This window comes from Coturnix japonica, chromosome 8 (assembly GCF_054131305.1).
Source record: "Coturnix japonica strain WE chromosome 8, WE-NBRP24, whole genome shotgun sequence".
In the NCBI taxonomy this organism is placed as follows: Eukaryota; Metazoa; Chordata; class Aves; order Galliformes; family Phasianidae; genus Coturnix; species Coturnix japonica.
Window position 1 is genome coordinate 16,542,826 of NC_140670.1, and position 129,300 is coordinate 16,672,125.

Below are 129,300 nucleotides of genomic sequence, written 5' to 3' on the forward strand. Positions count from 1 at the left end.
CAGAGAGCTCAGCTGGGCTTGGGACTGCTTGTGATCTTGAGATCTAAACTAGGCTCAGGTGTCATACAGCTGATCGTTTTGCTCAAATGGTGACAGTTGCTTCTCAACCTGGGCAGCCCCTATTTATAACCAGGCTGACTGCAGAAGGCTGTTAGTGCTGAGACTGGGCTCACTGTGCTGGATCCATAGTAAGTGGCCTGGGCTCTTCCTCCTGATGCCTTGAGGGTATGGCTCCATTCCTATCTGCAAGGTGTTCTAGTCACTTCTCGCCACTTCTAAGCTTGCAGTTCTGCAGTTGGAGCTATTTGTTTCTCACTTGGCCGTGGGGTACAGGGAATCCTAGCTGAAACCTGGTCAGGTGAGTGTGACAAGCCCAGGGCTGCTCCTCTCTGAGATACAATCCCAGCTTGCCAGGACATTTGGCAGCTGCTGCAGCCCTGCATGGGGCTGAAGGCACTTGGATCCCGCATGATGCCCAGAGGAGAAAAGAAACCAATTGCCTTTGCTTCAAGGGCAACAAGTAAGGAACGATGTGCAAACTGAATGGGAGGCATTAGGAAATATCTTTGGAGAGAGCACAAGTTTCATCAGCACAGTACAGACAAAGATTGATATCTCTGACTTCTTCTCCTGTCTCTTTCAGCCTCTCAGGCAGCTCATCTGGCTGCCAGCTGAAGGCAAGGTAGCATCCCTGATACCTCACAGAAGAGATGCCAATGGCTGTGGCTTGTTGGGCTGTCTCTGTCATGCAAGAGGACTGTTCATGGGATGGGGTGGTGGCAGTGCTGCATTCATCAGCTGGGGTACGTAGCAGGGTGTAAGGCCACACTTAAGTCCCCATAGCTGCATGGATACAGATGCAAAAAAGGGGATCAGCAACTGGAAGGGTGAAACTTAGGTCAATCTGCAGCTCAGCTGATGATCATCTGTGTGACCAAGGGTGTAGCACCTCAGCTTTAGACTTCAGTTCCCTCTCCTCATCACTGGATCTACATTCCATCAGCTTAGTTTTCCTGCATGGTCTCTTTGGTGCTCAAATGGCTTTCTATGGTCTAGCACAGCACCCAGGTTCACCCATCCACACCAATGGGTGCTGCTGCATTGAAAAGACCAACGCTGGCACAGATGATGATGCAAACTGGGAGGAGGTGAGGATCTCCTGAGCTAATGGTAACAGTGCCAAATCTCTTGTCATCTGTTCATTTGTTCTTCCCTTGCCTGGCACTTTTGTTACTCTTTAAGCAGAGTTTATCATGGTGCAATGGGCTTTTTTCCAAGTTAATGTCTGTCAGCTCCAATTCGTTCAAATGACCTTTGTAGGCTCAGGGGAATTTTAAAAATAAGTAAAGAAAGGTCTGCTGGAGTGCTTAGGGAGGGCTCTACCTGACAGCCAGTGATAGAGACACCTCAGAGCCTGCAAGCACTGAGTCTTCCGGGAGCAAGCCAAGGGAAATGGGCTGATTAGGGGAAAGACTCTTGTACTTCAGGGATATCTGCTAGGTACCAGAGAGAATGGAGCTGAGCTGTAGGAACAAGGCAGCTGCTAGCAGGGACAGGGAAGGGAAGCTTGCAGTTCTTCCTTCCCTGTACCTTCTCCTTGGTCCCACAGCAGGCAGAGAACAGGAATAGGAAGAGTCAGGAGTTAAAGAACAACAGGTGACTTTAACTCCTCCACTGACAGCTCTGAATTTTTTTCTGCATCCTTCTGCACAAGTGCCCTGACAAGGCATCGCCTCCCACTGCTCCTGGAGATGGTGGCACTTCTGCCCAGCTCCTGGGACTGGACACATGAAGAGCAAAGAGACATGTTGGTTCAGTAACTCTTCTCCTAATGTGAATATTTTGGTTTAGTGCTTGTACTGTAGATTGAATATAATTGCAACAACAGCAAAGTTGCAATTGCAAATATGTCAGCATATTTCATATCTGCTATTCTCTGTTCGCAAGCCTAGGTGAGGGTGGTGAGACACTGGAACAGGTTGCCCAGTGAGGTTGTAGATGCTCCCTCCCTGGAGGCATTCAAGGCCAGGCTGGATGGGGCTTTGAGCAGCCTGGTCTAGTGGGAGGTGTCCCTGCCTATAGCAGGGGAGTTGGAACTTGATGATCTAAAAGGTCCCTTCCAATCCAAAACATTCTGTGACTCTATGATTTCTGGATTGTAAAAAGGTTTGATTTCACCTCAGACTTTCCATAGCTGAAAATGTGAGTACCAAGGAATTTTTAGATGGATCCTCAGAACTGAGTTGTAATGATATCAACTTTCTCAACATAATAATTAATAAATAAATAAGGAGAAAGGAAAAAAAAATTTAAAAATTATGTTGCCTGGATGAGATATTAAGGAGGGAAAATTGAACACACACACACCCAGTAATGTCTACCTAAGTCCACAGACAGTCTGGATGGTAGCTGAGAAAGGCACAAGCTGCCTGTACCCACCTCTGTGTGTCAGTTCTGAAACCTAATGCTGACAGTTTAGAAATAACCACTCAAATGGCTTTCCAAGCTGGAAATTTTTGCAGATGTCTGCAACTCATTTAATTAGCCTCCAGTCCCAGGTTATTTTCTGCTTCCCTCAAGAAGGCAAAACATTTGACTGTCTTTTCCCCAACAGCCAATGCAACCCTGTGTCTTTCATGACACTGATTTTTGCATTCAAAATGAGCACCACCTCAGAGCATGGGAACAGCACAGAATAAAGACCTTACCATCAATTTCAGTAAGTTTAAGAATCTTGGAATGATTCTGCTGTTCATGATTCTCTTCAGTTTCAAAAATTCCCCAGTATGAGTGTGCTTACTGCTCTCAGCCTGATAAGACGCATCCAGCTCCATTTTCACCTTTCTTAATCACCCCAGCCATCCCTGTGTTTGGTGTGTTCAGCCACCTCTCCCTCTGTACCATGCAAATCCATCTAGAGGACCATCCACACCTTTCTGTTTATCCATCCATCCATCCATCCATCCATCCATCCATCCATCCATCCATCCATCCATCCATCCATCCATCCATCATTTCTAATCTGTAAGATTGCCCCTGAGAACCTATCCTACATTTAATTGATACTGCAAGGAGCCTCTCAAGGCTCTCTGCCAGATGGGCTCCCTTGGGAAGGATGCTCCTCTCCCAGGCAGCAGCTGGGGGACATTTGTGCTGACCCATAGTCTTCCTCTCCCCACATCTGAAGAGGCCAGTGGTGATGAGGATGGTGGTGCTAGGGGCATGCAGCCAGGAAACCTCTGTGCCAAGGCTTTCTCCCTTTGTGCTGGCTCTTGGGGAGCCTTTCTGAGAGAGCAGAGACTGCTGCCCTCCCTCCCACCACCCTCCCTTTCCCCACCAGCAGCCCCCAGCCCAGCAGAGAGACCAGGCTGGATGGAGAGCCTTTCTCTCCAGTGTGCCGCACTATGACAGATGATTGACTCGAAACAATATCTAAGGCGATCAGGATAAAGTACCGACCATTTCAAGGCTCAGCAGAATTCAAATTCTAATTAGACTTCTCACCACATTCCAAATAAAAATTGTTCCCCTGATATCCTTTTTGCCTATCAGGTGTCTCTCCCTGATCGCTGGAACAAAACGCATAAAGAAAGTGATTAAAGCCATAACAAAGGCATAAAATTGAAATTATCGCTGGTATCACATCTGGGAGCAGAGTGTGTCACCACACTGCCCCCCTCCCCTTGGAATGCTCCCTCCCCAAATAGACACATGTGCGTCCCCCCATGGTCCTTGCCGTGGGCTGGGGAATAGGGGTGCAGGGGACAGGGCAAGCCTCATTCTCAGTTGGAAGCCATCCACTGCCACGGCCTGGGGTGGACCTCAGCCCCTGGGCTGGGCTGCAGTTGCAGCAGGTGTAAATCACTGCTTTGCGCTGGCTGAGGATCTGGCCCCCACATCTGCAAACACAACGCATGCAGGCGCCTGAAGCACACGCACCCGGCGAGAGGAAAACATACACACAGGGCCCTGCTTGCTGCCGGCTGCTTGCTAATGAGCAGACAGACAAACCCTTCACCGGGGCACACATGTGTGACCGAGACCCCATGCATTACGTGGACCCCACAAGGTTCTTCCTGTCCATTGGAACAGCCACAAAAATCCCCACACAATAGACACAGCCCAAACAAAATATGGATAAGCCTATTACCTGTTTTCTATGCAGAGTGCTGTCAATCAGCATCTAGTCACAGACCCTCTATGTGTGTCCCCCAGTGCATGTATGTCCTCTGTAAGCGTGGTAGTTGGTGCAAACAAAATACTGCACCCACTATGTGCGCACCACAGTCCCAGCACACACATGTGTACATGTGCAGCTTTTGCCTATTTTTATTTTTTACAATGTCATCCATTTGTGGCATACCATATATAAGTGCCCATTCACACGCACCCTCCAGCACTCACATGTGCCTGGCACACCAGTGGCCACCTGAGGGCACAAACACATGTGTGCTGCTGGGGAGGGAGGGGCACAGCACGCTGGCTCCATCCATCCTTCTTCTGCTTTACACCAGATCTGGGATCACCCCAGGGCTGTTGCCTACGATGGGTGCCTGCTGCCCTTTTCCCCTGCCCTGCTGCCCTGCCACAGCCCATTCCACATGCCCCCACCAAAGGCTCATTTCATTCCTCAGCTGCATGAGGGGCCGCTCTAGAAGAGAGTTAAAAAGAGAGCGAGAGCGAGGGAGAAAAAGAAAGGGACTAAAGCGATATAAAATTAAAAGGTAAAAAGCAGGAACGCAAATGGGAGAGAGCTCTTTCAGCTTTCACATTATTAATGACTCTTCAAAAAATCGGCGAGTTTTCCAATCTTCTCCGAGAAGCGCTTGAAGGAGCTCACAGATGAAACTGACCTTCAAAATGTTCTTTGGTCTTTAGTTAAGAAATTCGCTCGCCATTATGGCATCATTAGGGAAACAAGGATAAAATTACTCCATGGTTAATGACCTATAGTATCTCCCCACCAAAATTTGTTTCAGATCTAATAAAACTGTGCTTAACACACTCGGATGAGTTATGAGGACTGTTCTGCAGGGTATTAAAATGTGGAAAATAGATTTTCCGAAGCTGGGGGGACTGGACTTTTCGAATCAGATAGCAGAATGGAATTTTCTGGGCAATAAATTCTTCCATGTCTCAATTTCATCTCGCTCTCGCTCTCTCTCTCTCTCCCTCTCCCTCTATCTCTTGTGCTCTCTCCCTGAAATGCTAAAGCAACACGGAAATCTTTAAAGTGCAGAAGCTTAGATAAACTTTACCCCCCAGCCCCCTAAATCGGGCCCCCACCCTTTAAGGCTTTTTTTTACCTTCCATCTGAGAAGAGGGTGCAATCCCTCCATTGGGGGAAGTTTGGTACCATTTATGGTCTTAAGGCCTCTTTGTGTGGCAGTGCTGGTCTCTGTGCTACACCAGTAGCCCTTCCGTGCTGGTGTGCCAATGGGAATTGCATCTGGAGCATGGTGAAGTGGGGACAGATGTGAGGATGTGGAGTAGGGCACCCCTCCTACCTGCCCCATGATCTCACTAGAGGCCGTAGCAGAGCACACTGAGGGTGCTCCACTCTCTGCTCTGCTGGAGAAGAACGCCTGCAGCTCACATCTTCCCTGAAAGCCCCTGCCCTGCACTGAGATGGCAGCACGTGCAGGAACACGTTGCACATGCGTGCTGGCCCAAGGTGACACGCAGGTGTGCATGAGCACAACTGCATCTCTATTGTGGTTCCCAGCCCCATCCTCACCGCTGCGGGCTGCAGGGTCACCACAGCCGGGCAGTGCCAGGCAGTGTGGGGGGCCCGCTCGTCGGCTGTTGCCCGAAGCAGGAGCCAGGGACTCCAATGGTGCTTTTAGGTTAGTGAGGGCTAGTTACTGCCGCTGAGAGAGGTGGCTTGCGAGGTAATGGCATTTTGCTCTCTTTAAACTTTAATCTTTCCTATTAATTCCCTGCAACTGGAGAATGTATGAGAGTTAATGTTCCATGAACGTGTTTCTCAGCCGACAGTCTCTTCGAGCTAATTACCTTCAGGTGCTAAATGGAGGGAAATTGCAATCCATTTGGATGTGAAAAAATTTCGCCTTTCCAATCCCCTGTGAAACATTCTTTTTCCTGAGTGTTGCAGAAAGAATGCACTTGGCTTCTTCTTCTTTTTTTTTTTTTTGTAATGTTTTCCTCCCCTCCTCACCACAGCCTTCCTCCACAAGCCCCCCATGATCACGATGCACCCGTTTTCCCTTGAAGACTCTGAGATCTCCAGGAGGAGAGCTCCTGGCTCAGCAGAGGGGAGCGGCAGACTCAGCACAGTCATATGGGACAGCACACCAGTAAGGAGAGGGGGAAAAGCATGGATATCCATGAAATCCAACCACATGATGACAACATGGAGGGGAAACAGCAAGAAAGAGAGCAAGAGACTTCCTTTGGAGGTCTGAAGTTAAAGTGTATTTACACGCTTAATAACACGCTTATTACAGCCATTTCCCAGTTGTTGAGTTTTGAATACAGAGATAATAGAATTTTACAAGCTACATAAAGCCATTATTCTTTTGGATCCAGAACTGGGGAGGGAGTTCAGTAGGACCCACTGAGGAAAGAAGGGGGAAGGCAACCAGGACCAAATGGGACATACATGTTCAGACAGGTCCCAGAAGTCAATGTCTTCATGCATGCTGATCAAACCAGAAAAAGTCAGCGTGGGTATGTGCAAACAAGGAGTAGCAGGAGGCTCTGGATGAGCAGTGCAGAGGGAATGAACACCCTTCCATATGGAAGTCCCTATCATTCAAACCCCACAGATGACCACCTGACACATTGGCCATCCCAAACAGAAGTCCCTGATGATGCGTATTTCCCCATTTCCCTTCCAGCCACTAAAGATTCAAGAAAAAGAGCTCAAGAAAAGACAGATTTGCCAGACAAAAATCTCAGTGAGAAGAGGTGCACCAAATTCAGGGTGTCCTGAGCCATGCCCATCACCAGTAGTTTGAGATCTGCTGTGTCTTTAGTGTTTGTGATGCACTTACTGCTGCATTATCTGAAGGGCTCTGTGCTATCTGTCACAGCAATTGCTGGGAGCAGAAGTCTTTTCCACCACAATGTAAATATACTCCAACTGGAAGTGGTGTCGCTTGAGAAAATTCCTTGGAGCTTTGCTGAACCAGCAGGATGTTCTTGCAAGATCATTCAAATGCCCCGTTTTTATGGCTCTGCTCATAGTCCAGATGCCACTGAGAGATACAGCTAAACCTGCACTTTGTCAGTAGGCTGAAATTGAAAACATTTATCAATCTCTGTAGACTAAAAGACATGCTGAATTCTCACAGTCATTTGGACCATTAGTGAGTGAAGGTGCAGATGGTTTGCTACTCATCCCACTGTTTCTCTGCAGAGGCACTTTGACACAGGTGTGGGAAGTTTGTCTACATGCTCCATCTAGGGAAAGCAGTCTAAAGACACACTGTCTTTGGGCTCTTCTTGTTCAAGTGGAATTACAAACATTTGACCTACTGCTCCAGAATGAGTTTTAAACCAACTTTACAGCACTGAAGCAATAAGCACAATAGCAACTTGTAAAACATGAAGGTATTCCAGCATGCTTGTGCATATCCAGTGCACAAACGAGTAGCTGAGGCGCAGAGCCAGAGATTTACCTAGGGATACTAGAAAGGTGATGGCAGAACAGAGCCGAACCAGAGACTTTCTGAACTTCTAAAGCATCTTTCCTGTCTCACTGCCCAGTCACACAAGAGTATGATTATTTCACTTACACATTCGGCCATAGCTCCACCTGCATATCACACGCCTTGCCATCTACCTGCCTGCCCACCTGGGCCCACCCATTTCCCACAGCTCTTTCTAAGCACACTGCCCTCTGCCCTTTCATGCAGCCCCACCCATTCTGCACTTGATATCATTTGCAGAGGAAAGCCAATAATTCTCTCTACATAATAATGAATTATTAATTCCTCAAAATTTTTTTTTTTTTTGTTATTTTCTTCTTTTTTATTTTATGCTGTAAGGAAGAAGATGGCTGGGGAGCAGCACAGGGATTTTAGCATGGATGCAGTGATCTTATCAGCACTGTCACGGGAAAGTGTTGCTTTCATCATCCTTCTCATGACTACATCCAGTTATTCACTATTCATTGTGGCTGGCTGGACTTCACTGGAAGGAAACTGAACTGCAAACTACGCACATTTTTCACTTGATGGTCAAAAAAGAAAAATGGGGAAAGAAAGAGAAAAAATAGTATGTTTTGGATGCAAAAGCTCAAGTGCATGTGTGTACCTCAGTATAGAAAATGTGGACACAGATAAAAGAAAGAGTTTGCCTAGGAATCAAAGTACATAACTGGTGGTGGCTTAAATACCATCTTTTAACTTCTTTAATCTGCTTAAAAACCCCTGTGGCGAAATCAGTATAACCCCCTCAGTCTGCAAGCAGTTATACTGCTATATGTGTACCTAATACCTGTGTAGCTTAATTTCATGCCTACAAGAGAATAAAAGTTACACTGGTATAAAGCCTATTTATATCAGTGTAAGTGCTGGAGGGAAATGTACTGTGTTTATCCTGCTGCTACAGATAGAAATTCTTGCATAGATAAAGTTGAAATGGGAATCCTGCTTGCCCACCCTCTGGGGGCAGACACTATCTGTACAGCTCTGACAAAAACCCCCATGAGGTTTTCACTCAGCTCTTCACACCCGTCCAAGGGGCAAAAAGGAAACTGTGCTTTAACAAGACACGACACAGGCCAGAGACACAGCAGCTGGGCTGAAAGAAAGAGGCTCTGCCAAAATCATCCATGAAGATACTGAAGATAGATGAGGTATCTCACCTGCCATGTCCTGTGTTCCACATGTTAAGGAACTAAGTTGTAGAGAGCCAAAAAATAACCTACTGGAGTGACAATAGCAAAGGAACCTGTGGCTACACAGAAGACTCTTAAGTCAGACGTGAAAGGCATCTGGCAACCTCCTTCATTCTCAAACATAAGTAGTTTGACTGGCCACATTGTTTGGGGGATGGAGAATCAGGAGCATCACAGAATCATGTGCTCTGCTTGCACCAGGTCTAGAGTGCTGTGATACCCAGGATCAGTTCAGCATCAGGTGATTTGCTCATTAATTTCATCTATAAATCTTGTTCCTGCTTTTAAAATGGCAAGGACAATAAAACACACAGTAAAAGGTATGAAAGACACACACACATGCTAAGGGGAATGTTTGCAATGACAACATTCTAAAATAAGGCTTCTTTTTAAAACTATATAGAGGGCACATAACAGCCTCCAAGGAAGAGTCATCACGAAGGAATCATCAGTACAGCCACGCAAACCTCACGAGCTTAGGGTGTAGCAGAGGATGGCAAACTGCAGTAAAATACACCTAATCCACCACCAAAATACAACCACTGCTGGGGAAGGATTTCAGCATCTTACTAACAGTAAAAAAGCTCAGCAACTGAAGTTTCTCTTTGAGTTCCCAGTGCTTGAGCATGTGCTGAACTCCTCTTAGAGGCTTAAATCCTGCTGTGTTTGGGAATAACTGAGTCCGCAACTTATGGAGTCCCACAGAGCTGGGACTGCAACCTGCCTTTTCCACCAAGGGGCCTTGATCGGTGCTGCCCACCCCAGCAGGATTAGCTACGCACCCTGCCCTAAACATGCCTGCAGTGCAGCACTCCCACATATCCAAAGATCTCATAATTGTTTATCTAATCTAATGTGCTGAAGTCAAGTTGATGGGGGCAGACTCTTTTTGGTGGTGAGCAGCAACAAAACAAAGGGCAACAGGCAGAAAATGGAACTCAGCAAGTTCCATACTAACACAGGGAAGAACTTCTATGCTGTCAGAGTGACGGAGCACTGGGACAGGCTGCCCAGAGAGGTTATGGAGTCGTCTTCTCTAGGGATATTCAAGACCCACCTGGATGCCAACCTGTGCGACCTGCTGTAGGGAACTGCGTTAGTGGAGGACTCAATTTATTGGACTCAATCTCTAGACATCCCTTCCAACCCCTGCCATTCTGTGATTGTGTAATTCTGTGAAAGGCAAATACACATCACAGTGTAAAAACAAAACTGTGAACCTCCTTCTACTTCAAATGGGGAGGAGGATAAGCTCCCAGGAGCCCAGTGTTGTCTTGCTCTGGTCAATACATTGCAATCCGACGGAGAACTTGTATTGCCCATCTGTTTAAGATTTGGACCCTCTTACATTGTGCAGAAAGTACTTTATTCCTGGGGCACAGGTAGAGACATTGAAGGGGTCCCCAAATGCAGGCAGGAATTTGTATCACAAATAAGGCATCTTTGTCTTCTACGCCTTCAATAGAGGCTGCTAAAAATGGGCTTTTCATTCAGCCCAGAGTACAAAAACTTCAAAACGAAACAACAAACCCAACCATCTCCCTGTGCCTGTGCTGCCACCTCCCTCTCTCTCCTCTGCTTGCGGCAGGCAGCTCGGGCTGTGAAGACCCGGTGCCGAGGTGAGTGTGTGTGTGTGTGTATTTGTGTGCGTGCATGTGTGTGCGGATGCGCACGCCTCTCGGTGCGATTCCTCCTTCCTTGCCAAAACATCTCCTGCTGTTTATTTATTTATTTCTCTCTGATAACGGAGGGGATCGCGTTTCCGGAAGAGTGCCAGCAGATGATACGAGCCCAGGACTGATACTGCCAGCAAACCCATGCCAGCCCTTTCTGCCGGAAAAATTTCATTTTTTCCAGAAGGAAGCCATGAGTGTGAAGCAGAATCCAAATCCGATTTCTCGGCATTTTTTGTTATCGCTCAGCAGCCCACCAGGTGGGGCAATGGAGGGAGCTCACTCAGCTGCAACTCAGTGCCTTAATCCAATTTACAGCTTCTCTTGGAGAGATAATTACAGCCCTGAAACCAGTTAGCACTGTACAAAGAGACTCTCGAACCAAAGCCCCTATCCTGTCTTTCAAATATTCACCTAGAGTGTCAGGGATGCTTTGGAGAGGGAGGAGGACACTCCAGCTGAGCTGCTGTGCACATATGGCCCCTCCTGGGGACATGTGCTTCCCTCACATGCCCACAGGTTTCCCAGTACCCCATGCAGGGTGCCCGTGTGGGATTTTCAACCCGTGGTTTTCCAGTCCAGGAGCAGACTGAGGATTGAGATGATGACATCCTGAGGTGGGCAGGGGGAGAGAAGGTCAACCCACTCACCCCAGCAGCTGGTGGTACCTCTTGGACTCTGCAAAGACATCACAGGCTCATGGCATCTTGCACACTAAGCGTGCCACCCCACAGTCACCTACCTCCCTCTTCACATTTCCCAGCAGCCGGGCCTGAATTCTGCACTCCCCTTTGTCTCTCTGCCTGTCCCCCATGTACCTCATGCAGCCAGCCAGACTTGGCTCTAAGCTGTGGAGCTGCATGGCTGCCCGATGGCTGCACAGTGAAAAGAAGACTGGGGCACTCTGTAGGAGGGGACAACACAAGCTGCGTGCTTTGTGCTCCACACAGACCTCTAAAAACCATTCTTTCCACCACCAGAGCCTTCCTCTATCACAAGACCTGATGGGTGATACCTTTCTTCTCACTGTCACAGCATTGCCTTGTGCACTAAGAAAGAAAACATTTGAGGAGATGATCAGCCTGAGTAGTAGATACCTTTAAGGTTTCCTTTTGTGCTCTCACCAAGACATGTGGGAAAGGGGACATACACATAGCCAGCACCTTTCTGGTGACACTTGATGATGGCAAAATGCAAGAGATCACAGATGAACCTTGGGGCTTCACTGCAGCAAGCTAAGTTGTTAGCTGTAAATTAGCCTCCTTTGGCTCAAATATCTTTATCAAGATGACGTGATTCTGGAACATCTTAATTGCAGATGATCTTCACTCTAACTGGCAAGACCTAGAGAAAAACCTAGCTGTAAGGGAAACTGTTGATCACAGCCTGAACCTCTGATTAACCATCTGAGGCAAGTGACAGGAGTCAGCTGCAGGAGCACAGGTGAAGGTAATTCAGCTCTGCTCCTGGAAGGGGTGGAGCTCAACTCTACCTCTCCTAGATCCCATTTAAGGGCTGACCACCACTAAGGCAGCATCTCTTTCAGGAGATTGCTCTTGTGTGGAGTTTTTGTTGTGAGCCTCAATGTTGGTGAGCATCTATCTCAGCTGGAAGCCTCAACACTGGTGAGTCTTTTCTTAGATATCCTCTGGCTATCTATTTACTCTGTAATTACAACTATACACTTGTATTATTTCAACTATATACTAGCCCTTCAGATTTAAGTATTAAAAAAGAAAGAACAGAAAACACAGAAATACATGTTCTTGGTGGTAGGAATAGTAGTGGGTGTAGAAGCAATTGGAGACCAAAACAGGTAGAATGTATATGACCCACTGGGAAGTACTCAGTTCCTTGTTGCCTGGTTCACAGCACAGCCCAATTTGTTACTACCTGCTGAACAGCTGGAAGTCCTTTTCTGAGAACTCCTCCTCTCAGTGTGGGTCTGGAAGGTCTCCCAGCAAAGAAGGGCTCTCCTGATGCATCTTTAACTGCACCTGCCTTAAGGTATCAGCTCAGACTGAGAGGAACTCTCCTTCCCTGCCTTACAAAGAAGTGAAAGAGTCAGGCTGCCTCACTGGCAGAATATCCTCTTTCAACAGGCCAGAAAAACTGTGACATATCTGTAGAGACAGAACTCAACCTGGGAAAAAAAAGTAAATAAATAAATTTCAGCAATTGCTGTTCAAACATTGTCACAAATGGATAGTGTACTTGGTTGGGATCCAGGTTCAAGTGGTCACTCTTCTTTCCTCTGTGTCCTTGGCCAAACCTCTCCACTCAGCATCTGCAGCTGACAGCAGGCACTGTCTCTCACTGGGTGTGCCTGTGCTGGCAGGTACAGTCAGAGCTGAGCTCTGGAGCATGGCAGCACACAGGAGGGGTCAGGGTTGGATAGATGCAAGATGCATGGCTTGTTTGCTCACACATAGCCCTGGAGGAATGTGCCTAGACACAGGGAGTTGGCACAGGTGAGCTTCTCTTCTTACAGGCATCTGGTTGGGCTGTTTTTCAGGGGAGACGTGCCACAGGATGGGCACATACTTGAATGGACTGAACAATGGACCTTTCTCTGGTGGGAACCTCACAACAATTACCTGGACTTTGTGGATCAGTCAAATTGAAGTTTGTGTTTGCTCTACCGGGAAAGGAAGTGGGAGAAAACAGATTTACAGACCAGAAACATTCAGTTTGGAAAGTCCTTGGCCTCTGAAGCATCTATGGGAACATCTCTTGTAATATAAGCCTATCTCTATGCCTTGAAGTGCATATCTGCTGTGATTCAGATGCTACACAAGGTTATGAACTCCCCAGGTATTTTGGGAGGTCCTCCTTCCAACTGTAGTTGCAATATGGAGGACATAAATATATTCCATGAGAGCAGCTGCTTGTATTTCCTAGCAGTGTATTAGCATCTAATCCTCTTAGCTTCTTCATCCCTTTTGCATAATATTATTGTCCAGTACTATCAAACACAGAAGGTCTATTTCAAACCACAGTGTTTCCCTCCTTTGATTCAGGTCTTCTGAATCAATGCTCTAGCTGTGGAGCTTGACTTTTCCATTGACTGCCCCTGTGGCATTTCTGATCTGATAGGAATGTGGCTAAAGTGCAGCTGGAACTTTCCTTCCTAGTGAACCTAGGGCAGAGGGTGGTTCATCTGAAACATTGCCTACCACGCACAGGGATGCCACCCCTTATGCACGTGATGTTCATTTGGTTTTCATAACCACATCTCTGTTGGAACCTGTCACCCTGCAAGGCTGTATCAATCTTATGAAGCTGAGTTCTGTGTTTAGTTTCTAGCAAACACCTGGAATTTCTTGTTTAGTATGTTATTTTATTTATATTCTCTCTAATGCAGGACACAAACACCCATTTACCCATTATATGGTTACCTGAGAGGCCTGGAGATAAATGAAGTGTATTGGTTTCAACAGGCAGCTGATTTGAAATCACTGGATTCCTTCACTTGCATCTATTTGGCAACAGGGGCATTATATTTAACTAAACTAATAATATCACCAAGTTGCTTTTGCTAGGGCTAGAGATCTGCCTGCAGGAAATCAAAGCATTAACCCAAAGGACAGAGCATGGCATTAGTTACCCATCTGTAAGCTCCACAAAGGGGTGGTGCCACCCAAACTAGACTGTATTGGGAAAGCCCAGGAGACCTTGCAGTCCCACATTATACCATGCCTTGAGAACAGCTTTGAACAATGACATCTCCTCTGGAAGACAGAATATTAGGTCTCCATTTCAAACACAGACATTTTTCAATTTATAGGCAAAATCCATAGCCATTAAAGCAATGCTGGTAAAATGATTAGTATTCAATTGAATGGCTATGCTTGAGCTTGCAGGTGTTTTGTTGTCAGCTTTGTTTTTGTTGACTGGTTCTCTCAATGCTGGAGAAGCTAGAACACAAGGGGGGCTGCATCCCATCCATCACCTATTCAGTGGCAGTGTATGAGAAGACTGGCTTTAACCAGGATCTTTTATAACTAAATACAAATTTTTTTTAAAGAGTTTCCTACACAAAGCCAAATTCTGAAGACCCTGTTTGTTTCAGAATGTCAAGATTAGATCTAGAGTCTCCTAGATAAAGTTGTATGCTTGGATCCAGGGAAGCAAATTTGATAATATCTTCTAGAACTGCACTACTATTAAAAATAAATGCATAAGTAGCGAGTAATGAAAAAGAACGGACAGAGATACAACCACCTCTGGTCAGTTTGGTGACCTCAATGGGCACTGGAAGGCCCATCTGCAGCATTTCAAAAGCTGTGGTTTATATGGCCTCAAACTGGGTATCTAATCCCTGCTGGAAGTTTCACCTTTCATTTCTTTTCTATCTTTTTCTAGACTGAGGAAGCAAATGTACATATGGATGGGAGACAAGCTGGGTGCTTATCAGGAGGAAACAGGTAAGGATCCCTGGTTCTTAACAGCCAAGTAACAGAGCCTTAGATCCCCTTGTAACAATTACTACTTCTGGCATCTGGATGATGTGATGCCACAACGCTTTCTGTGTCACTGTAATACACTTTCTAGGAGTGAATGTATTTGTCAGAAGTTATGCTGCCCCAAGAATGAGCAGTTTGGGAGGTGCTACAATAGTCTCCACACGTTTGCAGGTGTGAAGGACAGCATAAAAGCCAATGAGGATTTTTCCTCTCATTGTGATCTAAATCAGGGTTATAGCACAAAGGAGAACTGGTCTGCGTTAAACAAAGCTCTGCAGTCAGAGTAGTAGCCATTGAATGAGACCTTGTCAAGGAGGGACCTGGGCTAGGACCCAATGGGTCCCTGTGGGGTCCTGACTCCTTCCATCAAGTCTGGGGTTCTTGCTGTCTCTGGCAGCAGCACAGCCCTCCCCCAGGCCTGCTGCCACTGCTGAGCTGTACGGCTGGAGGGGATGGCACATTGAAGCAATTTGCCAGGCTGCGTGACAATTACTGACACAGATGCTCCTGTGTCAATATGGGCTCTTCTCTCCATTCCAGTTACAGCAATGGGTGTGCCTGGCGGGGACTCCTCTCCACACAGGCCAGTAGGATTATGGGGTTGGGAAGGGGCCACGTCTGCCTGGGCTTGTGAGGGCAGAAGCAGACTCAGAGGTTGTTCCTACTCTGCCCATCCTTGAGCCTGTTTGTTAGGATCTCCAGCTGATTGCCACCACTGTCCTCACACACTATCCCTTTGCCTCCCCTCTGCCCAAACACTGTGGCTTTCTCTCTGTAGCATCCTCACCTTGCTGCCTGTTTGGTAGCTACTGACAATGAAAAGGAGTGGCATCCAAGCTCACTTCTTATGCCAAAGCCCTGCATGCCTCATGCTCCCCTCTCCTTTCAGCTTCCCCTCCTCCCCACTTGAACTTGAGCCAGTTGTTTCCCATTTAACTGCAGTATCAGTCAGTACCTAAGTGACAATGCAAGAGATTCTCCATAGACACACCAGAGAGGTGATACGGAGCAGTTTTTAGGAAGGACAGTGCAGGTATAAGGAATTACAGACAAACCCCTTCACCTTTAGAGCAGTTCAGGGGTTCATTTTTCCCTTTCCAATTTCTGACTGGCATCAAAGTTGATATGGCTTTTCCTGCCAAAGCCTGAAATGTACACATACTGCTCAGATCCAATATTTACGAGTTATCAAACCCCATTCAGAGAAACATCGTCAAGATAATGTAAAGATGTCAGACAGATGCTGTTAATGGTATATATGTTGCCATAACCCAGCACATCCCTTCAACCTCCTGGATGACTGCAGGTCCCTGGCGATGCAAAACATCTGCTGATCAGGTCTGTATAAACACAAGGGTCCCACCCCTGGCCGCAGTTTTAGCACCAGGTGGGGAGATGAGCAGCCTCAGGTCATTTGCTGTCCAGAGTTGTCTGACTGCCTCTGCAGAGGAGGCCCAGAGAGTCTGTTCAGGTGAGCAGGCACAAGGTGCCTCTTCTCCAGTAGCTATCCCAAATTTAGACAGTAGTCAATGCTGAAGACTGCCTGAGGCATAAAGAACTCTGCTCAGCTTCTTCCAGCACATCTCAAGGTGGCTGTCATTAAAGGTCCCTCCCAACACAAACAATCCTATGATTATTGCTTTCAGCATCTCTTTCCAGTTTACCATCCCCAGCCTCATGCTGTCATCATTAGAAGGTGCATGTCTCACTGTACCCAGCCTGGAGCAGCTGAGATGCAGCCATGTGCTGCTCTCTGATACCTCAGTGACAGCAGATGAGTCTCCAAGAGAGGTGCAACAAGGTTGGAAAAGTAGGAGCAGACCTTGTCTTGACAGAACCCACTGTCTGCAGCCCGGAACATCCCCACCAGACAGCACATGCTAGACAAAGCCAGGCCTTATATTCACACATCAGAATTGTTGGCTCAAGTCAAAATCACCTTGGGATGTTTATTAGTGCCTTCTGCCCACTGAACAGGTCAGCAGTGGAGCTGCTGCTGACACCAGTTCTGCACCCAACTGGATGGGTCTTCCACAGCCCCAAAACTACATCCCTCCCATTTCTCCTCTGCTGAAAAAAGGCTGTACTGCTCCTTTAAATATGGTGCATGTTTAAAAAAAAATAAAAAAATTGACAAGCTTCCTCACTCTCAAAAGAGTGAGAAATTTTCATTGATTGATTTCTTCATGGCTTCTTAAACAGATAATTAATTCACCGTGAACCTGCGGACACACCGTCGTGAGTCGTTAATATTGTAAATTCACATATACTTCAATAATCGCCTGACCCCCCCGTCACCCCGAAAAACAGATAGCTGTGCAGCGAGGAGGAGGGGAATGGGGGGGAATCGATTTTCGAAGACATGAAGGGATCACCCAGCAAAGGGAAGCTATTGATTCTCTTTTATAAGACACCGCTATAATATTTATTCTTTTGTAAACAGAATTAACCCAGCATCATGGGTCATTCCTATCGAACAACTTTCCTCTCATGTGCACAGCAATGCTGATTGTATCAGATGAGGTAGAAACATCCAAACCACACCACCCACCCTGGCCTGCACCTCAGCATCCGCTCCTCTCATGCTTGCTGGGTCTCATTGCCATGGCGCAAACCCAGCTGGCACTGAGGCCATTCCACACCAGCCATGCACAGGTATTAGCAGCCTGGGAAGCAGCCACGCTTTTGTGGCCGAGTGCTGCTGGCACCAAGGTGAATTCTGGGCTGGGATGGAACTCCTGTGGCTGGAGCTGCAGACCCAGCACTCATGGGGGACTGCTGAGCAGAGGATCCCCACTGCCAACAGCTGCTAACAACGAAAAGGAGAGGGAGAGCTGCAATACAATGAGGAAGTTCTGTTTATCTCATGATCAGCTCTATTCCACAGCATTTTTTCCACTCTTCAGAGCTGGAATATCGAAAATGTCGATGTAAAGTAGGCTTTTGGCTCACTTGTCCCAGGGAAGAGCAAACAAGACAAGATTTAGTCAGAAAAGGATCTACAAATGCTGGATGAAGCTGTTTATCTTCCTTGTGTGTATCTATATAAACACAGAATCTCACTTCTCCATGGAAGATTAGCCATACATGGTCACTCAAGTCTCTTGATAGGACAAGACAGATTAGCCTAAAGTTACACCGCGGGAGGTTCAGGCTGGATATTAAGAAAAACCCTTTCTCAGAAAGAGCAAAGAAGCATGGGAACAAGCTGTCCAGGGAGACAGTGGAGTGAACATGCCTAGAGCTGTTCAAAAACCATAGGGATGTGGCACCTACGGTCATGGTTTAGTGGGCAATACTGGTGGTATGCAATATTGGTGGTAGGTAGATGGCTGGACTGGATGATCTTGGAAGTTGTTGGTCCTTGGAAGCAGTAAAATAGAACTGCTAAGTTCTTTGAGATACCAGGCAAAGCACTGCTAGGAACATCAACTGTCATAGATATGAAAAAGTTGTCTACAGAACACTCTCAGAAAACATCTTGGGCATGTCTTATGGGCCAAACCCATATCTAAGCACCCCATAGCCTGCTGCATGGAGGGAAGGCTTGGGGGAGATTCAGCTGTGAGCATTCTCTTGGCATGAACCCTTACTAAGGCACCAAGCCCCCCCAGCCCCACAATGTGGGCTATGGCAGGAGATGTTTGCTTTATGCTGGGCTGGCAGCAGGGACAGCCCTGTGCCTGCCCCTGCATCAGAGCCCTGGACATGCCAGGCCCCTGGTGCTCCGGCTGGCTTCCCTTTGCCTTTCTCCTATCCCGGCCGAGAGCCAGGGCAAGTGAGAGAGGCCCTAAATTGTGTCAAAGAATTTAAAAGCAGTGGGGGGAGGCCAAGGGAGGCCAGGCAGCAGTGGAGGGGCAGGCGCGGGCAGCGGAAGCCCTAATTAAAAGTGGGGCCACAGGCGGGCAGGGCTGCCATTCAGAGGGCTGACAAAGGGAAGGTCTGTGGAGCAGAACTGGGAGGCAGTGAAAGGAGAGGGCCCCGCAGTGCCCCTCGCCCACCAGCCAGCACCCCAGCTCGCAGCGCCTGGCTGACCTCAGCCTCTCCTGCTGCCATTCTCTCTTCCCTTCCTCCCAGCCTCCCCTCATCCCAGTACAGGGGACTAGGAAGCAGTGGGACACTGCCAAGCACGAGACATTGAGGGATGCCTGGCTGGTGGTAGGGAGGAGTGTGGGGAGCGCCAGCCCCCCAGCGCAGCTCCCTGCCGCCAGACAAGCGCCTTTCCACTCCATCAGCGCCCCTGAATGCATTAATTAGCCCCCAAGCCTGGTGCTGGGGAACGCCACACCAGTCATATGACAGCCATGAGTGGCCTGGCCCTCCCCACAGCCATGGGTGGGACAGTGAAGGGAAGGCTGCCCAGCCCTGCTTTCTCTGAAAGTGGAAGCTATAAAGGACTTTGGGGGGAAAATGAACAAGAGGCCCTGAGCTTGATGAAAGGCAGCCTTAAGATCACAGTTAATTTGGTGCTCTTTCCAAAACAAAGGCTCTTTACATAAGCTTTAAACGTGTTTTCACAGTAGCACAGAGAAAGAGCAGCGAAGTGTCATCTGAAGTGCCCCCCATCTCCTGCCCCTTTACCTTCCCTCCACACCTCTCAGCATGCCCTGCCTCTTAGTTTTATCCCTAGCACTCTCTCCTCTTCAGGTTTGATTGCATCACAGTTTCTGCCATGAGCCTGTTTGGGCAGAATGTATCTCAGTGTGTGCCTACATCTCCATGTGATACCTTCTCTTTCTCTCCTCTTCTGGGCTCTGCAAACAGAAAAGCCAGAGATCACATATCCCTGCAGTAAACGTGCACTAGTCTTGCTCAGATAATACATACCAGTTAAACCAGGTCTTTTGTTCCTGTGCCAATGCAGAAAAAGTCACATCAGTTGTTTTAGCTGGCTGTGTTATTGAGCTTAAGGAGTCCTCAGCTCTCCACCATGGCGCATACAGCCCTCCCAGCAGCTTAGTGCCTTTCACTGGTTCTCAGGAGCACACTATAAACTTGGAAGGAAGCTGACATGCTGATGGGAAAAAGGCAGCACGGTATGGTGGAATAAACAGCAGGCAGCAAGCCAGTGCCACTGATTAACCATCTCACCTTTGATTTTCCTTCCCCTTCATCTTCTCTATTCAGCTTTCAGTGGCTTCCAGATGGGGCCCTTTCCTACCTGTACACCCTAGGACCCTGAAAACTACTGCAAGCCAGGAGGCCTCACACAGGAACTCAACAACACTAGCAAGAATGTAATTGCCTTCAGAGCTAGCAGCGCTGGCACGAGAGACCGCCTTCAGTAAGAACAGACTTTCCACCATCACACGCCTCACCCAGGTGCACAACTTCGTTTGCAAAGGCCCAAGGGAGTGAAACAGCTCTGCAAGGCCTTAGGAGAAGGGAAATTGCTATCAGACTCCTGTTGACTCCACAGCCCACCAAGGAGGCTGCTGGCTTCTACAGGCCATCCCCCATCTGTTGGAATAGCAGGAAGTTTTGCTTTAGCAATAAAAAATAAAAAATGCTGGAGTCCAACTGGTGACTGAAGTCTGGTGCCAGGCTCTGCTGCAGAGACATCACAGCTGCTTACAGTGCCTGCTCTGAAAGAGGTGCTCATTAAACATTTGCCTTGGGTTTATTTTCCCTGTTCGCTATACCCAAGCATTCACAACAAAAAATCCATAAGGGAGAGCTGCAAATCAAAAGTTTGATTTCATTAAAACAAATGCAACCAGCCATCTGACTACGAGCTTTTCTTCCTTTGCCCTCTGTTTTTTATTTAGCCTTTAGGGCTTACTTTGAAAAGCTCATAGCTACATGGTCCAGAAATGACTTTTATTTTCTAATTGAGAAAACTCAGATTTTCATAACTAAGACATCAGGGTTTCTGATGAGATCCTAAACAGTCAATATACTTTTCAGAGATGGCGACACTCCCAACAAAACCACCTCAAGTTGAAGAGAGGGTATTTCTTCTAAGGTGGATACTTTTGGTGAAGTTCTTCCCTATTTGGTACGTCTTGATATCTTCAGCCAAGACACCTTCAATCAAGACACTTTCAACAGCTACAGATATCCTTCATGCATGAGCCATGAACAGGAAGTGTTCAAGGCTGAGGAGTCAGCCTGGACTCTCAAAACCTAGAACATGGGCTGTTCAGACTGCTTGGAGGAAGGCTCTCACCAGCAGGATGAGAACACTAGTGCTGTGAGCAGGACTCAGAAATGCACACACCCAGATGTTAACATATCAGATCTCCAAGAGGAGTGGGAAATCCGTGGCCCATAAGCTAGACAGCACTCACAACTTCATGCCACGTGGCTCAACAGCACACGAGCTTTTTCCTCACTGAATGCCAGTGAGCTGAAGGTGCTTGTAAAGCTCATTTAGCATGTTTTTCACCTTAGCCTGAAGTCTTGGAAGTCCTGGCTGGTTGTAAGCCCAGCTAATGCCATACCAAGGGCTGAACCTCCTAGTACCACCCACTTGGGAAGCCTGTGCCCCCTAGACATCACTGCTTTGCCATACCCCACACCACAGCACCATCACACAGCACCCATTGGCACCCAACATCTCCTGGTGATGACCTGCTCCCAGTGGTTCAGTTGTCCCCACATTCCTTCTTGGCATGGCCAGCACCAAGCCCATTTCCTCTGGCTCCCTGAGCACCTGGGGGAAACTCAGTGCAAAACCATGCTGTGAGGCACTGACACAGATCGATCCACAAGCCGCCCCTGATCTTCTCCACTTCTGATTGCTACATTTTTTGTGACAAATTGATAAACTGCATCTCCACTCAGTTAAAGATTTGATCTCACTCTCTTAATCCGCTATCAATAAGATATTAATCGTGCACCCGACCTGTTCTGTTCCCCGTCTGCCTGCAAATCCAATAATCATTTCAGAATTCACAGCCGAGTGGGGCACTCCCTTCAAACAATTAATTTCATGGGAGTCTCATTTATTTTCCCTGTAACCCTCTCCCCCCTCCACCCCTCTGCTGCTTGCTTGGCTGTCCCCTTCTCTCTCCCAGTCTACACGCTTCCCACTGAAACTCCTGCTCAGCCGAGCCAGGAGGTGGGAGTGCAACTTACACCGGGAGCCTCAGAGATCTTGCACAACTCCCTTCCATTTGCTGCTCCACAGAGCTGATGAAGCACCCCCTAACCCAGCTCCCAAACATCACTAAAGGTAAGGGCCAAATTTACCCCATAGCTAGCATGCTGTGCTTGCAGCCAGCTGCCTAGTGAGGAAGGGAGCCACATCTGCATGCTCATCAACTGGAGCTGCTGGCAGGATGCAGGAGTGAGCCACAAGCAACATCCCAGGCTGCTCTCTTCCTCCTCTTCCAAATTCTACACAAATGGCCCCAGCAACCCAAGGCATGTTAGACTCACCCACTCATGGCATCATGGCAAGGTCATGACAAAGAGTCAAGGGGATATCAGCGCCCTTGCACAAGAACTGCCTCCCCCTTCCAGATCATGTCAGTTCACACAGACAGGAGGGAGAGCTCCCATGGCATCAGTTGTGTGCTATGAGCATCACTGCCATGCAATCACCAACCCCACAGTGATGGGAGGAAAAAAAAGTCCCTAAAATGGGGGCAGATAAACTCATGACAGTAGAGCTTTATCAACATATCCTCAACACGTTCTCCTAATAGACTGTATTCCTGTGTGTGTGCTTTTTGATTTGGACTTAAATCTGGTCTGGTAGATGACAACCCTGTCCACAGAACAGGGGCTAGATCTTTAAGGTCCCTTCCAACCCAAGCCATTTTATGATTCCACAGTTTTAGAGCTTTTATCTCTTCCCTGCTATTCAGAGGGGAACCAGACTTCTTGGTCAGCTGCGCTCTCTTTGCACCACCCTCACCCTGTCTTCTGGCACTGCATCTCAACAGCCCGTACATTTCAGACAATGCTGGTAATAATGTTAGTCTATACAGTATTTATAGCAGCACTTGTATGAAGATACACAAATTAGCCAGACACACAAATCAGCACCATTTGTGTGCCAGACTCGCTACCACAAGTGCTAGAGGCCAAACACAGAGCCCGTGGTGAGGTGAAATCCTTCAGCGAGCACCTCATAACAGGTGCAGTCTTCAGTTATCCATGCAACAAATCTTAGAAGCCCAAGCATGTCCCTGACTGTCAAAGATCACCCTCCTGATGTGTGACTTGTGCTTCATCCTCTTCCAGTTCTTCCTCCTTTACTTCAAAACCCACAGAGACAGAAGCACTGTGATCAGAGATGAGAAGGGCTGGGAGAGCAGGGCTGTCACTGGCAATATCCGCCACCGGCACTGGCAGGAAGGCCGGAGGAAAGAGCATCTCTGCTTCTGTGCTGGGACAAGAGCAGAGCTCTGACAAGCTCTTTAAGCTCCCCAGGCTCCAGAAAATGCTGCGCAAAGTGTTTTAGCAACAAAAGTCTTGAGAAGAACAAACACTCTAATCCCTTAATGAGCCGGCTGATCCCCCATCTTGGCTCTGGCTTCTCTAAAGAGCCACACGCTCCCCTCCTCCCCAGCCCCGGACCCCTCTGGAGCAACACACTGCGGCTGCTTCAGAACCAATTCAAGGTGCTCTTCGGGTCCAATCCAATTACCCTGCATCCTGCTGGGCGGCCCCACAGACCGACGGCTCTTTCAGGGCCGAGTCTTATGGCCTGTTAATCCTCCCCTCATTAAGAGACCTTGTTCCTCCCTCCTTAGAAATGGGAAAGTAAAAAAAAAAAAAAAAAGAAAAAAAAAAAAAGAAAGAAAGAAAGAAAAAAGCCCACGCTGGGAAAAGTTTATGCAACTTTTAGAGCCCTAAAACGGAGCATGAAAACTGGTCCACAAGCTCCAAGGGTATCTCTGACTTCTCCTGCCCCCAAATGCTGAGCCCTGTGCAGAACCTGGCTCACGGGTGGAGAGGATGAGCATGCAGCAAACCCTAGCACTGTTCTTACACCGTACGTATCTTTATTGGCATGTCTTTAATGAGCCTGTCATTAAGCTAGGAGCAAGCTGGGTGGGAGGGATCCCATAAAACCAAGGCTCACAGCTAATAAACGCAGCACCAGGGGGAAAGGACACAGCAGCGGCAGTTGTACTTGGTCATGCAGGGCTGAGCTGGCCTTCCTCAGCCTTGCAAGGACAGGGCTCCTTCTCACCAGAAGACAACATGTTGGAGCAGCCCCCTCTGCCATCCACCCCTCTGGTCCCACACAGGTGACACTGACTGAGGTCCCCAGCCCAAACAGTGGCCATTCACTCCACTGCAGAGCCCTCCTAAGCACTGAGCTGAGGGATGAGCCGGAGCTCAGCCATCTGCAGCCACCTCCTAACATATTTAGTGCCGCCTGCCTCGAGAGAAGGCTGCTCCTGCCTCTTCTGCTTTCTCTTGTCCTGACGATGCAATCATGAAACCCAGCATTTTCCCTCCAGTCGCTCACGATGTCTGACCAGTTCTGATCTGAATCCTGTAACCAGTACTATTGCTGCTGGTGCTCACGAGCCCACTGTTAAGGTATCACAAAGACTACATATGTACAGGCTGATCTGTCCCTGCAGCAGGTGTCATCAGCTCACCCCTCTCCATGGGCAATGAGGAAATACAGTAATAATGAGAAAATACTTCAGCAACTACGTTTTCTAAGATGAACTGTGATTCTGATTGTCTTTGTGTGGTAAGCTGGTTGACATCTCCACAGCATATCAGAGAGCAGAATTTCAGTCCCAAGTCCAAAAGGCATTAATAATATTGCTGAGGATGCAGACAGACCTAGGAAGTCTATATACATTGGTAGAAAATAATGAAAATAGGGTTATATAGAATAACAGCAGGGACTGCTCTCTAAAGATAAGGAGATAAAAATCAAGTAGAATGAAATTAAGGGAGTAACATCATGGTGGCAAGACCCACAAGGATCTCACCAGTTCCTGAACAGAACTCAGGATTGCATGTGGATGAAGAGGACTTAAGTGATATCAAGGGTGTATGGGAAATTGGTAATCACAGCCTGAACCTCTGATTAATCAGCTGAGGCAAGTGTTGGGTCAGCTGTGGGAGCACAGGTGAGAGTAATTTAGCTGTGCTCCCAGAAGGGGTGGATCTTGACTTCACCTCCTCTAGACCTCATTTAAGGGCTGACCATGACTAAGGCAGCATCTCTTGGAGACTGCTCCTTGGTGGTGACTATCTCAGTGGTCCTCAGCAGACTGAAGGCTTCCATATGGGTGAGTTTTTCCTGTAAATAACCTTTTGGATATTTACAACTATTCTCTTTTCATTATTGCCTCCATACACAAGGGTGACTGTGAGATCTCAGATTTTTGCTGTAGAAGGATGCCTTACTGTGCATTTTCATAGTTGGTATTGGAATGTATTTTTTGATGTAAGAGTCAACAAGGAGTGAACATATTAAGCTGCAAAAGGTGTTTTTTCAACAGGGTTTTAAGTATTTTGAGGGAAGGAAAGCTTTTCAAATTTCTTTTTTCCCTCCCAGCAGAAAAATTCCTTACCAGTCTTTCATGGGCCCCAGGGAGGAGAACTGCATGATCTAATTGGGCATTATCTCAGTCTTCTCCAATTTCTCTCCTGTCACACAGCCTGCTTTTTGACCTATGCCAAGAGAAACAACGTTGGCATGCATCCTTTTTGGCTTTCACAGAGCCTGTTTCTGCTCTGCTCTCTTCTACAAATTCTTTCTAGTTATGCCATCTCATCCGTTTGCTTTGCACATGCACATTTAACACCATCATTACAACGGAGAAGATTAGATATCAAGCTCACCTTTTCCCATGTAATGCTGCTTGTTGCTTGTTCATTGTACTTCCTTCAATAAGGTCAGTGGAACTCAGCCACTCCAGATCACATTTGTTAACCAGCAGGCAGGTTCATTTTCCATCCTTTCTTTCTGAACTCAGCCATCTGCAAACAACTGCTTTGCTCAAGAACTTGGTCGCTCCCTGCCCACTAGTTGTCTGATATCAGCTGATAATTCCCCATCCATTGTTTGAAATGATTTGTTAAATCAGTTCTGTGAACTATTCAAACTATCTTCACCAGCCTTGAGTGGATTTAAGGGTCACACACTCAGTTTCTTTCCATGTGGGTCTCCACATTTAAAGTCAGGAATTGGGTGAGAATCTTGGATTTTTAAAAATAATACCATTTTTCTGATAACTCCCACTGAATTTGACTTAAGAACACCTTGGTCACAAATACCATGGCTATGAAATGTCTCTGCTAGGGCATGATTAGAAAACACACATCTAAGAGAAAAATCCTCGAGGAAATCTAAGTATTTTTATTTATGGGAAATATTTTCTGTATGATGACCAAAATCATTATATGCTGAGTTCAGTAATGTTACTGTAAACACAGCCCCGGTCCTTTGACACCTCACAGAATGTTGAGAGCTCTGGGCTTGATCCAGCAAAATGGTTAAGCACATGAGCAGCTTAAGAAATGAAGTGTGTGGTTAAATATCTAGCTAGATCAGGGCCAAAACATTTGGCATCTCACAGGATTGCTCCATAAAAATGCTTTTCATTTGGAAAAAAAGTCCCATCTTTCATCAAAAAAATAGATTAGGAATTACCAATTTCCTTTTCAGATGCAGTTTAACATGGTTGTCTAACTTAATATCATCCCTTAAACTCTTCTCTCCATGGACATTTTTTGTAGAGGATGGGTTCTTCCTATATATCGTCATTCAGTTACACTGCAAAGCTTATTTCTTGCTGAGGTCTCAGCCCAGGAAGCCTGTGTTGTTCTGACCAGCCCTGTCAGGTTCCTGCTATGAAGGGAAGGGAATATGGAAGAAACAAGTATGCAAAGACTTATTTGTAACAAGGAGCATTTTCTAAAACATTGTTTGTAGTGGGAGAGTGTGAGCTGGGCCAGATTTGGAGGCCAGTCACACATGTTTAAACCAGATTTGCTTTCTCTTTTTGTCAAACAATTACTTGCTCTGTGGTTAGCACAGAAGACCGTGAGATAGAGATCAGAGCCCTCTGTGCCAGCTACCAGCATGAACACAGAGTTACTGTCCCACAGACCTTCTGTCTAAATGCCACCAGGTACAGTGGGAGCCCATGGGGTAGGGAGGCATACCAGCATCTCCCAGAACAGAAAAGTCAAGAGGAAGTCAAGTCAAACTGGATGGTCTTTTACTGAATCCTCTCTCTCAGGGCCATAAATAGCTCTTTCTCTGGTGACCCTCTACCTCCACAGCCCTTCCCCACCTCCACACCCCTCAGCACAGGCTGCTCCTTGCCCTCTGCAGATCATTGTCTCCCTGCTAATTGCCGTGTCTAGGAGGAACAGGTCAGCAGCTTCAGATGAGAGCCAAAGAGAGCTGTTAATAAGTAAATGATAATTAAAAAAGAAATAAAGTTACAGAATGAGCTTGTGTCTTGCCAGGATTTGCCTTGAAATTTGGCACCCACAAGTATCCTATTTCAAAAGGGCTCAAGCTCTTTTTCTCTCCTTGTCCCAAAAATTTGATGGTAAAATGGATTGCACCTGGTGTTCTGACTCCAAGAAGCTTGCATGTGTGACTATTCTGGTTCTTGCCAACATGGAAGCTGAACTTAAAGCTGCATTGTGGGTGTACACCTATTTCACTAAATACAGACTCATTCCAGCTCCAGCAACAAGTATCAGCTAAACAGCTCATATGCCCCCCAGGACACCACTCTGGGCTGTCACCCTGCATAAGGAGATGATGAGGCTCCTGCTTGAGTCCCTCCTGGTCCTGCCCCATCCCAGGAGGAGGTGCTGCAGGATGATGGTCAGACTCCTCCACTCCTGCCTTTGTGAGCCTAACCCTGTGGGGTGTTGTATTCCTTTGAAACCCGAGTTGCGTTGATGGATATATTTGCTGGGTGCCTCCCGTCTCTCCTGAGCTCAGCCTGCCCTGTCTGGAGGTTCTGTGAGGGAGAGGGGTCTGGAGTTTAAGAGCGTTATTGTTACCAGAGGAAGGAATTTTCAGTCCTATAAATCAGAGGCAGGCAGCAGTAGGGCCAGCATAGTTGGACTGTGTGAACAAACTTCATTTCCTGGGAGACTGGCCTTCAATCACCCTCTGTCATACTCCACTGATCAGAGGTGGACATGAGAGGAGTTCATTAAGGTGGAAGAAAAATAATATAATAGGTCCTCCCCATGCATGCACTATTCCCGACCCCTGGGGGTGGCAAGGCACCCCGTGGCTGTGCTGAGATCCAAAACACACACAAGGAGGCGCTCACCCTGAGTGCGCTGGTATTCCTCTCCCTAAGCAAATTTCCTTCTAAAAATGGACACCTTGAACATAGCTGGAGGTTTTTTCTGGCTACTTTTCAGATGAACTCAGTTCCACCGTCTGTTGACTCGCTTTGTAATTCTTGGCTGCACTCTACCGGAGAAGGATTGGGCCCAACACTCAGCACAAAAGGAATCAACAATTTGCTGAGCAAACCAGAAAGCTCAAAGCTCTCCTTGTTGGTTTTGTTTCCTGACTTTCTAAATGGATGATTCATGTGTTGGGGTTTTTGGGGTTTTTTTTGTTTTTGTTTTCATTTTAACTGTTTTGTTGTTTCTTAGCCTCCCTTCAGCCCTACTGATTTCAAATCTGATCCTAATTATTGAATTATACAATCACTGAGATTGGAAAAGACCTCTCAGATCATCTAGTCCCACCTTCCACCAGTGTTGCTCACTTAGCCATGTCCCTAAATACCACATCTACACGTTTCTTCAATTAGGAAAAGGGAAAGGGATGATAGTAAGTGAGAAGTAAATAAATAAATACAGTGAATGAAAACAGAAACTTATTTGAGTAAAGAACATGGGGAAAAAAATCTAAAGGAGACAACTGATAATGAAAAGCTTTGTGTTCTCAGGTATGAATAGTGAGTGTCTGGATGGATGCACAGAAAGGAGCTCTAGTAGGGCCTGGGAGCTGTAGCCTTCTGGGCTCAGCTGGGTTGGGCACATTCCATTTGTATGCTTTGTACAGAAAGCACAAATGGAAAAAAAAGGAAAAAAAAGAAACTTGTTTTTTTTTTTTCTTTTTTTTTTTTTTTTCACCACTTTGAAAACACTTTTCTTAACAGTTTCTATGTTGATAAGCTACTAATAGAGTTTGGACCATCGGATTTACACAGTTGATACCAAACCAACTCTTGCTATTTTTGAAGTGCTGCCTGAATCCTGCTTGAGACAGGCAGACAGCCTGTGTTCTCTCTACTCCACCTCCTTGGTAAATGGAGGCACTGGTGGTTCAATGAGCTCCTCGCGTGCCATTTGACTTGATCCCTCCTGGCTGTGCTGCTGGACTCCTCTCCTGGAGAAACTTGTGGTTGCAGCCAGGCAGGGGAGGGAGCTGGCAGAGGTTTCAGCATTGCCACCTTTAGATCCCATGTCTTGATTCTCCACCTGACATCATCCAGGGAACAAGAGGGGGATTTTGTACCAAGGAAATTCCTTTCCTTGCGATCTTTCCTGAGAAACGTGGTTTCCATGTCATATTTAATCATCCCAGAAAATGCTGGAGGATATTCTCAGAAGGTTTCTGAGAACTGTTGCTGCATAGAAAACATTTAACTATCTGGTATGAAAGTCTTCTCCAGAGAGCTCCAGTGGACATCTCAGTGGCACTTGATGAATAGCTGGTGAAGGATCTCATGGGCCTCCTACATGAAAGAGGTTGTTGGAAAATGAGACTAAGGGATAACTTTTCCACCCTGGCTGTTCATCACCAGGCAGGCTCTTTGTAAACCTTTTATTTAGCACATGAAATCTCTCTGACCAAACATTTTATGCTAATGTCTAAAATGACAGCTGTGCTGTTGTTAATGGATGTACATCTCTGTTGTCTTCGATGCTGTTTAGCATGTCTGCATTAAAGAAAAGTTCACTGGGTTTGTTGGTAAGTGCCAGAGAATGAGGATGAATGACCTCCAGGCTTTGCTGGGATGAAAAGGGAAGGGAATAGAAAACTGAGCTAAAAAGCTGTGGCCATTGCTGCAGCAAAGGGCTGAGGAGCACACAGTACAGGGGCTGCACTGGGGCGCACTGGTCTGTGGCTGGAGATATCCAAGGATGCTATCAGAAGAAAGAAACTGAACAAATGAAGTGTACCCTATACCCAAACGCAGTGATATGACCCAACCCACTCCCACTACATCAGAGCTCTGTTTGGGTCATTAGTGCTTGTTTTAATTTATTTAGCCAATTTTATCGCTGGAAACACACAGTGATTTACAACCTTTCCTCAGTGCACAGATTAATAAGCCTTCTCCTCACTTCCCCTAGAGACAATTAGCATGTAGCCATGATGGGAAATGACTATGAGGAACACACAGGCAATATGCTGAGAGAGCGAGCCATCAGGCTGAATCCTGCCTACAGACAAGGTCACCTGAAAGCCACCACCCCTACTCAAGTCTTCACCTGGAGTTAAAAGCTCCCCTGCCACGTCTTCTTATTGTCTTTAGCAGACACTTTGCAAAGAACATGGAAAGCTTCACTTTACAAGCAGGGAAACTGTGTCACGTACAGCTGTATGCCCCCTGCCTTCCCCGCAGCTGCAGCACACAGCTACACCATGATGGCTTTGCACTTAGAATTATAGAATCACAGAATCATTAAGGTTGAAACAGATCTCTAAGAGCATCTAGTCTAACCATCCACCTACCACTAATACTGCCCACTAAATACATCCCTCAGCGCCACATCTCCACAGTTCTTGGACACCTCCAGGAATGGTGACTCCACCCCCTCCCTGGGCAGCCCATTCCAGTGTATTACCACTCTTTCTGAGAAGAATTTTTTCTTAATATCCAACCTGAACCTCCCCCTAGGGCAACTTGAGGCCAAATAACTTCAATAACTCTGCTATGGTTCTCCTCTACTGTTCAGGCCCAGGGACTGTGTTGTGCTGGCAGAATGTCCATGGCCATCCATGGAGCGTATTGGCACAGCAAGGCCCATATGGATCCCTGTAAGGGCTGTTCCTAGGGCTCCCTTCAAGACATCGCTGAGGAAACTGATTTCTCTTCACGTAAGGACCCTGTGCTTTCTTGGCAGCATCTCATCTTTCCCATTGCTCAGACAGTCCATGGTGCTTCCACCCCCATTCTCCGTGGATTTCCCCCTTGCTTCCAACACAGCCTGTGGCAGCAGCAGGACATCAGCACGTTCCTCTAGCAGTAGGTCGGTGAGGCCAAGGGAGCAGCTCGTGTGGTACAAGTACTCTGGGTTGTTTCTCCCTCCCCTCTGAGCCCATCCCCGCTGATAGACATTAGCAGGTGGGAGGCTGACTCACACCGGAGAGCCTTTGACATAAAGGGAGTTTTTACCCCACCTCTCCATCAATCAAAACTTAAACTTATTTGTGCTTATACGCTACTTCTTAAGTAGAGAAAATAAAAACTGGGTTTAGGAGAGTGCAAATATTTAACAATAAAAAAACCACATTAATTTACCCTTTTTCATTTCTACAGAAGGAACCTTAATGGAGTCACATGACTCTTATTCTAAGTGATAAACCACAGGTCATAAAGCACCACTTTATCACTCTGCACAAGCAGTATAAATAACAGCTATTACCCAACCTCACTCCATCTGATAAGCTCAGAGATTTTCTAATATACATTTCTGATTTTTTAAATAATATTCATGATCATTTCCTCTTGAGCGTTATGAGTCTCTGGCTATGTGGCCCTTGAAACCAGGGCCTGCAAGCCCTTGTACCATCTCCCTGATTTATGGCCACGTTGGTTGGGACTGACGCCCTAATGAAATCTGTGACACTGCATTAATGGGGCTGTTTGTTACCACCGGAGTTCAGCGGCTGGCCGTGGGCTCAGCGCCGTGCTCAGGAAGGCATCTCAAGCTCTTCGAAACCCACCCGGTGGGCAGCAAACCCACCCCACCTGCACACCACGGGCACCACTGCATACTGCAAAACCCCTGCGAGGGTGCGGGCGGCAGGTCACGGCTCTGCACCGCCCGCTGCAGCTGCGCAAATGCCGGGAGCAGGCGGCAGGCTCAGGGTCTTCCCCAGCATCGCAGCTCTGCGCACAGCCACACGTCTCTCAAGCGTGTAATTAATACCCAGCCCCCTGTGTGCAGTCATTCAGTTGCACAAGACACGGCAAATGTGCACCATCAGATTATCCACTAACAAGCACGTGCGTACGCAGTGTAACCGACACACATCCCTTTCACAGGCTGCGGCTCTGCAGCCTAACGGGACGTGAGGGCGAGCAGCAGCCGCTCCGTCCTCCCCTCCATCCTGCCTGGGCTGATTGCTTTGCTTTTAGCCCACAGGGCAGCGAGTGACATGTGCCCGTGTGCTCCCGTGGCATTTGGCAGCAGGAGCTGCTCCTGTCGGCAGACATCGGCCTCAAATAGCACTTAGCTCCCACCCAAAACAGTGTGTGCTTGGAGGGCAGCTCATGTCCTCAGCTGAGAAAAACCACGTAGGCACGCACGCAGCAAAGCTCTCATGCACCCATCGTGCAATAAAACATATTTGCAAGACAGTTATTTTAATAGCAATATGCCCTATATAGAGACACATTATGATGAGCTCCGTCTTGGCGCTACCGTGGCAAGCAGAGAGCGCAGCCATAAGCGGGGCGGGTCGGTACCACTCACTGGGCTGCCTGATGACCCAGTGCTTTAATGGAGGAACATGCTTCAGTGTGTGGACCTGTCCTCAGTGGGCTGCAGCAGCACTTCCCTTTTTTGCACTCATTCCCCCTCTGCATGCGCCTTCTCTTAAGTTTCTGTTTGTTTTTGTGTCATTTTTTCCATTTTAAAACAGCGTATGAAATCAAATACAAAAATTCATGGGTGTGCAGTGAAGGCTCCTTTGCAAAGGCAAACTAAAATATAAAACCACATTGAAAATTGCGTATTTAGCCTTACTTCTGCCCTGGGGTGAAGCAAAGTGGCAGCACTACGAGCTGCCATAGCCGTATATTCCCTCTCAAATAATGCAGCACAGAGTGCAGTTTGTTCCACATGCAGGGAAGAATCTTCATTCCTGTGTGCTTCAGATTACAACATTTAAAGCAGGCCCAAAATGCACGTTCAAAATGTATCCCCATTGTAAAGAAACCTTCCAGAATGTTTCTGTGTTAAGAAGTGGCGGTGTTATGGAGCGCACTGTTGTGCACATAAAACTCTGTGCCTTTTCTCAGCACTGCTTTTCTGGCGTGTTCAATAGTCACAGTGGCTTACGAGGAAATCAGTCGTACGGCCAATCCACATCTGCTGGAATTATTAAATAATTAAAAATAATAAAGCATTCAGCTTAAAAAACGACAATTTAAAATCAGTAATATTGATGTGGCCGAGTTTCATCTATCCTGAAAGGGAAACAGCTTTGACAAGACCATATTTTTAAATAAAACGAGTGCGGTATTATTCTATCAGGTCTCTTTAATTCCAGCATCATAAAAATGCGGTATATCTTTATTGATAGACTTTAGCTGGTGAATTCTCTTCTCTGCAGCATATATATGTTAATGATTTTCTCAGCACTGACATACAATACGTTTAACCAGATGATTTTTCCTTTCATTCAGAGTTACCTCTCTGAGCAGTAATTTAGTGGGCAGTTCTCAAATGACATCCCTGAGAAATACACAGGCTGCGTTTTGTTAAGAGTGTATTTTAATGATATCTTGCTTGGCCATGTTTCTTTTTTGTAGAATTGTAAATAATTCCCACTCTTCTCGTGATCTGCAGCTGAAGGGATACAAGACTGCAGGATGATGTCAAGCCCAGCGTGCTTGCGATCACAGGTGACTTTGCAACAGGTTTTTAGTACAAAAGAAAGCAGAAAATCCTTTCCTTTGTGACAAACCACAGAAGGGACTCAAAATCCTGAATATATATATATATATACATATATATATTCTTAAGGCATCATAGGAGAGAGCAGGCGGTACCTGGAGCCAGAGCATCCCCCACTGCCGGGAGCTGCACGGGCACAGAAGTGCAGTGCGTGAACAGTCACAGCTGATCTCAGCGCATTGCAAATGTCACTCTAGTCAGGCAGTGGATGTGCTCTCTTTAATGATATTACCGAACAGATTACATAAATGAGTCAGAATTTATGTACAGAATTTGCATGTGTTTGCAACTGATCTGAAACTTATAAATACATTTCTGTATTTATACGCACAAGTAAATTAATATTGATTTCCAACCACCAAAATGGCATTCAAGTGCATGTTTCCAGGTGCAAAGTATTTAGCCAGAGAGCAAAGCAAGTGAATTTTCAATGAGAACAGTAAAACTGTGGATGCAGCTCCAGAAAGAATGATTTGCATTGTTTGGCAGCAGCACCGGGAGGCTGCAGACACTGCTGGTCTCTCCTGTGCAAGGCACTGTACAGTCACGCTGCAGAGGGCCTTGTCCCAGCAGCTGGCAGTGAAACAAGTGCCTCGGCACAGCAGCACTGGTCTGGTTCCCCAGCGGGTGCTCGTTCCCTGCCCCAAAGAGCTTTACTGTGCTGGGTGCACAGCTCAACTAAATGGATAGGCCATTAAAGATTTACAAGCCATTGACACTAGCTGTTTCAGGGACATTGCAGCTACTGCAAGTGCAGCGCCCACTCCTTTGCTGCTTCATTTTCACCCCCTGCACCTCATTACTTCCCTGAATGGCTGTCATCTGCACACACTGAGCACCCCATTCCTTCCTATCCTACCCCCAGCCCCATCATAGCCACGAAGGACCACTTCCCTGGCATCCCACCTTCTCAGCCTGTGTCCATTCATCCCCTTACCTGACCCAGGGCTGATGCAGAGCCTGAGCTGCAGGCACCCCCCCCCCCCACTCTGCCATCCTGCTGCACCCCATGCCCAGGAGGGCACATTTGCAGCATGGCAAGAGTAGGGAGCATAGGAGCTGCTGGGGCATTGTGGCTGGATACCAAACCTCCCTCCTCTGCACTGGGGAAGGCAGTGCTTTACCAAGGCTTTGGTTTTTAACCAAGGTTTTACTATCACCTCCATGGATTTACTCCCCTCTCCTCTCCACCCACAACTCCTCCTGCTGTTTGGTGCATTTTTCCTGGGTATGCTTTGTTGTTTTTGGGTTGTTTTGTTGTTATTGTTGCTTGCAGCCACTGGAGAGTTCCCCTTCCTCTGGTTAATGGCCCATTACCCAGCTCTCTCCATGCAGGGGTAAGGCCTGGGAATTGCTGAGTTCTGGAAAATCCTCCCGAGCAGGGAGATCTTTGCCAACAACAAAATCCTCTCTCTGCAAAACGGGGTGGTGAGGGGGAACAGCCCCCTGCAGGAGGGATGGGGACAGAGCCTGCGGGACCGTGGGGTGCACGTGGGAGGGAGCCTGTGCCATTGCTGCCTCCTGAAAACAGGCACTGGCTGTGGGGGAGAAGGGGGAGAGGAGAGAGCTGGATTGTTAAAGGATTCAATGAGCTGTGCCCAATGTATTCGAAAGGTGCTTAAGACAGGCAAAGCTCCTCACCAAACACAGGCCTCCAGGAAGCAGCACAGTGCACATCTAAGCGGAGGGCATGCACTGAGCCCACCAGTGTGGAGACAGCTCTGCTGCCACATTCACATCCCCCCACGGAAACAGGCTGTGCCACACAGCTGCCATGGAGCACTGCTCCCACCCTCAATCAGAATGATTTGATGGCCTGCCCCTGTGTCATGTAGGGCTGACAGTATCTAAAGGGGGCTGTAAGAAAGAAGAGGACAGACAGCTGAGTCTGTTGTGATGGGACAAGGGGAAATGATTTCAAACTAAAAGAGGGGAGATTTAGACTGGCTATAAGGAAGAAGGTGGTGAGGCACTGGCACAGGTTGCTCAGAGAGGTGGTGGGTGCCCCATCCCTGGAGATATCCAAGGTCAGGCTGGATGTGGCTCTGAGTACCTGATGGAGCTGTAGGTGGCCCTGTTCATTGCAAGGGAGTTGGACCAGATTGTCTGTAAAAGTCCAAACAACTCAGTGACTCACAGTGTGATGCCCGCCCTGGTCCTGCTGGTAACTTGCATCAGATCAGCTTTATACCCAGGGTGGTCTGGGACTCACACACAGGGTGGGAAGGAGCCTTCCCTTTCTGCCTTTTAGATCAGAGAAAGACCTAAAAAAAGGTTCAGTGGAGATTCTGGTGAAAAGGATGTCTGCAGGCTCACCCAGACCTCACTCCAGTTGCTCCCAAGTGGTGAATTCACCTGGCTGAAACTCTGGAGAAAGTGAAGAAAATAAATATAGAGAGACAGAAACTACCCTACCGACCGCTCATGCTGTTTGACATTAAAAAGTGCTGACAGCAGAGAGGGAGGAGAGGGATGGAAGAAGGGCCACTTTCATCTCATACAGTCTCCTGCCAGCCCCAGCCACTGCGTCTCCCTCTCAGCCCCCTCGTGGCCCCTTGCTTTCCAAGGCATTTTATTAAATAGGGTCACAGCCCGCATTAGAGTCCCTCCCACAGCCCCAGCCAAAGGAAAACACTCGCCTGTCCCAGTGACCCCCACCCGCCCAGATCTCCAGCTCCCCGGCTGCTTCCCCTGTCAAGAAGTGCAATCCCCACCCCACAGCAACCTTGAAGTTGCACAGCAAAACGTCAGGGCAAAGGGCTTCAGGGAGGGGGAAGGTCTCCCTCGTTTCTTTTACTCTTAAATTAATTATCTCATTCAGCTGAAAGAAAAGTCCAAAAATTGAGCATTCTCCTCACAATTTATGATGCTGGAGTGGTAATTTATGGCTCAATACAACTTTATTTTACTCGTTCTTTACACGCACATGCAGGTACATACACGTATACGTACACTTAAGGAGACACTAACCTGAATTTATCACGCTAAGTACCTGCCTGCTACAAGTAAAGGGATGAACATAATTTACACGGCAGGACAGGGAGGGGTGCGCATGTGGGGGGAAACGTTTAGAAGAGTTAATGTTTGAAAGTTGGTCTTTGAAGGCAGAGGCTCCTCTGGACAGAAAAAGAAAACCTAACTAATTAAAACTGATGTATCAGTTTCAGAAGAAGAATGTGCTGGTAACGAAACTGCATGGGCAAAAACAACAGATTGCAGGGTTAGCCATGGCAGCTGAGACACGGACTGGGGAGAGGGTCCTGATTTCAGTGTCCAACTGTGGGGCTTGTGACTTAACTCCCTGAGGCAGCAGCCAAAGCTTCCTCTCAAAGCATCTGGGCCCTTGTGGGACACACAACTGGGGGCAGAAGCAAATGTGGGTCATCGGTAAGACTTGAGTCATGGCCATGGCATGCCAACAATGTGACCCAGTGCAGCTCTGGTTGGAGGAGGAGGAAGGGGATGCCATGCATGGATGTGCTGCTAGTTGTTTCAGGAGTAACCAGGCATCTTGGATGGCCAAAGGAGAGGACATAGAAGACATGCCTGCCCCAAATGCTGGCCAAGAGGGCAGGCAGCAATAGGGAAAGAGCAGAAGTCACTTGCCTGGGCAGTTCAGTGGCCCTGTGTGGCATGACTGATGCACTATCATTAAGGCTTTTTTGGCCATCACAAGTCAAGTGGAAAAGGGTTTCAAGCACACCTGACTTGAAAATGCCTGAATACCTGAATTGATGGGTGTTTATGAACAAATCTTAGCTTTCCCAGATCCTTGTTCTTGCTGAGCCTTTCCATGTTGGCACACTGACATTTTCCAGGCTGTACCACCTCCAGGGCAAATAAAAAAAGGAAATCCAGTGGGAACATACTGTCTTCTTGGCTGCCTTTTCCACTGTGTGGGTACCTGTGGGTACCTATGGGAGCTCCCCTAGCACCTCTCCAAGCTAACCTTTTTCTCCAAACCTCTGTACCCTCAGAAGTTCAGGAGCGAGGTCCTTCCACACACCACATCCGAGAAGATGAAGGCAACAAATTCTGAGCAAATAAGTACACTGAGACAAGAAACATGTGCAAAGCATCACAACTGCTACTTGCTTTTCTTTTGTGTTCCTGAACTTCCCCAGCTTTATAAAACATCCAGTGACTTGGACCTGGGTCACATAGCAAGCAAATGGCATTTAATCCACGTCAGCCGAGTGCCAGGTGAGCCCCCTGCAGCCAGGCAATCCTTCAGCTCTGCTCTGGGGGACCTGCAGTCGATTTGATGGGGCACTGACTTTAACCTCATCTCATTGTCTTTGTACAGGACCAAGTGAACAGGTTCCTCTGTATCACTGATCATTTTGCCCTTACAAACCCAAAGTACTGAAAACCACTAGGATGGGAGGTTAAGTATGAAGGAAAACAGCAATTGATGACCTTTTGTTTTAAAAACAGATTAAACAACAGTAAGAGTCATTTGTTAAAATAATTTGAGAAACACTCATTACCCAGAACGTGCCTTTCTGAAACCTGCTCAAGAAGGGAATGCCCCTTTAAAGTGATCTAGCTCTGAATGGGCAAAAGTACATAAGACTGTGTGTCCACCTACCCAGCAAAACAATAAAACCCCCAGCAGGTGATCTGTATGTAAACACAAAACACCCGCTCAGCCTGGCAGAGAAGGTGTTATTTTTCTTACTGCTTTCTCTGTAGATATTGGCTTGTTCACAAATCTTACAGCAACCCGCAGCTGTGGCATTAAACAGGTGAGGAGAATAAGGCTTTTTCTTATTGATTTAGGGATGGTTTCATTTGTAAGCGAAAGGGCAGCTGTCAATAGACAACGTGATCTAGAGAAATCCTAAGCACGTGAGTGCTCCGGAGCAAGCCCAGGACTTGGGGCTGTTGAATCAGGGCCAGCAGCCCAAACCAGGCTTTATTTCACATCACATCGTAACTCTGTTGTATCAGAGGGAAGAATTATTAAACAGGAGGATAAAGAGGGAAGAAGAACAAACGTCTGTTTCTTGTCCAATAATGTCAGCAATATATTTATAAAAATGAAACAAGGCTAATCTTCAGTCTTCTGTGCTTCTCAGGGAGCCCTGTCTACGTTGTCTGTTTTGTTTAGCTTTTGCAGTCTTCACCACAGAGATTATCTGTATTTTGTGTCTTGTAGAGTGCTGGGCACTTTTTATGTAATAGTAATAACCTATAAAACACACAAATAAAAAGGATGGAGCGAGCAGTGATGGTGCAGAATTGTTTCTGCCTGAAAAGAACAGCAACATCCAGCAAGATGCTGCTTATTTTGATAATAAAACATGTGTGCATTCACATGCAGATATATATATATATTTATGTATATAAGTGCATGCAGTCAGCAAAGGGAGCCAAGGAGGGAATAAGTTGATGGTATCTGTGTGTGTGTGGCACCTCGGCATCACATGCAGTGCCCTGGCCCAGGCAGAGCCCTCCGCCCGCCACCGCAGGAGATGAGGAGTGACAGCCCATCAGGGCGGCAGGATCAGCCCGCTGCGGAAGGGAAACTGAAGCAGGGTGTCAGCTCCAATTGTCTTTATCCCGTTCAGGGAACGGGGCTGGGTGATGCAAAGCAGAGGCAGGAAGAAAGGAGGCCGGGACATCTGGGGACTAATCCCCCATCCCCCAGGGATGCTGCACCCATGCAGGATCTGGGCTGATCCCTGAATTGCTCCTGGCCCTGTTTTCCTCCATCCTGCACCCAAGGGTGACAGTTGCCCCCATTTGAATACCCAGAAGGAGGTCTGGAGAAAGCGGGGCAGCAGGAGGGTCGTGCTGTGTTCTGAGACAGGGCAGCACGCGGGGAGCCGGAGAGGGTTGGGAGGGCAAGGCCTATAATCCCCTCGGTAAATCCACGCCTGAACTATAAAAGGATAATCCATGTGCAACCCTGGCCCCACTTACAGGATTTAGCTCTTAGTGTGGAATACTAATATTTGGCTGTTTGTTTACCCCTGTGAACTAATTTGGCAGATTCTTATGATTCTCACAGGGAGAATTTATTTCGATTTTGATATTACTCAAAGCCTTGGGTCCTGGAGTCATAGGATTATATGCAAAGCTCTGAGCAGACTTTTTTAATCCTTTTTCTTAAGAAATAACTATTTGTTGTGGATGCGGCAAAAAGCTTGAAAGCTGGCCTGCTGTTCCACAGCACAATGGCATCAGGAAAGAAGCCACTTGCTAATTCCTTTTTCCCTTTTTCTTTTCTTTCATTCTTTTCTTTCTTTCTTTCTTTCTTTTCTTTTTTTTCTTTTTTTTTTTTTTTTTAAACATGGTGATTTTTAAGCCAGTTTTGCAACTGTGAGTGGTGAATGGGGATCAAGCCCATGATTCCAAGGAGTCAACATGGCCAAGCCAGGCTCTGTCTGCAGATTCTCACTGCTGTAGTGGCTCCCGGTGCCTCCTCCTAACCCAGCAACACTGCTTGGGGACATCGGGATCACGGGCAGACACGGGATCTTTCGCACTCAAAAAACACACAGCCTTTGGGCGGGTGGGGTGTGTGTGGGGGGGCCTGTCAGGAAGAAAAACATCAAGTGTTAGGATCAGGAATTCAACCCTCAATTAAAAAGTAACTTTCTAACCTCGGACAATGCAGCGAATGGCTCTAAAATGTGACACACACGGCCCCTTAAAACAGAGAGACAGTAAAAGAATCCCAGCTATGTTATTTTTATAATCTTGGTGGTTTGTGGGCTTGCTCTTTGATTTTTGAACAGTTTAATTTGCATGTAGGAGGGCAGATGTGTTTGGGTTTGGGTTTTCTTTAATGCAAAAAGCAGCATTCGTCGCAAAGCGTAAAGAAACGGGGTGAAAATCACAGTTGTCTCTGATTGTCTTTGTGAGCGTTCCTCTCCCAGCACCCTGAAAGAAACTAAAGGCTGCAAATATCATCCCAATTACAAACAGGGTTAGCTGGGATGTTTCCTAAATATTTGACTGCCAACTTAGGAAAATAGTGATTTTTAATTCTGTGCCCCATATAATTTCTTCCCAGATGATTGAAGCACCCTCATCATGGGGAAGAGCTGCAGAAGGGCTCCGCAAGCCAGGGCCTGGAGGACAAAGCTGGCAGTAAAATAACAAAACTTATCACAATAACGGAGTTCTCTCCCTTACTGGAAACGGAGGCGGTTCCTAAAAAGCAAACCTTATAAATCAGGCAAACAAGACTGGCAGATGAGAATCACATCAGACAGTGGAAATGAGGCAAAAATAATTTAAATTATTCACACGTTTTGAAACTTCCTCAGGACTAAGAAGAGAGCACGAAATCTTGCTGCATAAATCAGGGACGCCGCCAAAATTTGTGCTAACAGTGTAAACTGGAAGCACCATGTACAAACCCTGTGGGGCCGGAGGGAAAGGTTTTAGAGGACGCACATGCAGCGCAGGTACCTGTTGTATTTTCCTCCTCGGCAGATCGGCCCGTATGGCTTCTTTGGGATGTTTCAGCCGCTCGGGCTGCACAGGAGCTCCACGGGCTCGCTCTTTCCCAGCCAGCTGTGTGCCTGTGCTGGAGCAGAGCAGCCAGGCGAGCACATGAGGATGCTGGAGCACTCTGCAACGCTCCCTTTCATTCCCACCCATACCCCGCAAACGTATGTGTGTGGCTAAATGCACGCACCGGCCGTCATTTTTACCCCTCGCTCAAATGCCGACAGCCAGTTCCATCTCTGCTACTCGCTGGTAATAATTAATCTGAAACGATACCAAGATTTGGAAAATAGCACCAGGGATAATTCCCCAAATTTGTTATGAAGACAATGGGAAGGGGAACAATGTATTCATACAGACAAAGGGGAGGGAGTGTGTGGCTGTCTGATTTTCCAGGGGTTTGGACTTCTTTCTGTTTCCTGCTCTTTTCTTTTCTGCTTGTCTTCCAGTGACAGGAGTGAAGAGCCCTCAACATTAACCAAAACAGGGGGAAAAAACATCCTACACGCAAGATTGGAAAGGATCTGTTTGTTTAGCTTATTAACAAGGTCCAGGGGTGACTTGCTTCTGCACATGCACTTCTTCCTAGGGAAGAAATATCAGGTACTAAAAAACTCTCTAATCTCCCAGAGAAAGCCGTAACAAGAACTGACGGATAAATGCTGAAGCCAGACAAGTCCCAATTAAAAAATAAAGAAGGGAACTATTTTTATTTGTTTTATTTTGTACAAGGAAGTCGGGGCAATGAAGCATTCGAGCTGGCTGTTACAGGAAGTGCCAGAGTCTCCCTGTCTCAGCCTCTTCGGATAAAGACTTGTGTTCCTTCTGGGAGCACAGCTTGACTCACACAACTTATTGTATGCAACGGAGGGGCAGCAGGGTGAATGTCTGTAGCCCACGTTACACAGACAGTCCAACAAAATCATCTGAAAACGTTCTGTTCAAACTGTATAAAAACTTTTAGCCCCTGCCTGTTTTAAACTGAGGGCTTAATTTAAAAATAAAAATAAATAAATAAAAATCAGGAATACGAGAATAAAAACCCCAACAACTGAACAGTTATTAAGAAAAATAATAATAATAAAAGGGAATCAGAGGGAATGTGTAGCGGCCACGATGGATGTGGGGCGGCCACGATAGCGGGTGGCAGGATGGCACAGTCAGGGCTATCCCCGGCACCGCCGGCCTTCAGGAAAGGGGCTGCTCAGGCTCCATGGAGAATCCTGCCTCGCTGGTTTCCAGCTGAGCAGTTTTCCACACTCAATGGCCGTCCCTGCTGCTTTCATGCAGGGATGTGCTCTAGCTCAGAAGAGACCGGTTCTGTTTAGATAGCCCCAATCCTAGCTTTACCTCATCCCTTCCAGCAGAGTCGCTGTAATTAAGATTTGTTAAGGTTTGGAAGAAATCTCATTAATCAGATAAGATCTGAACTTTATTTTCTTTTTAAAGACCCAATTTGATCTCTCTTGCTTGTGATAATTGCTCTCCTCTTCTGACATGGAAATTCATTTTCCAGGCACATAAAACACAATAGATTTCCATTGTCAACAGCAGCAACCCCAGGAGAGTCAAAAATATTCCTCCAAAGGCTAAAAAGAGTGTTGGGATCAAATCCAGACGGAGTAAGGGAAAGGGAGCACACAACAAGGGGTGCTGCTGAGGGGAGTGGGCTGGGAGAAAGGGGTTTGTGTGGTTCCCAAAGGGACACAGATGATGCAGGGAGAGTGAGAGCAGCAGGATCCCACTGTGGCCTGCAGGGTATGGGGCTGAGCCGCCCTGGCCTGCTGAGGGTTCCCTGAGCTGAGGGGAAAGAGCATCCTTCCCCTGAGTGTATCAGGAACCAGTGCTTCAAAGAGTGATCAGAAACGCTCCTGGATGGCTGACATTTCACATGAGGCAGCATGAGGATAAATGACACACTGTGAAATATACTCCACCACATCAAATACTATCAATCAGAGGGATTCCTGGTTTCTAAGTATCAGGTGTGGAATATGTACTCCTTGGGAACATCTGAATCAGAGGAATCTCCCTCCTTTCCTGTTCAACTGATCAGCAGGTGCCAGGCTGGGGGCTCCAGGATGGAGCTGAGCTGCGGCTGGGTGCAATGCAGACAAACAGGGCAGTTCCAGCCCCAGGGCCGGCTGTACCAAGGAGTGTCAGGGCAGCAGCACATGACATCTCCCTGCAACCCCTCAGCCCAGCTGACCTTCGTCACATCACACCAGCCCAGTAATTAAGCACTCCCTGCTGCTGCTCATGCCACCCTGCCCAGCTTGGGCCCATCTGCACTAAGAGGCCCATGGCTACAAGTGGCCTCAGCTATCCCATAACCATCACCAAGCTGCAGTTTTCCAGGACTTCCACAGGGCCACACACTTCTGCGGTGGCAGGAGGCTTTATCACAGCTCAGCCCAGCCACCTTCTGGAGATGCTGTAGCTTGAAGGAGCAGGCAGGGACACAAACTGCTACCAGGCATTTCTGGCTTCCCATGGACAGGCTCTCTCTGGGGTGGGCAGTGTGGTGGGCTGTGGGCAAGAAGGGTGGCAAAGCAATGCAAGCCCTCACACCTCCAGCTGCAGGCACAGCAGTGTGCTGAGGTGCTAATAGAGACCTAGGGTGAGCGTCCCAGCCCTGCCTGCCTCTCGCCTTCTCTTTGCAGAGAGAATCTGCAAACATATTAATCTCATCTCACACACACAAACCCTCTGTCCTGATCCCAGAATCCATATATTAGGAGATTTGCATAAATTACCAGCTATCAATGGAGCACATGAGGTGCGGGGGCTGAAAGCCAGCACCCTTGCCAAGAAAACGGTACGAGAGGACTGGAAAGGAGGGAGAGGGAGGGGACTGTGAGCACAGCCCTGGTGAGCAGAGGGCTGCAATGGCAGAGGCTGGCTGTGGTGTCACGGCTCCATGTTGCTCACTGCAGCCACTGTGCCCTGCTCCATTCCTCCTCCTGTACACACCCTGTGCTGTGACACCTTTCCTCCACAACTCCCTTGAGAAGGAAGGCTGAGCTGCTCTGCTCTCCACTGCTTACACCCATCAGTGCTGGGAGCACCCACTGGGCCCAGGCTCACGGTCTGGTTGTGGTGGTGGGTACACAACTAGCAGGGAGAATGGGAAGAGCTCCTCACCACACTGCCTTGCTTGATCTGTGGTTTTGCAGTTGCCATCCACATCACCTTAGTTTTCTGTGAGACAGAGGGATTCTGGAGAACCAGAACTGTGCACCCCACTGTCCAGCAGCTTCTTGCCTCCTGAGGGGCTTTTGCCCCTGCTGAGAGAGCAGGAAGGGTTGAGCTCAGCCATGGTCAGCACCACCTCACCCCAGGCACAGTTCTGTCTGCCTCAGGTGCACTGAAAAGAGCATTCAACACTCTCCAAGCCATGAGCAAAAGAGATGATGAGGGTTGTGAGAGCCAGCTCCACCCCCATCACATAAGGCAGAGCCCCCCATTGCCACCACCCCAAATCTCAGAGGTGCCAAACTAAGGTGTGCCCTCATCCCAAGAGGGGTCAGAGACAGTTGCTCCCCAAGGTGCGCAGCGTGCCTGGCCTCTGCCGCGGCACCTTCCGAGCCTCGCAGGCAGCAGCCTCGGAGAACACCCGTTGTCGGGGAACAGCCCCTGCTTGGGCTTCCTTTTGTCACCTCGGAGAACAGTCCGCTCCTCTCGCAGTCTGTTGCTGCCCTCTCGGGTCCGACGCCCGCACTGCATCAGGGTGCGGTGGTGGTGGGAAAGGGGGCCAGGAGCAAACTCCCTGCACCGGAGCGTGCCTTGAGAGAGACATCTGCCCTTCCTGGACGGATGGACATCACAGCTGAGCCTGATGTGTCCGTAGGCTGCTGTTAGGTGCTAGATGCACAAACAAGAGTAGGTACAGGCTTAAACAAAACTGTGTGGATGCAGGACAACATATATAACAACACGAAAATGTGATGTGCAGCACATGCTTGTAATAGCACAACACCTGGCCCAACAGACATCATCCATCGTGCAACACCAACACGCAGGTGTAGGTCCCTCTTCTCATGGACCTTGACAGCTCATGCGAGTGTGGTCCAGGAGAAGCAAATCCAGCCTTGGTCGAGCACCGCGGGTTTAAAAGCGGAGGCCCAAATGGAATTGAAGCTCTCGCCCCGCTGGAGCATCAGGACTCCGCACCCAAGGGCCAGGAGCGCGCATCCCCGCGGGCAGCCCCGCGCTACGTCCCGTGGGCGCTCCGCCGAGCTGCTCACGGACCGCGGGCTCCACGCTGTGGCCAATGCGATGCAGCACAGGCGGCTCCTGGACGGGACCTGCCGCTACCAACCCCAGCCCCACCGCGTCCCCATATAGACCCCACGGCTGCGACGCACCGCCCTGATATCGCCTTCTTTCCTACAGAAGAGGACGGTGCTTCTGTCTGTGCCGCCTTCTCAGACAGCACTGCCCACTTCCTCGATTCGGATGTCTGTTGTTTTGTCAACACCAGTGTCCCCAAAACTGCACCGCAGATGCTTCAAAATTCACCCACCCTTTGGGTCCCCTCTCATAGGCCTGTAGAGCAGCTGCCCCTTTGCTTACTCAGGACTCGCACTTCAGCCCAGCAACAAGGCCGGTTTTAGGCATTTTAAAAGCAAATTTTTTTTTTTTTTTTGCTTTTAAAAAACACCTGAGCCTCCAGATCCTGAGTGTGTTCACATCCCACCATAGCCACCACCTTTAACTATAACCCTCACACAAGACCATGTCCTGACACCTGGGACTGATGTGGGAGTTTTCCCTCCCAGCCCTCTTCTTTTGCTGTCCTCACATGCATAGGTACTTGTGAATGGGTCCATGGATGTATTTGCTCCAGTGCCTGAGAACTGCCTGTCAGGGACTGGTTGTGTCCCATCCCATGCAGGAACAATGCATGGTGGCAGTAAGGCACCTTAACAGGGCAACATCTAATGACCCAACGTAGGGGAAACTGTTGATCACAGCTTGAACCTCTGATTAACCATCTGAGGCAAGCAACAAGTCAGCTGCGGGAGCACAGGTGAAGGTAATTCAGCTCTGCTCCTGGAAGGGGCGGAGCATGACTTCACCTCTCCTAGATCCCATTTAAGGGCTGACCACCACTAAGGTAGCATCTTTTTCTGGAGGTTGCTCCTGTGTGGGGTTTTTGTGGTGAGTATCAACATTGTTGAGCATCCATCTTGACTGAAGACCTCAGCACTGATGAGTCTTTCTTAGATATCCTCTGGCTATTAATTCACTCTGTAATTACAACTACAATTGTATTATTGTGTTATTCCAACTATACACCTAGTTATGGCAGTCCAGCCAAGCAGATGCACAAGGCAGTGTCGGTGTTGACAGCTCTGCCCCAGGAGGAGCAAGGCGGTCTGGCAGAAGAACCTGCAGAAGCAATGCAAACAGGTGAGTCAAAACTGAGATTTGGTGAGGGGTTTTATATGAAACAATGGAGATCTTTTACCTCTGGAGCAAATTCCTCAGAGCAGCAGTGGCTTTTCTTCTGTCCCAGTGCCTTCAAACCCTGACAGAAGACCCTTTGGGAAGGAGGGTATAGACAGAAGAAACCAGAAGAATTCCTTTAGTTACCAATAAGCTTATACAGAGTAACTGAACAGCTGCTTCTTCTCTTAAAATCTCGCCCCAGCTGAGCCTGAGCTGCACAGCTCTTTCAGGTGTGACAGGCAGACCTGTCTCCAGTATCACAGCCTCCACATGACTGGGGACAGTGACTCAAGTGGCTTCACAACCTGTCACAGGAGCAACCATCACGTGCTCATCAACCTCACCAATTTCCAGTTTGCCTTCGGATCAAAACCAACTGCTGCTGTAAGCAAGGGGAGCATGATTTCATTCCTGGCCTGGTCATATGCCAGAAAGAAGACTCTGTGTTACCTTTGAGATGCATTTCACTATGGTCAGAGCAACTACACTGCAACCCCTGGCACAGAAGTAGTGCCAACACAGGTAAGACCCATCTGCTTTTCAGGACCAGGTATCAGATGTTCATAGGGAGCCATGAAGAGCTCCATCCACTCATCCTTCTCAGAAGTACCCCACCCCCTTGGAGCAGCAGAGGTTTTCCCAGCTACGTCCACAGTTTCTCAACAGCGCCCCAGTGACTCTTGTTAGATGTAAGCTCAGGAGCACTGGGTCCTATTTCAGCCTCCTGTGCATCCATTCATGCCAGAGGACGATACCATAACTGAGAGCTCACTTAAGAACTCAGATACTCCAGGTCTCTAGTTAGGCTTCAGAGAAATGTGCCACAATGAACTAAGAAACCCATAACTCACTCATTTGTGTTAATTTTCATTCATATTTCCTCAAATCTAGACCACAGCTCTCCTCACACCAACTAGAGGCTTTCTGCCTACCATAAGATCCAGCTACAGCTTTAGGGAAGCACGGGGGAGGTTGCTCACCTCTGTTGTATTTGAAATCCAGGGAATGTGGAGCCAACTTAGATTATTGCAGAATGTGGATATCTGCAGGTTTTGGGCTTGATGTTGTGTAGGCTCACAAGAGGAGTTGAAGGACTGGCAAAGAAGAAATTATTGTGCTGATGTACCCAGAAACAGAAAGCCTTACTGTCCTGTGCTTCCTCATGGAAACTGGACATAACATCTCCCCATTGCCCCAGCTCAGATGGTAGGCTGTAAGAACTGATGTTCTCAGCAGGGAGCTGACGTAGGTACAGACTGTTGATCTGAATGTTTGAGGTCTATGAGACCTCGGCTTCCAGACCTGTCTGCAGTCTGTTGAGACCAAGCAGGGAAAAAGCATCATTTACACCTTTTTTGTGTGAGAAAGTGAGGCTTAAACTCCCTGGATTTAATGCTGCCATAGCACAGAAGTGCCAAAAGAAAAGAAGCTGGCAAAAACTATGGACTGTGGGTAGCAAAGTGAAGAATGGAGCAGATATGGAGGTAGTTCAAGCAAATGCAGGGCACTTTGCAAGGCAGAAGTCTTGAGAGGATCTCAACATTTGAAGTTGACCATAGCAGAATATTCTGTGGAGTTATTTATTTATTTTTGGAGGGGTGTCCTTTGAGAGTTGCCTTCATCTGAAGATTAAGATAGAGAGGAATTCTGTAGGTAAACGTATTTGCTCTCATAGAGGTAGGCATGCCTTAGCTTGATTTGGTGCAACAACTTCTCTGTGGTATTTATGTATCAGCAAAGGAAAGCACTGTGGAGCTGCAAATGTCTACCTAAACCAGCAGACACACCAAGCAATAAGTATAATCTAATACACTATGTTTAAGGAGATGAGATTAAAAGCAGTTTATTAAAAATATAAAACATGAGATGAAGAAAAACAACACTGAATAGCAATTGATGAAAAGCTTCTCCCGTCATTATTCTCACCAATTCTATCTGGAGCTGAACACACACCTGGACAAAGCATTTTCCTTTACCCAAGCCCAGCCTTTGGCAGCCTGCCATACAAAACCAGAGACATCCATCCCAGCCCGCCTGGGATCTCACTGAAGTCACACTTTGCTAATGATCCAGGCACTTGGGTCTCAGGTTCCACGATCAGATACCACATCCAAGATAAGACATGTTCACATGGCTGTGGACAAGTCAGCATGGAAATGAAAGGTCCTACGGTGAGAGGCAGAAAGAACTTACTGCTTTTCCACACTAGTCTAGCTCCCCACTGTGTTCCTTATATTCCTGATAAGCAGTCAGTTACAGATCAGAAGCACTGATTTTTGTCTATTTTGTTCCATTGAGGCAGTTCTTACTGTCACTATTTAGTCTGAGGAGGTTTCTCCCCAGATAGGACTGGAGTCATCCAGGCCTTGCTGGACAGAACTGCTGATACCTCAAATCCAATGGGATTTCCCATTTTGGCACCCTCATTTCTTCTGGAGTAATTGCCTCATCCACTGCTCAGCAGGTCTGGGTACCAGACCCAGGACTTAGGGCAGTCAGTAGGGGCACCTGGGCTGTGTACCTTCTACTACTGAAGCTACTTTCCTGGGCCCCATCACAGCCATGCAACGCTGGCAAGGTGCATTTCTCCTTTCCTCCCACTCAAAGGCAACCTTCTTCAATGTCATATAAAGGGAATTTATTGTACAGAAAGAAGAGGAAAAACACCTTTCTGATACTTCTGTTACTCATGAAAGAATCACTTTCACGCACTGCCCTGACATGCCCTTGTCCTCTTTCGATAGTTATATCAAAGCGAGAGGTTTTGAGACTGACAGCAAGCTCATGGAGTGAAATCTCATGGTATTAGACATGAAAGACTCAGGTTCCATTACAGTAGGTGACATCTTGGCAGGGTGAAAAACAGTTGCTCCCAGGAAGGATCTGACTGCTGCAGGCTGTGCAGATGCTGAGAATGCACTACCCCAGGCTGCAAAACCAGATGGAACCTGGAGGCACAAAAAGTGACCCGGGGCCCAACACTCCCTTTCTAGGAGGCCAAGGCAGCCATTAACCTACAGTGACTCTGCAGCTCCCAGTCTGAGCCAGGCCTGATCCACCTAGCCCATCAGTTCTGCCTCATTGACTGCACGCAGCCTCTTCCAAATGCTGCTGTAAACAGCAGGCTCTTGGAGGAGGCTGGAAGGTGGCACTGGTGAGGTTCACGGGCCATCTCCTGGCTCCCCTCTCCAAGCACAGCCACCTTGCCATGGGAAGGAAACCTTTGGCAGCTGTCTTGTGCTGAGAGACAGGGCTTGCTGAGCGTGGCTGAGTAATTCCAGCCTCTCCATCACTGCAGCTGCATGCATCCTCGTTCTCCCAACCCAAGGATCGCTGCTTCACTGAATCACCCCATTAAATTGCTAATATCTTATTGTTCTTTAAGATTTCGAAACTTGCTGCGAAACGTTTACAGATAATTTTTTTTGCCTGCAGTCACTGTGCCTAATGCCCAGTCATTGAGTGCCATATGTGTTTATATGCACTGCAATTTTCCACTTGATTACATTTTACCACAAACACTTTCATCCACTCCGCAAAGACAGCAGCAACACATCCATAACATTCAGAGCAGCCCAGATAGACAGTGCCCAGACAGAAATATCTCCATACCGGCCAGGGCACCTCAAAATGTTGGATTCCTAACTCCAGTTGATTCAAACTAGCCCCAAAGCCCCCAGACACACAAGCATGTCTGCCACCTAAAAGGAGCATGTGAAGCTGCCTCACGCTCCAGCTTTCCCACCAAGCGCTGGATGCTCAGTGTGGGGAAGTGACAAGCATATGCCATGCGATGATTAAGTGCCCTCAATCAGATATCATCCACCCGAGCCTGCTATACTAACAAGCCCTGCTGACAGACATACTCAAGTTCACTGAGAAAAGTCTTCATAACCCTGGAGATGAAACCCTGGACGCATTATAAATTCATCAGGCTCTGAGGCCATTCTGGTGAATCACAGAATCATTAATGTTGGAAAAGACCACTAAGATCATCTTGTCCAACCATCATTTTACATGTTGGGATAAAAATACCACACGTCAGGTGATGAGCTCTCCGGGGTAAACCCGTTGGATCTCCTAATCATCTGCTTCAACTTCCTGCCTAAATAAGGTAACCTTAGATCAAGCAGAGCCTTGGCCATTCAAATTACATTTAATTCTTAGGATGGAGATATCACAGCCTCGCTGGGCAAGCAAAGTTGAATTTAACAGATCTAAGCAACAGTGAGAACCCACTGCTGGACACTCTCAGCCTCCTCTTCCTACAGTTTAGTTTCCTGAGAACAGAAGGAAAAGATGAAGCCAACTGCATTCTGCTTACAGCCGATGGCTTTCTCATGTACTTTATCACTGCAGTGCCACATGACTCAGAGCCTTCAGTGCATGCAACAGGCAGCAACTTGTAAAGACCTAGACCCCATTGGAGCTGCTCACGATTTAATATAGACTCTCTAGGACAGTCAGCATTAGCCACTCTGGTCAGACTTTATTTCTGATCTCATATGTTCTCTGAAAACTCCAACTGAGATAAACTGTTCAAGACCTTCAGCATGTTCTCTTCTTACATTACATTCAAGAAAGAAAAGTTACTTCCCATACTAGACATAAACTGTTCTGGCTATCTTCTGCTGGAAAATAAAGCCCTGCCAATGAATGAGTCCCACTTCTGACTGCATACAAGGGAGCACACCACTTGCCAGAGAAGAGGCATTGAAGCCATCAGCAGCTACTAGCCTGGAGTCACAATGCCTGCATTCCTCATGAGAATAAGACTATGGAAAGCAAGTCAAGTCAATGTCATGGCCACAGCTGCTCTGCCAAGCATTTACAGCCTTTCATTCAATAATATGCTTAGCATCACCAGCACAAAAATAAAAAATCAATGTTTCCTTCAGAGGGTTAGTTTAGAGAAACTCAACAGTGACTTTGGCAGAAATCATTCCTGAGACGTGGGGCAGCATGTCTGTCAAAGGGAGTACATGCTGCCCTTTAGCCTGCTGGAGTGTGCCTGTTAACTCCTCTTCTGCTCAGGTCTTCTTACCTTCCAGAGATCTGATGCACTCAGCCCACTAGGAGCAAAGACATTTGATCCAGATGAGGTTATTGCCCTCCCTTTGGGCTTGGGCTGTAACAGCTTTTTAGGTCTGTATCTGAAGGACAACCTTTTCCCTCAAGGTAAAACAATTCCACAGTTCCTTCCCAGCTCTTCTTCTCCAACAGCTTTTCCCTTCAGCCTTTCTTTTGAAGGCTTTTATTTTTTCTGAGCAGCTTGGTTTCTTCCCGAATGCCTTTGCACCGAAACCAAGATGTGAAGGGGAGCCTGAGGAGAGGGAGAAGTATGACACATTCAAGTTACAGTGAGATGACATTCATCACAGCTAATGGTGTACCTCATGGCACCCTAACTGGATGCTGCTCCACTGTCCACTTGCACAGCTGGACCTATTGGAATTTCCTTCCTCCCTGGTCTCCTCACTACACTGGCAGTGCCACTCCAGAAGTGGCCAATGTGATTGCTGAGAGAGCGCAAGGAGTGTCAGAGAAGGTGCTCACAGGCGTTTCTTGGCTGCCTCAAGAAAATAAAGGCCATTGCTGAGCCTGTCAAAATGATTAATCGTTTACAGGGAATGAGGGGGGAGGTGGAAGAGGGAGGGAGAAGGAAGGAGATGAAGGAGGGGAGACGGGATGGGGAGAGCTATGAGTGAACAGCAAAAGCAGGAGACATGTCTGCCTCTGTACTGGGGAGGAGGTAGAAGCAAGGGCTCCAGGCTGAGCCAGCTGGTGGCAGATGAATTGGTCCTTCCGAGCCCACAGCTCCCACTTGACACTCTCACCTCTGCTCACTCTGCAGACTGAACTTGGCCACTCCACCCCAAACAGCCACAGAGCCCTAAGGGCTGTTCTTCCAGAGCAGGGTCAGACCTGACAGACTGAGTGACATAACTCTGCACCTCCTGAGCTCTACAAGCTCACAAATGAGCTGACAGATCAGGAGCTCGTTGCCTCTTACACCAAGGAAGGCCTTACTGGCCCTACACTCTCCATCTCCACAGCTGGCAGGGGCTGGCATTTGACCTACCAGCACTAGATTTTGCTGCCTGAAAAGTTTCCACCAGACATGCTCACACTCCCAGTGCAATGAGACCTTGCTAAATCCTGTCCTGAGACCTGCTGTTTTCTCCTTCATTTTGAGATCCTCTGGAGAACAACACAAGCCACTGGGAGAATCCAGGCTGTCATTTCTTTGAAACTGGAGCCAGTTGGGAATGAAGTGAAATAGATTCAGCTCTCCCCTTTGGAGATATCTTCTTTGATCTCCAGTCACAGAAAGAATAATCACCCCAACAGAGACTTCTTCCTCAAGTGAATGGTCCAGCCCTCAAAGAAAGAAGTCACTGAAATCAATAAATCCAGTAAGCTCCAGTCTTGAGATGATACACCCAGCAACCTTGTATGCTCCACAGTCTACCAGCCTCCCCCCCCAAGCTATATCTGTTTATCTAATCAGAGGCAGCATCTCTTCCTGCAAACCTCACCAAAATGTTTAGCATGACAAGGCTTGGAGATACATACACAACATGTCAATTAAGTTAGAGAACCAAAAATGTGACCTATGGCCTTGCTCTGCAATAGCACTAAATTCAGTTCACGTGAACCCCACTGCAATATGCCTAAAGCTCCCAACATCTGCCATAACCTCATGATGCCTTCTTGTCCTTTGATTTTAGCCACTCTTTCCTAAACACCCTTCCTGTGCTTAACCTTCACCCAGCTGTTTGCCCATGCAACCAGCACTGTGTGTGTACACATATATGAAGCTGCTGCCTTCTCCAGCTGATTAATACAAATTTGTCCTTGTAATCACACCCAGTAAAAGTACTCAGTCTCCTGCACCCAGGCTGTAGTTACATGCCCCTACCAGTTACATACATTTAAGGTGATTGTGACAGAGCTCTGGCTGGGACAGGGAAATGGTTGAAGAGCTACGGGGAGCTACTGATAGACTTATCAAATGAAGAAAAAAGAAAACCTGTTTGCTTTGAGAACACTAAAATACCTATTTTCCCCCTTTCTCCACATAAATGTTTTCCCATGGATAGGAAATTTCAAACAGAGTTGGGCTACTGTGATTGGCTTGGCAGAGCAGTCTAGACTGTAAACCTGAAAGCAAACCAGAAAACCTGTTGAATGTACCTTGCTGGCCGTTGGTTTACTGACTGAGTTGAGCATTAGATAAAATGGTATAAATTGATGACATCCTGCTCATAAAATCTAGTCTCCTAAAAATAGTCAGAAGAGCACAGATGTAACCCTGCATGACAAGGACAGGTTCAGTGAAGAACTCCAAGCTAGAAGGAGCTTCAGGATTGTTTTTATTGCAGTATAGACACCATGCTCAAATCTACTACTGCTGCATTAGTTTCAGCACAGGACCTTTGCGATCAATAGAATTAATTGTGGCTTGTAGCTTAAAACAGTCCCTTGCTGTGTTGTATGATCCTTGTTCCATTAGGTGCTCTTTAAAAAAAAGAAAAAGGTTAACTCACAGCCGTGTTCTCAAGCATGATTTCACGCTTGGATCAAAAATACAGTCAATGGTTAAGCAGTGAAAAGGTGGAATGGAAGGCTGAGAGCCAGCAAAGCATGAGCAGCCTATTTAGGAGCACACTATTATGCCACAAGATAACGCACAAGGAATATTCCTTCTAACTTTTGCTCTGTCTGGTTTAGTAACCTCACTGTAGAGGCTGAGAAGCATAACTTTACATTCAGTAAACAAAGAGCATTACAGATTGGGCACGTATTGAGGTCTATGTGTCATTCCTGTGAAAGGATGGGGTTTTACAAAGGTGTCTGTCACTGTAGATCTGCTCAGTAATGGCACTGCACCTCACCTATCTGTCAGCCATGCTGTAAGGGAAACTATTGATCACAGCCTGAACCTCTCATTAACCATCTGAGGCAAGCAAGGAGTCAGCTGCAGGAGCACAGGTGAAGGTAATCCTGCTGTGCTCCCAGAAGGGGTGGAGCTCAACTCTACCTCTCCCAGATCCCATTTAAGGGCTGACCACCACTAAGGCAGCATCTTTATCTGGAGATTGCTCTTGTGTGGAGTTTTTGTGGTGAGCCTCAACATTGGAGAGCATCCATCTCAGCTGAAAGCCTCAGCACTGGTGAGTCTTTTCTTAGATATCCTCTGGCTGTTTACTCTGTAATTACAACTATACACTTACATTATTCCAATTATACACATGCCTTGTCTGGACAAAGCTAGACCTTCACCTGAGGGGTGGGATCTGCTAACCAGTAATAGACACATGCTGTTCTGTTCACTGTACCTCTGTTGGTGGCTCCTTGCAGCAGTTGCACAGATACTTTTGAAGATGGCAGTTGTAGAAATGTGTGTTACCTGTTTTCCCATGAGTAGTGATAATGTGATCAAACCCCACAGAAATACAAACAAATGCATGTGCTGAATTGTGCATGCTTGGGTAATGAGCTAAGCCAGCAAATGACAAACACAGAAGTCACAACTGCCTTCTCTTATATACCTGCCACATAATCCAGCAGGCTCCCTATTGCTCTTATAAGAAATGACATTAACAGAAGAGCTGGATCTTCTCATGTTGCTCATCCTGATCTTTCCACATGCCACTCAAGGCCCATTCTAGCTCTGTCTTATTGCAAAGTAGCTTATGATGTTGAGGGAAAGGAGGCTCAGCAGAAGTTCAAAACTGATCCAGTGGCTCTATGGGTCGGGTGCTGAGAAGGAGGCAGAATGTGTTGATGGCACTAGGAGAGAGCTCCAAGGTAAGAGCTCTCCCTAAGCAGAGAGCAGAGACTTCCTGGTCAGCACAAGGATTTTACCCTGCTGTCAGCTGAGCTGAAACCCTTGCTGCCACTCCACACCTAGGCGGAGGGGGCTCTGTAGAGCAGCAGTAGTACTCAGTTATGCTCTCATGGACTTCATGTGGCTCCTATGGCTGCCTCCATTGTTTGAGGGATATTCTCCCCCCTTTCCTCCTTCTAACAAAGATTCTGATTAATGATCGCTCATTCCTAATTGTCAAATTTCTTTTCCTTCATCCTGTGTCTAATCACCAGTGACAGAAGCCATTACGCAAATGAGAGCAGACGACTTCCCACAACTGTTCTCTTTGGTAAAAGCCTTGTAATTTAAAGCTCTGATTTGTAGAGGAAAGCTGCGTTTCCCCAAGGCGTCCGGGCATCTGTTCCACTTACACTCCAAGAGGCTCTACTTCCGCTCCCTCCCCCCACAATTAGTCCTCTGCTCGCAACAAATATTTGACTTTGCAAGGCAGTAATTAGAACTTACTTTGCATGTGTTTGCCGCAGTAATAGCCTCTCTTTTTTACTTTCCTTGAACAAGAACTCCTAGGCGGCTCCAATATAGAAAAGCATGCAGTGAAGATGGCAACTTCAGAACATCCTGGGACACTGATAGGAAAGATACCGTCTCTCAGCTGGGATGAGAAGACAAAGGCCACAGAACAAGCAAAGTGCAAGTAAGCCTTTCAGGCACATGTGGCAGAAGGAAGGCTTAGAGGAAAGCCCTCTGAAAAAAACACCTTGTACAATAGCAGTACTCCCTATTGCAGCTGCTGCTATGCTTTGGGGAGAGGGACAGCAGCATGGCTTGACAATGCGTGACCACCAATTGAGGTGATGCCCACATTCAGAAATTTCAGAGTTGGGAGCAGCTTGTCCTTTGGTAAGAACTGCTGCAAAGAAAAGCAGCAGCTGTCCTAGCCAGGGCCTGCCCTTTTTCCCCACCCCCACCAAGAGCTGCTTTGAAGCTCAAGGTCTCAACCCTCATCCCCACCTGCATTGGGTTGTCCCTGCATTGTAGCCATGCCTGCACATGAACTCACATCTCCTCAGTTGTAACTCTGATCCTGACCTGCTGGCTTCTCCTCACGCTTACTTTATCACCCCAAATTTCTTGAGCGATCACAGTGCTGAGGCTGACTGTGGTCACTAAACCTGGACCAGATCCTGACCCACTGAGAAGTTCTGGGTTTATTAATCAGCAAGGTCACCATGCTGCCTGCCTGGTGGAGCAGCCTGCTACCACCCATCTCTGTTCAGAGACCCACCTCCTCCTCCATGCACCCTGAGTGCTAGAAACCAGTGAGGGGTGAAAACAGCACAGTAGTCTAAATCACTGTGCTTTTCTATCCTTACAGGAAAAGTCCTGCAGATGTGGCCTACGAGGATTAAGAGAAACGTCACTTTTTTCAGAGAAAAGAACAGTTTTTCAAGAAACATAAGAATGGGGCAGTGAAACAGAAGGAAAAAATATCGCGAGACTTAAGGTAATAAAAACAAGTGAGAAAAACAAGAATCTGAACTGTTTTTCAAATGACATAGATCTGTACCTCAATTTCCTCTACTTCTTTGCATGACCTGGGACATGTCTGAGCTTTATGTACCAGCTGTGTATATTGTCAAGAGGTACGTGCAAAACAGGAAGACTACAGCAACAAATGGAGACAACTATGCCCAGCAGAACAGAAGCAACTGTGTATTCAAAGAGGTGAGGATCCCAGCAGGCACAGCAGGGAGGGAAGAATACTCATGGCCACAGAAAATGTATCTGCTGGCCTTTCCTACTCCCTCCACATTCAAAATGTCCCTTGAGGGTGTGAGGATGGAGTGAATGTTGCAGAACCCCAGGGTCAGACAGCTGTCTCTCTCAGCACCCTCCAACATCCCTATCCTCTGTTCAACTTTTCCCCATTTTACTACGCACTAGAAATTTATTCTGATCTGGCCAAGGCTTTCTCACTGCTGGTTAGATGCTAAGGTCACTGTGGTGTTATTAACACCAGAAAGTGGGTCCACGTCTTCAGCTTATTGAGAATACTGCTCCACCCACAGCTCTGTGCCTCTGCGAACAGAAAGCTTCTTACTAAGGTTACTTTGGTCAAAGAGAGAACATGACACACAAAGGAAAAAGCAATTGATAAAGAACTCATTAGATAGTTCCATTTGCTCCTTTGGACCCATCAGTGATCAGAGCACAGCAATACCTCTCAAGTCATCAGGAAAGGAAATTCACTGCTTCCCTAGCAATATTTGCTGTTGACAAATGTTAGTCCTTAGAAGCTGTGACATTGCTTCTGATAAATTCTTTGTGATACTAAGCAAAGTATTGTTAGCAACACTGATAATCGTGTATGCGGAAAAAGATAACCAACTGGTGATAGGGCCTCTGGCTACATAACACTCCTTCTCAGGAAGTAGCCTTTATCCAGATGTTCTCCTCTGTCATGGTTTGATGATTTTTGGTTACTGGTATTCCACATCATAACATCATGTAGTGCACTGGGAGTTAAAGTGTTAATGTTCCAGTTCCAGGTACCTGCCCCGAGTAGAAGAACTACTACATTCTTCAGGGGTCTTTATGGTCAGAGAGAAGATGGAACTCCTGGCAAGGTCACCTGATGGGGCTTTTTGTCTTGGTGCTCCTCTCCTTTGCCTCTCCTTGCTGCTGTTGCCTGTCCTGACTGTTCATCACTTCAGGAACAGTGTAAGACCTTCAGCTGTTTGGACAGTCTCACTCATTATATTTATTAGCTTCAATTCTGTTGTATTATAGTGTGTTATCTTGCATTCTGATACCGTATTCAGTAAGTTAGTTTGTTTCTCCTCAGATCATTGCTGCTGTTTTTAATTATTTCGGGGTCCTGTTTCCCTTTTCTGGAGGTGTGGATTTTGTGAAAGCCCTCAGTCCCACTCATCATGGAACTGGGCTGGACCAGCCTGTAAATAGCCTTTAAATGAACCCAGGTAAGAGTGGGCTCAGCACCCATCCCTTTCAGTCATGTGGGAGGTAGAGGTGAATTGCTTGCACCCGTGCCCCCTGGGCTGGCCACCCCCTACCCCAGGGACTCAGTCAGTTTAGGCTGTATTTTATCAGTTCCCTTACAACCATTTTCAAGGATATCATCTTATACCCAGCTTTTCAGGCTTATGGGGATGAGCTTGGGGAAAATAATGAAAATGCAGTTGGTAGTGATGTTGTGAAATTTCTGAGACCAGCAAACTTTACCAGCTAAGAAAAAAAGTGATGTTATTAGACTGAAGAATAACTCTATATGCACATCCTTTTATGCAGATATGCACGTGCCTTTATGCAGCTTTCATGTACAGCCACTCATAAAATAGAAGCCACACAGTTCTGTTGTTCAACATTGGTTGTATTTAAGAACTACACTTCAGAAGGTACCGTGTGTTTGTCACACCCCACCCCCTGCACACACACACCCCTAGCAGAGAACACACACAGCTTCCCAATACCATGGCAAGGGGCATTGAAAGCACAAGGTGAAAACGGAAGGGGAGAGTCAGTCCATCAGTGCATTGTAAATGAGCTTTCACAAAGTCAAGTGCAGCAAAAACTGTTCAGACACTTAAAAAGTTAGACCTTTGGCAAATAAAAAGGATCCTAAAGTTCCGTAAGTACCATTCTCTCTCCACATGGGACATGAACTCCCACCCTGAGCTCCAAGAATTAATGGTGTCTAACAAGTAGTACTGGAGACTACTGCATGATAAAATAAATAGCGCAGAGATGGGATTTCATTTGAGCATCTTTTAAGCAAGGGCAGAGACTGCGAGTGTGCCCAGGATTCCTGGGAAGCCCTTCTTTTGGGCCAGTCAGCAGCCAAGCCTTCTTCCCCACCTGCCCAAAGGCTGAGCACTGAGAAGCATCCAGGTGAGTGACCTTCGTTTGGCAGAGTCTGCAACAAGTAACACGGCAGTCAGACTATTCAGTGACATGTACGCTTTCTGAACAAGGGCTCTGTAGCTGCCAATTAACACTTCATTTGCTCTGACCTGGAAGCAGCCATAAAACTAGCCCTCAGAACCTCCAGTTCAAGGAGCCTATCACCTTTGCGCAAGAAAAGCTCACAGCATGTAGCGTGTGAGCTATCCTTGCAAAAGATGAGGCCTGAGGCCAATGCCAGAGCACTTATCGAGCAGCATCTTCTCAACACTTATCAGAATCCTGTGTCAGAATAAGACCTGAAGAAAGGGGAAAGTAACGGGAAATCTCAACAGGAAAAACAATCCCTCACTATTTTCTTGAATGAAATACAATAGCTTCTCCCATCTATACTCTTAGGACCTATTACAACTGCATTAGATATACAAGTCCTTGGCACTATCTCCAAATCAGGAACAGCATTGCAGTGCACCCCAGGGAATAAAAAGCCAGACTCCATATGAGCCTAAGGTGTGTGGTTTTTTTTTGGTTTTTTTTTGCAGCAGAGATGGAGGAAAGCAAAATGATTTTTTAGGGTGACCGCTGAGAACTCAACCAGAGGCTCCTCTTGTTCCTCTGCCCTGGTCTTGTCACTTCCAGCCATGCCAAGTTCCAGAATGCGAGAAGGATTAAGGTAAACTTAATCACAATTAAACAGAAAACCCTGCTCTCTTTCAAGTGACTGTACAAGGGAGGGAACACCACACTGGCATGGATTAAACTGATGGACAGGAACCATTCATCACACAAACATGCACACACGTGTGCAGCCACACACGCTCGAGTTCTTGCAGGTTTGGTTAAAAGGGCAAAGTGTCTGAGGAGCTGGCATCCCTGATGGGGATAGAGGAGGCTTTGTACCTGTCTGACACTGTCTCTCTACACTTTCTCTCAGCACTCCTGCAGTATTTTTTCAGACGTGGCCTGATCAGTCAAGACTCGAAGATTGGCCTGACGTTTATCTATCTCATTTCATAATGCTTCATCCCCTTTTAACACACTGCAGCATACGAGTGGGAGAGAAGTCTTCACTCCCCAAAGCTGCTGTCAGAATGAAGGAGGTTTATTTAGACTCCTACAACAGATACTTGGAGAGCACAGGACTTGGTGCTCACATACTTGATTAATTCACTTTTATCTCTCTACCCTGTACAAAGTCTCAAGCACAGATGTCTTGAGTTGAAGAAACTGAATCATTTGTCCAGTTGCTCATCATACACAGATCATTTCACTTTTTCACCTCTGCTATACAACAAGGTGCCAGAGTTGAGCATGGACAGGTCCTCTAACAACAAAGAACTGTGAAACCTGTCACTTCCCATTCCATATCCACTGCAGGCACCAACATATAACCAGCCACGAGGCCCAAACCCCATGAGGCTGAGGAAACACAATCGATCCCAGTTCCCCTTCAAGCTCTTCTTCAAATGCCTGAAAATCCTGAAGCAACATCTGAATGCCAGAAGCCACGCTTCTTTTTGTGGCAAACAGAGCAGAGGAAGAAAAAAAAGTTAGTGAGCATGAATCCAGCTTCCAGTAAGTGCAGACTCTTTCTTGGGAGGTTCGATTAGATGACAGTGGAGGATGATCGGGGTACTAATGGTTTTGCAGTTCCAGTAGCCCCCTTTATTGTGGGGGCAGGGATAGGGATGGGTCAGGACACCCATCAGTCTGTTAAGTGCTGCGTGCAATACTAGCTCTCAGTATCTTCCATTGCTTGTGAACAAAGCAGCTGCAACATCAGTCACCTGGGCAGCCAGGCATTAGTCATACCGTCCTTTAATCATCATATTCAACAAGGGACCGACCTGTTCAAAGCAAAAACACACTGTTAGCCAGGATAGTTAAACAGAAGAGGCAACTGCACAGCATGCTCCTTCCACATCCGGACAGTTTAAGAGCCAAGTGCCCAAGGGTGGAGGATGTCAGCACTGGGGCACTCTGAGTTCTCAGACAGTATTCAGCTTCAGATGCAACCAAAGTACTACATGCATAGTATTGGTTTGAGATTGTTTTCACTTCCCTGCATAGATTTAAGGTATCTCAGAACATGCTATTAAAAGCAGCCAACCTTCATCAGGGGTTGCTTTTCGCATGTTAGAGAAGGAATATTCTTACCCACTAAATCCACTTTGGTCATTAGAGTTACTTGGAAGGAAGGCTAGTACTGACAGCTCTCCAGCAAGACCACTCCTATTCCTCAGCACTGCCTGATGGGAAGACCTTAAGCATGCTATGACAGCAAGATAATTGCAGGGGACAGACTGACTTCACATTATTGAGCTAAAGAAGAGTTCCTGCACAGTGATAAGTGATAGAAACCATGAAGGCATCTCTATTCACATCCAGTATTTTCACTTTCAGATCAAAATGACATCTTCAAAAGCATATATGAGTACTTTAGTGTACTGTTTTTTTAAATATCAGTTAATTAAAATTAGGAAGAAAAAAGCTGAGATAACTGGGATTAAGGGGAAAGCATGTAACTATGGAAGAGCTATTTCTGATTTAAGAGATTTGGAGTTAACAACTTAACAGGTGAAAGTAATTCAGGGGTGGAGCCTGACTCCATCTCTCCTAGATCCCATTTAAAGGCTGACCACCACTATGGTAGCATCTCTTTCTGGAGATTGCTTCTGTGTGGAGTTTTTGTGGTGAGCCTCAACATTGGTGAGCATCCATCTTGACTGTGAGTCTCAGCATTGGTGAGTTTTTTCTTTTATACTCTCTGGCTATCCATTCACTTTGTAATTACTACTATGCACATTCCAACAGCAGTGACTATCTGGTTCTCATTCGTACCTCTTGTGGACTTCCTAAGGCTTCTCCCAACATCTTCTCAATGTTTCTCATTATCGCCACTTTCTGATGAGCCTTTAATGGATATTCAATTCTCTTTGGGGTCGGGGCACCCTGAAATACCAAAAGTAGCTCATTGCATGATTACTGTGTTGGCAATTTATTCAGTCTTCTCCCAGCCACTCAGCTTTTCACACCACATGGAACACACAAAGTAGTTTTCAACATTAAAGCACACAGTTTCTTGCAAAGAAGATCTCACAGTGACAGCACGTGCCAGTACAGCTCTGTTTGAAACAATCTTCTGGACAGAGATATTCAAGGTGTGTAGGAAGGTGCTTGTACTCACCTTGTACCAGAAGTTCACAGTGATGGTAATCCCACCATTCAGGAGGGACTCGATGTGGTGCCACCTGCATGGAAAGAACGAAAGAAAAAAATTAAAAATAAAAAAGAACTACTGAGAAGTTATTTCTGCAGCTTATAAGCAAATGCTTTGGCTGAGTGAATTGACTGCTCTGGACAAAACTGCCCCTGTACCTCCAGCATGAAGAACTCAGAACTTCTGGAAAACTCCTTTCTTAAATACAGATGCTTTTTTTGCACATTAGTAGAGAATACACACAACAGGAAGAATTATCACTCCCATCTTAAAGCCAGGAAGCAGGCTGGCCCAAGATGTAACAGAAAATTACTTATTTGCTGGAATAGGCAAAGCAGAATTCTCTTAAGAGCCAGCCCAAGAGTTTAAAGAGAATTTTTTTATTCCCTACTTGCTGGTCCTTGTGCAGTCCCACCATCTTTCTTACCAGTACATAGGTATGTATAGCACATCCCCTGGACCCACCACCGTCTCATAGCCAACCACGCTCCGGAAATTTGGGAACTTCTCATAGTCAGGATTGTCAAAATCCACCTAACACAACAAAACATTAAGAAACTTAGAAAAAAATCCTGCTGTGATGGTCCTTATTTTGCCACAGTATGAAGTTCCTCCCTATCCTTCCTTTCTGGCTTGTACATTCCCATTTCTGTCTTAACTCTATAGTAAGCTCCTGCATATCCTGAAAGTAACACCAACTCAGTTAGAGTCCTGAAATCTCTCTGCGAGCAAATCTGTTTTTGGCCAAGTGATCTATGAATCAGAATAGAGGAAGCAGCTGTTAAAGACCAGATGTGCTATCAGTGGGAGAAGTTGATAATCCTAGCGCTTGCAAGTCAGGGCCACGCACAGACAGAAACACCTCCTGCCCTCCCATCTATACTCAATGTATTCAGTAGTTAACAGATCTGAACATGTGTGCTGCAAAGCTCAGAAGTGCTATGCATCTTTAACTGTAGTACAGGTTCTTCCCACATAGCATCTTCACAAATACCCTTGTTTTCCCATGGAGCAGAAAACAGATCTGCAACTCTCACCTGGCTCTGTCTGTCACATGGGTGGTGCACAGGATAAGGGTAGAGGCATTCAAACTGATCAGGAGGGAAAAGGATGCACCTCTTGTAACCCTTAATCTGAGCGAAGAAGTTCTGCTGCTCATCATAATGAGCTGGTGTCACATTCCCTACGCAGAGAGAAAAGATAATAAAGACACTTCTGTGCAGTTATGAGAGACTGAAGCAAGTTCTGTTCCTTGCCGGAGACAGTAAATATTCTTCCACATATCAAGAAAACTAAGTAAGGAAAATAACTCCAGGAATGTTACAATCTGGTCATTTTATCAGTCGGTCATTACTGAACAGTTGCTACCCCACTTAACAATTTCCATTCTGAATCCATATTCAGCAATTTATGCTCTGCAGGATTAGGATTTCCAGCTTGTCTCCATGAACAGCAGATGGCAAATGTCGATGGGAAGCTTTTTCATAAAATACTCTGTTTAGCTGAGAATTTTTTATAGTCAATTCTACAACTTATTATTAATCTAGAGAAAAGGAGTCTAATAGTCTGATCTTGGAAAAAGTCCTAATAATTCTGCAAGAAAAGAAGTAAACAAACCTCCTTGTACTGGGGCTTCATAATACAACTCCCTTCTACTGTTTCAGTCACTGATCAACAGTTATGAAGCTTGACTATTATTACTAGATCTAAAATATAATTAAATTTTAAAATACAGTGAGTCACATCTGTTTTTTCCTTTAGGGCAGACATTGGTCACTCCTAACAAAAGTCCAGAAGGCTAATTTTGCTCATCTTATAAACTCTTAGACTGCAGGCATTTTACGTCTATGGCATCCAAAGTATTCAAACAATAAACAGATCTCAAAATAGGATCACAGCTACCACCCTGTATCAAGCAGAGCCTTTCTACAAGCAGCAGATGACCTCCAGACATTCACAATTAGCAAGCTATTCCTTTTGGTTTTTTTCATTTTTATAACCCAAGTTGTGACAATAGTCCCATTACAATTGAAAGCTTTAAATTGTTTTCTTGGGAAGAACACTTAGGAACTAGCTGAAAATCCACTTAAAAGACTTCCTGGAACTCAAAGAGAATTGCTGACCAAATCTTCTCCCCAGGTCATAGGAAGCTACTTACCTTCCATGCCAATGAGCAGCAAGTTAGAAGTCAGTTGACCCCAGCCACGTTTCCCCTGCTGCTTGTTAATCCAGTTCCAGTTGAAGCCAAGGAAATCCACCACAATCTTCCTTCCAACTGTGTCGTTCAGAGTTTGCTGCAGGTATAGTCTGCATTTCCCCAAAGTCAGGCAGAAAGCAAATGTTAAGCTTTGTGATGAACACAGAAATGCATCTCCACATCTCTTAAGAAAGACTTCAAAGACAAAGAAATATAACTCCTAGAAATTTTGTTTTAACAGCACTGTAAATTGCTGTGAGAAGGAACGGCTTCAAAAAGTCCCCACAGTTGCCAAATGTGCGGTACACAGTGAAGCAGAACACGACTCCATGTGAACAATCACGGAAGGAAAATTGGAATTTTAATAAAAAACCCCACCACATGGGTGCTGGATGAAGAAGAACTGAACAGACTGGCTCACAAAAACACAAATAATCCTCAGATAAATGTTAGCACTATAAGTCATCTGCAATGAGATAGAAGTGTGTAAAGGCACAGAAAATCCAGCATGTTTCAGTATCAAGCTGCCTTAAAGCCACACCTATGTTTAGACACAGAGGATCAAAGGAATCAAACATCCGTATTAACAATCTTCATATTACTGACTGTAGTCTACGATGCTGTATGAGAAACTATGAATCACAGGCTGAACCTCTGATTAACCATCTGAGGCAAGTGACAGGTCAGCACAGGTGAAGGTAATTCAGCTGTGCTCTTGGAAGGGGTGGAGCTTGACTCCACTTCTCCCAGATCCCATTTAAGGGCTGACCACCATGAAGGTAGCATCTCTTTCTGAAGATTGCTTCTGTGTGGAGTTTTTGTGGCAAGCTTCAACACTGGAGAGCATTGATCTTGACTGTGAGCCTCAGCATTGGTGAGTCTTTTCCTTATATACCCTCTGGCTGTCCATTCGCTTTGTAATTACAACTATACATTTGTATAATTACAACTATACATTTGGTAAGCCAGGTAGAATTCATGATCATAATGTCCTTCTTATGGAATATGTACAAATGGGTCAAGGAGGAGAACATTACCCCCTTAGAAAAAATGATCCCAGGATTTATGGGTTCCCCCTATTATCAAATTGCAACTATAATTGAATGATCGGGTCTACTGTGTGTCAGGGGAAATTTTTCCCCACTGTTTGGTGGAATATTTTGAAGGTTTAAATAATAATTTCATAATTACAAAGGAAAGATGGTTAGCTGCTTCTACAGTGGCATGGCCACTATTAACTGCTTTAAATCAGGCAGAAATTGGATCAAATGCATTAGAAAGTGAAAATCAATTATCGAAAGATTGTATTGGAAAACTAGAACAAGAGCTCAGTATGTTATCAGTATATAAAACTGACATGCCACTAAATGCAGGGTTATGGTCCTCCAAGGAGGATCTTCAAAACTATATCAGAGAGTTAGGAATGAGAGAGGCTACCTATGAGGACACCTTTGATAGCCCAGATATGGTTTAATTTTCAGTGGGAATGAGGGACCTAATTTTACAACAGGCCCCTTCCCACATGTATGGTACTCTCGTGTCAATGCTAAATCCTCTAGTGGCATCAGAGGCGACGGTCCAGCAAGCAGCTCAGTTAGTGGCTGATCTGGGAGAAGCAGAGTGCCTGCAGACTAAACATAATGTCCAAGTATTGGATGAGGCTGAAGTTTTGCCAATAATTAGAACCAAGAGGCTGGCTCCACGAGCCCCTCAATCAGGACCCATAAGTGTGTCCTGAAAACAGATGTTTAATGATCTCCTCAGGGCTGGTGTTCAATCTGCAAAAATTGATTGATAGGAAAATATCCTATTCCTGAAGATGCATGGCACACAGATGGATCCAGCAAGGGCAACCCAAGCAAGTGGAGAGCAATAGCTTATCATCCCTCTACTGAGACAATCTGGTTTGATGAGGGGGATGGTCAGAGCAGCCAATGGGCAGAACTGTGAGCTGTGTGGATGGTTATTATCAAGGAACCTGGTGATGGTATCCTGAACATCTGTACAGATATTTGAGCTGTGTACCAGGGGCTCACTCTTTGGATCGCACAATGGGCTACCCAGGAATGGACTATCCACACCCAACCAATCTGTGTTGAAGACATGTGGTTAGACATATAGAATGCAGTTAAAGACAAGACTGTATGTGTCTACCATGTCTCTGGTCACCAACCCCCACAGTCACTGCGAAATGATGAAGCCAACACACTGGCCCAAATTTGATGGATTGAAAGTTCACCATCTGAGAACATTGCCTGTTGGTTACACCAGAAACTACAGCATGCTGGACAAAAGATAATGTGGGCAGCTGCTAAAGTGTGGGGGCTGCCTGTACAACTATCTGACATGGCCCAGGAACGTTGAGATTGCGATGCTTGCTTGAAGATGAGACCGAGATCATTGCCTGAAACAACAGCCCATATTGCTAGAGGACACAGTCCTCTCCAGTGATGGCAGGTTGATTATTGGGCCCCTGCCTTGGTCTGAGGGGGTGAGATATGCCCTGACTTGTGTTGATACTGTAAGTGGGCTACTGCAGGGTTATTCAGTACCAAAGGCAAGTCCGGCATACATAATTAAGGTGCTTACTAAACTGATGTCTGCCTCTGGTACACCTCAAGTTATTGAGAGTGACCAAGGGACTCATTTTACTAGTGCAACAATACAGCATTGGGCACAAGATCTCTTGTTGCTCTGAAAATGCTACAAACAATATGGGCCTCCCTGCTTAGGACCCAAATTACGGACACTGATAATCAGGTAAGACCCCAGATTGGTAATGAAAATAACCTTCTGCTCCCTACCCCAGAGAATTTAGAACCAGGAATCCATAAGATGAAGTGGCCCTGGAAGGTGCAGGTAGGACCCAAATGGTGTGGCCTACTTGTACCTTGGGGGAGATTGTTGGAGGTGGGAGGCTCAGTATTCCCCTCAGTGATAGGTACATATGGCCTACAGACATCGTGGTCAATACTCCAATCTTTATTGCCAAAGGGGTGTCCATTGTGTCCCTATGGCAGATCAGGATGCCTCCTTTGGTACCAGATATTGTTATGCAGACACAGGTATCTGGCCAAAGGGTATGGTATAGGTGACCAGGATGTACATGTACTCTGGTACAAGCTGAAGTACTGACCCAGGATAGAAATGTGGCCTGTATCCTACCCAGGAGGGCAGACCTTCCCCTCCTGGTACCTTTGAAACATCTGTATTACTCCCCAAGTCTTTGAGCTTCCAGAATCACAGGAATGAATAGGATACCTGATGATGGCTCATATGGGACTGATGGAACACAAATGGACGTGCACCTCATGATTGCTTGCCTCCAGCAACATCAGTCAAGCGCTGGCCCATGGAAGACTGTGAACTTCCATCAACCATCGCTTGAATTATGTCAATGTATATTGTGATGGGAAATTGTATAAGCATCACATTGGATTTCTGTAGTAAGGAAAAGATCACCTAACCATCGGTTCATGCTGGTGGAGTGCATGGGAAACTATTAATCACAGCCGGAACCTCTCATTAACCATCTGAGGCAAGTGACAGGTCAGCTGCAGGAGCACAGGTGAAGGTAATTTAGCTGGGATCCCAGGAGTGGAGCCTGACTCCACCTCTCCCAGATCCCATTTAAGGGCTGACCACCACTAAAGCATGAATGTTGCTTCTGCGTGGAGTTTTTCTGGTGAGCTTCAATGTTGGTGAGCATCCATCTCAACTGAAAGCCTCGGCACTGGTGAGTCTTTTCCTTATATACCTTCTGGCTATCCATTCAATTTGTAATTACAACTATACATTTGTATAATTACAACTATACAGATGCCCAGAGAAAAATGTGTTTCTATGCTTAAAGACTGCCTTTTCTCTTAGAAGAAATTACACCTGAAGCTGAGAAAAAAGGGAAAGGCACAGATAAACAGCGGACGTGGACACACAGAGCTGCCTCAAATTCAGATGTAACTATGCATTCTTAAGTGTTTTTAGGTGACTGGAGACAGATGAAATTAACCAAGAGGTTTTAGTGGCTAATGCGTATGTTCTGTATAACGTAGTGCTCGACTCAGTAAGTTAGGGATCTGTCAGAGGTGTAGGCTGACAACACCTACGAACACACAGCACACAGACTATTCTTCCTCATCTCTGTGACAAAAAGTTAAGACAGTTTACCTCAGTACTCTGTAAAAAGGTTGAGTTTTATAGCCTCTACATTTTTATTGTGTGGTATCTACCATTATCACAGTTTGCCAAAGTCAAGTGATGCATAATGCCTTCTCAAGCCCCAGGAGGGGGAGAGAAGAAAACGGTTTGAACAGTTGCATGAACTAAGGGCATGTATTTCTTTAGTAAGCAACACAGTTGCAACCAAATAGGAATCATGTGGGAAATGCCTATAATAACTATGGCTTTTATCACCAGCTCTCACTGCAATGTACCCCACAGAGACCTGAAGAAATGGAGGAATTTCTGCAAATCACTTACCTCTCAGCACTCCCTTTCTGTTGTATTTCTTGAAGTCTGTCCACAAACTCAGCAAACTTCATCTCTTCCCTGCTTGACTTGGGTTTGAAGTTCTTGAAATTGGCCATCTTCTTTTCATCATAGTACAGAAATTTGTGTGTGCTGGCACTGTACACTGAGAAGTCCCCGTTGCCAATGTTTTCCTGGAGGTAGTCCAGGTCCCATTTCAGGGCAGGATAAACCAGATTTGTATCTGTCAGCACAACCGGCTCCTGAGGAGAAACAGGAAGTTAATAGATTCAGGGATCTTTTAAACTTCAGAATTATCGTGTTACTGCAGCCCTACAAACTCTCTTTTAACATGAATAATTGGAAAAGGCACTTAGAGCAATGACAGCTGCTATATTCTCAAACTGAGCAAGCACAACATAACTTTCTGCAGGTTGCTGCCCCCAAACTCGGAGCTTGTCTTCCAAAACCAAAAGAAGAGCAGCCACTGTAATGCAAACTTCACATCTGTGACCATGCTCAAATCAAGAATATCTGTGTGCATGAAGTTTTATGCAACATTTTCGTGATTTCCACTCAAAAACTGAAGTAAATAAAGCAAAAGCTCCTGCACATACACAAGCCGAGACTGCAACGCCAAAGAGAAGCGTTCACTACAAATAACGGAACGGGGAACCGGGCGGGCTGTGAGCCCACTCGGGAAGGGGACAAACGGGGCACGCAGAGCGAACGAGCGGCGGCTTCGAGGGACGGAGTGGAGAGGAGGAACGGCGTCAGGAGAGCCCTGTAGCCCGTGAGCTGCCCCCACGGCCGGAGGGGGAGGGCCGCCCGCTGCCCGCCTCACCTCGTTCTCGATGAGCTCCTCGGCGCGGGGGTCGCTGTGGCTGAGGCGGGGGATGGGCCGAGTCTCGAAGGAGTAGTGGCGGAACTGGGATTCGCTCCAGCCGGGCCCCGCCGGGCCGTCCCGGCAGCACGACGAGGAGGAGGAAGAGGCCGCCGCCATCTCCGCCTCGGCCGGGGAACCCGGAACTAGAAGAGCGGAAGAAGTTGCTCGCACACAGCGACCCCGGAAACGAGGGAAGGTCACCGTGCAGGCGGTGCCGGCAGGGGGCTCTGCCTGGGTTCGTGCTTCTCCTGCTCGTCCTTTCTGTCCCTACCAGCCACCGTCGGCGGTGTCAGCGCGGCCGGGCGATGGCGGCGGCCGGGCGCGGCGGTGTCCTCTGTCGGCAGGCGGCGGGATGGCTGCGGGCAGCGCGGGGATCCACGTTGGTGCCTCCGGGAGCGCGGGCTGGTAAGGGACGGCTGCGAGCGGGAGGCTGCGGCGGGATGGGCCGCGTCCTTGAGGCCTGCGGGCTGGGAGGGCGTCGTGCCCTTCTCAGCCCAGCCCACCCTGCCGCTCTTATCCAGCTTCGGGTCTGAGCAAGGATCAGCTGCCCGGGCCCTACCCGCGGACGGCGGAGGAACGGGCGGCCGCCGCCAAGAAGTACAACATGCGGGTGGAGGACTATCGGCCGTACCCCGATGAGGGCTTCGGGTGAGTGGGGGCCTGGCTGCAACCCGCTGCAGTCCTCACTGCTGTACGTGTCAAGGCTTTGGTATTGCACGTAGGTATTGCAGTGGTGGGTGTGTTGGTGTAGGTGTGTGTTTAAAAAGGTGTATATATGCACGTAGATCCATTCTGAGAGATATATTATGTGCCAAAATTAATGCAGGTTTCTTGAACGTGTGGGATTTTGTCTGCTTCTCACAGGTACGGTGATTATCCTATGCTCCCTAATAAGTCCTTACATGAGCGAGACCCCTGGTACCAGTGGGATCAGCCGGACATGAGGCGCAACTGGGGAGAGCCGGTGAGAGCGCCTGCAGAATGTTCAGGCATCAGTGCTGCTGTTACTGAATGCTGACATAGGCATCCTTACTGTGCTTGCTTTGTAATTCCATGCTCAAACACATCTGCAAACATGGGGGTGTTGCACATAGCGCGGGGACAGTCAGAAGTAAAGGTTGCGATCATCAGGACAAGTAATTTAAGGTACCTGCTGAAATAAAGCATCTGCATCAACTTGCATTATGTTAAGCTTCTCAAGCTCCTGGTCAGGAGTAGTTTTTCAGTTAGTATGTGGCCTTTCTGTGAAGGACTGGAATCTAGCTGTTATTATTTAGCTTGGTAGTTGACTTGAGCTCCTTTTACCAAAAGTAGAATTTATATAAGCATATGTATGTAATATAGTATAAATACATAAGAGTTTCACAGAATCACAGAATTATCAAGGTTGGAAAAGACCTAGATCATCATCTAGTCCAACCATCACCAATACTTCCAGGCTAAATCATATTCCTCAGCACCACATCCAAGCGTTTCTTGAACACTCCCATGGTCGGTGACTCCACCACCTCCCTGGGCAGTGCATTCCAATGCCCGACTACTCTTTCCGAAAAGTAATACTTCCTAATGTCCAGCCTGAATCTCCCCTGACGCAGCTTAAAACCATTCCCTCTAGTTCTATCACTGATTACACGAGAGAAGAGGCCAACCCCCAGCTCACTACAACCCCCCTTCAGGAAGTTATAGAGAGCTATAAGGTCTCCCCTGAGCCTCCTCTTCTCCAGGCTGTTTGCTAGCATGTGTAACACAGAGTAGAGTTTAAAGTCTGTATTGCAGTGTCTGTAGGAGCTGCCACATAGAAAACCTTGTGGTGATTCTGTATATTTGTGCTGATCAGCACATGAAGGCTTGTGCAGGTAATGCTGCCCTTCAGATGGGTAAGATTTTTACTTGTAAGAACTGGCTCTTGCTACTATTTGAGTTGGCTTCCTCTTAAGGAGCAGCAACAGGTGCTTTACCTGTTTTGAGAAACAAAATAGCAAGTGGCTGCTTCTTTGTTTGGAATACAGCTGCTCATTCTGTGGGTGTGTGACTGATCTTTCATTAAAAAAGGGTCCCAGTTTCAACCATGACTTTTCAACAGTGTTGTGGAATACATCTAAGGTGGAGCGATTATGTATATAAATAAACATCGCTCCTGTCTTATAATTAAGCATGATTGGTATGGACCATGGGATGGTATGAACGTAGGATGGAACTTGGAGCCTTGTTTTACCATAAGCAATTACTGCCTCTGTGGCTTTATCTCCACTTGTGTGGTGGAGGTGATAGGTAACTTCTGGCAATTTTGTGATTGAGAATATTGTGAATAGTTGCAGGTAAAAGCAGCCTGAGTACTGATGGTAAATCTGTATCCTTTGTTGTTGTTGTTATTATTTTTTAGATGCACTGGGACTTTGACATGTATATTCGGAACCGTGTTGATACATCCCCTACTCCAGTTCCATGGCACACTATGCGCAACCACTTCCTGATTTTTTTTGGTACCATGATGGTCATGTTCGTTCTTGGAGGGATCTATCCATCTTACAGGCCCGTGGTGAGTGATACTCTTGGGTAGAGGGAGGAAGAATAGCAGTGCTGCTTGTCACTGCTGATAGCTAGAAGAGTATTTCCTTCTGCAGTTGGGTGAGTGTGGATGTGAAACCCTGGTCTTGGCTGACATGCCTTCTTTTTAAGGGGGGGAGGTGAGGGGTGTTAGAGGAGACTTGGGGGGGAAGTTGGATGAGATGTTTCTTCCCTACCTCTTAAACTGCTTGTTTGAATGTGTTGTTTGCTGCTGCTTTTGTCTTTGTAGGGACCGAAGCAGTATCCCTTCAATGACCTGTACCTGGAGAAAGGAGGGGACCCCAATAAAGAGCCCCCAGTTGTGACGCACTACAAAATCTGAAAGCTGCTGGAAGTGCTTTTTCTCCTGCACCAGCTCTGCTGGGGTTCGCATCTTTAATTTTCACTGCAGCATAAGTCAACGCTTGTTCTTCAACACTGAACCACTAACTGCAGTGAAATATATCATTGATGCTTACTGTGCTAGTTGTCTTCTGTTGTTTTGAAAAGGTGAAGCAGTGGCCAATGGAATTAAATGATATTTGCCATTTTCCTAGACAAGTTATGATGTGGGGCAAACGTCTGGCTTATAAATATATTTGAACAAGGTATATTTGCTAAACCTGTTTATGCAGGAGATGCCTGTTACTGAGTAGCTTATTGGAGGTGCTGGTTGGCATTGAACTAGAGCGTATCAGAACCAGATTAAGTGCTAGTTCTTGGGAGTCTCGTTCCATGTGAGTAACTGTCCTAACTCAGTGGGAACTGGCTTTGATCTTTTCCTACTCCAGATGACTTTAGTGAAGTCTGCCAAAAAAAGCCACAAGCTTTTCCCCTCTATTGCTGAAGGGGACGATACCTTCATTCTGTACAGGTGTGTGGTACAAGTTCCATTTCCCTGCTCAGCTCAGCACGCTGCTGCCACTCACTTCTGTGCCTTCCCACGCTCCAGCTGTGTTAGAGCGGCGGGGAGGTGCCCATGCGCAGTGCAGCGGGCGGGGCGCGTTCCCGTGGAGGCGGCGCCTTTTGGGCTCCCGGCGGCCACCGTCGTAGGGCTCAGCTGCGGGACGGAGCGGCGGGACAGCCGGCAGCCGGTAAGGGCCAAGGCCTCTCCTCCCCGTTTGGCCTCGCCCGGGCTGGCACCGAGCGGCCGCTTCTGCTCCACACCCCTCGGCCCCAGGAGCCACCCCCCGGGCCGGCCCCATGGGCTCGGAGCCGGCCGCCTCCGCTGCCCGGAGCGGCGTCACCGGGCCTGTATTGCCGCCCCGCTCCCGTTGGCACGGTGTGTGTGTGTGTATGTATGGCCGATGGGTGCTGCAGGCCGGCCCTCCCTTCAGAGCGGCCCCCTCTGCCTGGCAGCGCGGCGCTGCCCCGGTACGTGTAGGCGCTGCTGTGCACGCAGCGAACCTGGCCATGGTTGGAGCGCTAAAAGTTTCTTTAGGCGTGTGGCTGAAAAACACGGAACTCAGAAGTGTGTTGGTTTTTTTTCCCCTGTGCCGTGAGAGTGTCATGGAGGAACGCTGAGCCCTGCCCTGCTACAACCCCGCCTCGGCTGTGCCTGAGATTAGCCGCGATTAGTTCCTGTGCCTCCTGTAATCTGGGGCTATAATAAGCACCTGGGAGAGATGAGAGATGAGGACGGGAAGGAGTGGTGCGAGGGCTGGGGGCTGATCCCGGGATGTGCAGTGTCACGCAGTTTGTGTCTCAGCTCCCGTGTCGTGGCCGTGTGGCCTCTGTCACTTCCAGGGGAGCTGCTTTTCTGCCGGGTGACCTTGGCTGAGCGCTGTGCTGTGCTGTGTGCTGCGTTACAGGGGATCAGGCCGGCAGCTTCCTTCATGCGCTGTGCAGGAGGGCGGCATCAGCAGGAGGTGTACAAACGAGTGGGGGTGTGGTGTCACCATCCTAGGAGGTGTTCAAGAACTGTGGAGATGTGACACTGAGAGATGCAGTTAGTGGGTATGGTGGTGGTGACAGAATGACTGGACTCAGTGATCTTAGAGGTCTTTTCCAACCTTAATGATTCTGTGATCCTCTGAAAGGGGAATGATTAGATGTCCGGTCGTGTAGGGGAGTGGAAAAGTTAGTAGGTCCATACTGACAGCCATGGGTGGGTGGGGTGAGAGAAGGCCTTGCAGGAGTGGCACTGGGGTTGGTTATCACGGCAGCTCTGAGATTCAACCAGAAGATAGAAACTTGGTCTTTTGCAAGTGTCTTAGGCTACTGTAGATAAGGAATTCAGCTGCTGTCAGCACTGCGTGTAATCCATCGTAGTGTTAGAGCATGTGCTCCTACCCGTGCCCTTCGTTTCCAAGCAGCGAGCAGTGCCCGGCAGTGCTGGGTTTGGCTTTGCAGGCGGCGTTACCATTTAAGGACACTGTGCAGGAAAGCAAGGCTGGGGGAGGCTTTGAGGGAGCGCTGCTTCTGTCCTGCTACTGCCAATGGGGCTGAGATCCCCTGATGCGTTGTGTCTGTAATCGGATGTTCCTCTGGAGGAGCGGGAGGCGGAATTGTCATGGCTAATTAATTAGAGGTCGTAAGAAAAGCATGAGCTTTCTCAGACGTCTTAAGTGCTATTTCGGGAGGTGACAGCAGGTGGCAATCTCTCCCTATAAATTCTCCTGTGGAAGGGTCCGCTTGTGAATTTTTCTCAGACAACCACAAGAGGTTGCTAAAGAGCCTTTTCTTTCTGTAGGGATTGTGGAAGACTCAAATCAGGGCTTCTTACCTTCCAGACTTAGAGCCCCAGTGATTTAAGGAAGTGTTGCTGCATTGATACAAAACCTTAGCTGCAATGGAACTGAAATAGTAGAAGTTGCTTTAGGACACAGTACTGCAATCTTCTGGCTTCCTGTGTGTCATCTGTTGGTCCTCCTGCTGCTGCTTTGCCCTGATGGTCAATGATGTAGAAGCTGTCCAGTTACTGCTAACGCTCCTGTGTTTGACCTGTTGATACTGAGCCAATCTATTAGGCAAGCCACTTGTTTGCTTTCCTGTATCTGAGTGAGGTACCATGGGCAAGACATTTTACCTTCCAGTTCTGCTCTAACATAATTTTATGAAAAGAGAACAATAATACTGACTTTCTAATGCAGTATTTAGCATTTTATTGTGATAAGAGGAGCTGGGCAATCAGTCAGTAAGGTTTTATGTGGTTTTTTGTGGTAGCCATCCCCACAGCCTATCCAGCACAGACAGTAAGCATTGGGAGAGAGCCTGGACCATTCAACTAGCCAGTAGTGTGGTGGTTATACTCTTCATTGTTTCCTTACTAGAAGGAGGGGGTCTCTTGGCCATTCTGTAGTAATGTTAGTGGCTCAGTAGGAGGTTGTCATCCCAAAAGTGATGCAGCGAGGCTTGTGTGTGCATCCAGCTCCTGCAGCTGATGGAACACAAGTGGAAGAGGAAGAGGCAGGGAAGAACTGATAGGACACGTGCCAGCTGTCTGACACCCCTGTTCTGATAGAGTCAGGATACTTTTTGCTTTGGGCCTTGCTCGCAGGCTCCTGTGGATCCTTGTGGGGATGTTCTCATTCCCCTCTGCTGATGAGGGGAGCAGGCCAGGACAGCATTCCTCTATGAGTGTGAATGCTAAAAAGCATTCAATCAATTCTAATCAAACAGCATGTCCTGACGTGACAGGGGGAAGTGGGAATATGTCCTTACCCTTCTGAATGGCAACAGAGAAGACCCTAAAGAGGATCTGGAGTTACTAGACATGAGGTCTGAGTCCTAGAAATGCTGCTGACCTAATTTCTCTGTATGGGGAAACTGTCAGTTGGAGGCCGTGGCTTCAGATAAGCCTCAAGATGATGGAGGACTTTGTCAAAGCTTTTTTTAACATGCTTTGGCCAGGCAGTGGGCTGGGTACAGCGAGCTACCTTTATGAGGGAGACTGGGAAAGAGCATCCATGTTCTGCTCTATAAACAAACTGTATGATTGACATTTGTTATTCTGCATCTGGAAAGAGGGACCACATGGATCCAGGATGTGACTGAACCAACAGCCTGGCTAATGGTTATGTTCCTACCTGGAACAGCAGTTTGCTTATATTTGTACTCAATGTTGCAGCCCTTAACTGTGTACTGTTGATGTTTGTTTTTCAATTATCTCGCTACATTATTGCCCAACTGTCTCTGCAGTGATACGGGGAGGTTGTGTTGCCCTTCTATAGGTTTGTGTCCCTCTACTCGTTCTCAGTAAAAAGAATTACTGTCAGATGTGGGCTTGAAAACCCACTGGGTACTTCTGGATCACTTCCTCTCACCTTCTGCTACCATTTCCAAACTGAAGCGGAAGGTCAAATGATTTTTCCTTTGGCTTCTCTGAGGCGTAAGAACAAAGTACACTAATTAAATTGGCACGTGGTAGCATTGCACTTTGTTTTCTGTTGCCACATCACTTGGCTGTTTGGATTTTACCCCGTCCTTAGATTCCATCTGCTCCATTTTTGCTGATGTGTGTACTGACTCCAGCGTATTCCAAGAGAGCAACTGCTACTTTGCAAATACATTTAAGTGAATTTCAGCAGCTGATTTAAACCAGCCTGGGCTGACGACTTGAGTATGTTGTTTAATTTAAATCCCCTTCCTTTCACTGAAATTCTTTTGTAACTGGGATATATGAAAAAGAGCCTTAAGTAAGGAAAATCTGGGCTCAGACAGCAGGGATTGTTTTATCCCATGAATTCCTACCAGTAAAAATGTACTAACTCAGGAAGCAGCAGATTCTTACTCTCACTAGTTAGAAGGCTTTTTTTTTCTTGATACCACTGTAAGGAGTTTGCTTTGTTACTGTTGTGGTTATTTTCACGTTGGCTTTGTCTAGCTGTTCTAACTGCTGTGTGAAATTTCTTCTAGAACCTAGAAAATGAAGCTAAAGGAGATTGAGCGAACAGCTGTAGAGGCGTGGAGTCCCGCAAACAACCACCCCATTTATCTAGCAACAGGTAAAGTTCTTCACCATTCAATAAATTTTAAAGTATGAATCACAGAGAGACTTTATGTAGAGCTGTATTGGTAAAAAGGAATAAATAAATAAATAAATAAAAGACTTTCAGGAATTCCCACTTTAAATATCTCTTGAAAGCTGATTTCAAATGATATGCTGGGAATTTTATCACATTTTTTAAAATGATGCTCTTATGGAGGTTATGTTTTATGCCTGGCATTATCACCTTAAAGAGCAGTCATTTTTCAGAGGATGAATACATTGCTTTTTGATCTAGCTTCTAATTAAGTCTGCACAAACTCCAGTGCCTGCTTGCTGTAAAAATAAAATGAAGTTACTTAGTGTATCTGTGGAACTAAGTGCACCCTGATCATGTTCATTTAAGCTCACTTTCAGTTTGTTGGTTTTCAGTCATTATCAAGTAGCTAGAGAACCAAAGAATGAAATTCTTCTCTTCTTAATATCACTTGGTTTTGTTTACGTTTGGTTTTTAATGCTTCTGCAGAACCATCATTTACAATTTTAATAACAGTATTATTTCCTGAAGTGCAAAATCATCACGTTCACTGAGTTGGAAATAGGTGACTTTAGCGTCTGTGTGGATCTAACAGCTTGTGTTGTCTACCCAACATGGGAAGTAATCAGGCCTGTCTGCTGTCTGGGTTATGCGGGGTTGACATATTGTCCTGCTTTTTTTTTTCCTTTTTTTTTTCTTTTTTCAGGAATGGCTGTCAAAAGAAACTGACTAAAGTTTGGCTTTTGCCTTAAAAGCAGCATTACTGTTTTTGGGGTAGATTTTCTATTTTGAGTTTCTCTCATAGGGCCAGAGTTTTGATTGGACCAAAAGCCTTGGCTTCAGTCTGCTTTAGATCAGAAGTTGCACAGTTTATTGTTTGTCCTGCTTTTTTTTTATGGTCCCTTGGGCTCTTTTCTTGCCATAGGCAGTTACAAAGCATCCCTGTTGTAGCCGGGTAATTATTTGCATGGCAGTGTCTCATTAGGCAATGCTAAATCTATTTTTAACTTTTATTCCCTAAACCAGAGAAAAGGAAGCCATTACTGAGTGACTTCTGTCTCTGTGTGGGTTGCTAAGGAATGCTTTGTTGGCTTAAAACTGGAGAACTTTTGCTGTAGACTAAGCATAGAATTTATGGTCATGACTTCTGGTCAGAATTGAGTAGTATACAGAAATATTTAGGATCATAATTTTACCTGCATTTGAAGAAGCAACTGTAGTTGTAAGTTCGATTATGACTTAATATCAGAAACTGTGGTTGTTTGGATAAGGTATAAGAATTATGTCTATGCAGAGAGGGGAAAATATTTGCATAGCAGTGACCCTATTGCTCACAATTTCTTGAAGAGCTTTTGATTTCTTTTAATTCTTTGTTGTAATAGTTGCTTTTTCTGAGGTACTTGTGTATGTCCTCTCCCTGAATAGGCACAGCACTGATGATGTGTTGGCTACTAAGGTTGCCAGTGCTGTGTTTGTACCCTGTGATTTGAAAAAGTGGCCAATTCTAAGTACTGCCCTTGTACTTCTGCTAGGAACATCTGCCCAGCAACTGGATGCATCCTTCAGTACAAATGCCACCTTGGAAATATTTGAGGTTGACTTCAGAGATCCCTCTCTGGACATGAAGCAGAAAGGAACACTTCCTGCCTCAAACAGGTATCAAAGTCTCATGCTATTGATCACTGGAACTGAAGGGGGCTTTTCTGGTACAGAAAAGGAGAGAGGAAATTTGTTTTCAGAGTATAAAGAGATCTTTTTGAATCTGTTTATCTGTCATCAAGGACTAAGCATTTTTGAGTTCACACAAATCATGTTGGTAATGCAGAACATCTTGACTTCCACCAAATACTGTAGCCTACACTGGTTTTATTTTCTTCTTTAGGTTTCATAAGCTGATCTGGGGTAACTTTGGAAACGGGTCCTCAGAGTCCTCTGGAGTGATCATTGGTGGAGGGGATAACGGTGTACTGACAATGTACAGTGCACACCGGATCTTGACCTCAAAGAGTGATCCTGTAATTGGGCAGACGGAGAAGCATTCGGGGCCTGTTCGAGCACTTGACTTCAATCCTTTCCAGGTGTGTAACATGAAGATGCTTATAAACAAATGTTTTGGTTTTCTTTTTTTCCCTTGTGTATACAGATTTATTAACGGAAGGAACAACATTTAACATGAAAGAGACGTGATAGTTATGCCACAATATTGATTTGGAACTTTGATTAGGGCAGTGTTCACAGCTTTGTCACTGTATTACACTGTGACCTTGACTGAGTCATTTTACCTCAGAACAGAACTTATTTTGTAAAGCTGTTACATATTGGACTGTTACCCATCTGAAGACAGGGCATCATTTATTATTATTATTATTATTTCACTTAGTGTTTAATTCAGTGGGGTTTTGATCACACTTGAAGAGGGTGCAAAATAAGCAAAAAGTAAACAGAACACAAGTTCTGTGGCAGCAAAAAGGCAAATTGTTCTGTGAACACAGACCCTTTTGGGAAGCCTGCAATTGCTGAGAATTAATATCCCTGATGTCTGCATGCAGAGCTAAGACTCAGCTGGCCAGAGGCAGTGGCTTCCAGGCCTGTGGCAAAGTTTCATGGTGAATAGCACTATCCAACTGCAAATCTAGCTTGCTAGACAAATTTTAAACAGGCTTCTATCATGGCACAGATGAAGACACGGAGGCCAGAAACATGCTCAGTTTATAATCTTAGATGCATTGTTTAAATGCAGTTCTTATCTGGCTGTGGAAGTTTTGAGTTTTATTATTTACGCTTATTCTCAAGAAATCTGTCCTAATTCCCCATAAGCAGGAAATTCAGATGACCTTTTCTTTTTCCTACAGAGCAACCTTTTGGCCTCTGGAGCCAATGATTCTGAAATATTCATCTGGGACCTGAATAACTTTAGTGTGCCTATGACTCCAGGGACTAAATCACAGGTAAATGTGTTTTCCTCCAGGCAATAGCCCTGCAGACTTATATCTCAGTATGGAAGTTAAAAAAGTGTGACTGAATGGAATCATCCTGGTGTAGTTACTCTGTGAAGGGGGAATGAGCTTGACCTTTGTCAGGAAGAAGATGAATCATAACTGATAGGCTTCTTTTTAAGGGAGTGGAAAGAGTGTGTGAGGAAGGTGAGGTAGGCTAATAAACTGTGGAAGAATGCACTCTGCATGGATGAGTAAGCTCTTTGTGAATTTGCATCAAGTACCTGACCAGTTTGTCTTAAGATCCAGCTGGGATATGTGTTTTGGATTAACAGTGCTTTACTGGGCCTTCTCTGAGGAGTGAATTTACTTCAGGCTTCATGTGAAGCTTTTCATATTTCATGAAGGCAAAATATGCCCAATGTGGCCAGTGAGTCATTTAGTGCTTCTCAGGTATTATTCCTAGATAATTTTTCCTGTCTCTGAAGGGGAATAAGATTCTGATTATGGTCACATTTGTTCAGGACAATCATAGTAAACTTGTCTAAAAGAAGGTTAGCTTTTTTCTTCAATAAGCCTTGCATTTGTCTCCTTGCCTATCTATCTTGTGCACTGCAGGAGATACAGTAACATCATTTAGCCTTAAGTTCTGTACAATTTTCCATCTTGTTGCACTCTTGAAATGTTGCACAAGGCCATATTTCCATTTTTGTTTCTTGTGGGAATCCAAGTAGAAACATTTATATTCTCTCAGCTGTAGTTCTCTCTAGTCTGCATCCTGATCTCACATATTTTGAAGGTTCTAGTTAGTCTAGTGTCAGCATCCAGTGATTAGTGTTTCCTCAACACAGAGGTACTAGACCTATGTCTGTTTCTATCTTTACAGCCTCATGAAGACATCAGTGTGGTGTCTTGGAATCGGCAGGTGCAGCACATTCTGTCCTCTGCTCACCCCAGTGGGAAGGCAGTGGTTTGGGACCTCAGGAAGAATGAACCAATCATCAAAGTCAGTGACCACAGTAACAGAGTGAGTGAAGACTGATTTTTGACTTGTTTATGACATGGCACCATAGTGACAGGAAAGCAGTAGCACAGCTCTTGGGTTTCAAGTGCTTGTGTTTTGGAAGCTGTTCTGACTGTTTCTCTTGGAGCTACAGCATCAAAGCACATCTCTCTCTTTTTTTCGTAACAAACTGCAAAAACTCTTATCTATTCCTGTAGTACAGAGTGCCCTTGTTTTACATTTGTGTTTATGTCTCATTTATGAGAAGCCTCCTGCATTTTAATCTTAGCTGTCTTCCTCAATCAACTTTGAACTAGTCTTCCAGCTCCTATTGTTAGAGTTTTTTGGCTGTATAGAGAAAGAAGAAATTCCTGCTTCTCATAGTTAGGTATTGCTAGATTTGTCCTTTGTCAAGCATTCTAGGTAAGTTATTTGCAGAGAGAAGTGGTTCTTGGCCATTTGTGCCATTGCCAGCTTGCATTGCTGAATTTTCATCCTATGCTGTTTTTGTCTCGAGATGCATTGCTCAGGAATGGCCTGGCACCCAGAAGTTGCAACCCAGCTAGTTCTTTCCTCTGAGGATGACCGCTTGCCAGTGATCCAAATATGGGACTTACGTTTTGCTACCTCACCTTTGAGCCAGCTGGAAGGACATACTAGGTGAGGACCTGCTTGTCATATTGGCTTTTCAAGGATCTCCATCTTTTAGAGGCCAACATCTGCGAGTCTGGTTTTGGAGAAGTGAGGTTATTTATTTTAGATTGCTTTGTTTCACAGATCCATCTGGTTTTGCAGATATGAAAACTGGTATTTCTGAACTTAAACCAACATGCACCAGCATTTCTTATTGGCAGAGTGGGAAAGAGGACTGAGTATGAAGTACCACTGATTTCTGTCTGGTCTGTTTTAGGGGAGTTCTGTCTGTCTCCTGGTGCCAGGCTGACCCTGATCTGCTGTTGAGTAGCGCCAAAGACAACCGGATCTTGTGCTGGAACCCAAGTACAGGGGAGGTACTTAACAGCTATAAGTATACCTTATCTTCTTCATACAAAACCGTGTGCTATACTATGTGTTTGCCCCTTTTTTGTATTTGTGTGGAGTGCCAATGTCTTTTCCTTCAGTATGTCTTCTGTGTTGTTCCTTTTTGGATAAACTGAAAAAAAACAGGCAGAGACTTCCTCTGATCTGTGTCCAGACGTTGTACAAGGAAGAAATCTTTGACTAAAACTTAATTTAAGCAAATCAAGACTACTCTATCTGTGTTCACACACGTAGTGTTTTCTATGTCCATTTGTTTCTTTCTCCTTCACCAAGAGTACTAGAAAGTGGGGGGGAATTTGAATGGAAATGAGGATCACTTGTTATGGTCATTGAGAAGGGAACAGTATAGTTAAATATGCTTGCAAACTTTATTCAGAGCGCAGTGGCTTCATATGTAGTTGCTTACCCAGTTGTGTATCTCAGAGTTAACACTGAAATATTTAAGCTTCACGGTAACAATAAACATTTATTTTAAATCTGTGTAAAAGATTCTCAATGCACCTCCTTGTTCAGTGCTGAGTTCCTGAATAAAAGTGAAATTTGAACTTTGAACCAAATTTGCTGTGTGGATCTTGGTGGTAGCGTAGGGAAAGTACTTTTACAACACTGAGCAAAGTACATCTGTGAGCTCCTGGATGGGTTCATCTTGTGGGACAACTTGATACCCGACCATTTGCCTTGGAGACATGAAAAAAGGTTGCCCTTATTGTAAATGACACTAAATGTGCTGTTGCAGTTACGTGGGCTTTGGAGCTCACTCTATACAAATAGCTGATGATTAGAAGAGAATCAGACTCTGAAATGTTTCTGATGTCTAATTCTTACTAAAGTCTTTTAGCTTTGTTTTAGAGGAAGAATTTAAAAAAGCAATTTTAGCATATCTGGCTCATCTTTATGCATCCAGATATAGATTTGCAGAGTCTGAATTCAAGTTAAGGCATTAATTTGGGTGTTTATAAAATAATAAAAATAATTTTGGGGGTGCTTGTTTGACTTGGTGCCAATGATTAGAAAATTTTTAATCTTGGGGGCAGAGTTGGTTTCTTTGTTTTTGGGGGGAGAGGGGATTTATTTTTTTACTTTAGAGCATTACTTTACTTAATATAAGTAATTGCAGGGTTTTATACCTGGGAACAGAGAACATGAATGATCATCACACATAAGAAAACTGGGATTCTTTATGCTGGAAGGTTTTATACCTGTGAGGCATGAAACAAATCCTGTCATTTTACAGACTGGAGGTTTGAGGTCAAGGTCGTGTTAGTGAGTTGCCCCGAGATAGGCAAGAAATCTGCAAATGGGCCATGAACTGAATTTGGATTTTTGATTGCTGGATCAGAGACTTGTTGGCTGTAATATCCTTCATAGTTTGTCTGCAGCTATTACAATCCTCTTTTCTTGTTCTATGTTTTTTCTTCCATGGGCTTTTATTTCTAATCTATTTCTGCCTACACGTTCTTGTTCATGATACCTTCTTGCTTGTTGACTTCTAGCTTTCTTGCATTGTTTGCTGATGTTTCTCCCTTGGTTAACAGCAGTTGCAACAATGTTATTGAGCTCTGATACTTAGTAAGCAGTACAAAATCCAAAAGTAGCGAGTCAGTTGCACTCTACAGTTAGAATCCCAGCGTTAACAGCTTTCTGCTGTTTGGGCTCAGTGTGCTACAGTTTTCATATTGCAAATGCATTCTTCGAGAAGAAAAAATACTTGTGTTGCACTTGTATACAACAGCGATGTGTAAATTAATGGTGGGCTATTAATTTGGGGAAAGCAAATTATGTTATATGCTTCTGTCTTCTCCATTTCTGTGATAGGTGGTCTATGAGTTGCCCATTCGTAGTCAGTGGTGCTTTGATGTCCAGTGGTGTCCTAGGAACCCGTCAGTCTTCTCTGCTGCCACTTTTGATGGATGGATCAACATTTACTCTGTTATGGGCGGGAACTTAGAAGCTCAGCAGAAGACACAGGCTGACAAGGTAAAGGACACAGAGGTTAATATAACTGGTACCTCTGTAGCATGGTGGTATGATTTGTTAGTATATTTTAAGGTTTAGGGAAACTGATCTATTAAATTTTAGCTGTTGCTTTAGGAAACAGTCTTTCTTTGGAATGAGCTGCCTTTCAAGTGACTGAGTGACTTGAAAAATAAAACATATAGATCTTGCCTGTGAATCTTACCTTGCTGAGGTTTGTGTTGCTTCCTTTCAGACATTCTAGTCAGCTGCATTTTGGAGCTATGTCCTATGATCCAGTCAAGCTTATCCTTAGCAAACACCAAATCTATTCCAATAATTTTAAAAATGAAGAATGCTTGTAACAGCATTGTATATATTCTCACCAACTTCCTAAATGTCAGAAATTCAGATCAGAGGTAAATTTTGACATACTTCTGCCTAGGCAATAAAGTCTGGAGAAATTATTTCACCAGCCTCGTCGAAGTCTTATAAAAGCTTGAGAAAGTCCTTAAACTCATTTGAAAGACCCAGCAATGAGCAATACAGGAGACAGATTGACAACTTTTGACCATGTTTTGTCACTGTCTTGCGTAAAACAAGTAATTTTGTAATCTCTGTTTCTTATGAGCTGGATGCTACGCCAAGCAGTGTTTGTTGGAGAGTTTTGTCTCACTAAGGAAAACTTTAAAAGTCGCAGAAGGTGAAGCTTTGAGAAATAATTTTGAGGACTGTTTGGTAAACCATTTGTCTTACAAAGGTCTTGGGTGTATTTCAGAAAGATGTTCTGTCATTGTCTCTCTCCTTGCTGATGAAGAAAGTAATTAATTATTAGCAGTGGGTTTTTTTTTGTGCTTAGTCCATTACAGAGAGAAATTGAATTATACCTTATCCCCTTTTCCATCTGATCCTAGATCTCTTCCTCCTTCAACAACCTGGATCCCTTTGGCACAGGACAGACCCTTCCTCCCTTGCAGGTGCCTGAGCAAGTAGCTCAAACCACCTTGATTCCACCATTAAAAAAGCCACCTAAGTGGATTCGCAGACCTGTGGGTGTTTCATTTGCAGTAAGTAAATGGAGTATCCTTCACTGAAAATGCTTCTAGTGTCTTCTAGTGATGTAACCTCTTTCTTTAGCAACACCTTCTTCTGATTTTCCTGCTGCTACTTGTTTTGGTGTTTACTTAAGGTACAGTGTGTTTTCCCGTCTGGGGAAGCTGTTCTGCACAACATTTGGGTGTATTTCCAACAAGAAAGGGTCCTATGGCAGAGAAAATGAGTCTAAGTAGAAGTTAACAGAGCTAAGAGACTCATAAATCCTGTCCTTGTAGGCTGTGATATGCATTTCTGTTCTGTCTTTCTCCTCTCTATCCAGTATTTAATTTTTTCCCCCTTCTTTTCCTCCCAAATCAAAACTCCTTATTTCTTCAGCCCGTCTTGACTTGTTCTCTGTCTACTGCTTACTATTTGCATGATGGTTTTCATTGTTGCAGCCTGCCTCTCAGACGAGAACAAACAGTTCCAAGTGGTACTTTTTCCTTTGTGCATCTATGACGTTTGCAATTAGCAATGCCTGACAACACATACATGAGTGACATGTTTATCAGCAGGAATTACTGATGCTTCATTTGAAGGACTCCGTCTGTGTTCCTTCTATACATATACATGAAACCTTGGGTTCTATTTGATCACAGCTGGAGCTTGAGTCAGCCTTGATAAATGAAGAGTTAAGTAAAATTGTTAAATGTAAAAATGCTTATTTTGTCTCTTTCTGTCTTTCTCAGTTTGGAGGAAAGCTGATTACCTTTGGTTTTACCAAAGCTCCTGGGCAGCAAATACAGCAGACTTACTCACACCAAGTTTTTATCAGTCAAGTTACTACTGAAACCGAATTTCTGCTCCGGTCCAAAGAACTGCAGATGGCTCTGCAGTCAGGAAACCTCCTTGATTACTGTGAGAGCAAGATCCATACAGCCAAGTTGAAGTATGAGGAGAACCTGTGGAAATTCCTTAAGGTCAGATACCTCTGGTGAAGTACGGGGTCAGTTCTGTTATGTGTTTGTGTATGGGAAAGTATTGGGATCTTTTCAATAGTACAACATTTGCATAGTCAGTTTGATCTCTTGAATAAGGTGACCAATCGCTGTCTTAAGTGGTGACAGGAGTCTCCATTGCAAGGATCATTGCAACCATGTTTTTAGTAGCATTGGGTGTGATATTTCAAACTGTCACTCTGCTGAGTTCCTATAATCTGACTAGCCTTTGGTCCTGTGAAACCACTCCAGGGCAGGCAAGATTCAATACTACTATCTTAAACTACAAACCAAACATGTTAATTCTGTTCAAAATAATGTCCTGCATGACCATTTCTGCATTTGCAGGAACAGTTTCTGACTGTTTACAAGTATCAGGTCTATGTACAGATTGTTCAGTCTTGTAGTAGTAGAGGAACAACCTCAAAGAGTTACTGAAATAGTTGGATCTCCTGGCAGGATATTAATCGGTCATTAAATCATACAGGTAGCACATGCACTGGGCTCTGTACAGCCTGAGGGAATTTCTGAGTCTGTCTGAAATCCCTGCTCAGAAAGCTTCTCTAACAACTAATTTGCTGCTTTTTCTGTTGAAGCCAACTAGGAGTTCGTGCAACCGCACTTTAATTTTCATCCAAGCTTAGATTGGTCCACTGTCTCTGTGCAGAGATTAGATCAGGAAATTCTGGACTATCCAGGGAATTAATGGCCAAGAGTACTAAATATGCACCTGCATAGACCTGATGCTTGGTTGCCACTTACTTCTAACTTTATAGCAAGCTTGAATGTTACCCTTTTATTGTTACTGCAGTTTAAATTCTATACAGTTTCCCACTGTGTACTGGGTGTGCTTGTCATAATTATTTATCTGTAAGCTGAGCTCTAGATTTTGCTGCTGCTAGAAGTAGTTAGCTATTGGAAGTGTGTAGATGTGTAGGATTTTACACATTTTCTTTTTCAATGTCCTTTGGGATTCAGGTGAACCTGGAGCAGGAATCTAGGACTAAACTCCTCAAGCTGCTGGGCTACAGTAAAGAGGACCTGCAAAAAAAGGTAAGGAGACTTTTGTTATAGAGAGGCCTTTACAGGGCTAAATCTTCTGCTGGAACATTATAGGATTCCTATTGGAAATGAGTTTATGTCCTCATGGTACGCAAAGGACCGAACTGTATGATATTTCAGTTGAAGGGCACTTGTAGTATCCCTCAGACTGAAACCTGCTGCAACGGGTAGGGAACATAAGCAAGAGTTATTCTGTGGTTTCTTTTAGGACTGCACTAGGAATGCTGGATCAGCCCAGATTCATTCCTCCTGACCTGAAGCTGTACAAAGGCCTCCTTGTCCTGCATTGCACTTGGCAATTTTCTTTTTAGATCTTAAATGGTAAAGTTCATCAAGACGTCTAACAAATGTAACTAAACCTCTACAGGGAGTCCTTGTCCTCAGAGCTCAAAGATGAACTGTTTATCACAAAGAGGTGCTTTGAGAGAGGCATGGTGGAAAGAAAGTCCAAAATGACTGTTCAGATCTTTTTTCTGATTGTGCTGGCCAACTGGGCCCAAGTTCTCAGAGTTGCCATTAAAATGAATATGTAGACTCTAGTAAGGGTACAGCAGTAGCTTTACTGGATCAGACAAAAATGGTCTTGAGCCCTATTATCTTACTTCTAGTTGATGCTAGAGAGGTGTAGAACAGCAGCACAGCTGTGAGAGCTTCTAGCATCAAGCTCTGCATCAGTCAGGAAGGTGACAGATAAAGTTATCACACTAGTTGGAACAGCAGCAGTGTGGACAAGTCTCTGAAAAGGCTAAGTAATGTCTGCCATGTGGCCAGCCAGGAGCAGGGAAATAGAACTTTTCACACAGGTGGAAAAGCCAGGGAATTGTCTAGAAATTATTAGTCACTTGGTGTCTTTGCTGCTATCATGGTTAACCTTTACCTTGTGAATATCTGTTTCTTTTCTAGATCACCTCATGTCTGAGTAATGGGATCCCAGATAAACAGCCCCTTCCTGAGGCAGATGATACAAACACTGCACATCCAGATCAGGTATGTTCTGTACCTCTTAACAGTCTGGGAGATCAGTGGAGGGTAGAGTGAACAGAATGGTTTAGTTCCAGCCACAGGTTGTTGGGCTCAATGCAGGAATCACAGAGGGCAGCTCACAGGCCTGTCAGACTTTCACAGGGTCAGACTAAGGGATCTTAGCTGTCCCTTCTAGTTTTTAAACAAATCGGCAAATGATAAAGATGGACTCCTGGCTATTAACACTGCAAGAGGGCTTGCTTCACCAGCGTTGATTTCTTCAGTGATAGACTTAGCCTCAGCCCAGCTGAACTTCATGCTGCAGTTCTGGATTTCCTCTCTGAAGATTCTGTTGTGGTATTTGTTTTGCATTTCTTTCCTTTTCACTTCTATCCTTTGAAATGTATTTTCACGTGATTTTGAGAAGGTTATCTTCAAATGTTTCCCAATGCCTGCTTCAGCATCCTCTGTAAATTATGTTCTTCTAAGGAATCTAAAGCTGCTATCCTCAATGTAGTAATTTTGAGCACTTGTTGAGATACTCTAGGGATAGCAGTTGTGTCCTACATTCCTACTGAGCAGCAAGCATGTATGTGATCCTACCTGTTATTTATACGCATCTCCTGCTGGGCTTATCCCTATTCCATGCAGAACTGTTCAGCTTGCTTACAGGCAGACCATTGAATGCAGGGAAACTGGACAGCATTATTGTTGTCATTGCATGTCTTACACTGTCATTTTCCTAAAGCATGGTCAATAGCAACACTGCTCTTCTTGGTGCCTCAGTAAAACTAAGCACACTGATAGAGCAGCAGCAGGAGGCACAAAGGGTTTCCAAGCAGAAATCCAGATTTATGCGATCATTGTCAACCAAATGTGAAGCAGCCTCATCCCACCCTGCAGACCATCAAACTGTTATGGGTAGGATCTGTGTGTTCAATGAATAAATTAACCTCTTGCTCTCTTTGCACAGCTTTTAATGAATTCCAGTGATGATGTAGCTGCTCTTTCCTCCTCTTCAGCCTTTTTTGACAACCTTGTCCCACAGAATATGAGCACGTTGGATATTCCTGTCACAGAAGGTATGTTACCTGAAATGCATTTTTGCCACCTTAGAAAAAGCAAGGATGGTGACACAAAATCTAAAGAGACCGGGTAGAATCTGGTCCACTCCAGCAAATGATTATCTGTTAAATAGAACAGCCACTCCACTGTCATGCAACGTTTATATATATTTTGTAAATAAATACTCTTCACAGATAAGAGGCCTATTTAAAGCATAGGAGAATCGTGTAGATGGTGGAAGACTTACTGTCAAGTCAGTGGAGTTTTTTGTTTGATTGTTTTGGTTTTTAGGTGCAAAACCTGATTTGTGTTTCCAAATCTTCCTTTATTTGGACTTCCATATGTTACTGTTTCTTACTGTCTGCTCTTTGCTACAGTCATGATCATGCATTTGGATGATGCCCCTGTAGTCTGACTCTGCTTTCTCACCTCTACAGATACCGATGGACTGATCAGCCAAGCTCTTTTGTTGGGGAATTTTGAGGGTGCTGTGGAGCTGTGCATGCGGGCAGAGCGATTTGCTGATGCCATCATCTTAGCTATTGCTGGTGGGGAGAACCTCCTAAAAGAGACCCAGAAGCGCTACTTTGCCAAGCAGAAGACTAAACTCTCCCTGGTTAGTGACAGTTTTGTGTGCTCACTGAACAGGATATGATGGTTGATATCATGGCAGATGTTTGTGTATATATTGTGTTGTGAGGTGGTTACTACACACACTGGGAAGTATTCCTGAAGTACTCTTCTTTGGATGTGCTTGCTTGAGCAGTCAGACTGTCTTAGTCTTCAGTGAATGATAAGCCTTCTTTTTCCCCCTACAGCTACTTTCCTCCATTGTGCAGCAGAAGTGGCAAGATATTGTTTGCACATGTGATCTACAGAGCTGGAAGGAGGCACTGGCCATCTTGTTAACATACTCAAAGCCTGAGGACTATGCTCAGCTCTGTGGTATGCAGTGAATTGTGTATATTCCACCTGAAAGGGATTCCCCTCCCTTTTAAGTTTCAGAGATGGATTATTGATGGTTTGAATTCAGTAGTTTCCTCAGTCTTGTTAAAAACCCAAACATACTCAGCAACTGGTTGTTCTGAGAAGGCAGAGTTAGGGGGCAACCTACTGACTGAGTCTGAATCACGAAGTTGCAGGGGTTGGAAGAGACCTCAAGAGATCATTAAGTCCAGTCCTGCTGCTAAAGCCGGTAAGAAATACTGTTTAGCTGGTGAATAGCACCTGGGAAACGGAAACAACTTGGCAACATTGGAGAGGTTCCATCATTTCATGCATGTGAGATGACATCTTGAAATGCATGAGAACATGGCATCTAATACAGACCAAACAGTAGGGCTGGAAGGTTGCTGTGGCAGTGGTGATATGGTCATTGCAGCTTAACTTTTATCTCTTAGCTTTTGCTAAACATGGATAACTGCCAGGCTATTTACTGTCTCTACCACTACACACTACTTTTGCCTCCAGATACCCACATCTTTTTGGAAAAAAAGAGTGTTGAGGTTTCTTGTCATGTTCATTATTTTTAAGGGTTTTTTCCTTCTTCTATATGACCAGACAGACATAAAAAGTGAAAGATGTGTAAGAAATGACTTCTCTTTTCAATCAAATTGACTTTGTGATTCCTTAGTGCCCATTTTTCTGTGTTATCATAGAATTGGATGCAGATCCAAAGCTGTAAATACCTTTTTATACCAGGACAGTGTAAGATTGCCAAGAGAGGACCGTGAGGGTTAATGAACTCTTCAAAATGTAAGTGTTAAATATCAACTGTGTTTCTTCCTTTTAGACATGCTGGGCTCCCGCCTAGAATTGGAAGGAGATGCAGCCCTATCCAATGATGCCTGCCTCTGTTATATCTCGTCAGGCAATGTGGAGAGGTTGGTGGAATGCTGGGTAAAAAACCATGAGACTTCATCACCTCTCGCCTTGCAGGTACCAATGTTATGATGTTGATTTGACTCTCTCTAGGCCAGTTTGGTAACATTAATCTGCTTGCGTTATCACATCAAATAATAGAATGGTTTGGATGGAAGGGACCTTTAATATCATCTCGTTCCAACCTCCCTGCTATAGGCAGGGACACTTCCCTCTAAGCCAGGTTGCTTAAATTCCCATCCAGCCTGGCCTGGAATGCATCTGAGGAGAGGACATTCACAACCTCACTGGGCAACCTGTTCCAGTGTCTCATCACCTTCACAGTAAAGAATTTCTTCCTCATATCTAATCTAAATCTACCCTTTTCTAGTTTAAAACCTTTGCTCCTTGTTCTTTAGCTACCTGCCCTTAGAAATAGACTAGCTGCTGGCTTCCAAAAAACAGTGAAGAGCTGTTCACAGTCACCAGGGTATCTCCTAGCCTGGACTATGGGCTTACATCTGGAGGTGGCATACGCTCTTAAAATTTATGAGTCTGTGTGTTTGCAGAATACTGCTCATGCTATGCATAAATCCAGCTATAGATGGGAGTTATGGCTTGCACACCTGTCTTTGTACACTGGTGGCATGTCTTGACTTCCTTCGACTGTATCTATAATCTAACTGGTAGTTACCTGGGAGCATATTTGCTGCTGAATTTAACTGTATAGCTGTAATGCTAAGGTTATCTCGTTCTTCATCCAGAACAGTCTGGCAAAATGAAGTCTAGTTTGTGTTCTTTGCATTGCAGGTAAAATAACCTTGTGTGGGAAGTCAGACCTTAAAGGTGAATCAGGGTTTCTAAGTCCTAAGTCAGCGCTGTTGCCTGTTATGCTTAAAGCAGTCCTTGCTAAGTTGCTAACCTGTGCTGTGTCTGTCAATCACTAGAATGAATTAGTCAAGTCTTCAACACTGACATGTGCTGATAACACCCTCTGCTACAGAACTCCCTGGTCTTGAAGCCTGCTAGTAAATAACAGCAACAAAAAGGCCTTTTAAGCATTTCTGATTGTTTGAAACTGGCCTCCTCCCAGTCGTGATAACACATACATCATTGAATAGATACAAACTTTGCTTTGATTTGTAGGATTTAAAGGGGCTTTGAATAACTAAAAACTTCCTGGTCTGTTTGTCTGTAGTAGTTGTTTGTCTTAGTGAATTCCTCCTGGTATGGTTATAATCCTTCCTCTTCTAAGCTGATACCTTGGACTCCTAAACTTATGGGAGTAATTACTTAGTAAAAAGATCATAGCTGATGGTAATGTTCTTGTGGTTTCTCGTTTTCTTTTTCCTTTTACTGTAAAAGTAACTGTCAGGATATGCTTTCTGGTTCCTGATTTTTCTGCACAAAGTGCACCTTAAGAAATAGTTATCATTGGTAGTATGTGGTGCCAAGTAGAGTAACTTCTGTTCACGTTGGACCCAATGGCAGTTGAAAGGGAGGAGCCATCTGGTGTTCTCTCAGTATGAGATGGGCCAGTAAAAGAAATCAGATTCTAAATGGTCTGTTTTTTTCGCCCTCTCCCTGCCTATTCAGGATCTCATAGAGAAAGTGATGGTGCTGAGCAGGTCCATTGAGATGCTCCGAGGCACAGCAGAAACAGTGCCAGGCCCTGTGTTGGCAGAACAAATCACCCAGTATGCCAGCCTTCTGGCATCACAAGGATGCTTGGCAGCTGCAATGAATTACCTCCCCAACAACTCTAAAGAGGTAAGTGAGAAACAGGTTTTTGTAGGAAAGTGGGGGAAGTGATACTTTTTACAAGTGAGTTTTGGGTTTTACTTGTGTCAGGACTCAAGGTTTCATCTTAATAATGGTAATTCAGGAGTAGAGATGGTGTTTTGTTTTTCTAAGACATAGCATCTGTATTCATTTGTGTTTTTTTTCTTTGTAGCCCCTTTGATTTGGGGAAAAGGAGAGAAACTTTAGAACTGTAAAATGGTTCCTGGGGAGCATTGCTGGAAGGTAGTTTTCCAGGGAAACTACATCTAGTCCTGAAACTACCTGATAGAAGAGGGGGATGGGAAGGTTACTTTATAGTTTAAAGTAAATCTGCCCAGTGCCCAAATGCAAGTGGGCCCTGGAGAAAGTATACTGTAAATGTTGGAGGAAGGATCGGTGAGACTTCATCTGCAAGGAAATATGTCCTAGGTTCTGTCACCTACAGGTTCTTTCTTTACTGCTGACTATTGTGTAAGTGCTTGTTTTGCAAACTGATGCCCAGTGCTCTGGATCAGTCTGCTTTGAATGCCCCTCACCCCCCTGGTATTCTCCATTTGAGACTCTTGAGGCAATTCTAATGCATGGTTTGTTTCAGCTCCTGATTGAACAGCTCCGAGACCGGCTCTTCCACGCTCAAGGAGAGAATGTGGGAGATCAGCCACCACCACCATTCCCCTACGCTCGTGTCAATGTAGGTGTCATGAAGCACACATCTCCAGCAGCCCAGAGGGGCTCCACCCCTGAAGGAGCAGCACACAAAACAGATCACAGACATCCAGAGAAGGTAAACCTGAAATTCAAGCCCTTGTGGGAGAAGGAGGAAGGCTACTGGGTTGGGGTAAATGTATAAAGAGCTACGAGATAATGCAGGCTGCAGGCACTGAGGAACTCGTCAATGATACATCCATTCCTGAATTAAACACAAGTTCTTTGATGATGCAGAAGTGGACTGGATGGCTTCTTTTCAGAAAGCTCTTACCCACATGATAAGGAAAGGGATTGCTCTTCTATATCCACCTAACCCTTGGATCTCAGTAAAATTAGTGCACTGTAGCTTCATTTCAGTTCTTGCACAAGAAATTTATGTTCAGAAGGTGTTGCTTCCATTATTTCATTATTGTTCCTTTTGGTTGTGCTTCTGGGAAATCACAGCATGGGAACTGGTTCCTAAAGGCTAATCCCCGTGAAAGCCTGAGAATACTATGAAGAGTGTGGTTCCCAGTTTCATGATAAAGCTATGTAGTGTGAAAGGAAGGGTCATCCAGTCTTGTAACAGCAGGGAGGACAGCATCCAGCCTCCTGCTCTTTGCCTTTTCCTGCCAGCCACACTTAGGGGTGGAGAGAGGTCCACTGTACTTCTGATAGCAGTGAGGCCTCTGATCCAATCCACCAAAAGCACTGATAAAAAGCAGCATCTTCTCTTATCTGAGAAGTGAGAGAGATAGAAAGTGAGGCTGTTTTGTGTGTGTGTGTGCATGTGTCCTATATGTCTCTGACCATTTCAAATTTCTTTGTTTTTTAATTGCAGCCCAATTATCAGCCATCATTTGCCCCTTCAGCACCCTCTCAGCCTTCAGTGCCTTCCTTCTTCCCACCTCAGCCAGTGCCAGCAATGTCTGCAGCACCTCACCATAATGTCCCTCCCCAGACCAGCACTAGTCCACAAACAAGTGTCTATTCCAGAGGACCGCCATACCCACAGTACAACATGGGCATGGTTCCAGCAACAGCTTCAGGGCCAGGTAAGCATTGCCTGATAGCTGTTTCCATCATCCAGAAATTCCTTAGATTTTCTTAGACTAAGGCCATAGGCGCAAGTGACTGCTTTGCCTCTTTCTCACAGGTCTGTTTTACTTGCAAAAAACAAATTAGCAGACAGAGAAGCTTCTCAGCACTTCTGCCTTATCTAGTTCTAGAAACTGTTGCTGTCCTTCTACTGTTGTTAAGCGCATTAGGAATGGAGAAGGCCCTGCTAACCTTGCGGCACTATTTGACTGATGTTGCTTGGGCTATGGGGAATACTCCTGATGTGGATCATCTAGGGCATGGCTGGAAGAAGAAAGGGCTTACTGGCATGAGGGGAGAGTATCAGTAGTACTTGAGACATAGAACAAATGATGCAGATGTACTCTCTTTCTTGTTTTATAGCTCTGTCACAGTCTCAGCCATTCAGCCCAGTAGCCAGACCTGTTGGTCCCGCTCCCTTCCCCAGCCAGCCACCTCTGTCAGGACAGTCCATGCCCATGGCATCTCCTGGTGTTCTACCATCTGGACCTGCTCTGCTCACTCCAGCCTCAATCCCATCATCTCAGCTTCCTGCAGCCTGTCCTCTCCCAGTGGCAAGCCAGTCTCCTCTAGGTTTTACATCAGCACCGTTCAGCAGCCCTATGAACTTGGGGTACCCTCAGGGAGGTCCTGGAGCTCCATCTGCTAAGCCTCTGCCAGCAGCCAGCCTTCCTCCTCCTCCCATAGGTAAGTACTGCCTGTGTGTACAGGATGCTCCTGGATACTATTTGCTGTAAGTAGTGGATGTGGGCCTTCTGAGCTCTGGTCTGTCACCTTAGGGACTGGATGTGATGTTATCTGAGGCCAACCTAATAGACACATTGTGCTGAGTCCTGCTGTGGTCGTGAAATACAGCCGTAATTATGTTTTATTCAGGCGATTCAGCCACTGTCTCTCTGGCTATCGTCACAAGATGCTGTCTTTTCAGGTTCCCAGTGCACCTTTCAGCAATGGTTTACTCCAGAGGCATCTGGTTTGACTGAAAGGATGGTAGTTCCCAGGGAATGCATGGTGGAAGGCTTGCTGATCTTATCCCTGCTTTTTCTTCCTGTAACTTAAATAAGAAGTGCAGTTGAAATGCTGGGATAGAAAGGTGGTTCTTCTCTGTATGTGGTATACACCTTGCCTAGCTTCAAGATGAAAGTTCTTGTGCACTGTGCTACAACTCTCCTCATTGTTTATGTTGCCATAAGTCCTTGCCCTAGAATTCTCTTCTAGTTTCCTCTATGCAGTGCACTAAATCTGGAGCCTGTCCCCTCTGGGTCTGTGGGTTGTGTCCAGCCCAGCCTGCGAGCTGTGTGTGAAGTCCTTACAAGCATGATGAAGCAGCAGCATAGTGTTGGTCCTAGTTCCCAGTGAATGGGCATTCACTCTGTTTCCCACAACATCAGCCAAGCTGGTGCTTAATAGTTCTTTGCTTGCTCTCTAATGGGGGGTGGGTTTAGTCAGTCTGTTGAGACCCTTAACAACAAAGCTGACAGTCCTTAGATCTTTGAGCAGATGCTTTTCCAAGCTACACATATTCTGTTAAATGAGGGAACTGTGGTTTTGAGGTTTGCCTCCGCCTGGAATTGTTTGCCTATTTAACCAAGGAAAGCAAATCCCACTCTGTAGAGCCTATGGGGACTAAACACAAAGAGTCTAAGGCTGTTCAAATTTCTTCCGAAAAGCTAATGGATGGTAGTCCAGGGTCATTACTTGCTGGGTAAAAGCTGCTGGTGATGATGACTGTCCCACCCTGCCTTGATTTTCAGGTTTCTTCCCTTGGCTAGATCCCCACGTGGATCATGCAGGTAGTACACAGAGAAGCTTCCAGACCTGTCGGGGAGGCAGTGTTGCTGCTTGCAGTGAAACGTGGGGGGTGTGTGTGCATGTTTAGTGTGTGTGCATGCATGCATGCTCATTGTTATTCACTGCATGACTGGGAAGCTGCACAACCAAGGCAGAGGATATACTTGTCCAGGGGACTGGTAAGCAACAGTTGTGCGTGCTGCAAGTAAAATGAAAGAACTTCTGTTACTCATGAGTCTGAGTACAGAAGTCAGGGACTTCTCTATTTGCCTCCAGTTTTGGAAGATCCATGTCAGCTACTGGGCCAGTGGAGCACAGCCTGCTCCTTTCTTGGTTCTCCAGGCAATGAACAGTCCAGTGGCTGTAACTCACCTCATTTTTCTCCCTGTTACACTTTCAGACTCGTGCATGGCTTTGTTTGTGCTTCCCCTGGTTAGACTGAAAGAAAGGAGGTCCAACATAGACAATGATGAAGTAGAGCTTCCCAAGAAGAGTGTGGGGACTCTCTTCCAAGGGAAAAGTCCTCTTGGCTTTAGTTATTGGATAAAGCTGGGGTCTGAATCTCCATCTTTTGGAGGAAAGTCAAATTGTAGAGCTTTTTAGACTGGTGATTGGTACTGATTAAACTCTTTGGAATTCACTGATGATGGAAAATAGATATCTCCCAATCTATGCTATCAGTAGGGTAAGAATCAACGTCTTATTGGTGTGGCTCTGTGCAGTGATTGATTGTACTAGAGACCATCTGCCAGGCACAAAAGATTATCTAGAGAGTCTCAGCTTTGTGTAGGAAATCTGAATACTGAGTACATGCTTACAGCACTCAGCAATCCTCACTATCCTTGCTGTGTAGAACAGGGAGTCCAGAAAGGGAGTTGTCCTTCCAACAGGGAAACAAAGGGCTTGATGATTCCCTGTTAAAGGAAAGATGGTTCCAAGGCAATGACAGCAAATACTTCCTTGGGCTGAAGATGTTCTGTGGTAATTCACTGCTAAGAAGTTCCTTTCTGGCAGCATTTAGCCCCAGTAAGTACTGATGGGGCAGTATGGTATGCCTGGATGAGCAGTGCAAATAAGTTTCCTTGAGAGTGCTTTCTTGCCTGCTGCTGTCCTGGTTTTGATAGGTACTTTTTTTTTTCCAACCTTAAAAGGAACTGTAAGACCTTGCAATCCAGCCAAACTTACTGCTTTGTAAACTCCTGAATGCAGGCTCGTGGAGAAATTCTTACTGGTATGCTGAAGGAAGTTCTTCACTTGTAGAAATCCCATGCTCTCAGAGAGCACCAAGGATAGGGTAAAGGATGATAATACGTTGGCTGATCTCTTTTCTGGCTAGGATAATTTCTGACTCCATCCTGTGACGGTTGTGGGTTTTCTAGCTTAAGCATCGCCAGAAACTGCTGCCATGGAGCATTCCGTTCAGAGTCGATGAGGAATTGTCTTTCCCAAGTAGCATAGACAAGGCAGTCAGGGTTTTATCCCAGTAAAATGCAGCCGAGTCCTGTCATCTCGTGTCTGCTGATTGAGTGCCTGGCTTAAAGACTATAATTTAAATAGCTGTTTCCTGTGAGGATTCAAAGTGCCACTGGACTGGAAGAGTGCCAGGGACTGCTAGACCACAAGCTTGGTGGGGGCCAGCAGAGTTCTAGGGCACAGAATCCCCAAGCTACAAATAAGTGCCAATTTAATTAAACTGCTGATCCAAACTCATCAGAGACCAAGTCTTGAAATCATGGGAAAAGGGAAGGCAAAAAGAGGCTGCCAGAATTTTAATAATAAAGGTAATTAAAGTAATGAAGCACCTTTAGCATCTTTACTCTGTGATTTTTAAAGCTCAGTTGAGGATCAGTGGCTCATTAAGTGTGGCACTGAGCTCCAGCAATTTTGATATTGCCCCTTAGAATTATGCTGCTTTCTCGCAGATTCTTCCCATCTCATGGACTGAGGTTATTAAGATCGACATGACAAAAGAAGCACTGGGGTTTTCTGTAGAGATCCAGATACTCTTACAAGACAGCAGCAGACAAGGTAGTTGGAATTTGACCTTAGCAGAATGAAGTGTGGTTGCAGATCTTTTGATGTCATGTGACCTGATGGATTTTTAATTACCTGGAGTGCAGTTTGAGGCTATGCACCACAAAAATGTCTGCTGAGAAACCCCTCTGATCCCAAGGGATTAATTGGCCAAGTCTGTTCCTTTCTAGGTGGGAAGCCAGTGAATTTTCCTAAGCTTTGGTCCCAAACGTGCTTTTGAAAGGGGAAAAATTGAATCCACCTCTAAACCCTTCCTCCTTCTATCACAGCAACCTCTACCACTGTGGAATTCCCCAGTGAGGTACTTGTGCAAGCATTAGTGAGAAAACTTCTCACTAATAGCTTAAAATAGCATAGCTTTTGTTGCAGTATCACAGCATTACATTTTCTGTCTAAAGAACCCCAGGAAGTCCCTGAACATACGTGCATGCAAGGTTCCACCCTGACTCTGAATCTGACTTCTTCAGCCTATGCAATATGTGAAAAGCTTCAGGTAGCTGCAGAAAAGGCTTTCTGTGTGGGACTGAGGGTGTTCCAGGACAGTCTGATCAGTCGTTGCCTCGTGAAGCATGTGTATGTACTCATGTGCTGAGAATGTAATTAAGAAAGAAAAGGAAGAAAGAGCAGATTCTGCTCTGCCAACTGGACCTTAAATTCCTCAGCTAAAATGGTCTGAAGGTGCAGTGGTGGGGAACTGGGGCTGTAAGCCCTTTAGCTAAGGGGAATTTCAAGCCATGAATTGATGCTGTGGCCATCTTCTCAAAGCCTGACATCTGTGTCTTGTTTGTTCTCCTGACAGCTCAGGACTCGTGGACTGATCCCTCTGCTGCAAGAGGAGGCCTTCAGAAGAAAAAGGTAAGCTTTGGGCTGGAATATTTGCTGGTTGTCTTTTAGCTAGGGAACTCTATGCAAGAGATATGTTCCTTTAAATGCTTATTGTCACACTCAGCTGCTCTCATGTTGACCCTTCCAGTTCTACATGATGTGCAACACTAGGACTGCAATCTGAATCATCTCAACTCTGCCATCCAAACTTATATACCATTATCCAAGGTGGCTTTTTTTATAACGTGGTTGTCATCTGTAATGTAGCATGCTCTCTCATTAATTCCCAGACTGAATATAGCCACCTATTGCTCGAAATACAGATTTAACCTTACTCCTATGCACACACATTTTTTGGATCAGATCGTGGTCAGTTCACACCTGACAGCTGGGGGCAGCATTTCCCCTCAGCACAGTGAGAGCTACAGTGATTTTCCTCAGAAGCTTGATACAGACTGATATGGCACCATGTTGGCCCTGCTGCTCCCTGCTTTGTAGTCAATGCATTGGAGGGCCTGTAAGCTGAGCAGTTTTGCAACAAATGCTCTCAATACCCCATTTCTGTTACTGATGCCTGCTTGCAGGTGTGACAAGAAGCTTCTTTGGCACCATTCCTACCCCCCACTCCTCTTCTTTAGCTTGGAAGAGACTTCTCACCCTTTTTCTGGCAGCGTAGCTGGGAACCTGCTTCAGGCTGTGCTCACTACAACAGGATTAGCCTCTTGTTAAAGCCATCTCCTTTTGATCTAGCCCTGTCAAAGTGAATCTATCCTGACTCTCTGGCTTAGCAGGGGCGCGATGAAGTGTTTGCAAGAGGATTCTCCCCCCATGTCGTGGGATTTTCCCCAGCACTTGCTCTGCTGGACACTTTACTGCTGCTAATCTCTACATTCAGGACTCGTGCCGTTGCAGAGCCAAGGCGGCTTTCTGAGGACCAATGTTTTCGGGGGCAACGGATCTCTTTGTCTGAACAATTCCAGAGTGGTTTTTTTGCTGTTGCTTTGACTGTTCATCTAGGATGCAAGAGGAAGGGCCCCATGCTCTTGAGAGGGCTTGAAAGAACAGAGATGTGTTACACATCTTGAGAACTAAGCTCTCTGAAAGTTACAAAGGAAGTTGCATTTGATTGTGGAGAGAGTAACCAGCCCTCTTTCCTTGGACTTGTATTTATGTTTGTTTTCAGCACAGATTTTTTTTTTCTTTCTTTCTTTCTCTTATTTTTTTTGACAGCTGCCTGAGAAATTTGCTCCTCTAGCTCCTATCACAGCTCCAGTAATGAACCTGCCCACTGAGCCCCAGGGGATCCATCCTCAGCTCTCCAGGTTGCAAGAATCTGGCCAGTCACCCCCAGGAGCTCCCAAGGAAGGCAGCCTGCAGGTATCAAGGGAAAGTGTGATATTCCCCAGCCACCAACTCCTTGTCAAATAGAAAAATATCTTGCCTTTTGAGATGCTTATTTCCTGGCAGCTGCAGGGCTTATGTGCCTGCTTCTGAGCCCTTATAAAACATTTCTGCCTGAGTGTTAGAGGAATTGCTAGAATTGCTAGCAGCATGGAAAATGACACCTGTCTGTGACTAGAAGGGAGGCGGGCTAGACAGGCTATCAGCCTTCTGAAAGATGGGAATCCACAGAGACCTGAAGCTATACTGTAGTCTGTTCTTCCAGGTATTCTCTGAGTTTGCCAAAGGGTGAAATTCTTCCTGTTTGTAGTTGCAGGAAGGGAGTTTACCTACTCCCACCTTTTGTGCTCCTGCTGTTTATTCATCTATTTCTGTCTCTGTCAGTATCACCAACTACCTGCAGAGAAAGTTGAGAAGAAGGAGCTGCCTCCTGAACATCAGGGTCTGAAGACCACGCTTGAAGGGTTGGTGCAACGCTGCTCTGCTGTTGCCACTGATCCAGTAAGTCCTCCCTTCTCTGGTCTTTGGCTTCCTTGTCTTCACTGATGTTTGACTGATGTTTCTGTCAGCTGTAGAGAGGAAGAAGCTTCTCTACATAACCAGGTTATTTTCCATTTGCTTCCCTCCTTTAGGCTGTGGGATCTGAGATGCATTCTCTAACAGTTAATCCACTACCTCTTGTTGCCTCTCTGAGGCAATAGTTCTGTACTCCTAACTCTTTGAGGAAAGCAGAAGAAATGACCCCAACTAATTTAGCTTCCTTTTCCATGGTTTTGATGCTTAGCTAGTTACTGCAGGGTGGCTGGCAGTACGAGCTTTTCAGAGGGAAAGGCTGAGATACACTGAAAGAGAAAGCCATACAAGCATTGTGTTTGAGTCACTGTAACTTTCCAGCCCATCTCCTGGAAAGTGTTCCCTCTAGGGATGGAAAGACCTGTAGTTTGGACTTAAAAGTCTGAGGATGTAAGCTGATGTGGAATTTGAGAGGCTGGATTGGTAGAGCAATGCAATACACCTGAGTTCCTGAGCCTGCCAGCCCTGTCCCAGCATTGCGCAGAGCTAGGCATTTCTATCCACAGTGCAGTGTACCTTTGAGTGGATTACCCAAGGTGGGGCAACCAGATCTGAAGTACTGAGACCCTTTCTCTGTGGTTACCTACAGTAGAAAGAATGTTTCCTCCCTTCCTCAAGGTGACCAGGGCTTCTGCCTCTAAGCTTCTGCTTAGGTGAACTGTGAGGTTATTTGAATGTCCAGTGGGTCAGTTGATGAACATTTCCCAGCTTTGAAAGTAGCTGTTCTGTCCAGTAGTCTGAAGGCACTGTTAGAAGGGACAAATGTTTAGGCTGTGAGGCAGAAAATGGGACAAATCTAGCCTCCTGTCTTGGAGACAATGCATGCATGTATATGTGCACAGCAAGAGCATGGCCAGTTTTTGTCACAGTCTCTGGCTGTAAACTGTCTGGTAGAGGTTGAGATGCTGCTGAAATTGCGGGGTTCTGAGGGGAGACCTGAGCAAAGAGCAACGTGACACAGGGAATTGTGTGTTTGAAGTAATGTCTGTTTTACTTTAGAAAACCCGAAGGAAGCTAGAGGATGCACTGCAGCGGCTGGAGACCTTGTATGACAAACTCCGTGAGCAGGCGGTAAGTGTATGCCTGCATTCCTTGTTATCAGGCTGGTTTCTTGATCTCATTTCTAAACTGTGCTGTGGGCCCTAGTGTCTGTTCCAGTATTTCCAGTACATACCCTCTTAAGAAAGCAAAGGGATTGCAAAACCTTATAATGCTCCTTGAGTCTAGCCAACTTTAACTATTCTTCCTTAACCTCGGTCCAGAAATAGAGTAAGGAAGAGCTGTTAGGGGATATTTGTAGGGTGGTTTTCCTCCCAGGAAGTACACTGATACATATGTGTGTGTGTATATACAGGTTCTAGATGGGGAGGAGCATTTGTAAAGGAATGTTCTGGGGGTGGTTATGAACTGAATGTATCTTCCAGCTAAGGGGATCCTGCTGATGTCAATTGCTGGAGGGTTATCAATTAAGGGAAGAACCTCTATGATATATTTTCTGTGAGTGTCCATTTAATGTCTGAATGGAGATGAGGTTCTGTGCTAGATGGACCTTTGATCTCCTCAAATACGTTGAATATTCATTTAATATTGAAGTGTCACTACATAGGACCTGTGTTAACTATAACTTAACTTAGGTTTTGGATTAGTGTTTGCTATGGGCTAGGGAACTGAGGGATGGAGCAGTCTAAACCTCCTGTCAATGCCTGTCTTTGTAGGTGCTGCATTTGAGGATCAGGTAGAGGGCAGGAGGGGAGGTTATAGAGGGAGTTGGGGTCCTGTGTCACAGCACTAAGGATGCTGACTCATTTCTGCTTTTCCCCACAGCTCTCTCCAGCTATCCTCATGGGTCTCCATGAAATTGCCCGCTGCATTGAAGCTAGAAACTACCAACAGGGTCTCATGGTTCACACCCAAGTGGTGAGCAGCAGCAGTTTCAGTGAAGTGTCCGGTTTCATGCCTGTCCTGAAAGTTCTAATGACCATTGCTGGCAAGCTGAATGTGTAACATGTGGAACAGCTGGTACAGTGCACATACTGAGCTGGTGGACTCCCTCACCTGATGTTGTGCTGCAGGTTGCGGACTCTTCTTCTGACTCTGGAGAAATAAGTCTGTGCCTGGAACTGTGCTGGACCAGCATGCCTGGCCCTATCTACTCTCCAGACAACTAGGAGTCTGGATATCCTGGAGACTGCTCTCTGTCTCTCTCCCTCCTTTTCTCCTTCTCTATCCCCCCACATTCCCCTCAAATCCACTTCCCAGCCCAGGGCTCTCAGTTTCAGGTGTCCAGGTAGCACAGAGATCCCCAAGGACTGTTCTCTGTTAGGCTCCTTTTCCCTGTTCCCCTAACACAAAGGGGAAACCCCTTCCAGTCTGATACTGCTTTTGTATAGGAGACAAATAGCTGACACCTCGGGCTCTACTCCCTGCTGTGCCTCAGTGACAGCTGCCTCTTTTGGGACCTAAGCTGGGGTGCCTCTGCTCCATTGGGCTGCAGTCAGGATCTCTCCTCTGATTCCTCCTTTATCTTCATTCTAATTTTCAACTCATCTCTTGCTCCTCTGCTCCCATACATGCTTACAACTAAGGTTACCTGCCAGCCTACTCTGGGCTGACTTTGATTCTCTCCTTCTTCACCCAGCTCTCCTTTCATAGAAAGTAAACAGAAGACAGCTATCCCCTGCATCCTCCAAGTATCCTTTTTCCCTCCCATAAGCTGAAGGCTTGAGCCTTTGTTTTAGGCCAAGGCTTATTTCTCTCCCTTCTAGTTCCTGGAATTCTCCCATTCAGGAATAACAGCAGATTGGGATGCTCTGTATACTCCTCCCTAGAGCCAGCAGCCTTGTGTTTGGGCTAAAAGCTGCACTGGCTGGCTGGACTTTTTTTTTTAGCACAGTGGGCTTATTGCCAGCTGATGTCTAAAGGCTTTCTACCTTGGGATTTCCAGGCAGTCTAATGGCTTTAGAAGCAACAGGGATTGTACAGGTCCCTTAAAGACCAGCCCAGGCTTGAGCAGAAGGAGAAGCCTCCTGACACGATAGTAGAAATGTGCTGCAGTCGATGGCATTGTCAGGTGCCAGGGACATGGCTGTACTGATGCTTTCCATTACTGTGGTGTTTCCTCGGGGGTAAAATAAGTGTATGAAGCATGCCTGTCCTATGGAAGAAGTCTGGGAAAGCAGATGGGATTTTAGAGCACTTCCATGTGCATCATTTCTTCTGTTCCTCCCTCCTTGCCCTCTTCTCTTTCACACTAACCAGGCAATGCAGTCCATGGACCCCAGCTGGGAGCGAGGCTTCTCAGTGTTTGGCTGCAGCCAGCCCCTGCTTCCTCTGCTTGCTGCTTGAGTGATGATGCCATCGTGGGTCTGTGGTTCAGTGACATACACAATTCAGCCTGCTCTACTATGAGACTTAGGAGGGAGGGGGATCAGAGAAGGGAGGGAGAGGGTACATCTCATTCTCTCTTTTCCAGGTCAAAGTGCCTCCTTGTTGCTGCTTTGTTCTGTTTCTATTACTGCAGTTTGATGCACTGAGAGATTACAGAACAGTGAAATAAAAGCTGCGTTTTGTGATGGTGCTAGCTTTTTTTCATAGTGTTGATCTGAAGGCAGTTGCCTGTCATGTCTGACTAAAGGGTTGTTTCTCGGTTTTCAGGGTCACCCACAGACTTTTCTGCTTGGGTTGAAGGAGCAGATTTTAAATGGTATGGGGCAAACCAGATCATGGGCTCTGCTGGTGTGGGCAGATAATATCCTGATGTGCTGGGACCTCGGGCCTTACCTGCTCCCAGGTCTGCAGGGCCAGAGATCTGTTCTTCAGTCACCGTCCTTAGCTGTGACTGTCCATCTGTGTCAGGCACAAGAGGGTTCATGAGATGGCTGGAGTTCCCCTGGGGAATCACAGTGGTGTTGGGGATTTTATACATCACTTCAGCAGTTGGAAAGGTGTCAGTAAGTAGAGCCCTTGATAATATCCTCTCTTGTTGGAAGGCAGCGTTATGCCACTGAAGCAGTTTTGCTTAAACTAGCATGCTGATCTGACCTCCTCTGTAGAAATCAAATGTATCCACTGAATTGACAGTCCTTGCCTCTGGTTAATAACTTCTAAATCTGTTGGCTGATTTCAGGTAATCTTTTGAGGATATAAGAAGGCTGAAGTGGAACATCAGTACTGAGATGAAGTGGGGAGAATGCTATAATCTCTCTCTCTTTGTATGCTGCCAGGTGGCTAGCTAGTATATTTGTACGGGCCAGCCATCAGCAGACAGAAAACTCTGAAACATGCAGGGCTGTATTACACAGTTTGTGGTTGGAGGACTTGCAAGGCAGTAAAGGTTGAAAAACGTTGGATGGTAAAAATAAAAAGACCCATTGCAGGGAAAGGAGCAGAGCTTACAAGATTCTTAAGGTATTAGAGTGACAGTACATGCATTAAGGAAAAACCAGCCTTTGTTATTTCTTCTCCTAGAGGCAAATGGCAAATGTCAGGGAGACTTACAGAGGTGAAGCAGCCAAGTGGGAGCAGTTAGCAGCTAGTGTGGCCTCCCAGCTCTCAGGGAGTTGCAGGCTGATGATTAAGGACTGCACAGGTTGCGAGTGACATCCATTTGCTTAGTGAGTATATAAGGAAAGTCCTTAGGCATTTTGAGGTCATTTAACAAACCCAATAGTTGGTACTCTGTCATTCTGGACTTTGTTGTAGCACCTGTGCAGTTCAGCCCTTTTGCTTCTTTGACTCAGGCTACTTGTAACACTGAGAAGTGCCGATTTTTTTCCAGGTGTTTCTTGGATGCCCTGGACTTCAGTTTCCTTGTGCATGCGCTACTGTTGCTACCCATGGGTTCATGCAGAGACCAGCTCCTTATCCTTCCTTTGCTGTGAGTCCTTTCTTGTCCCCTCTGTCCCACTGTTGCTCAGTTCTGCTTCAGGTGAGCTCCATCCCTAAAATTTATTAGGGAAATTAGGCAGCAAGGTGACCTGCTCAGAGTTCTTGGGGAGACTTGTGGCCAGACCTCCATCTATGTGGCTTTGGGGCTTTCTGCTGCATCACAGATGCTGCTGGAAAGCACTGCTTCAGTTGCAGTGCTACAGCCGGTACCAGTACGCAGCCATGCTTTCCCCCATGCAGGCACATGTTGCCGCAGCATCCCTGGGCAGCTCAGCATGGAAAAAGCGTTTTCTGTTGGGAGAGAAGGCCCTTGGGTTGACAAAGAATTTGAGGGGGTGGGTAGGAGGAAGGGATCCCTGGGCATGGAGAACAGGGCTCTAATCCTGTTGCAGATAACATCATGTCTGCGGGCTAGGCTTGTGTGTGTTTGGGGGAGCTGCAGGGGCAGAGATTGTTAGGCAGTATTTGTTTGTAAAGCCACTTGCTCTGAAGATAATGCTTGCACTAACTTCTATTGAGGGAGCAGTGTGAGTCCCTACAAAGTCCTTTCCCAAAGTGTCTTTGAAGCCAAGAACCCATTGAAAGGAAGAAAGGCCAAGAGAGGGGATTAGTTTGTTCAGCAGCTGTGAATTTCAGTGGGAGGCTGATGAACTCCAAAGTCTTTGTTGGGATTTTTTTTGTATGGAGCCCTGCTGGAGGGAGAGACCCACACGGGGGCCGCGGCCTTAGACAAGAAGGAATCCGAAGCGGCAGGGAGCTGTAAGCGGGCCACAAGGACTTTTCCCAAACACTTTGCGGAAAAGGTGTTGTGAAGAGAGCGGAGGGGGATTAGCATGTGAAATGACACTTTCCATTGACTCCGCAGAGGGGAGGGGAAAAGGGCCGGCTGGCTGATTTATTAGCATTTTGTTCCCTTTTCTGTTCTGCTCCCCGGCAGCCCCCCCTCCTCCCGGAGACCTCTAAAGAGGTTTGGATTGGAAAAGGGAGCGGGGGGTGCGTGTTTGTGTGTCATCTGGGCGAAGGTGACCACCTGGGAAGCTGAATGTAAATATTTCTCCTCTGAGGAATGCGCCTTCATTAAACCGAAATGAATACATGGAAGCATCCAATCCCACCGCACAATGGCCGCAGTGCCTTTACTGCTCAGGGCCGCTCTCACCGGGGAGGGGGGACCTCTCCGGGCCCCGACCCGCTGCTGAGGTCAGCACATTCTGCAGCTGCGCCGTCGACAATTTTATCCCGCAGGAAGCCAGGCGTGCCGGTGGGGCCCTGATTGCAGCGCTACAGCAATGCGGGGATGGGAACCCGTTCCCCTTTGCCGGCAGGCATCGCTGTGTCCAGTGGGTGCAGCCCAGCGGGGTGCCTGTGTGCGGTATGGCACACTGCAGCAGTGGGAGCTCAGAGAGCAGGGAGGGGAAGCTCTGCTCTGTGCCTCGCCGCTGTCCTCAGGTCAGCTCTGTCGGGCTCTTTGCCCTCCTGCCCCATGATGCAGCCCCAGCACAGGGAGGCAGAGCACAGGGTGGTGGGCTGTGACTTAATGGGAACCTTAGTGCACACAGCTGGGGGTTGTGCATGGAGCAGGAGTGTTCCAGCTTTCCCTGAGAATGGGCTGAGATGGTTTATTGGAATCTGCCAGATTCCTGCATGGCGTGGAATCTCTTTCTCTGGTGAGACCTCAAGTTGCCCTGGGTCTGAATGTCCATCCCCAACAATGAAGCCCAGAGATGAAGGGGATAGTTGGTAACTGAGATTCGTACAGACTGCTGAGTATCTTCCATGTGTCTGAAATGGGTAAGTGGGCCCCTCTGCCTCCCTCCCACCTTCTTTTCCTCTAGGCTCAGGTGAGCGCCAGGAGACAGCAAGCTCTGTCTTACGTTGGTAGGGGCCAAGGTGGGAAAACTGCTCAGCTCTTTTTGTTCTGAACAGATGAACAGCTTGGTTGTAGTCTCCAGAGCTGTAGCTATGCACATCCATACATGCAGTTGGACAGACAAAACACCCAGCTACTTGGACACGACAGAATTTTGCAAGCACTTGGCTACTGATTTATTGCATTGGCTATTCCTTTACAAATATTGGCTACAAGACAGGTCTAAGGGCCAGTAATTTAACTCTGCTGGCTTCTCATCTGTCCAGAGATACTTCAAACAGCAAAGTAGAATATAAATTGACAGCCCTGAGGAGATCACTGAGGGTGCAGTGAGCTTCCCCTGGGTCTGCAACTGACAGCCTCCTCCCACCCTGCCTCAGCCACAGCAAGGGAAAAGAGATGCATCAACCAAATCTTAACCTGCTGCTTGCTTAGCCTATAGAATATATACAATAAGATGTAGAGGAAAAACTGTTATGTGTACATCACAGTAACTGTGCAATAAATTAAACTTCAAAGTGCTTCACTTTCTTATTTACAACACCATTAAATAGTAACTGACTTTTTCTCAGACTAGGGGGAAGTATATAGTTATGTCAGTTAGCTGACAGGTGAGTGCTCAGCAAGTACGAGGAGGGGAATGGGCTCAGATGCCAGCTCCTCACTGGGAGAGATTGGGGAGGGAAGGTGGACTGTACAAGTGTGAGGGCATTGCTGTAAGAGGTGGGAATGAAGTGGGGGGCAGGCCTAGAGGCTCAGAGGATCCAAAACAAGTGTGTAAAAAAGCAACTGATGGGTCTCTTTCCTAGGATAAATATTTAATGAGCTGGAATCTTGCTGCACTGAAAAGCTGAATTAAGCTGTGAAAGATGGGAGGTGCTGTCCAGGTAGCTGGCTCACTGCAGGAAGCAGTTGCATACCTTTTCCTCATAGCACGGGGTTTGATAAAAGGCACCATTTTTCTTTGAGGGATTCTATTTTTTTATGGCACGAGAAACCTTTTTTTAGGGGCTACCACCCTGAGTGGTTTGGTGATGCCATCTAAGCTTCCTTGTGCTTTCCTGAGTGTTGATCTTACTTGCTCAAAGGCCTGGAGCAGTGTGAGCTGTACTTGTCTGGGGATCAGGCAGGCTGAAAAGAGCAGGAGCAACAGAGGGCAGCTGCTTTTTCAGCTGTAAAACTATAGTCACTGGATAGAGTGATCCCTGGCTGAAGGGACTAAATCTCACCTGGTTTTGCCAGCACTTAAGTGCCTTCCCAGCCTCGTCCAAGCCACACACTGAGGTGATGTTGGGTGAAGGAGCCTTGCTTGGAAATGAGATAAAACTAACTCAAAAGGAGGAAGGGAAGGAAGGAGAAGAGGGGAGGGGCAGACAGGACCAAGTGGGAGCAGGGGGCAGTTAGAGCTTCCTCTTGAGCTTGCGGCTGGCCCCGCCACCCCTGCTCCGCTCCCGCTTCTCTTTGCGGACACAGAAGTACTTGGTGACCCGCTTGCGGCACTGCTCACACCGCACGGCACAGCACCAGTGGAACTTGCAGTTGCAGCTGGACACCATCTCAGCCCGTCTCTCCTCCACCGCCAACCCACAGTCCCCACACAGCCGCCGGCAGCTCCGCTTCTCCCACTTGCTGAGCGCCTTGCCTCTCTTCAGGCACTCCCGGCCTTCCGTGCCCAGCAGCCCCAGCGTCTTGTTCTCCAGACAGTAGTCAGGAGAGTCTTCTAAATGGACCAGCTCCTTCTTGGAGATGGAGCTGAAGGTCTCAGCGATGGCCCCCCGGCTGGCAGCGCTGTTCCCCACCCCCTGCAGCAAGTCCACCTTCAAGGCCTTGTGGTACCTCTCCTTGAGGTAAGTGCCCACCTCGCGGAACTCGGGCAGCTGCAGCCAGCAGGTCTGTGTGGTACAACTTCCCGACACACCGTGGCATTTGCAAGTCCTCTTCATGGTCCCTTTGACAGCCTGTAAGGTGAGGAAAGAGAAGAGATGCAGGAAAATAGCCCAGGGGGATCACTAGGGTCATTTCTGTAGTGCAGCTTATGGGTATGTCTGGCTTATAATTGTGGAGGGGTCTGCCATGGCCCCTCCTTGTTCAATAGCCCTGCCCAGGGAGGGTTGGTTGAAGGTCCACATTGGTTTCTCCAACGTGTGCTACTTCTTGAAGAGGGAGAAAGAGAGCAACAGGAAGGAGTTAGCAGGGTGTGATAAGTTTGCTACGTTAGGATGAACACTATCAGTATTGCTACCCTGCTCCCCCTCTCCTCAGCAGAATAGTTGCTTTTACTCTGCATGCAATTTTAGTTGTGGCAATTAGTGAGACTTCATAGTGAATGGGCAGAACAGATCAGATGAGTGCTTCCAGGTTTGGAAGGAGGAAAGGGGCTCACCTTTCTTCCTGCCTCATTGTTGTGCAGGTTCATAGCAGCTCTGGCATCTTGTCCAGTCTCCAAGGCATCCACAAACTGCTTGGAGATGGCTTCCCCAAAGCCTACGTTATCACTGCAGCCTCCCCACAGCCAACCTTGCCCACCTGGGAAAGGAGATAAGAGATGTAGTACCAGGGAACCAGCCCCTCGCTGTTCTGTGGCCCCCAGGGTGAGAAAGGGTGATTGTCAGCAGTGATGGAAGGAATGAAGGCTGGGGGGTGAAGCCAGCCCTTTGCCTAGAGGTACTTTTGTATTCCCTCCCCTTGGGCTCGTGCCATTTCTACTCAGGCTTAGGCGACAAGTGGTCCATGCGGGCAATGAAGGAGTATATGCCATACCTATGTGATAATGCCAAGGATTTTCAGGCTTTCTATAGAGCAGGATTCAGAATTCATGTGTTAGCACTCCTACATTTCATCCTAAGTGATGAAACTTTGGATCTTTAATCCCCTCCCCTCCAACCATGACTTTATCTGGTCCAGTCTGGGTTGCAGGGACAACTTGCCTGTTCAGAACAGGTTTGTGAGATGGATTAGCCAACTTGTGTGTGTAGAATCAGAATCCTTACAGCCAGAAGGGATGTCCTGAGTGTATATCCCAGTTAGTGGGAACAGAGTCCCCTCCACCAGAAAAACAGCCCAGCCCTGGTACACCTGTATGAAGGAAGCCCTCTTTTTGATATACACAAAATCTCAGGCTGATGTTGGGCATCTGAGAAAGCTCTGATTTTCCAGTTATCATAAAGAAACAAGGGAGTCAGCACGGATTGGGAAATGCAGGAAAGTGTGGAAAGTACTTTTTCTAACCTAGCGTGGGCTTGATAATCTAGCACAGCTGCCTGGAAACACATCATGCGGTTTCTGCTTTTCTTCCTTGAGAAAAACACCAAATGCTCTCGGAAGAATTTAAATCTGAAATATTTTGAGCCTTGTGTGCCTCGGTGGTGTATCATGGGCATTGTGGTTTAACTGGTCTTGTGCCTTTTGTCCCTGCAAGGCCATGCCATTGCCTCTTGCAGGGAGAGGCAGAGGTGCATCTGTGTGTGATTGCAGTGGATAACAAAGAGAGAATAGAAACGTGCAGCTACAGCAGCTCAGAGTCAGCGCAGTGATATCTGGAATGGAACCATAATGTTTTGGACATAGACAAGTTTCCTTTGCCCGTCAAGTCTTTAAGTTCACACTGGAAAATTTTCATGAAAAACAAACATGTTTTGAGGAAAGAAACTGTAGCATGACTAGCTCAAATAACATTTGGTGTGTCATTGCCCCCGAAGTCTTGGTCTGAGAGATGGTCCATCCCAGACCTCAGCAATGGCTGTTGTAAAAACTGTTAGCCAATAAGCAAATTACTCAATACTGGGCACTCCAGTGGAATTTGTGACAAACTGACACCTGCAGCCTGCCAAGTACAGCTGAGTAAGGAGAGGCTTTTAAAAGATTTTGATAATTTGAAATTTGACTTCTTTCAAAACACCCAGACTTCACTGTTGTATGAGATCTGAGGGGAGAACCAAAGTGATGAAGCCCTGGAATTTCCCACCAAGGCTGTCCAGCGGCTGCAGGCTGGGTACAGCAGGGGTGGGGCGCCATCCTGCTTTCCCCAACAATAATCTTGGTGGAGGAGAGCTTCCTCCAGCAGCCCAGGGTTTGATAGAGGGATGATAGCTGTCTTTCCTTACCAAGCTGCCCATTGCGGGAGTCATCACAGCCACAGTTGTCAAAATCCCCCAGGCTGCAGTTCCGGGTCAGTGTGTACATGACACCTGCAGAGCTGATGGCGTGGACAAAGGCAGTTTCTCGGTTTGCTGTCAAGCAGAAACACAAGGAGAGCAAACATGTTAAAGATTTCATGGCAAGACTGGTGTTAAGAATGGCTCCTGCCATGCATGAGACTGAGTCAGATGATGTTTGCAATGAGCAGGGTTGTGTTGGATGGAAAAGAGGCCCTACAGGTCAGATTAGCTTAGTTTTGGATTGAACTGCTTGAAAATGGAAGTTCCTGGTTTTGATCCAGATCAACCAATGCCATTTCTAAGGCTGAGAATGAGTTTCGCACCACGCTGTCGTGCTCACCAGTGGTTATATAGCATAGATGCCTAAATGTCCCCACATCTTACCAATACATCTCAGAGAGGAGGGAGCCCACTCCAAGGGACAAAGCTCTCCCCCACAGCCCCCTCGAGCTTTGTCTTCTGCCAGACCTCAGCCCAGCCTGCCCCAGAAGATGGACAGCCCAGGTGGGGATGAGACAGAAAAGGAGGCACTTGGGAAGGGAAGAAGGGCTGCTGGGCCCTAAGCTGCAGCAAGTGGGTCCCAGTAGTGGTATCCAATGCTTTCCTTACCGCTGCGCAGCCCGCCGTGGCTGGAGAGCTGCAGTGCCCGCTCGGGGCAGTTCCAGCGATCCCAGGCGAATTGGAACTTGCACTCCTCGATGCCACTCTGTGCCCCAGCAGCCACACTGCTGGAGTAGATGAGGTAGGCCTGGGAGGAAGCAAGGCAGTGGATCAAGATGGGGGACAGCATCAGCCTGACACTTGAGGGTCCTGCTGTGTTGGGGTCTAGGTGTGCTGAGAAGCATAGCCCCAGTCTTGCCAGGAGGCTGGCAGTCAGCTGCAAAGGACTTGTGTACCATCTATGGAGATAAGATGTGCAGAGCTGAGGGGTTGGCCTGAGCTTAGCTCTGTGAAGTCTGCTGGTTGCCAACAGCAGCAGGAAGTGCATTTTCTGCTGTGCTGGCTCAGAGGCTCCTGGAGAGAGAAGGCCGAGTGGAGCTGCAGGGTGCTAGCCATGTGAGGAGCTGTGCGGCATCCAGTCCTACAGTGAGGGAACCTCTTGTCTCTCCAGTGTAAGAAAATTTGGTTTTTGAAGATGTTTTATTCAAGACAAACAAAAATATGAGGTGAATTTCACAGCTGGTCCTGGTTAGGAAGTAAAGGCTCTGAAAAAGGGGCAACAACCATCGAACACCACTGAATGAAACCCTGGCAATTCCAGCTGTGCTTCTTGGGGAATGCGTGTTCTGCAGAGCCTGCAGCAAATGCTCCTTCAGCTGGATGAACGAGGGTCCTAATGCCGAGCTGGTCAGCAGGAAACAATGGATGACAGGTGAGACTGGCAGCTGGGGTCAATAGACACATTTCCACAATCTGTCCCAATCAGTTTAGGAGGGTCCCAGGCCCCTTTGCTGAGGGCTGCTGCAGTGCTCTCAGGAGGGCATCCCTGGCCCCCTCCCCTGCCTCGTTGCTGTGTGCATGGGGTTGAGGGGACCTCTGGCCAAAGCTGGTTGGAGAGGTGTGGGAAGGAGGAGCCCCCCTTCCCTCCCCTGGGTATAGTGGGATCAGGGGCAGAGATCAAAGAGATTTCTCTTACCTTGGGGCCCGTCATCAGGAAATTATTCACTGACCTGGAAGACAGAGACAGTGTCAGTAGGGAGGGGGTGATGGTGGAGGGGCCTGGAGAATGCCTGGCATCCCAGGGCTCTCCTCTCACCCTCCCTGGCTGCAGGCACCTCTGGTCACTCAGCAGCTTCTCCTGTCCACACCTGCTGGGGTCCTGTCTGCCTGCCCGCCCCATGGCCCCCTGTTCCCCATGGCTGTGCTCTCCACCTTCTCCACAGCTGCTCCTAGCACCCGTTTTTCCCTCCCATTGACCTCACTCACTGCTCCTTCCTTTTACCCTTCTCATAGCTGCTAGTTACACCAATTCCCCCCATCTTTTCTGCTCCTCTAGATATGCTTTTCACGATACCCAGCTGAGCTAAGGGTAGTGTTGCCCCCAGCCCCAGGAGATGGGACATGTCCCTTAGATGGAGAATGTCACACCACATCTTGATCATGGTGCATATCTCAGTGACATCCCCCTGCCTCGTGGTTCCTTCTATTCCTGCAGTGCCAGATCTGGCTGACCATGCTTTCCTCTTGCTGCGACAAAGTGAAATTTTCTGATGTTTTCTAAGAGAAATATGAAGAAATTACACTAAATGTTTCCAAAGGTGCCTGTTTGCATCATTGCAAAATACTTCATTCTCACTATTCAAAGAAAATAATTTTTCTACTGTGGACATGCTAGGCCTGGTTTAGTACCTGGAGCCTTCAGCTCTGCAAGGTTCATGATTTCCCCTGTTCTGTAGATCAGCAACTTCTATATCTTGTACAGAAGAGAAAAGCCTTCAAAATGTGGGCCCTCTTTCTAAATATACTTCAAAGCAAATGAAAGGAACTCTCATTTTTGAATCATGAGACTTTTGCTTGCCGTGACGTGACAACATCTTTAACTCATTCCTCGTGCTTAGCAGTGGGAGGGGAGGAAAAAGCAAAGCAGCAATCTCTTCTCATTGCTCCCACTTGGGAGCTCCATGCCCAGAAGTCCCTGCCATCCCTTACTGAGATCTGCCATCTGCCCTGTGGATGACTGAGCTCAACTTCTGCCTTCAGTTTGGACAGTGGCTGCCAGCCGGGATGGACTGTGGCCTGACAGTAAGTTGTTCTCACCTGGATACTAGGGGTGGCCTGAGCACTGCACATTAGCACAGGCTGTTTTGAAATCTGTGCCGAATGGTGTTCAGTCTGTACCTACAGCTAAGAGCCCGCTGCCCATAGCTTCTCTGTCTTTGCTGCCTGGCTGTGTGCTTGTCCAGCCACACCTAATCGCAGGCCAGCATCCAGCTGAGTATTTCTCAACTGGAAACATCTCCACTAGCCTTTCCTGTTGTTAGACTCTTGAGCTCCTTTCTGTGCAACATCACAATCATATGCAGGATTGAGCTTTAATTTAGGGTCACTGAGACCATCTGAGTTTTGTTTTCCAGCCAAAAAGGCTTATTTCAGTGCAAGTGATCATGAGTTCCAGGACTGTGCGTGGTCCTGACTACCACTCAGATCTAGGGGATGAATTCAGGTTAGCTATGCTTGGCAGAAAGGACCAAGAGCAAATCCCAATAGTCCCCAGCCAGAAATAAAGCAAGAGAGAGCCTCAGTTCTCTCAGTAATGTGATGTTCTGCTCACTTTGCTGGTCATATCTCAGCAGAGGATGCTCTTGCTTCTCTGCCAGCCCTGGCCCAGCCTTGGTGCTGGGGCACACCAGGGCTGGCTCCAGCATTCCAGCAGTGTAGACCACAGCAGGCATTACTGTCCCCTGCCAGGGGGCACAGCAAAGCTGTGCCACAGTCCCTTCAGCTAGAACAGCCCTAATAAGGATCTCAGAGATACACCATAAAAAGGAGGGCTGGCTATTCCAGCTTGTTCAAAACCACAAGAAACCTGACCTTTGCTGTTACTCACAACTGAGAAGGAGCTCAGAGAACTGGTTTGCAAAGTTCTTCTTTGGCAAGTCCACCAAGTATCTGTTGATACAGCTTGTGTTGGGAAAGGCTCCCCTGGGCCCCAATGGGAGGGAGGGGGCTGTGTCCAGGGCACAGTGTGAGAGCAGCACACCCTTCCCCTTTGTTTTGGGCACAGGATTCAGCCCCAGCTGTCCTTTAGCCCCAGTGGGTGCTTTATCATAGAGCTGGTGGCTGTTTTGCAGAGAAATTTTCCTCTGGGAGCCACTTCTGCATTGTATAACTAATTAAATATTTCCTGGGAACTGGTGAGACGGCATCTGCAGCCGAGTGATTGGAGCATCAGTAACCCAAATCACACAGGGGCATGAGCCGGGGCTTTTCAGCCTGTGTGAGCTCTGCGGGTCCCCATCCTAGCACAACTGGGTAGCAGCATGAACAAGTTATTTTCCGTCTGGTTTCCCTCCTGCCCTTTGCCTTGTTCTTAAGAGCTTTGCCGTGGGGACCACACTAACTTAAGTGCTCACGGTGATGTCAGTGTGAATCTAAGGCCCTGGTAGCAGCTGTGAGAAAATTCTAGTGCAATGGCCTTGTGTCGGGAAGATTTAGGGAACTGCAAGTCACCTTATGGAGCTTTTCTGACCAAAACAACAGATGCATCCAATCTGCACTGCTTCTCGCTTCATTAACAGGAAAAGGTAAATTTGTCACATGCAAGAAGTATTTGTTTTAAACTCTTGCTGGCCTCATTTTGGACTGTAAACGTGAGAAGCTGCTGGAGTGGCTTTAGGAGGGGACGGTAACGCACATTTCAGGGTTAACCAAAAACCAGTCTGCTAGCAGGCGTCGGGTGCCATAACCACACTGAAGCAACAAATCTGTTCCTCCCAGGATAAACCTCCAGCTTCACAAAAAGGCCAAGTTCAGGATTCACCAGTTCCTGATCTGCAGCTGAGCAAATGGTACAGTAGCAATTTCCCAGCAGGATAGTCTCAGTATTTTTACTAAGTCAGAGAGACAGAAGGCGCTTTCCCGGAGCCCTCCGGTCAGCTGGCAGGTGTGCTGCTGGGTGGCTTGTAGGGCTTAGAGGAGCAAAGAGTTAGTTCAGTATGTTTAACTCCTCCATTTAACTCTTGCATCTACAGGTGGATTCAGGAGAAGGGACGATGGGGCAGTTTGAGTTCCAGGGTGCTACCTGCTGCAAAATGGGCCATTCTATATCTGGAAAGCAGCTGGCAGTTTTCTTATTTATATCGCAATGGAACTAAATGTGGTAATAGAGACAGACTGTGCATTTTTGTCCCCGTGCCTATGGTCTAGCTAAGAAAAATGTGTCTCTTTCCTGAATGTAATCTCTAGTGGGACAGGGAGAAATTAAGCCATTTGTTGCACAGAAGTAGCGCGATGCTGGAAATGCCACTGGATCAATCTCTGCAAAGAAAACTGTGATAAAGAACCTCACTTCGTTCTTGTCTCTGCAGTGTCATTTTTTTTTCAGAAGTAATTATCCATATCACTAAATGAAGTGGGATATAATCCGAGGCTCAATAGCTGCATCTGCACCCAGCCCACTGCCCATGGCTTCGTTGTCACCTGGCAGATTTACAACTTGCTGAAATGATTCTCTTCTTCCACACAGCTTACAGCTCGGAGCTACCTGATGCTCTTTCCCTGCACTTTCAGACTGCAGGACAGCATGACGTGAGCAGCAGCAGAGCAGAAGCAGGCAGGGAGAGAAATCCTGAGTGCCACAGCCACCCTGGACCCATGCAGTGCCCTGGGCACGGTGCGATCCCTTTGCTCTGCTCATCTGGGAAAAGCAGGCCCAGGGCAAAGCAGGCTTCATTGAGTCAGGTACTAAGAAATTATTTCAAAGCTAATGGATAGCTATAGCAGGGGTTCTCCTTTTGAACCCAACAGCAAACAACTCTGCCAAGCAGCTGTCCCATTATATTTTACACGTATCAAATGCTGATAAGCCTCTGACAATTCCTACTCATGCACAACTTACCCAATAACAGCACCCTGCTCCTCAGACCTTCATCAAGTCTCCCATTAAGGAACTTAAGATACCTGATCGCCCACTCACACTGCCGTGCTGCTGATCCAGTTTTCTCTCTCTAGAGCTCTATTTAGATCATTACTGCCATTATCTTACACTTCTGCATTCTGATACAATTTCACTTGGGATCTGAATTTCATCCTCAAGTTATTAGAAAAACAGTGACATCAGAAACAAGGGACAATCCCACAGATGTAGTTTAAAAAAAACCCTAAAAACCATTTAGAAGCAGGTTTCTAAAACAGAGGTTGTTATCTTATTCCCATGAGCCAGGAAACTGGGAAGCAACTTGTTCAGGAGGGCTTTACATTTTTTTAAATTAATTTTTCTCTGTTTCATTACATCATTTATTCATTGTTTTTTTTAGTTCTTAAATACAGCTCTGATACTTTGCCAGTCTACAAACATGCTGATATGGAGGAATCTAATCCCCACCCAGGGAAGGAAAGCAGTTACATGTATAAATAGCATTTTATTGCTGATCTGAATGCCTCCCCCTGCTCTGCTCCCTGTTTTGTGAACATCCTAAAAATCACAGGGAAAAAAAAAAAGAAATTGTTGCATTTTAAGCAGTTGGATCAGATAATGATAAACAGCAAAAAATGCAAACAGGATTATTGCACGATTCCCATGAACCTTTTATTTCTCTGTGAGAGTTGAGGGACAGGGTCTGAAATATGATCATTTCAAATGAAGTTTGCAGTTTTCCTTTCTCTCGGAGCACTCTGACCTAGGAGATGGAAGCTATCTTCAGCTATAAACTTTTCCCTGAGATAAAACCTTCTGAAAGGCAAGTGGGACATTTAAACATCCCATTCCCACAGAAAATGTCTGGGATTTCTGTATTTAACATCACTTTGATGCTCTGAAAATCCACACCCTTTGAACTTTTTCTAACAAATGTTGATTTATTTTCTCTTGTAATGTATTTTCAAACCATTTATGTAGAGGAAAGCAAGGGATATATACAGACAGAGGGAAAAAAATGATATAAATCCTGAAAGAGTTTCTGCTGTTCCCAGCCTCTCTGCATCACAGATATCCCCCTCAATCAGAAAGGAAACTTTATCTTGCGTTCGCTACTGTAGAATACTTTGCAATATACAGGAGAGGAGCAGACCTCTGAGAGAATGGAGATTTCACTCCCACCCTAACAGGAGCGAGTTCCCATTTAGTCTTGAGTTTCTGCAATTTTGGTTATTCCACCCGCAGTAAGAATGTCATTGAACTGCTATGGGAGATGCAGGGGATTTTTGTAATTGAATGGGAAAAGCCTTTCCTTGAGATCAGTCTGTGACCCACTGAGCAAATTCCCCGGGGCATCACGGAAGGGGAGAATAAATTTTGGGTACTCAATAGAAATCACACATCAAAATATATATATATATATCTACAAAAACAGATTGTTTGAGTCCATCTTCATTTGAGCATTGGCTAGATAACTAAATAAGGGATGACAGTAGAGCTGATACAAACACGATCTCTTTCTGTTCACCATGTAATAGATTTCTGGTGATAAAATAAAGCAACTCTGGGGATGAGCAGTAGGGCGCTGGGAGTGCAGATTTGTACAGATTGCTCTGCCGAGACCCAGGTGGTTGGAAACCAAACTGTATCAAAAGCTTCTCCCTAGCAAACCCTAATATACGAATTTCAGACGCATGTAATCCTGACCCCGTGCCTGCCAAGGAGTCCAGTTTCAGGCTGTTCTCATGGAGTGATGCTCACACACATCGAGCTTATCCCTGCTGTCTCTGAGCTCTTAATCAGGGACTGTCCTCTCCTGGGAGAATGAGAGAAGCCCCGTTTGATTTGATTAAGACAAGACTCACACAGACAGCGAGCCTTCGGAAAAGCAGAAATCCCTGCCTGTCCCAATGGGTACCTTCCCAAGGGGCTAGGTCTTTGCTCTAGGGGCATCTGCTGAAATTTAGCCCAGCTTAGGATTTGTCCCATAGAAGGGGGAAGAAGGGGAAAATCTCTGCTTAGATTGAGCCTTTCTGCCAATGGTTCTCTTGGAACTTAGCTAAGAGTCCGGTCCCACAGAAGACCACAATTGTTCTAATGGAAAGAGGAATATTTAGGAAGGTGAGGAGGAATATCCTTAGGGTCTCCAGGAAGGGCACCTGCCTGCCACACAGACTGGGGTGCTCCCAATACTCACCAAGCACAGCAGGGCTGGAAGAAGGGAGTGAGGAGGAAGATGCCCAGATAAGGGTCCATGTGAAACATAAAATCCAAATAAAGAGGAAGAAAGGGCATCCTAAAAAAACAAAAAAACCAAAAAAAAACCAAAAAAACACCAAAAACGAAACAAAAACAACCGAACAAACAAAAAACAACCAACCAACAAAACTGGGTACCAACACTGAGGGGAAAAAAAAGAAAAAAAAAATTAAAAAAAACAGCAGTAAAAATTAGGGAACGGATGGAGTTATTTTCCACCCAGCGCTCCTGGTGTGATGAAGAAGCGTATGCCCCTGAATCCCAACTTGTGTGAAGGTTAACCAATCCTAAAGTAAGAGCTAAAGGGGGTTGGTGAAATGGAGCCGCAGAACTTCCTAAGAAGAGATTATCTACTTAATTAAAGATTTTTTTTTTCCTAAGACCTTCAGCCAATCAGAATTCAAGTGCCAGAGAGAGATTGAACTGATGAAAAGAACACCCCAGGTTCCTCGAAGACAAATGCACCAAGAAAGGGATAAGAGGGAGGGAAAAGGGGGGAAAAAGGAGAGAGAAAGAAAAAGAGAGAGAGGGAGAAAGAAAGAGACAGCAAATCCCTTAAAGCAATCACTAGACTCCATCTCCATCGCACTGCCCTGCCTCTCCGTTCCCCCCAGGGCAACAGGAAAGGCTGCTTGGGTGCCCTCTCCTGCTCCCACCAACAGCTGTGTGCTCTCAGCTGGGGTTGGGACCAGCCCACCCCTGCACCCTGTTTGGAGACAGATAATCAAATACATCCCTGCCTCAGTCTCCCCCAGAAGTTTAAGGGGAATTAGTGCCTGTTCCCACCTCCATCTTCTCCTCCCTCATCATGGTGACCTATCCCAAACCAAGGCCCAAACCATTCTATAGTTCTCCAAATCCTATGAGTTTTAGCAGGGCACCCAGCCCATCCCTCCCGGCCGTAGAGGACATGTTACTGCCACACTACAGATGCTCCTACTGGCCCCATGCCAGTGGGACCACTCTTACTCATCACCTTTTCCTGGAGCCCTAGGAGCATCCTCTGCACTAACTCATGGCCGCATCCCAATGCCCCGTGGGATCTGTTGGGGAGGTTAGTTAGCTTCCATAAGGCCACTAGCAGATTGCTCCTTGCCTTTCTCTTCCCTGCATCCATTACAGAACTAGCAACATTGCCATGCAGCCTGCCCTGGAGTCCTTTCATGCCTTGAGGCACATGCTTTCTCCTGAATGTAAGCAGCATGTTCTCCATGTTATACAACTGATCTTATGCTGTGGACACGATCAGCCAAACCATGTACTGAGAACCATGAAACTTGTTTCACCCAGGAAGCAGCTGCAAGGCAGAAGTGCTGGACCAGCCTGGCCAAGCCCCCAAAATGAAAAGATCCCCCTGGCTGGTTGCTCAGTCCACATGACCAGCAGAGATGTGCTCTCAGCCAGACCTTGGACGCAGTACATAGCCTGCAGGCAAAGCATTACCTTTGCCCCTAGCACTGCCAGGATGGCCTGACTGTTTGCAAGCACCCAGGTGAGACAAAAATGCAGCCACCATCAGCCTATTCTAGGGCCAGCTGTGCCTCCCAGTATTGTCAGATTGGTGGTATTTGCACTGATTAAAGCCTTACCAGCTCCCGAAGCCATGAGCATTTTAAAACATAAGGTGTTACAAACACTGAGGAAAAAAAGATATCTGAAAACTTGTCTTGTAGAGGCTGGAGCTTGAGGAGCTGAAAGGTAAGGAGGCTAAGCTCAATTCCTGTTTTGCTGCTGTAATGTTGTGCACAGTGTATTGGATTTGGAGGTTTGGTTTATGATTCTGAAGGGATCTGCTTCCTCAGGGGAAAAGGAAATAGCAGTTTTCAAAATTGTGCTCTGAATTTGGCAGGCGTTTCTGTTGGCAGGTACTTCTTCTAAGTGTCCAAATGCTTGTTTCTGTGCTCTTGAACAGGATTTTCTCATTCCTTTTGGGCCCAGCAGCAACAGCATTTTGAAATCAGGCTAAACTTCAGATGCATTTTGACCAACTGGAAAGGAAAGGTCTGCTGGGGTGAGCTATTGTTATTTACTTCATGGCAAGTTAAGTAAGAGGATTGCAGGAAGGAGGAAAAAAACAAACAAACAAACCGGTAAATGTATAATAAAGATGAGGAATTCATATTTTTATGATCAGGCTGTCCCAGGAGGCAGGCAGGCTTTCCCCTAAGCTCACATAAACACAAGGAGCACAGGGTGCTTCAGAGCCTGTAGCCTTCCCTGTCTGTTTCTGATTTCCATTAAATGCAATAGTAACTTTCCTGTAAATAAGCATTTTCTTCAAGCCAAAGAGACTGGAGGCAATACCTGACACAAAGCAGACCCAAACATGTTTCAAAGCACTTAATTACAGTTCTCAAAGGCTGTATAATGGAACCTATGAGGTACTCTCTAAAGAGATGGGACTTGAAATTGTTTTATAATGTTTTCAAAATGTTGTTGTTACCAACGAAAGCCCTGTAAATTTTCTAAAATGGGCTCAGAGAGCATTAAAATACATTTTATGACCAGAGGGACCGTTGGTGTGTCACCCTGTCTGACCCTTTGGCTCGTGCAGATCCCGTGGACCCTTTGCATGAGGTTCTGAAATATGTGTTTGACTGTTTGCTGTCCTTTCAGAAAGGCAGGTGGGGTTTGGGAATGACAGGAGGTAGAAAAGCTGCAGCCATCTCTGGTTTGTGTTTGGTTTGCTTCAAAAAAAACCACAAAACAAACAAACAAAAACCCAAAAACACGAGTATAAGATGTTTTAATTTACAGGACCCAGAGAAGATCTTGGCTCTCTTGAAAGAGCTTGTAAAAGTAACCACTGAAAAACTTAGTCTCTAATGCTCTGCCTTTTACCTGGATAACCATGCTAAAAGAGCAGGGGAAAAAATTCAAGTCCAGCCCACTGATATCTCATTAAAAAGGTCAGGCAGAAATAAAAAACTACCAATATGCCAGAACTATGAGATGAAAATGCAGAGTTCAGCCCTGAAAAGTGCTAGAAGACACCTCAGGAAGGTCTGCTATCCCACAGCATTAAGAAGGCTTGGACTGACCTGACTGTGCTTTTTGCCTTTTGCAACAGCCAAATTTGGCTTCAGCAGGATCTGGTCCTTGTCAACACATCCCCTAAGGGTCCCCAAAAGTGCAAGTATCGCTTGCAGTCTGCTACTGAAAGTGCCCTGTGTTATTCTGCTCCTGCAGTCAAGTGGCTCTGGAAACAAAGCTGGGGAAATGTAATACCTTTTATTAGGAGGGTTGATACACAATGGAAAAAGCTGATTTGTTTTTTGAGTATTTTGGCTTTGAAAAGGCAGGAAAGCTGTTAGTGTGCCCAAAAACTTGTTTGTATGTTTACATATTAATCAATTTGAACCTGAAATCATGTCGATATCAATTGTATTGACTCACCTGAGCATGTAAATAGCTGCTTGACCTCATCACCGTAAGCCCGACTCTGTAACATTCACGTTCTCTGTTGCTGCTCCCTGCATTGTTGACACATGCTGAACGGGTTCCCATGAGGTCTGCTTCTTTTTTACCAGTATTAAATCTGTCCTCATGTCCTCCCTACAGTTAATGCAGGGACAGTTCAGGGGACCCTACTGCCATGACCAGGCTGGGGGAAGGATTGAATAGGTGAAACTCAAAGCCAAACCTGAAGTCTTCAATAAAATTCAGTGGGGTCTGTACTAAAAGAGGACAGGGAATTTGGGAGGGTTTATTTCTATTTTCTTTTTTTTAATTTTTTTTTTCCCTGCATTACTTTGGTTTCTTCCCTTTAGTAACCCAGCTTGCAGAGGCTCACACAGTGTTCCCAGAAAAGTGTTTATTTTGAGAGTCTGGAAAGCAAGTCCATATCCAGAGCATCTTTTACCAGTGTGCTGTGACTGGGCACTGAAAAGGACAGAAGTGCTGAAAGGAGGGTACCTGGGAATTGCCCACTTCAGGATCTATCAGCTTAGAGGAGCAGGACAGTGAGGGTGGCAGGAGAATTATGTGCAGCACATTGGGAAGGTGTAATTAGGAAGGACAGGGTGCAGTATCTGAAAGCACATCCTTGCTGTCTGGAAGGAAGTGAGATCCCCCTAGGATGAGAGGGGCCGTGCCAGCTCCAGCGCTGCACCCAGCTGCACTTTTCTCCTGTCTCCATGCCCCTTGAAGGAAAGCTGTGCTCCCTTTGGTACCAGGAGGCCATGTGCTGCTGCCTGGGCAGGACACATCCACCACCCTTTGGACAGCCTTGTGTGAGCCACCATGGGCCAGGTCATGGGGGGTGGAAGGCATCCCACTGCACTGATAGAAGGATCAGAAGCTGGAGAGGGAAATGTTTATGGGTTTGAAAGGTCTGGAGCTCTCTAGGCCAGAATATGAGGCAGGTGAAGCAGGAGGGTGGCTCAGCAGAGTTGTAAATAATTGCCTGCTTGGCTCTCTGGCAGAGGTGAGAAAGACAAGGCAACGATATGTAGAAGCTGCTCAAATAGGTGCAGTGTTGCACCACAGGCATTTTGTTTCTCCCTGAGGTTTCTTGTGCTCCTCTCAATATTAGCACTATCAGGAATATTTGGAAACAAGAGCTGATTTTAAACTGCTCAGAATCAAGTCTTTTCATTCAGAGATCTGCCCAGTGTCATGCTTTGATCTTTTTGAGCTAAAATCATCACTGTGCTCTGCAGGAGCTGTAAATCGTCCCGGCTGACTTACAGCTGGCCAGCCCTCACCAGAGCTATTTGTTTCGTCTGTGCTGCGGGGACTGTTTGGCCTGAAGTCCCTTTTGTATCACGGACAGGAGAGGTTCATCTGAGGGTTTGACTGGACTCTGTGATCCTTTTCACCTCTAACATTCCACGCAGCCTAATGAGCGTGTGGAGGTGTGTGCCGGGCTGTGTTTGTCCCGGCCGTGCAGCAGCCGGCAGAGGGTGCTCCAGCCTCGCCTGCCGCTGATAAGCATCCCTTTAGCAGGTGTGCTGCCACGGCCCGGGTTTGCGGGGGTTCTCCCCTCTCCTCCACACCTATGAGTCTCGAGTCCCCAGCGGGGTGAAATCTCCTGGTCACCGTGAATAGAATAACAGAATCTTAGAATCTCGCTGCTTCTGAGAGAACTTTTACCTCTTCCCAGCTTAATGTCATCCACAAATTTACTGAGTATGCCTTCAAGTCAAGAGACCTCCTAGCAAAGCTGCTGATGAAGGGCCTGCACAGCCCTGACCTCTCTGCAGCCTCCGTGTGTCTTGTGGCAAGCTTTCTATGGGCAGGATGCTGCTGCTGCTGAGTCTTCTACAGACATCTCAGGAAGGACCACAGCTCACTGATCTTCAAGAGGGAGATGGATGCAAAGCCACCAGGGGAATGCGAAGGAGGTCCAGAACCACACTTGTGTACACTTGTGACCTGTGGGATCTTAGAACTAACACCAGGATAAGAGTCTTGCATGTCTTTCTCAGCTCTTTGCCCTAAAATAGTGGTAAATACAGTGCTGGTGCAAGTCCAGTGAGGTCCTTCCTCTTTGCCTATGATGACTAACATGACAAACCCTTGACATTTACTTGGGATGAGTCAGGCCTGCAAAATCATGAGACTGGTTTGAGAATAATACACAGTGGGAGCTATTTGTGTCCAAGCCTTTAAGGTACTCTTGGGGCTTGTTTCCTCTCGAATTGGCAGGGCTGGGAACATGCTGTTCTCACAAGTGAAAGGCAAGCCCAGAGTCCTGAGCTGCAGGCAATGAGGCTTTATGATGAACACCAAATGTCAAAAAATTTGTGGTAATTCATTGGAGGTAGCAAGGCTGAGGAGGCGTGCAGGACCTCCCTGAGCTGCCCCAAATGGGCTGAGTGATGGGCCTGACTGTTTGTGTAAGAGATCTCATGCATTCAGTGCACTTGCATTTAAACAGTGGATCTTTCTTGGTCCGTCTTTGGCTAAGAATTTCACTTGGCTTTCCTTGTGTTACTTGTTGCTACTTTCCACGTTGGGAGTGGCTGCCTTTCGGGGATGAGCAACCTATGTGGTGCTGTGGTTCCCAATGAGCTGTAAAGAAAGCTGAATCCTCTGCTAATAAAACCCATGGCTCAGGTTCTGGCTCCAGAACTGACCAGGATCACCTCTTCTGCCAAAATATCCAGTCAGCCCCAATAAATGGTGATGATCAGTAGTTTGGAGACTGACTCAGACAGCTGAGATGAAGAAACAGCTCCAAAAAGTTCAGGGTAAGCTGGCATCATAAAATCTATTACAAATCCTTCTTAAATGCCATTGCTGACAACGACAGAATCCAGCTTCTTTTCACATTTTCAAGGAGGGGGTGCCTTTATTGATGGTTGTTGGAAGAATGTTGTTATACAACCTTGACCTCTGTTATAAGTGTCCCGGGAAACCAGCTGCCACGTAAACAATAAAGCAGCACTTTTGTTGGCCTGCTGGGAACAAGTCCCTTGGCTTCCTTGCTGTCAGCCTGGACAATGTTTCACCACTGATGAGGGCTGCCAGAGAGAGGAGTGTTATTGGAGCATAACACACTCTGAAGGAGGTGAGACCCAGACATTGAAGGAAAGAGAAGTGTGACTAGAAGCAGTAATTCTATGGGGTGTGAATGTTGAAGCACACCTAAGGAAAGAAGGCATCAGTCTGGTTAGGTGCTGCTGAGAGGAGTCATCCTTACCAGATCTCCATGACTGGAGCATCCCAGAACACAGTCCACTACAGCTTCCCCGCATGCTACTAAATGTCAGCTGTTAAGTGGCTGCTGAAAACTGAGGCACAGCACAGGTAACAACTTGCCCGAAGTCAGGCAGTGAGGCAGTGCCTTGTGTGATACATCTGTGCTGAAAACAGACAACAGAATGGCATGCTTCTTGGGAAAGTAAGAGAAGGGAGGTTACTCTACAGTACGTTAATGGTAAGATGGGGGGTGTGTTAACGAGGTAGGTGCCAGACTGTCCTCTGAAATGGGAACCTTCTGACCTGAGGTTACTGGGGTCTGAGACCCCAGGGGGCTGGGATGGCTGCCCGATAGGTGCAGAAGAGGATGCTGTACAAAGTGAGCTCTTCCCAAGCCCTGAAGTTTATTTGATGATGTACTCTGGACTCAGAGTACAAATCAATAGCGATGTTGCGCTGCTTTTTAACATATGCAAAGTAGGAATGAGCTCTGTGTTTAGAGCACAAAGCATTAATTACACCATATGCCACACCAATAGTGAGGAGAAGGCAAGAAACTGCAGTGGCCACCGCATTAGACGTAAGGAAAAACTTTTTCTCTCAGAGAGTGGTCAGGCACTGCAATGGCTGCCCAGGGAGGTGGTGGAGTCACCGTCCCTGGCAGCGCTCAAGAGGTGTCTGGATGAGGAGCTACGAGAGATGGTTTAGTGGCTTGTGGTAGCAATGGTGATGGGAGGATGGTCGGACCTTTGGATCTTGTAGGTACTTTCCAACCTTGTGATTCTATGATTCAATGAGTGTTCATATTAATCCATCACTGAGTTGTATCTTCTAGGATGAGGTACTTCAGATAACTTTGTCATTACCTGAAGCCACACTGCAAGTCATATTTACTCCCAGAGTTTATGCTGACAGCTTTCATAGCAGTGCGTGTTTGGAGCAGGAATCCCACTCTTCCTCTCCTCAGATTTCAGAAATACAGCAAAATGATCCAGGCCTCATCGTGTCATCAAGGTGAACAAAGAGGGGCGTGTAACCCTCGGTGCAGCTGAAGGCACAGACTCGGGACGTGCTGTTCCTGCAGTTCCCTCTCTGACACAAGGATGGCGATGCTGTTCCAGCTCTTCCTTCAGCGGACGAAGAGCGCCGTGCTCGCATCACGGCTCTTTTTATAGCACCGCAGGGCGTGCTGATGGATGATTGCATACGTCAGGAGTCATTCTCTCAGCCAGTCTGTAGCTGTTGCTACGTCCGAAGCCTTGCATGCAGCTGCTGGAACAGCCCTACACACCCATGGTTTGCAACCAGCGAAAGAACAAAATGTCTGCAGGAATTCAGTGTGGCCAGTTTCAGGGAGGCTTTTATTATGCCTATTAAAGACTGTATCAATGATTTGTAGGTGGTGATGCTTAGGGAACTTACCAGATCCTGCTCAGGACACAGGGGCTTCTAATTCCAGCTCAGCCTCTCAGTGTGGATAAACTATCCCACTTTCTCTTAATCCAGCCTTCCTCCACAGTCAAAGTCTCTACTCAAACCATAAGCTTTTGGAGGCAGTGAGCATCTCCCAGTGTGCGTTGTGTAGCACCTGGCACAACACAGACCTTGGCAGACTTTTGCCTTTGTCTTAATAATCAACATCAAAGCCTTCATATAAATTAATTTACCTGAATGCTCCCTTGGCTGTATTGGCAACAGACCACAAGTGATAAGAAGTCATGGAGGAAACCCCGTGCGCATGCCTGAGTGTATAAAACCACTTTCAGAGTTTGGTGTGACTGTAAGGTGTGACACCTGTGTTGTGAGCAGAGGTGACTACGCCCTCCAAGCACGCCTCAAACACGATCCGTATTCCACCTGCAGTGCCTGCTAGAAGCTGTCTTCTATGTTTAAAGGAGCCATCTCCTGGGCTTGGATCCCAAAGGGCAATTGTTTGGCAGTTGTGGTGGTCCTCAGTAGGGAACAGCTCATTGGGGAATGGGGCTCGTAGCTCACTGGCACT

The 129,300-nt window shown here is 46.4% G+C and overlaps 5 protein-coding genes and 1 long non-coding RNA gene across 12 annotated transcripts; 4 read left to right on the forward strand and 2 right to left on the reverse strand.

Moving 5' to 3' along the window:
- Positions 1-9,797: 9,797 nt before the first annotated feature.
- On the forward strand, positions 9,798-20,726 carry LOC107315790 (uncharacterized). The gene is made up of 5 exons (XM_085554924.1): positions 9,798-9,949; positions 10,224-10,248; positions 10,304-10,485; positions 14,905-14,966; positions 20,133-20,726. Exons 1-5 carry the CDS (start codon positions 9,798-9,800, stop codon positions 20,177-20,179), a joined length of 468 nt encoding a protein of 155 aa, XP_085411050.1. The 3' UTR covers positions 20,180-20,726.
- LOC146759962 (uncharacterized) lies at positions 11,813-14,371 on the forward strand. The gene is made up of 2 exons (XR_001556057.3): positions 11,813-12,164; positions 13,055-14,371. It is a non-coding gene; the product is annotated as an uncharacterized LOC146759962 (long non-coding RNA).
- A 38,243-nt stretch (positions 20,727-58,969) lies between the features above and the next one.
- Positions 58,970-70,426, reverse strand: HIF1AN (hypoxia inducible factor 1 subunit alpha inhibitor). Its single transcript, XM_015866739.3, has 8 exons — positions 70,246-70,426; positions 69,414-69,664; positions 64,896-65,044; positions 63,775-63,920; positions 63,165-63,271; positions 62,705-62,768; positions 62,359-62,469; positions 58,970-61,364 (listed from the first exon to the last, which is right to left on the reverse strand). The coding sequence occupies exons 1-8, from the start codon at positions 70,402-70,404 to the stop codon at positions 61,320-61,322; spliced, it is 1,032 nt and encodes a 343-aa protein (XP_015722225.2). The 5' UTR covers positions 70,405-70,426; the 3' UTR covers positions 58,970-61,319.
- Positions 70,427-70,572: 146 nt separating this feature from the next.
- NDUFB8 (NADH:ubiquinone oxidoreductase subunit B8) lies at positions 70,573-73,317 on the forward strand. Its single transcript, XM_015866740.2, has 5 exons — positions 70,573-70,692; positions 70,809-70,935; positions 71,152-71,251; positions 72,671-72,826; positions 73,085-73,317. The coding sequence occupies exons 1-5, from the start codon at positions 70,593-70,595 to the stop codon at positions 73,175-73,177; spliced, it is 576 nt and encodes a 191-aa protein (XP_015722226.2). The 5' UTR covers positions 70,573-70,592; the 3' UTR covers positions 73,178-73,317.
- Positions 73,318-73,877: 560 nt separating this feature from the next.
- On the forward strand, positions 73,878-105,477 carry SEC31B (SEC31 homolog B, COPII component). Of its 6 annotated transcripts, none has more exons than XM_085554472.1 (27): positions 73,878-74,116; positions 77,692-77,780; positions 79,331-79,454; positions 79,681-79,876; positions 80,651-80,746; positions 81,621-81,761; positions 82,255-82,397; positions 82,648-82,747; positions 84,594-84,755; positions 85,646-85,798; positions 86,516-86,746; positions 87,743-87,817; positions 88,730-88,813; positions 89,763-89,871; positions 90,292-90,470; positions 90,673-90,799; positions 91,647-91,792; positions 93,311-93,484; positions 94,092-94,280; positions 95,025-95,238; positions 95,645-95,968; positions 97,036-97,074; positions 99,906-99,961; positions 101,162-101,308; positions 101,717-101,833; positions 102,905-102,976; positions 103,730-105,477. In XM_085554472.1, exons 2-27 carry the CDS (start codon positions 77,702-77,704, stop codon positions 103,907-103,909), a joined length of 3,657 nt encoding a protein of 1,218 aa, XP_085410598.1. In that variant the 5' UTR covers positions 73,878-74,116; positions 77,692-77,701; the 3' UTR covers positions 103,910-105,477. The 6 variants fall into 6 exon arrangements, with proteins under 6 accessions (XP_085410598.1, XP_015722223.2, XP_085410599.1 ...); XM_015866737.3 differs by having other exon boundaries at positions 73,878-73,928; XM_085554471.1 differs by lacking the exon at positions 73,878-74,116 and adding an exon at positions 77,264-77,395.
- A 3,337-nt stretch (positions 105,478-108,814) lies between these two features.
- Positions 108,815-120,925, reverse strand: WNT8B (Wnt family member 8B). 2 transcript variants are annotated; one of them, XM_032445626.2, is made up of 6 exons: positions 120,592-120,925; positions 114,456-114,489; positions 113,429-113,567; positions 112,766-112,891; positions 111,046-111,188; positions 108,815-110,620 (listed from the first exon to the last, which is right to left on the reverse strand). In XM_032445626.2, the coding sequence occupies exons 1-6, from the start codon at positions 120,687-120,689 to the stop codon at positions 110,063-110,065; spliced, it is 1,098 nt and encodes a 365-aa protein (XP_032301517.2). In that variant the 5' UTR covers positions 120,690-120,925; the 3' UTR covers positions 108,815-110,062. The 2 variants fall into 2 exon arrangements, with proteins under 2 accessions (XP_032301517.2, XP_085410602.1); XM_085554476.1 differs by having other exon boundaries at positions 108,835-110,620; positions 112,766-112,896; positions 113,389-113,567; positions 120,592-120,910.
- Positions 120,926-129,300: the final 8,375 nt, after the last annotated feature.

Coding starts and splice junctions, on each gene's coding strand:
- LOC107315790 (XM_085554924.1), top strand. CDS start 9,798: ATGGAACTCAGCAAGTTCCATACTAACACAGGGAAGAACTTCTATGCT. Junction 10,486..14,904: donor TGTGAAGACCCGGTGCCGAG/GTGAGTGTGTGT, acceptor ATCTTTTTCTAG/ACTGAGGAAGCAAATGTACA. Junction 14,967..20,132: donor TGCTTATCAGGAGGAAACAG/GTAAGGATCCCT, acceptor TTCTCTATTCAG/CTTTCAGTGGCTTCCAGATG.
- HIF1AN (XM_015866739.3), bottom strand. CDS start 70,404: ATGGCGGCGGCCTCTTCCTCCTCCTCGTCGTGCTGCCGGGACGGCCCG. Junction 65,045..69,413: donor CAGAAAGGGAGTGCTGAGAG/GTAAGTGATTTG, acceptor GGGGAAATGCAG/ACTATACCTGCAGCAAACTC. Junction 63,921..64,895: donor GCTGCTCATTGGCATGGAAG/GTAAGTAGCTTC, acceptor CTCTCTGCGTAG/GGAATGTGACACCAGCTCAT.
- NDUFB8 (XM_015866740.2), top strand. CDS start 70,593: ATGGCGGCGGCCGGGCGCGGCGGTGTCCTCTGTCGGCAGGCGGCGGGA. Junction 70,936..71,151: donor TACCCCGATGAGGGCTTCGG/GTGAGTGGGGGC, acceptor TGCTTCTCACAG/GTACGGTGATTATCCTATGC. Junction 72,827..73,084: donor ATCCATCTTACAGGCCCGTG/GTGAGTGATACT, acceptor TTGTCTTTGTAG/GGACCGAAGCAGTATCCCTT.
- SEC31B (XM_085554472.1), top strand. CDS start 77,702: ATGAAGCTAAAGGAGATTGAGCGAACAGCTGTAGAGGCGTGGAGTCCC. Junction 86,747..87,742: donor ACCTGTGGAAATTCCTTAAG/GTCAGATACCTC, acceptor TTTGGGATTCAG/GTGAACCTGGAGCAGGAATC. Junction 87,818..88,729: donor AAGAGGACCTGCAAAAAAAG/GTAAGGAGACTT, acceptor TTTCTTTTCTAG/ATCACCTCATGTCTGAGTAA.
- WNT8B (XM_085554476.1), bottom strand. CDS start 120,689: ATGCCCTTTCTTCCTCTTTATTTGGATTTTATGTTTCACATGGACCCT. Junction 114,490..120,591: donor TTCCAGCCCTGCTGTGCTTG/GTGAGTATTGGG, acceptor TCTGTCTTCCAG/GTCAGTGAATAATTTCCTGA. Junction 113,568..114,455: donor TCCTGATGACGGGCCCCAAG/GTAAGAGAAATC, acceptor GCTTCCTCCCAG/GCCTACCTCATCTACTCCAG.